The sequence below is a fragment of the Planococcus citri genome, chromosome 4 (genome assembly GCF_950023065.1).
Source record: "Planococcus citri chromosome 4, ihPlaCitr1.1, whole genome shotgun sequence".
Classification (NCBI taxonomy): domain Eukaryota; kingdom Metazoa; phylum Arthropoda; class Insecta; order Hemiptera; family Pseudococcidae; genus Planococcus; species Planococcus citri.
Genome location: NC_088680.1, coordinates 67544450 through 67667491, shown reverse-complemented (window position 1 = coordinate 67667491; position 123042 = coordinate 67544450). Strand labels below are relative to the sequence as shown.

The window sequence follows — 123042 nt, the reverse complement described above, 5'->3', positions numbered from 1 at the left end:
CCACCGATGAAAACAAAGGTGAGAAAAATATGAAATTATAACGAGAAATCATTAAAGAGAGCCGACGACGAACAAAATGAAAACAATACGATATAGGCAGATAAACAGACGGGTATTTGAGACGACAATGACGTCAATGACCACGACGAACGCTCGCCAAAACCATCGATATTAGACTAAATGGATACACAGCGTATTAGTGGAGTGGCAAACAGCTGAAATACAGGAGAAAACTGCATTTGATGAAAGAAGCGTGAATTTTGGTATGATGAATTTTTGAACCAAAATGAAATTTTTATGACCGGGAGCCAGTCGAGCTCCCCCTCCTTCGAGGGGGGTGGGGCTTACAATTTTTAAAATTTTCCTGTGGATAGAGTTTTAATCAGAAATGCAATATTATGGATGGTGTCTGCTGTTAGACATTGATCAGCACTTTCTATTTTCACCATTGAAACCATCGTCCCCCTCTCCCCCTTGCGTGGGGCTCAGCCCCCCAAATTGTGGATCTGGAAGACGTTGAGACTCGGAAATGTAATTTTGTGAAAATATACTAAGTAAAGTGTACAAATAATTTTGGTGGTTCATTTTTTGGCTCCCTCCCCCCTCTGCCACCTGTGGCACCTCAAAACTTGAAAAACACGCAAAATTGCTACTTTAATGCCAAAATATGTTGGAAACGGTGAGCTAAATGCTCATTTTTCTTGAAACTGGTAAGAAACATTTATTGAAAGCAGTAAGTAACGCGAAAAATGATGACTCCCCCCTTTACGTGCCCCCATCAACCCCTAATTACAAAAAATACCCTACTGGTCAAAATTCCATCAGAATTGAAATATTAAGCCAGTTACTGTTCAATATTGATCGATATGTTCCGCTGAAAGTGTCGGAATCATCGCATACCTCCCACCCCCTCATGGGGGCAGACCCCTAAAATGTGGAGTCGATGAAAAACCCACTTATGGAACTAAAATTCTGTAAATATGTACTTCTCTGGTCATGGGAATATATACAGGGTGTTCCGGCTCGACAGTACCCCCTTATAACCAGTAACTGTACTACCCATTGTGAGTTGATGTATGTATGTTTGCCTACCCTCCAGGCCGCAGGGGCAAAGTTATGGACTTTGAAAAAAAAACTTTTTTCGATTTCGTTCAAAATTTTTCGTCATGCGTCACTCGAAACCCATTCTAGATAGAAAGTTGCACTCGGCGGCGTTGGATCGCAAATTTTGTGTAGAATTTTTTAATGTGGTCGATGGCCTTTGTGGAAGCGAAGGGGAGTCTGTACGAGTCAATATAATTGAAAAAACATGACCAAAAGTGGTCAAATTTTTTAGTTTTTGTTAAATATCACAAAATTTTTTCCTCTTAAGCTATAAAAAATAAAATTTTTTGATTTTTTTTGCAATCATTGTCAGCAGCCGTTAAAATTCAATTGAGCAACTGTGGCCTAGTCGCGGGCCTTCCTCTACGTTAAAACGAATTTATAATGATTTTTTTATAATAAAAAATAATTGCAAAAAAAAAAACAAAAAATTTGATTTTTTTTGCTTGATTTTTTTGCTGCTTTTAAAACATCATGACTCCGTAACTAATCGAGATAGAAGGCTGTGGTTTGCGGCGTTGAAGAGCTCGGACTTTTCTCGTCCTATCTTAAGAGGAAAAAATTTTGTGATATTTAACAAAAACTAAAAAATTTGACCACTTTTGGTCATGTTTTTTCAATTATATTGACTCGTACAGACTCCCCTTCGCTTCCACAAAGGCCATCGACCACATTAAAAAATTCTACACAAAATTTGCGATCCAACGCCGCCGAGTGCAACTTTCTATCTAGAATGGGTTTCGAGTGACGCATGACGAAAAATTTTGAACGAAATCGAAAAAAGTTTTATTTTCAAAGTCCATAACTTTGCCCCTGCGGCCTGGAGGGTAGGCAAACATACATACATCAACTCACAATGGGTAGTACAGTTACTGGTTATAAGGGGGTACTGTCGAGCCGGAACACCCTGTATAATGGTCCATTTCATCGATTACATTCCTCACCCCACCCCCGCCCCTCCCCCTTTATTATATATCTACTATTATATGTACATAATTTCATCAAAAAGTAACCCCTCCTGCTTTGTGGCGCGCTCCATAGGAAAGGTACAGAAGTCGTTTTACACTCAATGGATAGAAAATTTCATCAGCTTTCCAATGTTATGTTTGTGATCATTGTGAGATGAAAACAAGCGAACCTGTGTCCAATAAAGTGAATAAAGGTTGGGGCGCTCGGTTCATTTGAAAGCAATTTTTGAATTTTCTATCTCCTACATTGTTTTCACGCTTTAGAGGAACGTTACATTACAGAAGTCAGACATGAAACTCACTATTTTCTTTTTTTTAGTGACTTTAGGTAGTGACTGAAAAATATCAAAAAAGTGACCAAAAATTTGAAAAAAGTGATCTAATTTTTGAGAAATGTGAGCAAAGTATATAGTCCGGCATATGACAATAGGAGTAATTGCACCCCCCCGCCGATCCTCCGGGACAACATTTTTCTTAAAGGGGACATCCTAAGGAACATTTTAATGCAAAGTTGCCAAAAAAAAAGTTGGCCTTACTTACGAAATGGCGGCCATCTTGATTTTCAGGTCAGCCGAAATCGCAGATTTTGCGTTTTAACATTTATAGTCCAGGAAAATTAGATGAAAAAAAAAGGTCATTGGGAAAAGTGAGGTAGAAAGCTGAATTTTGGTGTACAGGTCCATTTTTTGGTGCTGAACACGAATCCGATGAGTCCCCGGTCGTCCCTGGTGAGCTTTCTCCCCTATTGTGGATCTAAGCCCCCCAAAACCAGTTTTTTGCAATTTTCTCCCCCGCATTGCATTTTAGCGAAAAATGAGGTTAGACACAAGAATCTACGTCAAATTTCCGATCTAGTGACATATCAACTTTTCTTCTACCCTCAAGGGGGTTGGAACCACAACCATTCAAAAAAGGAGGGTTCCCTGAAAAATACAAAACGTCTATAGGCGCCTAAGAGGGGTGAAATGGTCCCCGACAGCGTTCGAGTTGATATTAGCATGAAAAGTGGGTACCATAGAGAAACCTCCGCGCAAAAAATTTTAGATCCACACCCCCTCCCCTTTTTGCGGAACCCTCCTTTTTTGAAATTTCAGTATCACTTTCCTCAGCCCCATTTCAACCGATTTTGAAAATAATTCTGGAGGTTATGTATATGCTTGATAGGTAACCCCACAAAAATTTTCAACCCCCTCCCCTCATATTTACCCCCCAAAATGGCGTTTTTTTCATTTTTTTAGGCCTATTAACAATCAAGATTGCGAGGTAAAATTTTGTAAACACGTTTTTTGGATGTATTTTTGGCCCCCAAACATCATATACTATATTAGAAATTTTTGATTTGGTGCGCCGTGGTAAAAACTTGAAATAATGTATCGTAGGGGGGTGGGGGGTGAAATGGCAATTTTGAAAAAAACAACTATCAATGAGTAGGGTATCGTTTTCATATGATTCGATATCGCTGAGCACGAATATGACCTCAGATTTTTTGCTACACTCTCCTACCCCTCTCCAGAGCCCCTCAGCCCCCTCAATTTTCACGATTTTCGAAATAAAGTTATTTTGGTGATGTTGGTTTCATTGCTATGGGAAAATTACATAAGTTCATTGTTATTGTACACAAAATTTCTCGTAGAATGAGCTACAGCACATGGCTCCCCCTCGAGGGGGGGTGGACCATTCAATTTTTTTCCATGCAGAAAACGTAACAATCTGTATGTGTACTGGACTGTAAGTATAGGTATGCGGAGCATATGTGGCATAATAATTATTCATGATAACTGTAACTTGAGTATGTATGAGTATGTATTTTATAATTCAATGACTACCTACATAAAAAATCACAAGAAAAAAATATGGTAACGAAATACTTATAAAAAAAAGTAAAGAATATTAATTTGTGATTCACTTAATCGTCATCATCACTAATGTCATCATCTGTGGTATAACTTTCGTCGCTGGAATAGTTGTAATCGTCATTTTCATTCGAAAATCGTGAAAAATGAGGGGGCTGAGGGACTCTGGAGAGGGGTAGGTGATTGTAGCAGAAAATCTGAGGTCATATTCGTGCTCAGCGGTATCGAATCATATGAAAACGACACCAACATCATCAAAATAACTATATTTCGGAAATCGTGAAAATTGAGGGGGCTGAGAGGCTCTGGAGAGGGGTAGGTGAGTGTAGCAAAAAATCGGAGGTCGTATTCGTGCTCAGCGGTATCGAATCATATGAAAACGACACCAACATCACCAAAATAACTTTATTTCGAAAATCGTGAAAATTGAGGGGGCTGAGGGGCTCTGGAGAGGGGTAGGAGAGTGTAGCAAAAAATCTGAGGTCATATTCGTGCTCAGCGGTATCGAATCATATGAAAACGATACCCTACTCATTGATAGTTGTTTTTTTCAAAATTGCCATTTCACCCCCCACCCCCCTACGATACATTATTTCAAGTTTTTACCACGGCGCACCAAAGCAAAAATTTCTAATATAGTATATGATGTTTGGGGGCCAAAAATACATCCAAAAAACGTGTTTACAAAATTTTACCTCGCAATCTTGATTGTTAATAGGCCTAAAAAAATGAAAAAAACGCCATTTTGGGGGGTAAATATGAGGGGAGGGGGTTGAAAATTTTTGTGGGGTTACCTATCAAGCATATACATAACCTCCAGAATTATTTTCAAAATCGGTTGAAATGGGGCTGAGGAAAGTGATACTGAAATTTCAAAAAAGGAGGGTTCCGCAAAAAGGGGAGGGGGTGTGGATCTAAAATTTTATGCGCGGAGGTTTCTCTATGGTACCCACTTTTCATGCTAATATCAACTCGAACGCTGTCGGGGACCATTTCACCCCTCTTAGGCGCCTATAGACGTTTTGTATTTTTCAGGGAACCCTCCTTTTTTGAATGGTTGTGGTTCCAACCCCCTTGAGGGTAGAAGAAAAGTTGATATGTCACTAGATCGGAAATTTGACGTAGATTCTTGTGTCTAACCTCATTTTTCGCTAAAATGCAATGCGGGGGAGAAAATTGCAAAAAACTGGTTTTGGGGGGCTTAGATCCACAATAGGGGAGAAAGCTCACCAGGGACGACCGGGGACTCATCGGATTCGTGTTCAGCACCAAAAAATGGACCTGTACACCAAAATTCAGCTTTCTACCTCACTTTTCCCAATGGAATGTTATTTTTCCTGGACTAATAGGACTTGCACGAACTTTTTCAAACTTTACAAAGGTAGATCGAAAGATCATGCAAAAATTTATCACCTGTCCAAATTTCAAGTGCTAAAGTGCGTTTTTCGATTTTTGGTGAATTTTTGAAAATCGAAATTAGGCCAAAAATGAGGGAAAAAATCAAAATTTTACCAAATTGACCAAGAAATCTGAAATTTGGGATATACCCTATTTTCGACATGCCAAATCGATTGAAAACGGTTTCAACCCGTTTTGAGCAGTTCTGGAGCCTCCAGCAGATTTTTGAAACTCGAAATTCCCACAAAATTCCATCAAATTGGAGTTGTAAAGCTAAAATTCATTCTAAAAACTAATTTCAATACGCTACGAAGTACTGCAGCTGAATTTCAAGTCGTTTTGGAGGCTCCAGCGACATTTTGAAAATTCCTGAAACCTCCATTAGATTTTTGAATCTTTTAAATTTTCACAAAATTTCATCAAATGGAGATGGAAAGCTGAAATTTACTCTACACTCCAATTTTAACACCCTCAGAAGACGACTTTAGGTGGGTTCAAGTAATTTTAGGGCCTCCAGCGATTTTTTTTTGAAAATTACTGGAGCCTCTAGCAGATTTTCGGAACTTTAAATTTTCACAAAATTCTTCAAATGGAGATGGAAAGCTGAAATTTACTCCACACTCCAATTTTAACACCCTCTGAAGACGACTTCAGGAGGGTTCAAGTCATTTTAGGGCCTCCAGCGACTTTTTTGAAAATTACTGGAGCCTCCAGTAGATTTTTGAAACTTGAAATTTCCCCAACATTAATTTATCAAATGAAGTTGGCAAGCTGAAATTTACTTCGCAGACTACATGGTGGTTTCAAATGGTTTTGAAGCTTCCAGCAACTTTTAGGAAATTTCAATTTTCCAAAAAAACGTCATACAACCTTTCAAAAAGTTGCTGAAGGCTCCAAAAAGACTTGAAATTCACCAGCAGTCAACTTCGTAGCGTATTGAAATTAGTGTGCAGAACGAATTTCGACTCTCCATCTTGGTTTGATAACATTTTGGGGAAATTTCAAGTTTCAAAAATCTACTGGAGGCTTCAGTAATTTTCAAAAAAGTCGTTGAAGGCTCTAAAATGACTTGAAATCCACCAGAAGTCGTTTTCAGAGGGTGTTAAAATTGGAGTGTAGACTGTAGAGTAAATGTCAGCTTTCCATCTCTATTTGATGAAATTTTGTGAAAATTTAAAGTTTCAAAAATCTGCTGGAGGCTTCAGAAATTTTCAAAAAGTCGCTGGAGGCTCCAAAACAACTTGAAATTCACCTGCAGTACTTCGTAGCGTATTGAAACTAGTTTTTAGAATGAATTTAGCTTTACAACTCCAATTTGATGGAATTTTGTGGGAATTTCGAGTTTCAAAAATCTGCTGGAGGCTCCAGAACTGCTCAAAACGGGTTGAAACCGTTTCCAATCGATTTGGCATGTCGAAAATAGGGTATATCCCAAATTTCAGATTTCTTGGTCAATTTGGTAAAATTTTGATTTTTTCCTTCATTTTTGGCCTAAATTGGATTTTCAAAAATTCCCAAAAATCGGAAAACGCACTTCAGCACTTGAAATTTGGACAGGTGATAAGTTTTTGCATGATCTTTCGATCTACCTTTGTAAAGTTTGAAAAAGTTTGTGTAAGTCCTATGTTATAACGCAAAATCTGCGATTTCGGCTGACCTGTCAATCAAAATGGCCGCCATTTTGTAAGTAAGGCCAACTTTTTTTTTGGCAACTTTGCATTAAAATGTTCCTTAGGATGTCCCCTTTAAGAAAAATGTTGTCCCGGAGGATCGGCGGGGGGGTGCAATTACTCCTATTGTCATATGCCGGACTAATATACTATCTAGCAATCGTAGGAGAATTTTTTAGTCCCTCCCCCCCTGCATGAGCGTAGCAAAGTGTTGATGTATACTATGGTGCACCTTATTTTGAAAAGTTCGAATTTTGTAGCCTCCACCCCCCAAAAACATGACCTCAGGTGAGAAAATAATTCCCCATAAAAACCATTGTTGGACCCCAAATGAGTTTGGCTCACTTGCATGGAACCCTTCAAATTTGGTAAAAATGTAGAAGTATTAGAAATTGATGTCTGTAGAAATTTTTTGCAATTTTTTATTTATGTGCAGAATCTTTCAGCACTTTTTCAAGAAACCCCCCCCCCTGGCCCCCAGTCACCCAAATCATGTTGGTTACCTATAAAGCCATTGACAAAAATCAACAAAAAAATGAAAAATCCATATCATCTATACACATTTTTTGATAATGTTTCATTTCTGAACAGAGTACTTTCTGATAACCACTTTTTCAAGAAAAGCACCGTCTTGTCCTCCAAATGATGGGTGTCCTCTTTTATGAGACCCTCAAAATTAAAGAATATCGAGAAAGATGAAAATTGATGTCTATAGGTATTCGTAATTAGGTGAACATTTTTCATCTCTGTGCGCAGATGAGAATACTTCTAGATAATTCTTTTTTCTAGAAAACCTTTTTCTCAATCCCCTCTACAATGCTCCCCACTTACATAGATGATGGAGATCCACAAAATTGATTTTTTTTTTTTTTGAATGGAGGTCAAGTCTCCTATGCAAAGATAGTTTCAAGTCATGGATATGTTTTTTTGCTTCAAACTTGAAAATGAAATCTCATTGATAGGGATTTCTTGACGATTTTTCCCAAGTTTTCAAGTCTTGCATTACAAAATATCAGAACGTCAATAAATGTTCTGTGAAAATTTGACATAATTTTGTTACAAAACGTCCACTTCAATGCTTCTCAAAGCCGAAATTCAGAAATTCGTCCTTTTTCTACAAGTATTTAAAAGTCTGACACAGGTAGTGCTTTTCTGATGAAGATCGACAAATCCAAGGATTAAAATATGGAAGAAAACAATGTAATAATATTCATATTTTTTCATTTTTTGGGGAAGGAGACACGAGACAGGTCATGAAATATTCAACAGCATTTCTAATGAAAATGGACCAAATCCAAGGACCATGATGTAAAAAAAAAATGTTTTATAGGACAAATCTTTAAAAAAGTGACCAAAGTCACTTTTTTTGGCCATTTTCGCCGAAATAGTGACAAAAAGTGACTTGCAAGTGAAATATTGACAAAGTCACTTTTCAGAGAAGTTGGTTTATGCTCGATCAATAGAGAATTTTATCAGCTTTCCAACGGTATGTTTGTTAGATGAAAACAAGCAAACCAGTGTCCAATAAAGTGAATGAAGGTTGAGGCGCTCGGTTCATTTGAAAGCAATTTTTGAACATTACGTTTCAGAAGTTGTTTTATACTCGATCGATAGCGAATTTTAACAGCTTTCCAGTGATATGTTTGTAATCATTGTGAGATGAAAACAAGAAAACCCGTGTCCAATAAAGTGAATGAAGCTCTGAGGGGCGTTTGGTTCATGCAAGAAGCAATCGTTGAATTTTTGACAAATGGTCACCCCTGCCTTCATCTCACAATGATCACAAACATACCGCTGGAAAGCTGATAAAATTCTCTATCGATCGAGTATAAAACAACTTCTGTAACGTAATGTTCCTCTAAAGCGTGAAATAAACAAAGTAGGAGATAGAAAGTTCAAAAATTGCTTTCAAATGAACCGAGCGCCCCAACCTTTATTCACTTTATTGGACACAAGTTCGCTTGTTTTCATCTCACAATGATCACAAACATAACATTGGAAAGCTGATGAAATTTTCTATCCATTGAGTGTAAAACGACTTCTGTACCTTTCCTATGGAGCGCGCCACAAAGCAGGAGGGGTTACTTTTTGATGAAATTATGTACATATAATAGTAGATATATAAAGGGGGAGGGGCGGGGGTGGGGTGAGGAATGTAATCGATGAAATGGACCATTATATATATTCCCATGACCAGAGAAGTACATATTTACAGAATTTTAGTTCCATAAGTGGGTTTTTCATCGACTCCACATTTTAGGGGTCTGCCCCCATGAGGGGGTGGGAGGTATGCGATGATTCCGACACTTTCAGCGGAACATATCGATCAATATTGAACAGTAACTGGCTTAATATTTCAATTCTGATGGAATTTTGACCAGTAGGGTATTTTTTGTAATTAGGGGTTGATGGGGGCACGTAAAGGGGGGAGTCATCATTTTTCGCGTTACTTACTGCTTTCAATAAATGTTTCTTACCAGTTTCAAGAAAAATGAGCATTTAGCTCACCGTTTCCAACATATTTTGGCATTAAAGTGGCAATTTTGCGTGTTTTTCAAGTTTTGAGGTGCCACAGGTGGCAGAGGGGGGAGGGAGCCAAAAAATGAACCACCAAAATTATTTGTACACTTTACTTAGTATATTTTCACAAAATTACATTTCCGAGTCTCAACGTCTTCCAGATCCACAATTTGGGGGGCTGAGCCCCACGCAAGGGGGAGAGGGGGACGATGGTTTCAATGGTGAAAATAGAAAGTGCTGATCAATGTCTAACAGCAGACACCATCCATAATATTGCATTTCTGATTAAAACTCTATCCACAGGAAAATTTTAAAAATTGTAAGCCCCACCCCCCTCGAAGGAGGGGGGAGCTCGAGTGGTTCCCGGTCTTAAAAACTTCATTTTGGTTCAAAAATTCATCATACCAAAATTCACGCTTCTTTCATCAAATGCAGTTTTTTTTCATTTGCCACTCTACTATATAGAGAGGCGGGTGGGAAAATCATTTTTATTATCTTGCATATTATGTATTATTTGAATTAATATTTTTTTCGTTTTTTTTTTAAAATTTGATTTTCTATGTCTGAAGTTCGAACCTAGCTATTTATGTATTTCTAAGATACCTACATTCATCATATTTGTTATAAATTATTCATTTAAAAAGTTTGTAATTTAAGTAATAGGATGTTGAAAATTTATGTATTTTTCTGTTTTAAAGGTGGACAATGATGCAGTGCTCACGAAGTTCACAGGGGAAAGGTGAGGTTATTGAGGCGCATCCGTTCGGCGCAAGTGATGCCCATCGAAACGTTTTGCAAGGGGGAAGAGGCGATCAACTTCAAATTTACGCGGATCTACGCGGCCACCAAATTTGAATTCAAAATCAAAATTAACCAATCAGATACCATGCGCAGACAAAAGTCGCATCAATAACCAAATAAGCCCCTAAGCTTCGTCGTTGTTCTTTGACGCGGGGTAAATGGACTTGCTGGGTATCCATTTAGTGTAATATCAATGGCCAAAACGCGGCATCGATGATCGAACTAAAAAAGCCAGAACTTTTAACCCAGTTTGCAGTGTATCTGAAATCGATCGATTCGGTAAAACTCGTCGCTATTCGTGACTAATCGGGAGGTGAACCGTCTCCACCTTTTTCCTGACCTATCTGCCGCGTATATTCTGTCTCTCCATTTTCTCGCGCGCCGCTCGCTTCGCATTTATCCATTCTGTACATGCGATTGCTAAAGCGAAGTTATGCCGCCCTCCGATTGGCCAATTCCTTCGCGTTTCGATAAGCTCCGCCTCCTTCAGCAGTTTGACTGCTTGAGTAGTCAAGTACATGCAAATGGGCAATAATTAAAAATAAAATAAAATTACGACAAAACTTAGACAAAACTGACATCTTTATTAAATTTTGAACTTAACAATGCAAAAATATCAACAAACGGTATCGAAAAATTGATAACTTTACATCCATTCTTAACACATTACACAATCAGCTTGTGTAGTACAAAAAAAGAAACATTTTGGTGGGTTACGAGTAAATTCGATCACCATCAATTTGGCAAAGTAATAAAATTAAAAATAATAACTTTTTATAGCCATGCCACATCGCATTTCTCGCCCTCTGATTGGCCCGTTAACTGCGGTCTTCTTATCACCAATCACCATCACTCTATCACTTCGCTCACGATTTTTTCGCCCGCTTTATGCCCCGGCAAAATATGCACAAAATGCGGACCCAATTTGTATTTCCACTAAAAATATCAAAAATGCGGATCCCAAATCGTCGAATACGGATGCTGAATACCGCCTCGCAAATAAGGAGTTTTGCAAAACGTACCTAACTGAGAACAATTTCTAAAGTATTCGAATTACTCGCAACATAAGTATGTTTATTGTTTGAATAATTTTGACCAAAGAGGCATACTATCATAAGGTAGAGTGGGGTAATTGCAAAATTGTGACCTCATGCAAACAAATATCAATTTTCTGGTTGTGCCAACTAGGGGGTGTCGAAGCAACAACCTTTACCGACATATTCACCTGGTCACAACTCGCGGGGTTCAACTTGTCACTCAGTAGCAAACACTTTTATCAAAGCATGTTGAAACCACTCATAAGTAAAGTGAAAGGTGTTTTTTAAAAAAATGCATGTGAAATAGAAAAAACTGTCGATTTATCTGGAATTTTCGCGATTTAGGGTCATGAAGGAATGAAGTTTAAGGTAAGATATCGCAATTTGAATTTTTTTTCATTTTGGCTGTAAATTGCGTTTTTGCAATTACCCCAAAAAAAATCGACTCGGGGTAATTGCAAAAACGATTTTTTTTTTCATTTTTGCACTTACCACAAATATTTTTTTGCTCCAAATAACTTGTAAACGCGCGGTTCGAAAAAACAAAAAAAATAAACTTCCAGGGTCACATGATGAGTTACATGTTAGAGAAGTGATTAACAGTTTTACTGAATTTTTAAATTATTGCTCCTTTTTGATGTTCTACTGATATATTTGACGAAAAATGTATTTCTATGACGAGTTTTTTACATAAAAAACATCAGAAATGACCAATAGTTGATTTTATGTTCATTTTAGCGAGTTTTTAAAAAAATAATTTTTCAACATTTTTTCACTCCTCTAAAATTTTTTTTGGGAAGTGGAAAACTTATCGAATTTTTCACGGAATCAAGACCACGAATACATCAAAAGTTAGCAAATGACACGTAGAAAACAGTGAGTGTGTTGAAAATTCAAAAAAATAAAAAAAATTATTACCCACTTTTGCATTTACCCCAACATAGGGTAAATGCAAAAGTCGATTTTCAAATTTTCAAATTGAAATTTTCTCCACGATTTGTGGACCAAATTGTACCAAAATTTTACCATTGATAGAGAACCCCCTGAAGTATATGTGGTACAAATTTCAGCTTCATCCGTGCAATAGTCTTCTCACAGCGCCCTCTCAAAGTGTCACTAATAAAAAAGTGCTTTGCAATTACCCCACTCTACCTTACTAAGTACGATATATTTTTACTTGCATAGTGATGTAGGTGGCTAAAAAGTTATTATTTTTAATTTTATTACTTTGCCAAATTGATGGTGATCGAATTTACTCGTAACCCACCAAAATGTTTCTTTTTTTGTACTACACAAGCTGATTGTGTAATGTGTTAAGAATGGATGTAAAGTTATCAATTTTTCGATACCGCTTGTTGATATTTTTGCATTGTTAAGTTCAAAATTTAATAAAGATGTCAGTTTTGTCTAAGTTTTGTCGGCATTTTATTTTATTTTTAATTATTGCCCATTTGCATGTACTTGACTACTCAAGCAGTCAAACTGCTGAAGGAGGCGGAGCTTATCGAAACGCGAAGGAATTGGCCAATCGGAGGGCGGCATAACTTCGCTTTAGCAATCGCATGTACAGAATGGATAAATGAGCCTGGACTCATGTCGATTGAAACGACTCACGACACTTGAATTATAGTATGTCCCATTGTCCCATCGATCGTTTCAAAATAGTCTTAAACAAAAATGACGACAAGCTACGATATAGTATACAATATAGACCCGAATCTGATTATTTTTTCAATGGAAAAAGGTCAATAAATATGGCTATTTTTACCCTCGACGACTCTATTCATACCACAAAGCCTCCATTTTTACTTTTCAGTTCGAGAAAAATGACACTTTCGTAAGTTGAAGTCGTCGTACTCGTTCAATTTCCACTTCAAATATTTTCCCAAGTTTTAAAAATGTAACATTTCTATCCTGCCAACCCCTCCCTCTCCCAACCTCCTCCTATATTCATCGTATACAAAATCTTAGAGAAAACCCTGCAAAAACAAACACCATTCATACGACCTCTCCTCTCTTCCTTTCCCTCAAAAGGAAAATCATTCCCAAAATCAATAGATCTAAACATAGAACCTCTGCCATCCCCTTCCCCTTCACCCTTTCCTCATCTCTTCATCTTTTTTGTCCAAAATTAAGCGATAAAACAACCCCCGACATCACTCCCAACTCGATTCGATTCGGACTCGGGCGCCAAAAATAACCGCGCTCGAAAACCTTGACTTTTTGGCCGAATAAAAATATCCACACGCTGCATAAATGCGAGATAACGGAAATTTAAAGCACGGATTCTTTAAGGCCACGTGTAAAACACTTTCTTCTTTTTTTTTTTCATTCTCTTTCTTTCTTTCTTTTTGAAATTTTTTCCACCCAGCGATAACCCTTTCTGCTCTCTCGCAAAGTTTTCACATAATCGTACACTATATGTACATGTGTGTAAGTTCGCCAAGGCAACGCAGAGCCAGGGCGCGGCGGTGACGTGACGCGGCCAAATTATTTTCTTGATCGTCGTTTTCATTTTGTTTCACGTGTATTTGTTAAATAACAAGCACATACGGTGTGAAGTACTACTCAGGGTTAACATATGCTCACTTATGTATTACCTACAATATTTAGAAAAAAATCACGATTTTCAAATTAGGAAATTGAAAAAATTTCAGCAGTTCAATTGCAAAATTCCGGGGTTCAAAAAATTTCATGTAAAAAATTTAAAAAATGATAAGAAATTGAAATTTACACGTTTTATATTCCAACCCTTGAATTTGGCCTATTTTCATGGAAAATGCACCATTTGAAAATTTCAACACCCCCCCCCCCCCAATGAAAAAGAATTCACGCTTCTTTAAAACACGAGAAAATTTTGAAAAAAGGTGAAATGTTCAGGTTTTTATTATATTTTATTAGGTAATCCTTGTATTTGGCCAATTTTCATCAAGAAATGAATCTGATCCCCCCTTCGCCCGCCCCCCCCCGATGATGAAAAAGTAGAACTTGGGCCCGTTTTAAAAAATAATCGGATGGGACACGTACGTAAAATAATTCTGCCAAAGAAATTGAAAATTGAACAAAACTTTATCCACTTGAATTGGTTTCATTTTTTCCCCTATCTTTTTCAACTTTGGGAACCTCTATTTTATGGATGGGATCAAGATTGTTTGGGATTCCAAAAGAGCTATTTTCTCGTGGAGATCGCCGTTTTAAAGGATTCTGAACAAAGTGGAAAATTTTCAAAACATTTTTACAAACTTTGATAGTGTATTTTTGTAATTTCTGTCAAATTGTGGAGCTTTAATATAACAGGGTGTTCCACAGGAATTTATTGACCGAAAATCACTACCTTTCAAAATATTTTAAGCCCTCCCTCCCTCCCCATCCGATCAATTTTTTATTTTTGGTTTGGGCTTTGTAATTTTTTACATTGGATTTGATGTTTTCATCAATTTGAAATCAATCATGAGAATTTTTTTTGAAAAAATCTCTATTATTTCACTACTTTTTCCCAACCAAATTTTCTGAACGCTTTTCACTCGACCTCCTTCTCCTTCCCCGTCACCCCACTCACAAAAAAATTAACAAAATCAAATTTTTTCAGTTTCACAAACAAAAATTCAAAAAAATTCAGCTATAGGTACTGACGTCAAATATTCCAACACTGCTGCCATCAATTTCATCAAAAATGAACTTTTTTCAATGATTTGAAGGTTTTTGTTACGAGTTTGAATTTTTTCATTTTTTTCATTACTTTTTCAATATTTTCACAACCCATTTTTAAATTCGCATATCTTTTTTTGGTGTGGAAAATCGGATTTCCCACTTTTACATTTTTCACTACCTTACAATCAAAATTGCTGAAAATCACTGCTTTTTCCCTACTTTAACCACCTGCAGACACCCCGTACAAGAAAACCAATAAGTATAGCTCGGGGACAAAAGACATTTTTATAAAAAGAAAATCATTTGGAAAAATTTCTGACCCGAAAATTTTTTCTCTCGCTGATTTGAATTTTTTCATTTTGAAGTTTTTTTTTATCAAATTTGAGAAGCTGCCAGCACAACATTCTTTAGACGTACAAAGAAAATATTCCAAATTGTTGAATAATTTTTGAACCGGACAAATTTAAATAAAAAAGGCTTTCAAAAATATGTACATCATCAACCAAAATTGCAAGTTTGAAGAATTATTCCAAGTTTTAGTAAATTATTGAAAATATTTGAACCCAAACTGTAAAGAAATCAAATATTGAAACCCACATTTTTGACTTCTCAATCATTTTGAGTAGTTTGGGAGTTTCCAGCAGATTTTTGAAAATTGAAATTTCCACAAAATTCCATCCAACACAGTTGGAAGATTGAAATTTACATTAGACCTCAATTTCAAAATGTTGAGATCATTGACTCCTACAATTTCAAAAAAGCTATACTTAAACATTTAATGGTGCTGGATTCGGTAAAATTTTATGGAAATTTATGTTTTCAAAAATCAACCGGAGACTCCAGAATTACTCAAAATGGTTCGAAATAGTTTTCAATCGATTTTGATGATCGAAAATAGAGCACACGCTAAATTTCAGCTTTATACTACTTATGTACTTAAATCAATTTGGCAAAATTTTTATTGTTTTCTTTCCTCTTTTTTGACCCAAATTTGATTTTCAAAACTTCACGAAAAATCGGAAATCGTACTTCAGCCTTTGAAATTCTGATTGATAATTGATTATTGCCTACTTTCCAAATCTTCAAGGGGATGTAAACTAAAAAAATTAAGCTCAAAAATAAAGACCCTACCAAATATTCCAAAGGGTCCGTTTCTTTCACAAGGTGTACCAGGAAACCACAATCCATCCGAGATCCCCTCTTAAATCACCAAAAACCTTCGTTCCTTACACGAGCGTAACAATTCCGAACACCAAAAGAAAGACGAAAAATGGCCAAAGTGGAGTCTAACACGGCCTTGGCCACCAAATCGAGGTCAATACTGCTAATTACATTTTTTTAATAAAACATATCGCCTTGTTTATCTCTTTTTTACATTTAAACCGTATCAGCTGTCGATAAAATTCGTCAAAATTCTCTCTCTCTCTCTCTCATCTTTTGGAATCATTACATTTATGTACATACGGTACATTTATATCAAATAATTATGAAACTGATAAGAAATATGTAATATAATAATTAGGGCTAGGATTTTTATGCGCTAAAAAAACAGTTTTAAGCGCTTAAAAAAAGCAGTTAAAATGGCCAAAAAAAGCAAAATTATGCGCCAAAAAATCTGAAAAAGCGAAAATAAGCGGTTTGTAAGTGCATCATGTGGCATATCAAAATGCAGGTATTTATAAGCAGAATGCAAAAATCCTATTGGATTCCCTATCAAGTTTAAACTGAATTATTTAAATCAGAAAAATATCAAAAATCATTTATTGTATGTAGATTTAATTTTTGAACAAAAACATTAAATATACCTACAAGTGTCAGATTACAAGATTTAGGTAAATAAAAACTAACTGATTCAAAATTCAAACGTTCGTTTGCAAAATCATCAAAATGTTTTTTTTTTTTTTCAACTAAAATAGTTTGAAAGTGATTTTTTTTGACAACAACGAAAATTCAAGTTTTTAGAACGATTTTTTTCGTTTTTCTTCGAAATATGCGCTAAAGTACTTGAAAAAGCGCTAAAATAAGCAGTTTTAAGCGTTCGGCTTAAAAATGCATGAATCGCAAAAGAAACATTGTTATGCGGTATCTACTGCAGTGCATTCAGACAAGCATTTGCATAAAAATCCTAGCCCTAATAATTTATTAACGTAACTTCCGAATGGGAGAATCTTTAAATATCCTTTTAATTGCATGGACCCTACCAGGGCCGGCGGAAGTCCATGTGCAAGCGTGCGCTTGCACCGGGCGAAGATTTTCACCCGGTGCAACGCACCGGGCGAGAATTTCAAAAAAAAAAATTATTTTTTGTATACAAATTTCAAAACAAATCAAAATCCCTCAAATTTAAAAAATATTTCAATTAAAAAAAAATAGCGAAACATTTCCAAAAATAGCCCTATTTCTTGCATAAAAATTTCAAAACAAATCAAGATTCACCCCAATTTTAAAAAAAAAAACATGGAATTTTCATTTCTGTTGCATAGATTGCATAGTTGACCACTCTGTCATGTAGTAGGTAAAAAGAAAAATAATATCCTGAATTTTGACGAAAAATTGGCGATGAACTTTACAGAGTGAGAGATTACTCAGAAAATGAGGTCCTTTGTGTAAAAAAAATACAGCACGTTTTTATACAAACCCCCTCCCCAAAAAAAGGCCCAAAACTGACATGATGATTCGAATTATACTTTTTTGATTACGTATTTAAATGCCCCTGCGTTTTCAAAAATTTGTTTTTTCTCAAAAATAATAAAATTTTAAACATTTTGGCGCTTTTAAAGTGATGGCGAGAGAAGGTAGATCACAATATTTTTTCGGAGTTCCAGTTTTCATCAATCTCTTCTTTTAAAAATCATTCAATTCTTGTTGAAAATTGACCCTGAGTTCCTGCCTATTGAATTTTTTCGAACTTGGAAAAACCTGTTGAATGAAATCTAATCTATTATGTAATTTTTTATATTTTTGAAACGTGCCTCATGCATACTTGAGAACGTTGTGAAAAAATTGGGCCGATCTCAACAAACCAGTTTTGGAAGATGTGGAGTTTGAAGCTATATTTTGTATTAAATAATTTCAAAGTGGAAGAAACTTCATAAAAAAAACAAAACAAAAAAACAGTTGATTAATGATCCAGAATAAATGCATGGAATATGTTTCCAAAAACCTGATCATTTTCAGATCTTTCGAAAATTCATTAAAAATTAAGGGATCAATCGATTTTTTTCAGCTCAAAACAAATTCCAAGGTTCAATTCGAAATTTTGTTCAATCCATATCAGAATTTGAAAAATCAAAACAATTTAAACATTTTCAGTTTTCTTTCCATGCGCTGTGTTTGTATAAAAAATGCAGTGGTGCTGCTGCAATCTCACCTCCTTTCCTTTCATCATAGCTAATTCAAGATTTTTGGCCCCCCCCCCCCCTCCCTCCCTACAAAATAAAGTGATTCACACTTTTCACCAAGTTATGAACATTTAGAGTTTGCACCGGGCGAGAAAATGAAAAAGTGCCGGCCCTGGACCCTACACCAGAATCCGGACTGGGAGTAGCGGCAACCCTACGAAAATGACTCTAAAACTAGAACCTACGCTTGGGCCTATTATTGGGGGACCCACAGGTGAGTAGGTTAACGCGTACATTAATTATGGGATTTTACCCCGATCGAATGCATTTAGATTAACTATTATATTTTATTGTTAATCACCCATATCTGCCTGCGGACATGGGGATTTGGCGTGAACCATGGACGTAGGTAGGACGAAGAAGGACGCAACTATATCAGGCGTACCTACTTTGATTACTTTCACTTTCCTTCTCGTTGACGAACGTTAATTCGTAACTTTTAATTATACTATTATACTAGCATAGATGTATGAGATTTGCCTATGTTAGTCGCACTAGTCTTATTCTCGTAACTTCTAAAGTATTAATTAAACTGTAATATTTCATGAATATATCAAACTTTCTGGGACATGGAATGTTCATTCGATTGTTCTTATTTGCAATCTTCATTATTTAAATGAATAGTATTGATTGGAAAGGCGGAGTTCTCTCCGACATTTGAGCTAGTTTGCATAGAGAAAATTATTCCTTCTCTAAGGAATAATTTTAAGAATGGTTCCCTGGATATTAATTACCATTATTCCTCCGATATGTGATATTTCTTTCCACCCTTCTCTATCACAACTTTCTTATCCTTACTATTACAAGGACTTTTTTGGAATAGAGGGGAGGGGGAATCCTCAGGAAATGGAAATTGAACTTTGGGTGCACATTGTCTGTTTCATTTTCAATTTTGAAAAATTTTCATTCTTTTTACTGAGGTTTTATTTTGAATAGTTTTGATGAAAATCCCCCCAAAAAATGAATTTGAGGGTTCAGGGTGTCTACTAAAATTTAATTCTCAAAAATAGCGACTTTGCGCGACTTTTAGCGACTTTTTTTCGCGACTTTTAGCGACTTTTTTCAGTTAAAAGTACCCCCCCCCCCAAAAAAAAGAAATTTCCAACGTAAAAATGTTTTTTTCAACAGTTCCCACACCCAATTTTTCAACAAAAAAATGGGATTTTTCAATAGTTCCCATGTAACATGAAAAGAAATTTATGAAGAACCTTTTTTCGCGACTTTTTTTCAGTACCCCCCCCCCCCATTTTCTAACGAAAAAAATTGGGTTCCAATAAAATTTGCACTTATTGGGTGGTGGGAGGGGGGAGGTTTGGACAACTTTCAATAGTTTCCATGTGACATAAATAGTCATCCAAATTTTCGAGCTTTTCTTTTTCCTTTTCCATCTACTTAACTTTCTTCAGTTCTAAAATTTCAATTTCTTCGATTGTTCTTTTTCTAGTCATTTCAACCACTAATTTTTCTTTTTGTTTAAGCGAGAAGTTCATTCTTTCACTTCAAAACTTTGAAAGTTGAATGATATTTTTTCAGAAATTTCGATGTGCAAAAAGAAAAGAAAACAAGCCCGAGCGAAGCGAGGGCAAAGGCTTTTGAAAATTTGACTTTTGAAAAGTAAAAAAACACGTTTTTCTTCCATCACGGGCCCTTTCTTTATTGTCGGACCCTCCAGAATGAGCGAGTCCTAGGTAACTCTCGTCGGCCCTGCTCCTCCAGCAATCTAACAATAATTTCCAAAATATTACAATAGGTACATATTTCTAAAAATACACCTACATGGCCCGTACGAACCGAGCCAACTGAGGGCAAAAGCACTGGTAACACGAAAATTCACAATTCTCCAGAAGTGAAAAAATATCATTTTTAATATGAGAAGTCAATTTTTCTATCATCAAGACTCAACGTTTGGCTAAAGAAAACGAAATAATATGCCCGAGCGAAGCGAGGGCGAAAGCTTTTGAAATTTTGAATTTTTATGATTATTTAAAATGCTAATTTGGCAGTAGCATTAACATTGAATAATAATACGAAAAGTTTTTAAAATTTGAAGTTTGGACAATTTATAGCGACTTTTTGGTATTTTTAGCGAAAATCGCGACCTTTTAGCGACTTTAGCGCCCTATTTTCAAAATCGCGACTTTTCGCGACTTTTAACGCTATAGCGACCTGGTAGACACCCTGGGGTTCCAATACTTCCAACGTACTTAATTTTCAAAATTTGAGGGGAGGGAGGGCTCGAATCGAAATTTTTCCAATAACTAAAAATATTCGTTGGACTTCAATGCACAATATTTGTAGAAAAAAAAATCAAAAATGTCATTCCAATCGGGGTAAAATGACCATTTTTGTCAAATTAAAAATCTAACCAACGAAATTGTTCAATTTTTTGAAAAAATTATTCAATAAAAATTAGAATGCACCCGAATATATAATTTCAGTAGAGTTTCAACTAGGTACTTACTGCATAAAATTTTCAAAAATCATTTAAAATTTCAAAATCAGTACCATTTCAGCGATATTTTTCACATTAATTTTTAATTTTTCATCCAACAATGTAATAATCCTGCAATTTTATAACCCCCCCCCCAAAAAAAAATCCTAAAAATTGATCTACAATTTACGAAAAATACTTGACCAAACATAAACTAAGCGATATTTAAAATTATAAAAAAAAATCGAAACATCGAAATGCAATAATCAAAAAGATAAAAACCAGACAAAAATCATTAAAACTTACTCTCAACAAAGGTAAATAATCCTTTCACACTCGAAAGTGAAAAAAAAACAATCACACAAAATTACACCAAAACAAAAAAAAACATGAAAACAATCGTCCAAAACGATATGTAGGTATAAAAATCGACACAAGAATTCGAAAATCCACACGACTACTCCACCACCGTCCGGTCCGATCTTCAAAGACACGCCGAAAAAATGAAAAGAACGATTCGAGAAAAATTGGATTTAAAAAAAATAATTCAAAACTACACGCGAAATAATATCAGCGTACATATTTCGATTTCGGTAATAATTAGCGCAACTTTTGCGTTAAATTATTCAAATAACGGCTTAACGTCAGTGTAACACGATAAAAGTGATAAAGAAAAAAAATTGGAAAAAAATAAGAATGAAAGAAAATACTTACGCAATTAAGAGCTTATATTCCCAATCCGAAAGCCAGCAAAGTTGGCAAGATTTAAGTTGCAGATTACAGCTGTAGGTAGGTAGGTAGGTAGGTAGGTAGGTAGGTAGGTAGGTAAAGAAAGGTATACGAGCAGCTCTACATTTACATTAATATCGATACACATAATAATGAATCGTTATGAAAATGATGATAAGAAGCGCCACCGCACGTGGAATTTTCGCAAAGCGCCTTCCTTCCTTCACCTTTAATTGTATTTTTTGAACTTGGCGAGAAAAAAAATTGTTTCGGGCGTATATTACGAGGTATTTAATAAATTTTGCGCTTTGGGAAAAAATGATGATGGCGAATACGAGATGGCATTTTAATGTATGTATAAATGGGTTAATTAGCAAGCGCCTCTCGATGTATCGTGTAATGTTCGCATGTGAAGTAGAGGTAATATTTCGTGTGTTCTATTTTTAGGCGCAGTAAATAAATATTTTCATTATGCATTAATATTATTATACCTACTATAGAATCATTTTACAGAAATTTTGAAAATTTACAGGATTTTACTTTAATAATCCTGAATAGTTTTTTTTTTCTAAAAAACGAATCATTTTCAGCATATTTATGGATTTTTTCTCCCGAAAATGGGAGAATTTGAAAATTTGCTGGAGACTCCAAAACGGCTCGAAACCATCACCAATCGACTCGGGAGGACAAAAATAAAATATAAATTGAATTTTAGTCTTTATTTGCTTCAATTTAATCAATTTTTCTTGATGGGAAATGGATTAAACTTGGAACTTTAAAAATTCTCCAGAAATCGAGAAATGAATTTTAACAAGCCTTTTGGAATGCCTCCTTTGTTAAGATAAAATAATCTCAGGGCGAAAGGAAGGTGAAGGGGGGGAGGGTTGAATACTTCAAAGGAATCATTTTAAAAAACAAATCATTATTTTATTGAATGTATTTTGATTTCACGAAAAAGAAAATCAAATGATTCTCACTGAGGATTGTTTTTTAGAGGAAAGGGGGAGGGGATGGAATATCCAGAGACGTTGAAAACAAGGTATTTCAATAGTTTTTGTGAATACTTCGGTATTTCACTGACCGTTTCGACCCCTCTTCCCCTCAAAGGCAAAAATTAGTGTGCTTCAAACTTTTTTTTCGATTTTAAAATACTGAAACAGACAATCTCAATTTTTTCAGGATTTTTTTTCGAGGGCTATGTGAAAATGCATCAATTATTAAAGAGTGATATTCCAAAACTCGCTTTGTCCATTTTTATCGAAGTTGGGGTTTCAGCGGTACTTGGTAGATGAAGTATTAACTCACATTCCTACATCATCAAACCTACCAAAATGAGATGTTAAACTCACCTAAATAGCCAATTCACTAAAAAATTTTAAAAAAATAATGTTCCAAAACGCGCTTTGTCCATTTTTATTGAAATTTTTTTCAGCAGTATTTAGTGGATGAAATGTATACCTACACTCCTACATCATAAATCCACCCAAATAAAGTGCTAAACTCGCCTAAAAAGCCAATTTACCTGTTTAAAGGGAAACTGTTTTTCCTTTCTCCTGAAAAGTTGTGAAAATGGACAAAGCGAGTTTTGGAATATCACTCTTCATTTCAATTATTTGTTCATAAAAATTTTAAACTTATTATTTGGTGGTGGAGTGAATAACAAGTTTTTTTGGAAAGCAAATTTAAAATAACGAAAACTCGAGCGTAAATTTTTCAAAACTTTATAAAAATGGGAGTAAATAAAAAAATGTTCAAAGTTTATTGGGAAAAAAGCAAATAAAAGGCAGGAACAACGGCAAAGTTTGCAGGAAGAAGCCGAGAAGTTTGAAAAAAATGGAGGAAAAAATTCTCGAAAAAAAAATTAAAAATAAGCATAAATCATCAAAATCACGTACGAATAGAATAATGAAAAAATTTCTAGAACATTCAAAATTTGCCCGAATTTACACGTAAATTACCTATAAATTTTTTTTGTAAAAATCTATTGCTCGAAAAATTGAAAAAATTTTTCCAAACTAAAATCAAGCAATAAAAGGAAAAACATTAGAACTTTTTGAAAAATTATCATAAAATCAGAAAATGGGTTTTCAAAAAGTTGAAAAATCGGGAGAAAATAATATGATAAATTATCATGAAAATATTACAAAAATTTATACATGTGGCCCAAATTACAGGTAAATTACTGAAAATTGCGAAAAAATGCATAAAATACGTATTGCAAAAATTGCTTATAATATTGAAAAAAAGTTTCCCAAATGAATACCTAGAAAAAAAGCAAACCTCTGACGAAAAGTTAATCAAAAAAGCCAATTTTTTTTAATAAGAATGCAAAAAAATCGAACAAAATATGAAAAAGTAGTTTTAAAAAAATATATAAAACATCAAAACTTTGAGCATTGAAAAAATTCAGAAGCATTTAAACCTCCTTCATTATCCAAAAAATTTATTTTCAATTTGGGAATCAGGGATTCTCAAATTTGACAATATTTCGTATTTAAAAAAAAACTAGGTATTTTCAAAGTTTTAAAATATTAAATCACCCCCTCCCCCGGCCCATCCCCGCTACCATCGGACAGTCCAAACTTGTATAATTTTTCTAACAAATTCAATACATTTTGTCAATATTCACCATTTTCCAATACTTCAAAAAGATATCAATATTTTATAAATTTTTTCGCCATTTTCAGCAATTTTGTAAAATTTTGATGGAATTTTGACAGCTTCTCCGATTTTTTAACTCATTTTAGATTTTTTTACACCACATTAACGATACTTTTTCAATTTTTTCTTGATTTGTGACCAATTATGCGACCATTCGACCTAACTTTTTAGTAATTTTATGAATGTTAGTCGATAATTTTCGCAATTTTCCAATATTTTACAAGTTTTGCGAATTTGCTGTAATTTTTTCTACGAATTTCTTGTTTATTTCGTTGTGTTTCTGTAGTTTCTACTTTAAAATTTTTCTGCACTATATTTACTTATACAATTTTTTTGAAATTTTTTTCTAGTCAAAGATACACACAACCTGAAAATCAAAGTAGATGTCATCACGAACTGAAGGAAGAGGGAGATCAAAGAAAGAAGGTAACACTCAAATAATTTCAAGAATTGCGATAGCTTTAAAAAATATCATTATCTATTCTGGTAACTTCAAACTAGAAAAACTCGAGCTCACATTTGAAGAAAAAAAATCCAATAAGACTACAAGTCTCTCATCTAATTTAATCCCTTCGCTCGATACGTCCATTTCGAGACAACAAGATCAATGGCCTCGTAAAATCCTCGATACAATTTCATCGTCGACTCGCGAATTATTCGTCAGCTAATTCTCGCTCGGCTCGCTCAGTATTCGTGAACGTAAGTCGTAAGCTCAGTATATACAAATACGACACATAGCACCACGACGAGAAATCCAAAACAAACCTGGATATCATCCAAATTCGTCGTATTCGACATTCTCAACTTTTAGCCAAATTCAAATAACCCCGACCGCGCACTATTCTCATCTTGAAAAAGGGTTAATGGAATGAAATCTTCTCATATAGTAAGTAGAATAGACTCTTAAGAGGAATCGCTCGTTCGCATTAATTCTGGTCGAATGAACGCGCACCTTTGAAGATGAAGTCGTCGAATGAATTGTACACGAAACAATGCACCTCACCTGTCAGTGTCTGTAGTCTTTGTATATACATAGCTCATGTAGTATAGTACTCGTATTTGTCACATCACATATTATAACGTTACGTAACAAGTACATACAAACCAGCAATTGGCACGTCGAGTCGTCTGGTTACACACTTAAGTAATCCAAATATTATACACTCGATTAAATATGTATTACCAATAATTTCGAAATTTTACGTCGTCGAAATAAATTTAAATGAGAAATTAAGCTCGTCTCTCGTACTACACACGAAGCAGGAAAAATAAACGATTTTCAAGTGAGGATGTCTGCGACGCGTCACAAAGACGACGCGACGAAGCACGCAAGCAGAGACGAGGACGAGGGGAGGAAAAAATCGAAGCTCTATGCTGGTCGATGATTTATTACCAGCAGACGATTCCAACGCTAGGTAGCAATTAATTTGGAGAAATTTTCGAAACCGTTCGATAAAACGTGGAAAACATTTTCACCTACATCCACACCACACACACTCTCAATAACAGAATATTATTAGGTCTAGGAACGAATAAATAGGTAGGAGCTAGTAGCTGTGGGTGAACTTTCCACCCTCAAGATAACGAGTATATGAACTCGTCGTCGAGGACTACTTGGCCAACTCAAACGTTCGTTGAAGCGATAAGGTTCGTTCACAAGTTTTTATCCATTCTTATTTCAGCGACACGAACGACAATTTTGAGCTTTGTGCTTCTGCTATTGTCATATTTTTAGTTCAATTCAACTTATAATTGTTATAAGGGCGCCTCTTACTATTCATATGAAAATGTTTACTTGAATTTTTCACTCCCATCCCTCGAAGTTTTTGGTTGCGATGGGGAAAAAATTCTTCGAAAATTGTGACCTCGGTTTTTTTTGGAAAGAAAATCACTTTTAGAAAATTCAAACCAGAAATTATACTTTTTTTGTTTTTTTTTTCAACTTGGAGAAGCTCCTGGCACGACTTTTTTGAAGGGTGAGGGGAGGCGAGAAGAGGGGAAATCTCAACAAATATGGTATTATTCTCTCATAAAATTTACCAACTCGTGGTTGAGAGAGGAAGGCCAAAAAAAAAAACCCGAACTCACAAAATAAAAACCACACTAACAATAATACACATAACAAGATAAAATGCTGTACAGATTCGAAGACACTTACCTAACGATGAAGTTGACGCAAACGACGCTCAATGGCTTTTGATTATTACTATAAATTAACGTGACTTGAGTCACGACCCACTTATAACCGCCACCGAGGGCTAAAAATCTATATCGTTCCGTCTGCGACTGACCTTTTTCAAAAACTGCAAAAATAAACAAAAAAAAAACAAAACAAAACATCAACAACGTTTATACGTCGCAATTTCAGTATCAATAATCATAATCAATAAAATAAAATTGAAAAATTCCAATTAACGAAGAATTGATTATTCTTTTAATATTTTTTATCTTCATTGTTGTTTTTTTTTTCGATGAACATAATTCGCAGTCGTCGATCGTCTTCGTTCTGAGTTGAAATTCAGATTGGCCAAAAAAATTCTAATCGTTTTTGACGATGATGATGACGTAAGTAAAGGGTATCAAAATTTCAATTGAATTATGAAATTTGCGATATCTTTCAATTGAGTAAAAATACACGAAATATGAAAATTTTTTCATCGTTTGACGTAGGTAGGTGTGCAGTCGAAGCAGAAAGTACAGGGTACATTTTCATCATCATCAGTATTTCAAAAAAAAAAAAAGAAAGAAAAACTTAAATGTCACTTTTAATTTGTTTGATAATTTAATGCGCAAAATTTTTCAAAAAAGCACTACAAAAAATACCAAAATTTCAAGTCATTTGAAAATATGTCAATTTTTTGAAGAAATTCAAGAAAAAAAATCACAGAAATTCAAATTTGAAAAAATTCTTCCATTTTAATCCCTGAATCGAAATACTTGGAAAATTTTTCATGCACCTATCGATGCATTTTGCCATTAACAGTTTAATAAATTTGAAAATGCAACATAATCAACTTCAAATGTTCGATTTCTAATCAATTCCGATTTATGCTTTTTGCTTAATTACTTCTTAACAAAGCAAAGGCAACATTATGGCCAATAAAATCGAAAGCTTCATTTAACAATCGACACGACGACAGATAAAAGCTAGAGTTCCGATAAAATACGTAAATTAATATTCTTTTCAAATTACCACCTAGTTAATTGGATTAACTCTAAAAATACACACGTGCATATGCATAACGGACTGAATATCTCTCGTCCCTTGGCGCCAACACTGACCAACTCTTTCCTCACATTATATTGATAATTTTGAAGAAAAAGTTCAACATTTAAAAAATAATCTAATTGAACCAGGTGGCCAAAAATTATCAAAATTTACACCGAATTGCGTTCAATTAAAAAATTCAACTATTCAAAAAATTACAAATTTAAAAAAAAAATCATCGAAAAAAAAATATTGGAGCAATTTGCTTTATAAACGTAGAATCATTTCGTACTCGTAATCATTCCATTTCAAATTATTCTAAACTAGATCCATTCAAAAAAAATAGAAACCTTGAACATTGAAACGAAAAAAGTGACCAATCTTGTATTCCGATAGAATTAAAATTTTAGTATTAATGAAGAAGAAAAAAATCAATATTTGTTCGCTTATCTCTAGGCTGTTTATTATTTCCAAATTCTCTACGTTCATCGTTTCGATTTCGATAAAAAGCAAAAAAAAAATGATAGAGGAAAAAAAATCAAATTAATTCAAAAAGCCTTGAAATCGTTCGGCGCGTGTCAATAAACCCACCAGCGCTACACGTAATTTTTATCGAAAAAACCTTCAATCTGCGAAGGAACCAGCGATAAGAATATTCTCCAAATGCACAACTTTTTAGCTCTCAATATACTTACGTGTGTATTCTTCGATACCCTAGCCTAATTAACGCGAATAAAAATAACAAATAATTACGCCTCATTAGGCACACTTACGGTTTTTGAAGCAGTTTTTTATCACCGCCGTAAATCGTAGATGGATTTTTTAATCAGCGCGTCCGGATTGTAGCCGAAAAATTCCACAATTCTGAAATAATACATATCACATGTCAAATGAGTGCTGTTTAGCGCAATAAATAACCTTTTTGTTTTAACAATACAATTACGATTAAATAATACCTATACTACCAGCCTATCACGTGCATCGAATAATTTTAAATATTTCGTAATGTAAGTACCAAATTCTCGAATCAATCAGTTTGTGGTACATTCCATTTAGCTTTTCTTCAAAAACTCAACCACATTTCTTATCGTGAATCAATCACACTTGATTTCAAACAATAAACGCACCCCTCCCCTAAAAAAAATGGAGGATTTACAACCCAAATTATTCAATTAGGGATGATAACGTTTTTTGAATTATTTAATTAAAATACATTTAATTCAAAAAATTCAGAAAAAATTACTTCAAAATGAAAAATCACCAAAAAAAACATACAAAAAACCACATTACAAATTTTCTTTAAAAAATCATACAAAAATATTATATAAATAAAACTAAACAAAAGAAACCAAAAATTTATCGAAAATGTTTCCAAAAAAATGTACAAAAATCTATTTAAAAATAGAAAAAGAAACACCTGAAATATATTACAGATTTTCTTTAAAATCATGCAAATGTTTAGAATCTATTTTTCAAAAATCAATGAGATAAGAAAATAGCTTTCTTTTATCAGTTCACTTCCTTTGAGAAAAAAAATCTGGGAAAAAATGTATCCCTGGAAAAATTAACTTCAGCGATCAAGTCATGAAAAGTTACCAAACTCGAGTATTGAATCTTTCAGCACATTATTTTGTAATTTTGTTTCTTAACTTTATTCACTAATTTTCGATGAGCCGAAAATGTTGATTCATTTCCAGGGGGGGGGGGAGAAGAAGGTGAGAGGATAGATTAGCGGAGTGTCCAGTAGTGTGAGTCGTCTTTGACCTTTTTTTTTTTTTTTTTTTTTTTAAGGACCTCGCAGTTCTTTTTTCATTAAGTACGAAATCTCAAAACCAAAAAGTTTCAATACTTTAAATGACATTAATTTCAAAATTAAAAATGACCTAACACTACCCTTCCACCTCCTACCCTTCAAAAAAAAAACTCAATAACGTAAACAAAATTATCAAAGCAAAATATTTCAAAAATTTAAAGCAGTCAAAAAATGAAAAACTGAGATTTTTCAATGCACAATTTTTATTAAAATTAAATTTGAAAAAAATATACTTTGAAATTTTGTTTTGCAATACAAGTCGAAAACACAAAATTTCTGACCTCTTCACCTTTTTCAAATTTTTTTCTTCAATTTTCAAAAAAAAAAAAAAGTATAAAGAAGACTCTTTTAAGCGTTTAGATTTTCAAATAAATTAATTTTTGGAGGAAAGTGTCAAAATTTTGAGGCTGTCATGAAGAGAAAAGCGTCGAGGAGGCTCTCATTTTAAAAATTCTAATTTTTATCACCCTTAAAAACTAAATTCTTTCAATTTCACAATTTTTTGCCTAAAATAAAAATTGAAAAAAACACTTCAATTATATTTTAGGTGCCAGGATCTTGAAACAAAATGTGGAAAGACAGGGGGAGGGGTGAAAAAAGCGTTGAAAAATTGTATTTCACTAATTCATGTACATTTTAGCATCGTTCTGACTTCCTGAATCCGAGAATCAAATGAAAATACAAAAAACCGAACTTCAAAAAATAATTTTGACTCGACCGGAGCTCATTTGAAAAGATTTCTGCGCACCAAAACTCTTTAAAATGGCAAAAAATCACCCGATTTTAGAATCTTTTTCAATTAAATCAAAATGGAAAATTAGAAGACAGTAGAGGCATTTACAGCCCATGATACTTAGAAAGATAGGGGCAGAGATTTGAAAAGATGGCAAAATTCTCCGACACTTTGTTGATTTCTCTAGAATTGTGAAATTTATTCTAGAATTTTCTCAGTTTTCCAAAGACTTTGGGCACCTTGCGAATGTTCCTCCACAGATTTCATTTCACTGTGAACACTCCAAAACTTGAAATACAAAAATAAAATTATCATCGCTGCATAAATATTTTTTTCAACCCCTCATTTTTAAAAATGGTAAAAAAATTCTCCAAATCACAGCATCACTTTTCAACCAAATTTTTTCACTTTTTCGCGATCATTGGGTTCAAAAGCGAACTTGGCAAAAACAAACAAGGCTAAAATGATAATTAGTATTTTTTTTTCAACAGCAAACATAGTAGTAACTCCGAACTAATCATTTTTCATGTAGGAAGTGCTTCGATACATACAACGACGAAACAAATTAAAACGACATTTATTTCAATTTATCGAGCGTTCTATGTTCTTCTCTTCTGCGAATTATCAGTTCACAAAGGGCGTTTGCCGAAAAAAACACGACCAATTTTCAACCGCTGACAATTCTAAGAATCACGCCGGTCTCGCTTATTTATAATAATTTTACCTTGAAAGGTACCCGTAAACAGTGTATTTTTATTTTTGTCAAGTGGGAAGTTGTGTTCGGAAATTGTCTATGTTAGAAAACTGCAATCCAATACAATACCCTTGATTAGCGATATAAAAAGCTTTTTTTAAAAAAATAAATAAATAAAAAAAAACACCAGTTATTTTTTTTTTGAAAAATATTTATACGCGACACGAGCCAACATGCTCATAATATTCAAATATCACCCATTTCATAACAATCCAGCATGTTCGATAATGGTACGAGTAAAATATCCCAAAACCTGCACACACTGGCAGAGGATCAATTTTTGAAATTTTTGTTTACCTATTATCGACTTCTGCGAACTTCATATCCAAAGAGTGCACGCTATAAAAGGCGTTCACCGATAAACGCACTCGTAAATCCGTCTTTTTGCTACATTTACCCAGTGCCGATATAATCTTTACCTCAATACTGCGTATACAGCAAAATACCAATATTAAAATAGACGTAAAGAAGACAAACAGATAGAAGAACCAAGAGAAACCATTTTTCCAGTCACGTTCGGTGATAATTACCTTTCGTCGGCGTACGTGTACTTCATGTCCAGCGAGTGCTTACTCAGAAAAGTATTAATTCCGAGAGGTATCTCGATGTTAGCCGGGTGCCAAATCGCTTCGCCTATACCGATGAAATGGTAAGCCGGAGTATTGGCCACGATCGAGTTCGAGTCGCCGTCTTCTGAGGTAGGTAGCAGCGTTATTATTTGCGTCTTGATCGACCTGAGGTGGTTTAGTTGACATTACACGGCCGGTGTAGTGAATGACCTGAAAACAAAATCCATACAGTTAGTTTATCATTTGTACGTACAGCAAAAAACGAGCCGTAGAGATTGATCGCAAAATCAAACCCATGACCGAGGCTTGAAATTACCTTATATTGAGTCGCTTTATTACAATTAACCGATCGTCCTTTTGGACTCCACTTCATTCGAAGGAAGTAAGATTTTTGGACGTTGACGTCCTTGGTGGATAACATTTCTTTTATTTCGGCATGATCGCAAGGGTGGCTCAATTCGTATATACTTTATCCGAGAATTTCGACCTGGAAATCACAAAAACAGCGTAATTAGTAGATGAAAAATTGAATTGAAAATGCTCAAACTACGTCAGCATTTTGTATTCATTATAGTACGGATCAACGAGAACGCCACCGGTGGTTGGTTAAGTGGAAATTTATTCCAGTCAGAATTTTGGTAGAGCAAAATTTTTCTACGAGTACTTTCATGCTGTTTTGATTTTGATTTCGAATTGTAACCAATATTTTTCAACTGCTTTTTACCTCAGAAGAAATGATCAGCACAAGTGATATTATAAGTGAAAGTATTCCTAATACATTAATTTAAAACTCCAAGTATTCAATTTTATTTAATTTTTAATTATTCATTACTAATATCCCTTGTTCTGACTTACCCCATAATTAGGGCTATGGGGTAAGTCAGAACAGTGAACAGTGATAATTAGGATTCGACCTCATCGATGTGTAATATGTTGAGTGACATGTTTTCGAGGTCGTAGAATCCGAATCTGGAGTTATTTTTTTGTAGGAGTGGGGGATGAGGCGTGGGGAGATGGAAAATTTCAAATTTCTCCTACATTATTGTGTAATATGTTGAATAATATGTTTTCGAGGGCGTAGAATTCGAATCTGGAGTTATTTTTTTGTGGGTGTGGGGGGGGGGGTGAGGCAAGGGGATAGAAGAGCGGATATTTCAAAATTTCAAAATTTAAAACTTTCAGATGTAAGTAAGTAATTTTTTTTTAAATATAACTACTCATTCAAAATCTATGTTATTTATGTTTTGTTAATGTTTTGATCCATCAAAATTTAAATGTGTCATTTTAAAAATACTTACCTATTGGAAAATAAGTTAATATGCCAGTTGATAAGGAAAACATTCCTGTTTTGTAAAATGTAAGTAATTTTTTTTTAAATGTAACTATACTCATTCAAAATCTATATTATTTATATTTTGTTAATATTTTGATCCATCAAAATTTCAATTTTATTTTAAAAGTTTATTTGGGGGGGGAGGGTGTTTATAATTACTAGATTGTCGCACCCTACGTCAGAAGGTTTATATTGAATTTGTTAGGTTGTGTTTTTTAATTAGGGTAATAAATTTGTCTATTTCGGAGGAGTTGTCAGGAATGAAGAGAGAATTTTTTTTTAAAATCATTACCTATACCCATTTAGAATTTTTAAAATATATGTTCAAAAAATTTGGTTAAAAATAAATAAATTACTGATACAATTTATAATCGTTTTCAAACAATTTTAAATTTAATATTTTTTTAAACAGAAGTTATTCATCGTGTTAGAATAACAAAATTAAAAAAAAATAAAAATAATGTTTTCCTTAACGGTTACTTACTTACTTTTTTTCATTTTTAAATTGAAATTTAGGTAAAACATTATTTCAGTATGTAATACCTAACTAAGTAGGTATTAAGTAGGTATTATGTACATATTAAAGTACGATAATATTTTTTTTTGTTTCAATGTCAGCTTTTTCTTTGAAATTTTTTGTTTAAATTATTGGGGGGGGGGGTTGAAATTCAAGTGACTGCCTGCAGTAATTTATTTTTACAAAATCAAGGAGTTTTGGTTTCAGTTTCAAATTTTTTGTTTTTTAAAATTATCTTGCTCAGATTTTTTTTATAATTTGATTTAAAATATTTTAAAACACATTTTAACTGTAACAGTTTTCACAATTATTTTGCATTAAATTTTTGTCTTTTTGAAATTATTGGAGATGACCGTGGGGATTTTTTTTTGAAAGTTGATAACAAAGCAGACTTTTTTTGATTAAAAATATTGTAAATCATACCTATAAGTACCTAACTTTTATTTTTCCTTGTTACTTTTTTTCTATTTTTTTATTTTTGCGTACCTACAATACAGTATTTTCCCATTTAAAAAGCAACCAAAAAATCTAAATCGTTCAAAATTTATTTTAAATTTCGAAAAACTATTCTAGAACTGAAGCAAATGTTTATAATAAGTCCCTATTAGTGAAGTTTTACACGTTAAAGCGCACTTCAATAGGTATTGAAATACTTTTCGAAGCGTTTGTCGTGAAATTTTTCAGTTCTGTTCATTTTTAGCTTTTCCGAATTGCTCAGTCGGTTCTCCAACACATTATTCTTCAATGTACCCCTAGAAACTCGTCCTTGAAGTCTGAAATAGTCTGTTCACACGATTTTGTCCTGAAATTAGTCTCCAAGATGGAAATTCTTTCATGTTTGTTGAAAATTATTACAAGAAATCAAAATTTGCATGAATTTTTTTTCGACTTCGGCTTACAAAAAGTTCAATTAAGCAAATCTAGTTATAAAAATCAAGGTAACTACATACTTATAAGCACGCTTGTTAGAAGATAGTACAGGGAAGATGTGAGAGTGGTTGGATTTGTTCCGAACGCAGTTTACTTCAACCTTGAAAGTAATCGTAAACGTGTCTTTTAAGGTATAGAGTGAATAATGTTCACTACTGGATGATTTTTGAATAAATTTAAAAAAAAATCATCTTCATCGTTGAAAGTTGTGTTCTAGGTGTCAGATTTGTTTTCGCTTTATAAAAAAACTGATTTGTAAAATAATTCAAGCTTGAAAGTTTCAAAAACCTCAGTTTTGTTTTTTAATATTTTTTAAAATCGTTGAAATTCACCCAGAGAATTCAAGTGTTTGTATCTCTAATTTCTGAATTGTTGGAAATTTAAGGGGTTTTCACGAATTTTTCATACAAATTTTAGGTACTGATCTTTCAGTACTTTTCAGTAAATTTAAATGATTTCATTTTTTCTTCTTTTTTTCCCCAGTATTTCTTACAACATAATTCAAATTTCCAACTCAATAAGGTTGATTTGTAGCCTACCTACTATGACTGAATATATTTTGCTAAAATATTGTTGCTTAGGTGTTGCTTAATCAACTTTGTTGTAATATACACATATCTATCTTATAATATAGTAATTATAACCCTCATCAAAGGGTAGATAATGAATTTAATATTTTCATACTCGTGCTCTTCGTAGAAGCGTTAAATGGAAACCAAAAGTTCACTGGAAACGATGTAGGTCTGAATCAACGTGCTCAACTCTTGAATTTTAGATTAATCTCGTTCAAAACGATCATCTGGCTGATTTTGATTTTTTGAAATGGAAACCATGCAATGGGCATCTCGTTGATCGAACTTGTTTTCAGCTCTTGCTTGAGCTTATTCAGTATTTCACATCTCTGATTAGGCAGGTGCATTGAGTCTTTTTATGGAATATTTCTAAATACAAATATCTTACAAGACATCAGCTCATCGTACATCTTCATGTTCACGATGGTGACCTCCTGGTCACCTTCTGGAATCTGGCACTTTCAGGGCCATCTCGGAGGTCAAAGGACGATGAACTTCCAATTCGTTTTCAATAAATTCGCGAAAATGTACAGTCAATTCACTTTCGATGAATCACATTGCATTTAAATCGAAAATAACATATCGAAGAAATCATATTCAAAATTCAACAATTCGATCAATATAAATCGGAGGCCAACGCCCAAATAGAAAATTTACCGAAAACAGGAAACAACGGTTTACATCAACGGCGGCCAAGAAACGAGTGAATATTACTGAGATATCGAGGTTTGGACTTTCGATTCTAATTATCATTTGTAATCCATCGTTTTTAGTTCCCTTTATGAAAATCTGGCTACGTGACGTGGCAATTAACGAATTAATTGCTCGAAAATGAGCTAGTTGATGAGAAACAGCAGTTAAATGGAGGTAGCTGTAATTAATCAAATATTGTTATCAAATCATTCGATTGGGTTTTTAATTTATTTTATTTTTTCCAACACTTACTGTAAGGGTAGAGGTACCTCTACCTACATACTATGTACGTTATCACGAAGTTCTTCGTTATGGGTAATTGCTAATTCTCTTCGTAATTCACCATTAGTATCTCTGCCTACACTAAATACTGATTAATTTTTTCTAAAAAAAAGTAAATAAGAATAATTTCTTGTGATAGTTGTGATTATTATTTTCGGATATTTTCAGTTAAATTCTGATAATGTTTATTTGAAGTGATGAGTCGAATGAGGTTGGTAATTTGTATGTAGTTGAAGTGAAAAAGTATAAGAAGAACACTACCACCTATTTATTTATTTTCACTAGAGATAGGTATTCTTCGTAGTGTACTCGTATATCAAAAACGACCTTATCTAAATGTAAAACCATCGCTCATAAATCAGTTTCAAAACGAAACGCAGAATAACACACAACAAAATTAATCACTTGCAACGATATTCTTTAACAATTTTTAATAAAATTTCGAATATACATGTTTTTGTGTAAAAAAAATTGAATAAATAAATAAATAAATACAGATTGTGAAAAGTATTAAAAATAAAATAATATTATGTCACATTAAAAATATTATTTTTTTCTTAAATTGTAAACGACCAGCAGGGCCGGCACTTTTTCAATTTCTCGCCAGGTGCAAACTCTGGTGAATAGTGTGAATAATTTTTTGCGGGGGGGGGGGGGGGGGGGTAAACAAAAACCACAAAAATCTTGAATCAGAGGGGGGTAAAAAAAAATGTGGTGAGATTGCAGCAATCAGCACTGCATTGTCTATACAAACGCAGAGCTGGAAAGAAAACTGAAAATGTTTCAATTGAATTGATTTTTCAAATTGAAGTTCGGATTTTTTTTAGCTAAAAAAACTATTGATCCCTTAATTTTTAGTAAATTTTTGAAACATCTTAATATAATTAGGTCTTTGAAGGTTAGAAATATTCAAATACATATTCTGAATCAATAATCAACTGCTTTAAAAAAAATCAGTTTCCCCCCCCCCTGGAATTATTCAATACAAAATATAATTTCAAATTTTCTACCTTCCAAAATGGATAGGTTTTTGAGATCGACCTAATTTTTTCACAGCTTATTCAAGTATGCATGAGGCACGTTGCAAAAATATAAAAAATTGCTCAATTAGATAAGATTTCATTCGATAGGTTTTTCCAAGTTTGAGAAAATTCAATCGGCAGGGACGCGTAGGGTCAATTTTCAACAAGAATTGAATGATGTTTAAAAGACTGCAATGACGAAAACTGGAACTCCGAAAAAAATAGTTTCATCTATGTACCTCTCATCCATCACTTTAAAAGTGCCCAAAAAATATACTTAATTCAATTCATCATAATTATTCAGTCTTGGCCTCGTGGCCCTTTTTTTGAGGAGGGGTTTGTATAAAAACATAAGTAGGAGGTATTTTTTTTTACATTAAAGATCTGATTTTCTGAGTAATCTCCCTCTCAGTAAACTTCGTCGCCAATTTTTTGTCAAAATTCAGGATATTTTTTTTACTTTTTCCTTACATTACAGAGTGGTCGTTGCACAATCTATGTACTTGTATGCAACACAAATAAAAATTCTATTTTTTTTTTGAATTTTTATTTATATAATTTTCAAATTTGAGGGATTTTGATTTGTTTTAAAATTTGTATACAAAAAATAGGTTTAGTTTTTGAAATTTTCGCCAGGTGCGTTGCACCTGGTAAAAATCCTGGCCAGGTGCAAGCGCACGCTTGCACCTGGGCTTCCGCCGGCCCTGACGACCAGCGCGAGATTTGTTTCTTCTTTAGTGAGAGCCCGATTCTAAAATTACAGAAAATTATGTAAAGTATTAACGTTATAGAAAAAAGAGAAAAAAAATTGTAGCATAGTAATTTATAAACGTACTCGTAGGTATTTATAAAGTAGGTACATATATAAATTTAAAACAAACAACAACGAAATTATGAATCCTTCGATACCTATCAACATTATGTATACTGGCGGATAGATTAATTCAAATATGTAGATACGAGTTACGTAGATATGTTAAGAGTGGGAAAGGGATTTTTTTATTCTTATAAAATAAATCGTCGTTAACATTAGGTACACTTATATTCTTAAAAACATTCAAATTCAAATAAAAACTATGTTTGGGACAATTTGACTAAGGCGATTGTAATAAACTTAACAGTGAAAACAAAATAAATCGAAAACAAAAAGATAAATTAAATAAAACAAACTTGAACGTCCAAAGTGTGTAATTCAACAGTGAAAACAAAATAAATCGAAAACAAAAAGATAAATTAAATGAAGAGCTCAATTCCAAAATGTGCTTTGTCCAATTTTTTCAAAAATGCGTTTTCAGTGAATTCCGTTAGATGGGACTGTTACGCAGTTAGGTAGGACGTCAGATAGCCGTAAATTCGTTTTTAAACGCGCTATCCAGTACATTGAATGCAGAATTTTATGTAAAATTCGTTTTATTCAACACTATTGAACCAACCTACCACTCCAAAATGTGCCAAGTCCAACTGGGTGCAGTAGTCTGTTACCTAACAAAACATTGTACCAGTCCAAAACGTGCTAAATACCACATTTCATCGTGATAATTTTGGAAAATAATCTGTATGCAGTGCCAAAACGTGCTTAGTCCCATTTTTGGCGACTTCGTACACAGATTGAACAAATAGGTGTCATTTTGAAAAAAAAAATTGCAGGGAAAATATTCGGAATACTTTACACTACACTGTCTGATATTGAAAATTGACATTAAAACATCTTTGTGTGTTCACGAATTTTGTTTTTGATTTGCCAAAAACAAAAATCTGGGACAAAGCACATTTTGGAATTGAGCTCTTCAAATAAAACAAACTTTGTGGTGGTTTGGGGAGTCTTTACTTTGAGGGAGACTCTGCCAAGACCAGCGTGCATATAATAAGCCCAGGGAACCTAAACTTGCCCGATATCCTTGCGAAAGATATCAAATTGCAATGATGTGAGACACCTCATAAATGATCATAAGACCGCTAAATGTTCGTAATGTTTTATTCACTTCTCTGGTATAACACACGCGAAGATTTATAATAAAACACACTACACATTATTGAATAAAATACACTTGTAGTATCGACTACAAGCGGAAGCTCTGAACTTGCTGCCTTACGCTAGCACCAGTGAAAATATACCTAACGAGCTTTCAAAGCTCAAAGCTCGGAGTGGCGCATCTCGAACTACTTCGATAGAGTGCACTACTCGTAAGCAGTGCTGCCACTCCGACAGGAACACAACTTCCCTCTAGGTGGAAGCTGCGGGCGCATCCCCTACCGGTACATATGCCCCGCTTCCATTAGTTCCATTGAACAGCGTGGACATCGGAGATGCTGGATCATTGAAGCCAAAACTTGGCCAATCGGACAACGGACGGTAGGGCCCCTCTGCCCCGCTTCTATGAACCCGCAGCTTCCAAGATGTTGAATAGCTAGGTTCTTCGGCATCCATCCATGACTTCCAACAAGTCGAATTTCCAATTTTAAAACATCTCTGCTGCTTTTTCATGGCACTAGCGACTTAAAATTACCTTAGATGCAAACAATTTGTCATATAGATACTAAAACTTAGTCGCTAAAATGCTACAAAATTCACAAACATAAAATATTTACACAACAAGCAGAGACATGTGCACAAATTTCAAACATAAATTAAAATACGTATTAACTGTTCGACACAAAGCCGAAATGCGCAACTCGTAAAAATGCTTCGCCGGAGTGAAAACAGCTTGTTTACCAACACGAGATCGATGAACTCTTCTTCTGGAGTAATTAACAGGTACTTTTTAATTAATTACGCGTTCCATATCGTATTTGTAGATGTTAAACTAACGATGATACTCTTCTTTTCCAGCAGCAACTCCCCCGGATTCGATCGGCGTCGAAATAAGTTCACTGGAACCGAACGGAGATGAATGTTTTTTACTCAGCTCAACACCAAGGTAAGTTTCTAACTTCTCTGCTAAATTTTCCAAAATTCTCGTATGTTGAACATTGCTAAGATCTGTTTATCTCCGTTCCAGATATTTCAATGATATTTTCTCAGCCACAGGCACGGACAGCGATTCTTCACCAGCCACAGCAGCTATCTCAGCTTGGTGAGTTTTTACAAAATGGCGAATTATCTAGATTAAATGTACCTAAATTATCTTAACTATAATCTTATCAAAATGTTGCACTCGGAAATAAAGGTATACTAATTTATGTACATGCTAAAAGTAGTTGGCCTTGAACGCAACAAAAGCTCATTTCTCACTTAGTTTGGCCTTGGGATGGTATTTCGTGAAAGCTTTCACAAAATATGCACGTTCGAAACTTTCCAACATCTCTAAATGAACAAAATTCAACGTTTTTCTTCGCTTTTTGTTGCGAGGATTATCAAGGCCATCCAGTGCATTTTTATCTCGCAAGTTCGAGCTTTCAGCGTTGGTAGATACCTGCTTCGTTCTCGAGCGCGTTTCATATCTCTCCCGCGCCGCTTCCCTCTTCTCTTTGTACTCCTCTTCGTCCGGAAACGTTTGTTTGAGACAATCTTCGAGCTTTTTCTCTAGGAGGGGGGGGGGAGCTTTTTTCGTAATCTCTTTTTTATCTCGCGGAATTCTGCATCGTGTTTTGTAACATCTCTTTTAGGTCTCTCTGCTTCGCAATTTTGGCGGATTTTTTCCAGGGTTTTTTCAGGCTGCTTTCGCGAACCTCTTGGTAAATATTCCGGATCTCTAGGGTCATCGACCTCCTCCTCATCCGTATTTTCTTCTTCCATTTCAGCACTCTGATTTGTGGTTTTTTTCTTCGAAAAATCTCTGATTTTTTCCACCAAATCTCTGTTGTCGAATTTTGATCTCTGCTTTAGGTCATTTTTCAGCTCTTCCAACTGGTTTTTATTGAGGTATGACGTCATTTGGCGAGTGTTAACAATCTGCTCATCAGTAGGGTCAGCTACATTTTTAACCATGTAACAATTGCTACCTACATGCTGCTCGACTGTATATGGACCATAGCGTTTTTGAAATAGCTTTTTTGAAAGTCCTTTTTCATATGATGACAGACGATGAGAAGTTAACATGACCAATTCACCATTTTCAAAAATGGTAGGGGGCCCATGTAATTTGTTGAAAGCGACCTCATTATTTATTCTCTGCTGCATTCTTTTTTCGCGAATGAAATTCACTAAAGCCTGCTGCTGGGTCATATTTTCAATATTCTCATCGACCACTTCTTGAGTATAGACAGCCTTTCTGGCCAATTTGTCAGCTACAAAGTTATTGTGATCGTATTTTCTCGCCCTTACATGTCTCAACTCGAACTCCTTGAATTTTTTAGAGAGTTCAATGACCTGCTGGAATACTGCTTTGTGATGAACTGGTTTTTTGTTGGTGTTTTTCCAGTTATTTTCTACCCATCTCTTTGAATTGTGGTTTACTGCAGTGACCAAGTAGTTGGAATCCGAAAATACTTTGAGCTTCTCTATCTGGTTATTTAGGGCAATTTCCATCGCTTTTATCAACGCAATGATTTCTGCCAAATTATTCGAATTTTTGTATTCTGGGTGCACAACTCTTTCCGAAACATTGAAGTCTCCACTAGGTGTCCAACTGATTCCGATACCCGCTATTGCTTCGTCTGTACCATTTTGGGAACAAGCTCCGTCCACAGCTACCCAGACAAATCCTTTCTTATCAACAATGAGCTTTTTTGGGTCCATTTTGAGTTTTAGAGCTCCTTCTGATGTTATCGATGGAACATTATTGGCACGTTGCTCTTCTCGTAATTTACTCAATTCAAATTTGGCATTTATTCCAGTGTTAGGGACTGGCAAATCTTGAGCCAAGTTATCAGGAATTCCCCAAACTTCATTTGGCTTCACTCCGAATTCAGTAGGTGTATTATTTATTTCATTTTCCACCTGTTTGGCATATTTGTGCCAGCCATGATGAGTATAATCGAAGTCCTCAGCTGATTGGTTGATTTTTACTCTCAGCCTGTCGCCAATTATTCTCATTGTTCTTTCCACTAAGCTTGATTGTGGATTATACTTGGTGGTGTGGCCAATTTTCACACCATAGGATTTGAGTAAATCATTCCAGGTATCACTTACAAATTGAGTACCGTTGTCAGTGATCACTTTGCGCACCTTGTGCCCCAGTTTCTTTATCTCTTCGAGTATCTCTTTCATCGCTTTTGAGACCTCTTCTTTAGTAGCCACAATCAGGGTTTTTAGCCATACTTTGGCAGTGAATACACACTTTACGACTAGCATGTATTTTGGGTCCTTGGCTCTGTTAGCAATCTGGCCAATTAAATCAGCTGACAAGACATCTGCTATGCCATAAGACTCAATTTGAGCGTACTCTAGCTTCTTTTTCTGCCCAAAGTTCTTATTGTGTTTGCAATCGAGGCATTCACTTGTGGCCAATTTGGCAGATTTTGGCACATTTGGCGAATAATACATGCGTCGAAATATCGAGTCAATCTTGGCAGCTCCCACATGACCATACTCTTCATGTAGGTACATTATGGTATCTTTATACAACTCGTCAGGCATGCATGGCACTTTTGATCCATCTTCTCTGATTCGATGCAGTATTTTGACACCTTCTTCTTCTTCCAAAATGACATATTTTTTCTCGAGCTGTTTCTTCGCTTTTCTCTGCTTAGAAGTCATGTCAATCTCGTCTGCTTGAAGTCTTCGAATGACTTTTGACCAATTTTCATCTCTGTTTTGGTACAAGTCCAGCTTCTTAAGACAATCAATCAACTGCTCTTTAACCAAATCTTTGTAAACAACGCCAAGTGGCACCATATGAGTCCAATTCGTGCTGTATAGTGTCAATTCAGGTGCCTGTCTATCCCACCATTTTCCAACTCTTTTTGGCAGGTCGTAGACAAGATTGTGACAGTTAAAATGCGTTATCCACGCCGCTGCTTTGCAATGTATTTGAGCCAAGGTGTTAAATCGGTGCACCACTGACATTATGTCCTTTCTGACGTGCACAGTATATCCATGAAGCCACATTTCGAGTTTTTTTAATGCATTCGCAAGCGAGTACATCTCTTTCTCTATTATTGTGTACTTCTTTTGGTGCTCTTTAAATGTGTTGCTCACAAACAGCACAACGTGATCTACGCCATCTTTGTCTTTCTGGTATGCCACCGCATTCATGGCATCTTGGGTGAAACTCGTTTCTACGTAGAAATCTGCACCATCAATGGGAGTGGCTAATTTGAATTCTTTACGATACTCAGTTTCCAACATCTCTAATGCATTTTGCTGCTCTTCACCCCACTTGAAGTTTTCTTTTCGAGTCACTTCATAAAGTGGCACTGCTAATTGCTGATAATCTGCGATGAAGCGCTTGTAAAATCCAACAATTCCCAAAAATGCCATAACTTCTTTTTCATTTTTGAGTTTGAATTCGCCTTTCTTGTTGGTGTGCTTTTTCTTGAATTCATCAAGCTTCTGGAGCTTTTTATTTTGCTTCAAAATTACCCCAGGCTGGAGTTGAAAACCAAGATGGTTAATACTTTTCTTGAAAAACTTTGATTTTCTTGGATTGAGCCTAAGTCCATTATCTCTGATTATTTTAAGTGTATCAACTAGTAATTCCATCATCTCTTCGAAAGTCATTGCTTTAAGTAGCACATCATCTACATATTTCGTTCTGCCTTTTCTTGCTTTCATGATGGTGTTTATCATTTTCACAAATAATGCAGATGACACTTTCAATCCATATGGCACCCTTATAAACTGGTGGACTTCTCCATCTACTATGAAAGCACAGTACTTCCTGTATGCTTCATGTAGCACCATCTGCCAAAATCCTGCCACAAAATCGAGGCAACAATACATTTTGGCACGTACATCTGTTGTTATTATTCTATCGAGCAACGGAGCTTCATTGTAGTCATTCTCGAGTATAGGGTTCAGTTCCATAGGATTCAAGCATAATCTCACCTCGCCATTTTTCTTGATGTTTGCTACTAGAGCATTGATGTAAGGTGAGGTTGAAGGTTCAACGATCTTTTTGGCTATCATCACTCTGAGAGCTTCTCTCACAAGTGGCATCTGTTTATTAGATGGAGTGTACTTCGGACCGTGAAATCTTTTGACATTCTTGGGATCCTTGAATGTCAATTTCATCGGCGGTCCTATCCACTTTCCAGGATATTTGCTGAACACACAGGCAAATTCTTTGAGTATGTCAAATGCTTTTTTAGCCTGTTTCTTCGTAATGGTTTCTTCATTTACAGCTTGCTCCAAATCTGATTTCAGTGTTTCCAAAAATATTTCTGGACCATCGTCCACATCTTCAGGCTCCATTTCCTGGTACTTATCAGCTGTATTGGCTCTTTTGGATATGCAATCAATTTGCTCAACGCTCTTTTTCTTTACTCTGACTCGCCTGAGTGTAATCTTCTCCTTGTACTCCTCCTCAGTCATAAAGTTGAGTGTTTCAATCTTCTCTTGGCCAGGAGGGCAGCATGTGGCTTTTTTATTTTCCACATCAGGCTTGATTCCAAGTACTTACCTTCATGGTTTTGGTACCAATTATGAAGGTCTGGTTACATCCTTTCATAATGTAAAATGGAATCTTGAGCTCGCATTCTCCAAATTTGAGTTTTGGCACAATCACATACCTGTATGTCTCTACCTTTGAATCATCAGCCAAACAGCACACAATAGGCTTTTTTAGCATGATATACTGAATGCTATCGTAGTGATCTCTGAGCAGGGTGTTTGCAGTTTCTTCTGATATAACATTAGGAGTCGCCCCGGTATCGAGCTGCGCTGGGTAGGTGGTGCCATCTATTGTAAGTGGCACTACGCACGTGTTAAATTTGTCTTTTTCTCTGAGGATTTGCTCTCTGACTCGAGCCTCAATTTCCTCTCTGCGCAGCGGTGGTTTAGGTGTAAGAGGTTGCTGGATTAAATTCATCGAAGTTCCTGCTGTTGGTTGTGCACTCTGAGTTATGTTTTGAGGCACATGTGTTGAATTGGAAGGCTTAGGTGTTGCCCCAGTCACGTGATTGACTGTTATTTCTAACTTCTCTGATGCCCCAGTGGATTTAACAGGTGTTTGCAACGTCTCTGATAAGTTTCGTTCCTCCTCAGGGGAGGGGATTCCTATCTTGTTGAGTAGCTTATGGAGCACTTGTGGTTTCATGAACTTTTTTAACTTCTCTATTTTCTTTACAGCATCAGCGACTTCCTTTTCGATGTTTTTAGGAATGTCTGAGTTTTTCTTTTCGATCAGAGTTTTCTTCTTTATTACTTCATATTGCAAGCCATCTTCCTCAGTTATAACTTCTCTACTCTCTTCAGTCTGAGTGCCATGTTGCTCAGTGCCATTCTTAGGAGGTTTCTTCTGATGCCAATCGTAATTGTACATTTTATCCATCTCTTGGAACAACTCTGTTTTGCGTGCAAATCTAGGATAATATCTGCCATTTTTTCTACTTAAATGGAATTTATGCATCACTGGCATCATGTTGTAATCTTTATCAACTCTAAATTGGCGCTTAGATTGATCTTGTGAGTCTCTTTTCAAGTCCAAAAATAAAGCAGTAGGAGACCACCAAAATGATACAACATCGTCTTCCAGTGACTCTAGCGCTCTTCTGTATGCAAAATACTTGTCCATCGATACTGGATTACTTGCAGAAGTTTTTGGCTTTACCAGTGGAAACAGCAAAATAATTTTCTCAAATCCTTTCTGCTTTAAATTCTCCACAATCTGCGCCGCATACTTTTTTACAACACTCGAAGCCATGTCTGAGTAGTTCAGTTCATATTGAGCCAGTGATAGAATGGCTTTTTTCTTCGTAAAGGTGGCTGCTCTGATAGCTGTTTTCAGATCGCTGATGTTGATCTGTTCTTTGAGATAAGGCTGAGTGATTTCAGGCCTTCGTCGTGGTATAATATTTGCTAAAAATACAGCGAGTGAATCTCCAATGAGTTCAAGCTCTTCTTGTGGTAGCTCATGGAATTGCTCCACTTGTGCTAATTTGCACGCGTCAGCTACTCGTTTCCCGACGGCAATCCTGCTGAATTAATTGATCCCTCAGGTGAGGTAGGGGGGGATTGTTGCTCCTCTGAGCTTTCATTTTCTGATGGTGTTTCTTCCTTGTTCATTTGATTAACACCATGTGTCTTTTCCTTCGGTTTTTTATATTTAGACTCATCTTTTTTGTCTTTTTGGTATGTTTTGGTAGTCTCTGATTTAGGCTGACTTTTGTTTTTATCGTAAGTTGGCTTTTTGTACTTGTCAGTTGTGCGCTCACTTTTGTTTTCATTGGTATTGTTCCGAGCTGTGTAGGAACTGGAGCGCCTATCAGTGCCACCAAAGCTGGATCGACGATTCTCTGATCTTTGTTGCACATTTCGAGCCTGAGTAGCAGGCCTTTCTGGTTCAGGTTGTCTCTGAGCAAACTCTTCAACACGAGTCATTCCATTCAATCTTTTCTCGAAAATATTGATATCTTGCAATTCAATCTCAGTGAAACGAGGTCTGAGACTGGGTGTCATTTTGTAGTATATCATCATAATGATATCCTCGAATGGTGAGTTCGTAGTTTTGAGTACTTTCAGCCATATCATCAATTCTGAACATTGTGTGGTCGAAGATGTTTTGCACACTGGCATATTTCTGAAATGATTTCTAGCCTCATTTTGTCTCTGAGGACCCCAAGCACAATCGATGAAATCTTTTCTCAATTGATAATAATCAGTATTATTTTCTTGCAAATCTTTCCACGGTGCCATATGAATCAGCTTATCATCAATTAGGACCATTAGGGCATCGCAGTACTGACTTTGGGATACTTGATATGGCTGCATACGTCTTTCAAATCAGTGCAAGAAGTTGTAAACTTGGTATTTATTCTCTTCCGAATATCTTACCCCAAATTCACGCAATCTGTCTGGTCTTATATTGAAATTTGAATTTCCAAACCTGATTCTATAATTTAGTTTGCGTTCTGGGGGGTGGTTTTGCTGCTCACGTTCGGCCTGAATCCATCTAGGATCAACCTGCACTTCTTGATCGTCGTCGTTTCCGTCTTGATCATTCGCTCGATCATTGCGTCGATCATTTCGTCGATCATCCTGATTATCGCGATTATAGTTGTTACTGTTGCTATTTCCGTCGAAGCTGTTACGATTGTTGCTGTTATAATCGCTGCTTCGGTCGCTGTTTCGATCATCTCTGTTATCTCGATCATTTCTGCTATTTCGTCGATCATTATAGCTATCGCGTCGATCACGGCTGCTTCGATCGTTGTTTCTATTATCTCTGTTATCTCAATCGTTGTTTTGGTAATCTCTGCTATCTCGATCATTCCGGTAGTCTCGATTGTTGTTTCTATCATCTCTGTTTGGTCGTGATTCTCTTGAAGATGATCTATCGCGATTAGGTCTGTTATCGAGTGTACGATAGCCATTGTTACTGCTACCGTTATTGCCACATCTCTCGTTACTGCGGCTGTCATTATCAGTGTTGCCCCTGTAGGGGGCGGGGGACCTTGATCGATCTCTAGATCCTCTCCTTCCTCGGAAAAGATCTGCGCCTTTGCCTGGATTCACACTGCTGCGACTGGCAGTGTTATCGGCATTGATACTGTTTACGTTGTGCACAACTGTGGGCACAACAGGGGGCTGGTAGGGTGGTTCTTCTGGATCATGAAGCTCTGCCACAAAACCGTCAACGTGGTCTTTCCATGATAAATACTCCGCTCTTTCGATCTGCATATTTTCTTGATCTTCCAAATACTGCATTTGGATCTGGTGCATCAGGTTGCTCATATACATATTTCTCTCTTTCATTTTATTTATAATGAGCACGTGAGAGGTGAGTACACGATCAGTAGTTTCCTTGTATGCTTTGTAGGTTGCTCTCATCTCTGATCTTAGATCATTGATCTTTTTCTGGTGATCTTTTTTGAGATCTGATTTCATTCTGGCCATTTGAGCACGTAGCTCAAGATATAGGTGACCTACATCATCTCTGGTTTTTGAAATCGCCTTTTCAGAGTCAATTACTCGACTACTAATGGTGTCTTCATTTTTATCGTGATTATCAGACGCAGCATAGGCCCATTTTCGAAAAATCAACTCGTCCTGAGATAATGGCGCTGGATATTGTTCATCAGGCTTTTTCTCAATTTTTAAATCAATTTTCTTCTCAAAATTCACAGGATCAAAACTGCAAATTTGGGCCATTTTGGATTCAGCAATATTTTTTAAACATCTCTCTGATCGGTTTATTTCATCTTCGAGTTCATATTCCAGTTCATTTTGGTTTATCGATGCATCAGGATTTTCGAATCCTGACAGTAGTGCACTGCTTCCAGCTACAGCTTCATCAGCACCATTCGCATCTATTTCGTCTAAGTCAGTTTTTAGAAAATCCAAATCACCATCCTCGAGTGCTTCCTGATATTCCTGGGAATCGATCTGAATTTCAGCACTTCGCCATTCCCTTCTCTGATCCAAAATATTCTCGTGCAAGCTGCGCAATAATTTTCGATCTCTAATTTTAGGTGGCTTCGATTTAGGCGTTTTTTGAATTCCTAGTTGTTCACGGCGTCGAAAATCAGCATCTTTTGCAGCATTTCTGGTCGAACGTCTCAGCTGCTTTTTACCGTTATTCTGATTTTCATTTACACATCTCTGATTTTCATTTAAACATCTCTGATTTACACCGTCGCTGTCATATTCTCTGATTTCAGGTCGCAATTGTGTCACACGTGTATCCAAGTTAATCGATGGAAAACTGGATCGTCGCGAATTGTCAATTCCAGGATTTGGAGAATTATGGTCAGCCGTCATCTCATATAATCGTCGCATCCGTTCAGGTAATAATTCAAGAAATTCATCCGATAAATATTCCATATTATTCGTAGCTATCATCGAACTTGTAACTTCTCTGTTTCAGGTACGTGGTACAAGCTTTTACAACGTTCGGCGCTTGACCTTGAGCTTTCGTGTCGAACTTGTTCAACTGTGCTCGGTTTTTCCAAACCAAAGCTTGTCAAACTTGGTATGAAAGCTCTATTTATTACGCGATTTTCGACACTTTTTCGCGATTTTTTCGAGAATAAAATCTCACGTACCTGTTCTGATGAACGTTGCGGTCGCCAAGTTGACCGTTGGTTGATCGTTGCAGTCGCCTGGTTGACTGATTGGTCGCCTGGTTGACCAAATTGGACCGAAATTTTTCCGAATAAACGATAAAAAAATTCGCGATTTCTTCGAATTGTCTCTGTGAGGTGAAACCTCAAATGGAAAACAAGTTTCCGGTGCAATAAATTGCAATTTGCGTCTTACGAGCGTAATTGTAGGCTAGGCCTGAGAACACGCGGTGTGCCTCGTTTTCGACTAAAACGTCTCTGCTTGCGCCTAAATATTGCAATAAATGCAATTTTGAAAAGCCCTGGGTTAGAGAACCACGCTTGGGCGCCAAATATGTGGTGGTTTGGGGAGTCTTTACTTTGAGGGAGACTCTGCCAAGACCAGCGTGCATATAATAAGCCCAGGGAACCTAAACTTGCCCGATATCCTTGCGAAAGATATCAAATTGCAATGATGTGAGACACCTCATAAATGATCATAAGACCGCTAAATGTTCGTAATGTTTTATTCACTTCTCTGGTATAACACACGCGAAGATTTATAATAAAACACACTACACATTATTGAATAAAATACACTTGTAGTATCGACTACAAGCGGAAGCTCTGAACTTGCTGCCTTACGCTAGCACCAGTGAAAATATACCTAACGAGCTTTCAAAGCTCAAAGCTCGGAGTGGCGCATCTCGAACTACTTCGATAGAGTGCACTACTCGTAAGCAGTGCTGCCACTCCGACAGGAACACAACTTCCCTCTAGGTGGAAGCTGCGGGCGCATCCCCTACCGGTACAACTTGAACGTCCAAAGTGTGTAATTCAGCAGGTGTTCAGTGTTTCAATTTTCAAAAAAATAGTCATTTTAAATTTTGTCTCGAAAAAAGTGATACATTTTTACAAAAGTTCTTGAAATAATTTTTTTTTTCATTTTTTCAAAAATTGCCTGATTTTTCCTTCGGTTGTTTTAAATGAAGGGGAAAAATATCCCCTCTCCCCGCCTTAAAGTGGTACTGTTTTATATCTGAGAAAATATGTTTCGCAATTTTTTACGTAGGTACCTATTACTCTTATATCCCAAAGTTTTTGTTCTTATGAAAAAAAACTCTGGAAATTTCAGTCTATCAGTAAGAAATGGTGTTGAGAACTGAGACCCCCCCTTCTCCTTACTTTTTGAAAATGATTACAAATAAAAATAAAAAATTTCAGGTTTTTACATTATGGTCACTGGATTTGGTCGATTTTCATCAGAAAAGTAGTTTCCATTTAATGTGACATAGTGTGGTTGGCCCGCACCTGCTAAGGTGGTTCTTATGTTAAGTACCCCTTAGAAGGATGCCTACTTTATCTACCCCTTATAATATGGAAACGTGTGTATTTATCTTAGAGAGCTAGAAATGTACAAATCCTCGAATATTTGTACATTTGACGTCAGAGGTAGAAGAACCCTTCATATTTCTAATATAATTTATTTGACAGGGTTCTGCTACCCCTATGACGTTTATTGTCCAAAATAGGGAAAATAGGCAATTAATTATGTAAATTTATTGCAAAGAATGCTCGCTTATTGACAGGTTGCGGCATCTCTTTGAGATTTGCCGACACCGCGAGCATTTCTGTCTATTTTACACCACGTGACCACGGGGGAGGTTCTTATTTCACCCTATTTTCTATAAATTGAATCATTTTAGCGCCAAAAATCACTTGGTTCCAGAGCTGCAGCAAAATGTGGTCCCTCGTCGCGAATGTCCGTACTGTCGTGATTTTATCATATAATTTCTTACCTTAAGTGGAGAAATTATTCATAATTGTGATGATGAGAATCATGATCTGCCCTTTTAATTTACACCACTCCGGTCAGTGGTTAATTTCTTTTATTGTGATCATGGATCCGATGATCAATAATTTGTACCTTTTTGATATCTTGGGATGCACCCGGGCATCACCAAGATAGGCAAAGAATTAAAATGTGTCTCATTTGGTTAAGTTCCATCGACGGCTCATAGTATTAGGTGAGCCCCCAGGAAAGAGATGGAAAACGTGTACAGTATAACTGGTGAGTTTTGATACACACAACCTAACTAATTAATTTAACTTTACCAATTAATTAGTGTAGATAGATGTATGTTGAATCGGAGGGCATTTTCATTCATCTAATTAATTTTAATCTTAGTTTTAATGAAATAATTCATTTCTACATCGTATTATTACCAGAACCGTGTATTATTACGATGTCAATAATTTAGTTGTGTAATGGTACCCATTATAGGATATGTGTTATTTTGTCTCAAAACGGTCCTTCGGTAAGGGTTGATATTGAAAAATATTACGAATCGCCTATGTAAATTACGTTTTAATAAATACCTTTTAATTTGTCTTGATGATTGAATTTATTTCCTTCTTCACTACATAACTTTGCATATACTCATTTGGCATAATGTTTAAAAGCCTCTACAATTGAGCTATCCAGGCAATAGTACAATTATTCCACCCCTTAGGGAATAATTGGAAAAATCTAACCACTATAGCAGGGAATTCTAATCAGTTCTCTCTATACCATTTATGTCTAAATGAACTATATCAAATGGTTCAGACTCTTTATATGATAAAAAAATGGATGTTAGATAGTCGATGTGATCCGTTATTGTATCGTCTACGTACTCGTAGCTATTCTATAGGTACGAGATAAGCTTGTGGGATTTTCCACTTTGTACTTGTACTCATTGTACATATCATACCTGACCAAATATACGTTATTCCGTTGTGTTCGTTGCTGTAGATATGTTGTATTTGTCTCTCAATAGTTTGACAATGGAATTAGGAAAAATTCAGGAATTTTTTTAAAAAAACCTCCAATAAATCGATTTTTGAAATTTAATTGATCAATTTCTGATCCGGAAGTTCATTTTTTCAGATTGATATGAGATCAATTTATGATTATTGTGAAACTAAAATTGATTTTTCATTTCGAACATAACTGATTATTATGAAATTAAAAATTCACGACATGAATCGATTATTGATATTGAATGATTTTCAATCATGATCGATTTGTGATCGAAAGGTCTCTCCATAAGGGTAAAATTGATTTTCTGTGAACATGATAGATCAAAATGGGATCGAAAATCGTTTATAAAATCGATTTGGGGTTCGACTAATTGTTAAAAAGTAAAATTTGGATCTTCTTTAAAAAAAAAGAAAAATTAAAAAATTCAATTTTTTATTTTTGAAAAATTTTAATCCTTGATAGGTATTAGTTAATTTTTTCATTGAAAAAATCTTATTCAAAAGTTCTGGCCTTTCCCTCCCCCCCTGCTCTCCTACATAATGAAAAAGTGGAATTTTGATAGAGGGCAGATTGGCCCCACTGCCGAAGGTAGTGCTGACGTAACATATCCCTTATAGTAATGTAGGTAACGTGTGTAAATATCTTAAAAAGAAGTAGGCTAAGTACACTACGTACTCGCGCATATAAGGTGGCACCCTTCTCGAAGAGAAAGGGTTCGCGAGCCGCTAGGAAAGGGCTCGCGAGCCATTGACAGTTATAGCTTGAGATAGGGATTCTTGGTGACATTTATAGTCCGAGATAGGATTTTTGGGCATAAATTAACAAAATCACATAAATTCATTAAACTTATGTGTATTTAGCAATTACGCTATTCGTACCCTACTAATAGGGGTGGAGACTTGACCATCTCAAGTCTCTTTATAATACTGATATTCGCGCCGAATTCCTCAGAAAGTAAGAGTCTTCTTGTCAAGTAATGTAGTCGAATCGCTGTTAAGCAGGACTTCGCGGTTCTCATACTCTAAAACTCTGAAAAATGTCTTGTTTCTTATTTTGATGATTCGCGATCATCGGTTCGTATTCGAGACGTTGATAAAAATTACTCCATGGGATTTCCTTCTTTGAGGAAACCATGGTACAGTCCTCTTGTTTTCTCCATCTCGTTAGATGGTAAATAGCCTGCATAAATTGGTGAGATTGATTTAGCATATGCCCGATCAATAACAAGTGAACCTTTTTGATATCTTGGGATGTATCCGGACATCACCGAGATAGGCAAAGAATTAAAAAGTACCTCGTTTAGTTAAGTTCCATCGAACGCCTTAGTATTGGTTAGGCACCTGAAAGAGATGGAAAACAAGTACAGTTGGCAGTAAGTGGTGAAATACACTTATTCATGTTATTTTGTAAGTATAATATTTTTACCCTTCACATGGATTTCGAGCAAGATGTCGTAATCCATGATGATTAATTTTATATTGTTTTCTTGTGTAAATACTAGCAAAACTACTTATTTTCGCATATCCTATTCTTCACAGGTGTTTAGGGTAAAATCTCATGTTAGATTACTGTTTCAATTTTTATGATCTACGCCAACACACGCATGGCGAGATCATCCAAAATTGAATTCATTCTATTCATACTTTCTACTAGGATTAGAGAAAATTACGTATGTAGATGAATTTTGTGTGTAAAATATAAATATACCTTGTAAATAGAGCAAAGACTTATTTATTAGGTATTCTTTTAAATGATGTATAGGACAGAATAGTCATTCTACGCCCTTCTGAGCTATCTAGGTATTGGCAAATATTCCCCGTCTAAGGAATATTTCTAATCTTCACCCAACGGGAGTAATTCCCATCTTTAATACCAATAGTAGAGAGGCTTTTCCGCCCTATATCAATTTAAACATTAAAAAAGCCTGAAAAATTGCAAAAGAAATGTTATCAAAAAGTAATGTTTAGGCCTCAAACAATTGAAAAAATAACATGTTTCTACAAAATTCTATCCCCCGAATTTGGTTTACTTTTCATCAGAAACACACTATTTAATGTTTCTGACCCCCTCCCATATGATGAAAAATCACTAGGTATTAAATGATTCTGACCTCTCTTTCCTCCCACATGATGAAAAAGTAGAATTTTAGACCTTTCTCAAAAAATCAAAATAATTTTAAAATTTCATATTTTTATTTTTCAAAACTCTAATTCATGAATTTGATTCATCAGAAATATTTATTTTACCAGTTCCGACTTCTGACCCCCTTCCCCACCTCAGTAGGGTTAGAGGCACACTTAACAAATTTGAATATTTTATATTTTATTTTCTGGTAAGTATTTTTTCATTTTTTTTTTCAAATCGATGTTACCTTATTAAGTTTTTCTTTTGGTTTTGAAAATATCAAAAATAAGCAAAGAATTGTTATCATTCAAAATTATTTAACGTCAACTCGAAAAATCAACGCTCAGATGCCAAGAGGAGGAAGGTGGGCTTCCCTCGTAATAGGATTTTTTTAAAACCAGAAATGAAAAATTTTTGAAAACTTTTTTTTACAGACTTGAATTTTTTATCTTTTTTCGATTTCATTCAATCGATTTGAGAACCCAAGGAAGTTGTTTTTTCCCTTCTTTTTCAAGGGGGATTATTTTGGAAAATTCTGAGGCAGAAATGAAAAATTTTCGAATAAATTGATTTTTTATTTTTTTGATTTCAACTCCAAAGGAGGAGGGTTTCCACCTGACTGGACTTTTTTTACTCCAAGAAGATGAAAAATTGAAATGTTCTCATAAAATCTAACAATTTAGGAAGGGGGAGTTTAAAAAAGTGAAATTTGAAAATAAGAATCACTCAAATGAGGACAAAATGAAGAAAATTTGGGTAAAAGACCGAGCTGTCCATTCTTTTTGGATACACACGAAAAAAAAACACAGATTAGTTGTGAAAATATTCTCAAATTTTATGCTAACCTGATTTTAAATTTTAAAAACTGAAAAACATACCAGAAATGTGTAAAATTAATATTTTTTTCTATATATATTTTTTTTTTACAGGAAAAAATTTAAAACCAAAACCTGCCCTAATTTGATGAATTTGGTGGGGTGAAGGAGGGTCGTATCTCTGTATTTTTTGCTATTGAGAACAAATGATTTTGAAAAAAAAATGCTACAATATGCTTGAATTGAATAGAATTGATTTCATTTATAAAATTTCCTGATTTTAGAGTGAAAATTGCAACATTCCAAGATGTTTTCAGAAATTTGAAATTCCTTCAATTTTTCCTACTTTTCCACACACAGAACACCTCGAAGAATTAAGATTCATAAACAAATACTTTAAATTATAGATTTTTCAATAAAATTTCGAATAAAAATTTAAATTACCATCCAAGGAATGAAACTACGTACCTATATTAAGGTATCAATTTCATAAATTTACCCTAAAAAAATTCCAAAAAACACTAGTTACCTAATCGATATCTCTGCCGAATTACAACGTAATAAAAAAATATTAACCAAGGCGGATAATTATTGCACTTATAATACATTTTAAAAATTCGAACATCTTCGCCACCCGCAGGTTTCGCGCAAAATCAATCACCAGTCAGTACCTCGAGAGGTGCAAAATTAATCAAATTCTCAAAAAAAAAAAAAAAAAAAAAAAAAAAAACAGGCAATTTATACGAAGGGAAAAATTGGGAAACGAAAACGAATTATAAATAACAAACGAAAAAAATTGATAAAAAAATTGTAATACGGTCTATTGATGACACGTTGTATATACCAACGTGTTAAATTATCTATTTAAAAAACACCTCGTTTATTAAAATAAAAAAGAAAAAGAAACAACTACTCGTGGAAAAAAATTGAATATTGAGGCGATAATCGTCTATTTTCTCCAATATTGTATTAATTTCGTCGTGCGAATAGATCTGGATATTTTCCAGAGTATGCTTTTTTAAAATTTAAAGTATTCGTCATTAGTAGTGAACTTTATCAAAAGCATTTCGTAATCTCATATTTGGAATCTCTTGCTGAGAAAATTTCAGTAGTATAGGTAATTAGGTATCTTGTAATGAACAAATCAGTCATTGGCGTAGATATCTCATTAAATCTGATTAGATTATCCAATTCAATTTGACTCGATCAGATCCAATATTTACCCCTTCTCGGTAGCGTATTTCGATTCAAAGCATCATATCAGGTAGGTACGGTAGATCAGAATCGACCAAACTACGGTGAAGTTGTGTTTTATTTTGCTGGCTTTTTTCACCGTAGTTTGGTCGATTCTGATCTACCGTACCTACCTGATATGATGCTTTGAATCGAAATACGCTACCGAGAAGGGGTAAATATTGGATCTGATCGAGTCAAATTGAATTGGATAATCTAATCAGATTTAATGAGATCCAATCATTTGCCTCTGTGATGTTTTAACAATGCTATACCTACGATTTTATTTGAGAAAACAAAACCTTATCAGCTACCTATAAGATGCTGAAAAAGCACTTAACTGTACTTGAAATGCTTTCAAATAGCGATTGCGAAACCACAATATAAAAATCAAAATCACCTTTTACATTTGATTAGGTGAACTATTCATTTAAAATCAGATAATGATTGCTTTCTGCCTTCATATCTACGCCAATGACTGATTTGTTCATTACAAGATACCTAATTACCTTAAAATTCCGCATAAAATGATGCCATAAAATTATAGGGTTCTTGATCTGGTTTGAAAGTTGTAATGTGTTGCTTCGTGATATTATGAAATATTTGCATCAGTTATCAACAGAATTAACCAATGCGGATTTACAAACACTCAAACAAGACATAGCAACACTATCCGAGCATACGAATCAACTTCTCGCAAAACTGAATGTTACTTCCCCGCATGAACCCAAGCTTGACAGTGATATTAAACAACTACCATCCAGAAATCCTCAGATCCTTTTGGTTGGTGACAGTCATGTTAGAAGCTTAAAAGGTATTCTAAAAAACCTCAGTTCAAGCTCACTTTCAACCTGGCTGCCCTATCAACGATTTTTTTACTGATATTGATGATCTTACTGCCAATTTCACATTCCAAGATTGTGTCGTTGTTTATGGTGGCTCTAACTCTCCAACAATTGACGAAGCTAATCAACATTTACAAGCCCTACTCAGCTTGTCAGCTCGAACAAACGTGTTAAGATATGAAATACCATTCACCAGGGTCGGAGATGACCTTGATAAGAAAATCCGCGAAGTCAACTCCCATATAAGAAGTGCAATTTCAGCAAATAATCTTGACCATCTCAAGTGGAAATGCTACAAACCCAAAACAAGCGACTATGTGCGTCAAGGACGTCATCTCAATAGACAGGGTAAAAATAGTCTTTGTGTAAATATTTGTAATACATTATGTAGCCTAAATTTAGTTACAAAACGTAATTCTTTATCTGGTATCTATTATGATAACATGGCTGTGAATAAGTACCGTACACCTGATTTAAAACGTATTAATCGTAATGATACTCGTTTAACACACCATCCTAAACAACCTATCTCGTTGGATATTATCAGTAAAGATAAAATAGTTGTGAATAAATACCGTAAACCTCGTAAAAAACGTATTAATCATAATGAGACTTTTCTTAATAATTTGCATGCTTCCGCATCTAATGATAATGGTGTTGGTTTTAACCCAAATATAGAAGGTACTATAGATCTTAACACACGAACTAAGCATACTAATAACCTATCTAACAAAGGTGATTCTACTCGTACCACTCAACCACATGACCAACCACCTACTCCTATTGCTGTTCAGACACAACATCCGATGTTTACTCAAATGCCACCACCTCCACTACATCATGCAACTACCATACCATCTTGGATAGCACCATGTGCCGATCTACGTTACAGTTCTTACACAACCCCTTCCTATCCAACCAATCTCTCGTATCTTGTCCCACAAAATCCCAATTTTTCACTTCCTATACATCCAACCTACCCAACCCAAAATTTTCGATAGGATCGGACAATTCCTCAATTGAGGTAGCATTTCCTTCCTGCTCTGATAGGTTTGAAGGTCAAACTGAAATTAGGCATCCTATAAGACTATTTTGCCAAAATGTACAATCAGCAAAAAATAAAACTTTGTTGTTAGAACAAACATTCAAAGACCTGAAAATTGATATTGCATGTCTAAATGAAATATGGCTCAATTCAACCATAATTAACCAGATGTCTGTTGATAATTTTGTGGTGGCGGACAGCTATTCTAGAACAGATAAATTAGGTGGAGGTACCTGTATAATGGTGTCAAATAGCCTTGATACTGAATTTGTCAGTTTTACTCAGATTAATGGATTGTCTATTGAGGGAACTATTGAACTGTCCTGTGCATTATTTCATAGTCTTAAAATTAAGGTTGTATCGCTATACCGTCCACCAGCTGGAAACTTTGCCGTATTTTTAGACCAGCTCGATAAAATGTTATCTATATTGCTCCGTGATGATAGTAATATTTATATTGGTGATGATTTCAACATAAATCTATTAAAAAATCACCCCCAAACAACCAGTTTTCTTGACCTCCTAAACTGCTATGATCTGGTAATAACAAATAAGGAACCAACAAGAGCCTCAAGTTGTATTGATTACTTCATCTGTAAAAGTAATACCAGTTTTAAAGTAATAAATTGTCAAACACACATCTCTGATCATCAAGGAGTTTTACTTGAAGTCTTCTCCGAAACATTACCAACTAAAACCGATTCAATTCGCAAACGTATGTACACTTCAAAAAATAAAAATAGCTTTATTAACGCAATCCGAAACTCAGGATTTCTTAACTCAGATGCAATTTTGTTTCCTAGTTCTTTTAGTGGATTTTTTTCTCATTTCACTGACTGCTATTCGCAAGTCCCCACCAAAGATACGCGCTCTGGTGGAGAAGTTGTGAATTACCCCATCCTAGGATAGCCACTCGATTGTCTTATGGTATCTTGCCCAATTTCTTAGTTTTTCTTGAATAATTTTTGAATGGTTAATGCTACAGATTTGAATTAAAAACCAGCTTGTAGAGGAATGAAAGTAGATCATTTTTCATTCTTCAAACACCTATGTGCTCGATCAAAATTTTGATTTATTTTAATTTAAATGTAAAAAAATTTCAACCTTGAAACTTTGAACTTTAATAAATCGAAAATTTGATCGAGCACATAGGTGTTTGAAACATGAAAAATGATCTACTCTTTCTCCTCTACAACCTCGTTTTTTCCCCAGAGCTCTAGCACTTTTCGATCAAAAGTTGTGAAAGTTCAAAGCTTTGAACTTTGGAAACTTTTGAACGGTAACTGCTAGCGCTTTCGGTAAAAAACCATTTGAAAGGGGATGAAATTCTGAACATTTTGGTATATTAAAGTACCTATGTGTCCACTGAAAATTTTCCGTAATTTCAATTTAAAGTTGACATTTTAAAAAATCTGTCCATAAAAATGTTTAAAAAATCGCCATTTCTGTACGAAACTCGAAGAAAAATATACCAATCGATAGGAAATTTCGTCCTCTTCAATTTATGTTCTGACAAAAATTTTCCTAAACCCCTTCAGTTCCGAGAAAAACGAATTTCAACGTTACGCATTAATTTGCTTCCATTCAATATTAATACAGATCTCATCATAGGATACCTGCACAATCCTAGAATGGTCTCATCACCAACGACCACACTAGCGCCCTCTGACGGATCGGGGACTGGCGAATAGGAATTCCTTCCCTGTCCAAATCTCTAAACCCTCACAAACCAAGCTCATATTCAATTCTAAAGACAAACAAAATATCCTCAAAATAAAAAACGATCTTCTATATCTTCTTGATTTCTCTAAATCAATCAACTCCAGGTACTTGAAAGAAAAATGCAAGCAGAAAAAAACGGAATATAGAAATGCCATCATCTGTGCAAAAAAGAATGCTACACATGACTACATTATTAAGTCAGGGAATTACAATAAAGCTATATGGAGTCTAATAAAACCCAAAACAAAAAAACAAATCATCCATAAATTGAAAGTAGATGACAATATCATCAATTCACCAAGAAACATTGCAAACACTCTTAATAATTTCTTTGTAAATTTACCTTCTATAGAACCTACAGGGATGGTTAAAACCCCTTCCCCTCACCCATTCTATTCATTGGGAAATTCTCAAGAGACCTTCTTTGCTAGACCAACAGATGAATATGAGGTGTACAAAACTATGATGGAAATGAAAAACTCATATTCTGCTGACTATTATGGGCTTAATCCATCAATGGTAAAATTATCTGCCCCTTTTATATCAGCAACTCTGGCACAACTGTTCAATGATTCCATTGTGACTGGAATATTTCCTCAGGAATTGAAAATCTCACTTGTAAAACCAATATTTAAGAGTGGAGATTCCCTTAATCCTAGTAATTACCGTCCAATCTCTATTTCACCTGTATTTTCTAAAATATTTGAGAAACTCATGTACTCTAGATTGCTAGAATTCTTTGAAAAAAACAACATTTTTAATTCATCTCAATATGGTTTCAGAAAACATATGAATACTATGGATGCCATTTATAATGTAATTCATCAAGTATTGCATTCAATCAATAATCATGAGCAGATAATGGCCCTCTTTTGTGACTTATCTAAAGCTTTTGATCGTATAGTTCATGATATCCTAATAGACCCGTTCGCGTACGAGTGTTGTGTGAATTATAGTGGGTGTCTAAGCATTGTTTTTCTATGCAAAAGTTGTCCCGGTGAACCCGGTGAACCTTCACACAACGAAAGAAAAAACGCTTCGACTACGAAATATTAGTTAAATTCACGCTGTACCCGTACGCTTATTAAAACCGAATATCTCACCATGAACGGGTCTATTGGTAAACTGGAGAGGTATGGCATTAGGGGTGTAGCACTCTCATGGATTAAATCTTTCTTGGCCAATAGGTTACAAATAGTTGAAATTAATGATGATAGTGGAGTTGTTTTTTCAGATGAGTTGGAAACAAAACAAGGTGTTCCCCAAGGAACGATATTAGGTCCATTCTTTTTTATAACATACAAAACGATCTTCCCAATTGTATCTCTTACCCTTCAACATTATTTGCAGATGATTCTACTGTTCTCCTGAAAGTAGATAAAAATAACCAACTCTCTATCCTTAAAGAGGCACTAAATGATCTCACCTCATGGTTTGAAATGAATAAAATGGCCCTGAACCTAAAGAAAACTGTAGTAGTCCCCTTCACCTCTGGCATACAACACACTTTGGACAATCCTAGAAATTCCTCTTTACCAGAATTCAGGGAAACTGCAAAATTTTTGGGCATTACTGTAGAAACTAACTTGAAGTGGACTCGCCATGTAGATAAGCTTACAAAAAAACTATCATCTTACAACTACCTTCTCTATCAATTGAAAAAAACAGCATCAATTGCTACACTAAAAGTAGTTTACTATGGGTTGTTTTACTCTAATATCTAATATGTCATATGGACTTGCATTCTGGGGAGGAAATAAAACCCTTCTAGATAGGATATTCCTTATCCAAAAGAGAATAATTAGGACAATGTTCAACTTAGCCCCCACCCAATCCTGTAAACAAACCTTCATTGATGAAAAAATTATTACAACACCATCCCTATATATACTGCAGGTATCAATAATGATAAAAAAGAATATTATTCAGCCTTTAGTACTGACCCATAACTATAATACCTGAGGGATAAACTCAATCTTTGCAGATCAGATGAGGACCAAAGTCAACAGGGAAGGAATAGATACTATGGCAGTCAAAATCTTTAATAGTCTCCCTCCTCAAATCAGAGATGTTCATAATACTAAGTTATTTAAAAAATTCCTTCAAAAATGGCTAATTAAGGAGGCATTTTATTGTGTAGATGAGTTCCTGGGCAAACTATAACCCTCTATTGAATTATTTTATTTTTTATATTTATTACTTTATTTATTATTTCATTTCATTTTGTTTTGTTTTGTTTATATCATTCATTTCATTTTATTGTATTGTTAATCATTGTAAAGTTGCTCTGTAGGCTCTATTGATGTAAATGACCATGTAAATGCCGCTTGCGGTACCTTACAATAATAAATTTGATTTGATTTGATTTGATCAAAGTTTAAAATACGTGTATAATATTGTGATTCAAATAGACACTCTGTCTTCAGTCTTCCTGGAATAATATAATTCAAAAATAATGATTCATATTTTCTAAATTACCCTTTAAATAATTAAATGTACCACTTCTTGGTCCAATTGACGTGGAGTGACCCTGGGTGATAATAATGATTAGGGAAACTATGATAGCTAGAAAACTCAAATTTGAGATGTGGAAAGGGTTTGATAACAGGTCATCAGAAAAAATCCAAAAAGTTTGAAATGTCAATTAGGAGAGCTTCTGGAGCAATTTAAAGCTAAAAAAAGCTCAATAATTATAAACAATTTATCATTTGGTAACACTGTAGCAAAAAAATTTATGGCAAATGCTTGAAATGCTTAGCAATAAGAAATACATCACATTATCGCTTCGTTCCTAAAGCTCAATAATTATTAAAAATTTATCCCTTGGTAACACTGCAGCAAAAAAATGTATGGCAAATTCTTAGCAAACAATTTCTTTTTCATACCTAAGTAAACTTTTTGAAAAATTTGTATCCACTGGCTGCATTTTACAAATAGCTGAGAGAGACTTTGCGTCAACCTCGAAAAAGCGAGTTCTGAGAGCGAAAAGAGAGATCGACGGGTGGTTTGGGGGCGTCAAGAGCGAGTTTCGTGGGCGAAGCCAGAGGAACGAGTATGGGGGTTGGGTTGAAAACAGGCCGCAACTTGATTTTTAGCTGTTCAAGTTGATTTTTGTGTCTTTTTCTGAAAACTGGAGGCGTCAGAATGAGCGAAAATGAGGAATTTTGGTTCGTGGGAGTTGATATTAGTTTTGGGACTAATTTTCATAATTTTTACCAAATACCTGAATATGTGCGCTTAATTTTTTAAACGAGCAGAAATCAACGAAAGTGGTCAATTTTGGATTTTTGAAAAACCTTCAAAAATTGTAAAATCAATCTGAGAAGTCAAAATTTTGGTTATGGGGATTTCAGGCCATGCTTTTTCTAAAAATTGCGATCCATGCAGGGGCAAGAGGTATGTAGGATTCTTTACAATTTTTGGCAAACAGCTGAATTTTGACAATTTATTTCTGCCAAATTCTTACCTAAGCTGAGCTTTTAGATAATTTTGAAGAAAAAAAATTTAAAGCAAAAATTAGATGATTTTAGTAAAAATGAGCAATTTTTGAGAATAAGAAATTAAGTAGGTACCTACAGTCCTACACCTTTTCGCAATTTTTTTCCAAAAAGTGAGATTTTTCACTTTGAAACTTATGGCAATTTTACGTTGAAAATCGAGACTTTTCAACTGCGAAAAAGTTAGAATTTTCAGCAATAGGGAAGACTTTTAGACAATTTTTTTGAAAAAATGAAAACTTTAGAATTTCTTGCAAACAACAGAGCATTTTTACAATTTTAAGGAAAAAGCAAAACTGACTATTTTTGGAGGAAAGCACAAATTTTTCATAATTATTGGACAAAAAATGATACTTTTTCACAATCTTCGTTGAAAATAGTACACACTTTTTAGTCTATTTTTTTTCATGCAAAAAAAACGGGATTTTTAAGTAATTTTTAGGAACAGAAATGAATAGACCTATTCACGTTTTAGCCAAATACACGATTGCATACCTTCCCCCTAAATTTCGTCAGACCGCCGCATTAGCTGTTATTATATGATAAATACAGTAATTTCATTTTTTCTTTGAACTGAAGGGGTTTAGGAAAATTTTTGTCTAGATATAAATTAAAGAGGATAAAATTTCCCATCGATTGGTACATTTTTTTTCCAATTTCATTGAGAAATGACGATTTTTACATTCTTTTTATGGACAAATTTTTTGGGGTGTCAACTTTAAATTGAAATTACGAAAAATTTCTAGCGGACGCATAGGTTGGTAGTTTAATAAACAAAAATGTTCAGAATTTCATCCGCTTTCGAATAGTTCTTTACCGAAAGCGCTAGCGTTTACCATTCAAAAGTTTCTAAAGCTCAATGTTGTAAAAAGTAGTTCATCGTAGTAAAAATTCAACTTTGAATTAAAATTACAATACAATTATGAGTGGACACATTGGTAGTTTAATAAACCAAAATGTTCAGAATTTCATCCTGTTTCGAAGGGTTACTGACCGAAAGTGCTAGCGTTTACCGCTCAAAAGTTACTTAAGCTCAAAGTTGTACAAAGAAGCCAGGCGCGGTGAAAATCACAACACAATGAAGTAGAATTACTAGTAAAGTTAGTAGTAAAGCTTTAGTAACTTGTGAACGGTAAATGCTAGAACTTTGGGTAAAAAATCATTTTGAAGAGGATAAAATTCTGAACATTCTGATTTATTAAAATACGTAAGCGTCCACTCAAAAATGCGTGTAATTTTAGTTTGAAGTTGAATTTTCACTGCGCGTTACAAATTTTTACAACTTTGAGCTTGAATAAGTTCAAAACGGTAAACGCTAGCACTTTCGGTAAAAACCCATTCGAAAGCGGATAAAATTCTGAACATTTTTGTTTATTAAACTACCTATGCGTCCACTAGAAATTTTTCGTAATTTCAATTCAAAGTTGACACCCCAAAAAATTTGTCCATAAAAAGAATGTAAAAATCGCCATTTCTCAATGAAATTGAAAAAAAAATGTATGTACAAATCGATGGGAAATTTTATCCTCTTTAATTTATATCTAGACAAAAATTTTCCTAAACCCCTTCAGTTCAAAGAAAAAATGAAATTACGTAGGTATTTATCATATAATAACAGCTAATGCGGTGGTTGGACGAAATTTAGGGGCTATGAGAATACTACCCTGCAGTACGCCTTGTGACGTCAACGTGAATAGGTCTATACTTCTTGAATTTTTTTTGCGAAAAGTTTTTTCAGGATGAACATTTTTTTAAAATTCTATGTTGAGGTATTCGAGGGGGCGTTTGGAGGCGCAGGCCCCAAGAGCGAGTTCCGAGGGCAAAGCCCGAGGAACGAGTACGGGGGTTGGGCCGCGAAGCAGCCAGGGGGCGGAGCCCCCTAGTCTTTTCAAGAAAACACCTCCCCATATCCAGAAACAAGCTATCCCCTCCCCCAAATGGAACCTCTATTGGAAAAAATAGCAAGGTGTCTAACAAATTTTCAAAATGAAAAGCCAGGACTTTAGCAGCACCGGATATTTTTCAAAAACCTTGCAACTTTTTTATTGTGGGGGGGGGGGGGTGGCTCAATATTTTACATGTCAATATTTGGGGGGGAGGAGACGTAAATATCCCGCTTTTCCAGTGTCATGGGGTACTTTAATATTTTTTCGAGAGGGGAGGGGGTTTACAATATTTTTACACTACTTGAGTTTTTTGTTTAAAAAATTTTCCAAACTTATTTTGAGCGTTTTTAATAAAATAATCAATAATCGTCATAGGTACCTACTTAGGAACTTTTTCAACAGGAATTGTTCTAAAAACCAAAAAAAAAAAAAAAAAAATTAAAAAGAGCAGAATTTCCAACTAAAATGGGGAGAAGCCAACATTTTTTTTTTCAAATAATTATTTTTTTTCAACTTGGAGGCTTTGATTTCCAACCCAGAGGGAGGAGAGGTCAAATTTTTAATTTCATGAAAACCTAGCAACAACTCTACGAGATGGTAAGTAGCAAAAAAAAATAGAAAACGAAGTTTAAATAAGGACTGAGTATGCCTGGGGGAGGGGGGGGGGGTCATACCAAGCGGTTTTTTGCAAAGTTAGAGGAACTTAACTACGCTTGCTGAAAAATACAGCCTCGAAAAATCTAATAAATAATTAATAAGATAAATTCTTCAGAGTTTTAATTCAGAATTAATTCACATTGAACACGAACTACATGATAATGAGAGTCCAATAACCAGTTTCATTCTACTTTTCCATCAAAGGCTTCGTTTATCAGATCAGCAGTTCGTGAAAATTTCAACATATTCATGTGATGGCCATCGGTACGAAATTCTCTAACCGGTTGTTTGCAAATCTAATTAGATAAAACATGAAATTAAATAATCAAAAAAGAGAAAAAAATACGAACTCGTCGTTCCGAATATCACATGTGATTACTTTGGCAAGTTTGAAATCGTTCGGAAAAGGTAAAACTTGAATGGAAGATCGGATCAGAGTAGTTTCAGCGTTTAGTCTCACATCGCATTCGTTGTAATAATGAATGGCTTGTAGAACTTTATGCGAACTGTCAGCGATTGTTTTCAAATGATCGACGTTATAGTTGGTTTTTTCAGAAATCAGTGGAATCGCGATGTTCATTTTATCCTGCCAGTGTACGTACGGTTTCAATAGTTCTTCCAGCTACAAATAATATAAATTAATTGATCGATTCATGAATGAAATATCATACATTTTTGATTTTATAATACTCTTTATAGCTTTTTACACCGTTCGTTCCTCAGCTTACCATATTTTTATCTCGAAATTCTACGCAATTCGCTATATTCAGAATCAATTTCTTTTCGAACTCGTCGATCTGGTGAACATCGCCGAAAGATCGATTGGTCATCATTTTCATCGCGTAAGGTGAACTGTCGGTTAAACAAAGTCGGATTCTTTTACCTTCTTTTTCGAGTCTTCTGATTAATTCGACGGCAATTATACCACCGTAAGAATGACCTAATACGTTTATTTTTTCTTTATCTAATAAACCATTCGATTGTAAAACCTGAAATAAGTATTTTTGTTTCGTAAGCATGAGCACCATCTACGATAATTAATATTTCAGAACTTTGTATTTACATTTAAAACAGAGTCTGTAATTTCAGAAATATTATTCTTGGATTTTTCGAACGGATATTGCATACAATGCACAGTCCTTTTTAAATTTTTTATCAAAGGTTCTACACCAGCGATTCGTCCTGCGAAAAAAATCCCATAGGCAGATAAATACTTACTTGATTGTTTTAAATCGAAAAAAATTAAATTAATTTATAATTTGACAATTTTTATTTTTTTTCTCACCTTCAAATCCAGGAAATACAATAACAGATTCTGTATATTTACTCGTATCGTTGGTTATCGTCATCAACGGTTTTATTTGCTCGTAATTTGAATCGTATTGTTTAATAGCAAATTTTAAATCGAAAGTGAACACTTTTTGATCTGAAAATTTCCAAGTGGAGAATAAATTTTCACTCTCGAACGTTTCAAATTTAATTTAATAGAAGAATACTCGAAAAATTACCTACTCACTTTTATTATTTGATGCTTCTTTCATCGCATAGGTCGAATGGGTTAAATATCGAACTACACCACTAGATAATGGTTTTGCTGATTTCAGCATAATTTTTACACCAAACCGAACCGACGTTAATATTATAATAAAAATTATTCAATATTTGAATAAAAATAATTATAAAAAAAAAAAAAAAAAAAAAAAAAAAAAAAACTGAGACTAATAATTACAATATGAAAAGTTTGGTCATCCAGTCACAGGGATGGAGGTTCTCGAAAGATACAATCATTTTTATAAGTTGGAAACCGAACACATTCCTACACTATAACTTGCCTATTCGAATACATTGAGGCAAAACTTAACGGCTCAAGGAAAGTAAGTACCTAATTAAACATATTTTTCATTTCAATTGTCACATTATAACAACTGTCTAGTAAAATAAACGTTATATAAACTAAACCAGGATACGATATCTATACTTTGGACTTTGTTTTTGAATTTCTAAAATGAGATGTCCAATTGGACGTACCTATGTAGTTAATAACTTAATAAGGTAAATTCTCGTAACTATTTCCAAGTTGACATGAAGCATACGGTTACCTATAATGCTATTCTCATGTACCTAGGTAGTTAGTTACACACTTCTCGCTAGCAAAATATACGTATGTCTCATTCATGTACATATAAGTATTCACAGGGGGACAGGACAGGACACTTACTATGAGCACATTACAATGTTATTTGTAGTTCAAAAATAAAAGATAGGCTTAATCTGAAACTTCATTTCAATGCCAGTGTCCATTCAACTGACATTGCTCGATAAAACTTTTCAAGTTGTTTTTATTATGGCGGAATTTTGATAAATAAGAGAGCAATATCCTATTGTTCTATTATTTTAAAAAGTGAAGGGAAAAATACGAGCTTTTAAAATAGTACACGAACAAAAAGAACCAAAAATATCGTCATTCGTTTCGATTTGATAAAGAAAGTAAAGATAGACAGAAACTCGACAGGGATTTTTCAAAATTTTCAAAAATCAGAGCAGGTACCTTACGTCAGAAAATCGTTTTTTGAAAAGTTGAGCTATTTTTCAACATTGACCAAAAAACCTGGTTTTTTCAATTTGGAAAAAATTAGTATTTTTTTCAATCCTAGTAAGAAATGGAACCGTTTTTGCATCTTTGACGAAAAAAAAAAGAAATTTTTGCAATTTCTACCACAAAAAAAAAGGTTTTTATTCAATTTTGAAAAACGTAATATTCACACAAAATAGCTTTTTTGACAATTTTGACAAAAAGAGCCTTTTTGGAATTTTTTCTTGGCAAAAAACAGTACTTGTTTTCTACTTTAACAAAAAAAATTGTCAAGTTATGCTATTTTGAGTTTTGAAAAAATTATTTTTTTGCAAAAAAATAAGACTTTCTTTGCGTTTTTGACAAAAAGTGGGACATTTTTGCAATTTCTACCTACATAAGAAAAAAGCAAGTTTTTATTCATTCAATTTTGATATCAAGAAATAAAAAATTCTGAAGAAAGCATAATTTTTGTTAATTTTGAAAAAAATAGGACTTTTTTGCAATTTTGGCACAAAGAAAGGTCTTTTTATCTGTTCAACCAAAAAAATGGCGTTTTTCAAAAAATGTCAAAAAACAGAATTTTTTTTACAATTTTTGCAAAAAATATCACTTTTTTAACAACTTTTTTGCAATTTTAAAAAAACTGGTTTTATGCAATTATTTTGAAAAAAAAAGAATTTACGTTAATTTGAAACCAATAAAATCAGTATTTTTTGCAATTTTGGCCAAAAATGTGGGGCTATTTCACATCTTTGTCAAAAAATGAAACACTTTTGCAATTTTTGCAAAAAAATTAGAGTTTTATTCAATTTTGAAAAAAATATAAATAAAAAGACGATTAAATTTTTAAACGAATTTTTTCATAAAAAATTTAAGAGGAACTAAATTTGCATACTGAGGGGAGAGGGGGAGAGGAGGGTTCTAATGGCTCAAAACATACACAAACTCAAATAAAAAGCAACTTTCATAGAATAATTTTTAGTTTATGACGTCATATGGTTTTTTGAAAAAAAAATTTTGAAAACTATTTTTTGAAAATCCGTTTAATTTTAACAATTAGTATATCTTTTGACTGAAAAATTTAAATTGATGAAATAGAGAAAGAAAATAAGGACATTTGAAACCCAGGGTAAGTTTAGAGGAAAGGCAAGGGGCTTGACGTAGGTAAAAGCAAATAACAATATGAAATATGTACATCCAAAATTTGAATAAAAAATATCAAAACCACATTAAGAGTTATGATTTTTTCACCTGTTAACGTTGTTTTTCAATAACCACTCCTGCATTTGAACAAAATCGTATTATGAGTAATGGTTCTCTACAGGGGTGCCCAAAAGTCAGTTTACGCCATCAAAAATTACATATAATTCAAGAACTAAGCCTCCTAAAGAAAAACTAATGACATTGATCTGATAGGAAATTTTATCCTCTACAATTTTCTTCATGGACATTATTCTCTAGGATGCACCATTCGTCGGGAAAATAAACTTTTATGTCAAAAAACGTGAATTGAAAAAAAATTTTAAAAATTTAAAATCATTTCAGCAGTCCATTTCAGCTATTTTTAACATGATTCCCATAATTTGAAGAAATAGGTATAAATGATCTTTTCAAAAAAAAAAAAAAAAAGCTTCAAAATTTTTTTGTTACAAAAACGCCAGACCCTGGAAGGATGGGGGGGGGGGGGGGTGGTGGTGCTACTAAAATCAAATTTTGTAAAAATGAAAAAAATCGAGTGATATGTCAAAATGTAGGTTTTTTGGGTCGAGAAACACGAATCTGAGGTCCTTTTTGGCCCTCAAACCCCTTGGGGAGGTGCTACCAAAATCAAATTTTGTAAAAATGAAAAAAATCGAGTGATGTGTCAAAATGTAGGTTTTTTAGGTCGAGAAACACGAATCTGAGGTTCTTTTCTCCCTCAGATCCCTTGGAGAGGTGCTACCAAAATTGAATTTTGTAAAATTGAAAAAAATCAAGTGATATGTCAAAATGTAGGTTTTTTAGGTCGAGAAACACGAATCTGAGGTCCTTTTCGGCCCTCAAACCCTTTGGGGAGATGCTACCAAAATCAAATTTTGTAAAAATGAAAAAAAATCGAGTGATATTTCAAAATGTAGGTTTTTTGGGTCGATAAACACGAATCCGAGGTCCTTTTCGGCCCTCAAACCCCTTGGGGAGGTGCTACCAAAATCAAATTTTGTAAAAATGAAAAAAATCTAGTGATATGTCAAAATACAGTTTTTTTGGGTTGAGAAACACGAATCTGAGGTGTTTTTTCCCCTCAGACTCCTCGGGGGCCGTTGGGGAGGTGCTACCATTCTTGAGATATCTCGCCTGAAACGGGACTACATTTCAGCTACATCAACGCGAAGTAATTGTAAGTGAATAAGGCATAAGGTCTTTTATTCAACTCACTACAAAACCGAGATTGCGTGTTTGAAAGTATAGAATTTGGGTGCGGTTAGTTACTTTGCGACTAGGCGTGATTTTTCTAGTTATGATATAAAATAACCAACGATATCGGGTCGAATGATTGAAAAACTGACAAATAAAACCCCCCAGCCAAAAAAACCTGGATTTTGATACACTACACGAATTTTTCTGATTTTTTCAACAAAAAAAAAAATTCAGTAGCACCTTTCCATAAAGGCTGAGTGAAAAAAGGACTTCAACTTCGTTTTTTCTCAAACCAAAAAACCTACATTTTGACGTATCACTCGTTTTTTTTTTCATTTTTACAAAATTTGATTTCGTTAGCACCTCCTCAATGGCCCTCGAGGGGTCTGAGGGGAAAAAACCTCAGATTCGTGTTTCTCGACCCAAAAAACCTACATTTTGAAATATCACTCGATTTTTTTTTCATATTTACAAAATTTGATTTTGGTAGCACCTCCCCAAGGGGTTTGAGGGCCAAAAAGGACCTCAGATTCGTGTTTCTCGACCCAAAAAACCTAGATTTTGAAATATCACTCGATTTTTTTTCATGATTACAAAATTTGATTTTGGTAGCACCTCCCCAAGGGGCTTGAGGGCCAAAAAGGACCTCAGATTCGTGTTTCTCGACCCAAAAAACCTAGATTTTGACATATCACTCGATTTTTTTCATTTTTACAAAATTTGATTTTGGTAGCACCTCCACACGGGATTTGAGGGCCAAAAAGGCCCTCAGATTCGTGTTTCTCAACCCAAAAAATCTAGGTTTCGACATATCACTCGATTTTCTTCATTTTTACAAAATTTGATTTTGGTAGCACCCCCCCCCCCAGGGTCTGGCGTTTTTGTAAATAAAAAAAAAATTTGAAGCGTTTTTTTTTTTAAAAAGATCATTTATATCTATTTCTTCAAATTATGGGAATCATGTTAAAAATAGCTGAAATTGACTGCTGAAATAATTTTAAATTTTTTTCATTTTATTTAAATTCACGTTTTTTGACATAAAAGTTGATTTTTCCGGCGAATGGTGCACCCTAGAGAAAAATGACGTTGAAGAAAATTGTAGAGGATAAAATTTCCTATCAGATCAATGTCATTAGTTTTTCTTTAGCAGGCTTAGTTTTTGAATTATACAGATTAATATGTGATTTTTGATGGCATAAACTAAAAACATAGGAAAATAGAAATTGGAATTTGGAAAACCGTCTTAGCGGTAATGATTCTCCATAAAGCCAACGTTGTTTTTCAAAAGTGGCAAAAAATGAAAAGTTGAGAAAAAAATTATCCGTAACGCGACATGCGATTATAAAAAAAAAAAAAAAAAAAAAACGAAAAGAAGGACCGAACATTTTAGAGAATTTTCTAAAATTTTCGATTCAAAAATCAATTTTTTCGCATTGAATTTTAATCCATAAATTCCACAGTTCTCTGGAGGTTTCAAGTATTCTTCCCTCCCCCTCCAAAAAAAAGAATTGAAATACTTATGTATACTAATGAAACTAAGTCACCATCTGACGAGATGAAAATGTAGATATGTATTCAGAACTACACCTTAGTAGTTGAATAATTGTTGAATACGATTTGCAAAAAATGAAGGAAAAAAATCGAATTTTTACTTTCGTTTAATCTTGTTTTTAAAAGTACAGCACAATCCATAAAGGTATCATTACGCATTAAAGATGATGTATAAATAGTATTCCATAGCGTTAAAAATCAAATTACATATCACAAACTGTAAAAGATTCCTCGTAAAATAATAAAAACAAAAGTAACACAGAGTAAAATGACTAAGTACAAATGTAATGTAACTTTTATAAAACGTAAAGTAAAGCTGTTCGATGATTAATTAAAACATCTTTGGAAGTGATGATTTTTTTTTTATAATTAGCGCACCAAGGACCAAGGTTGCTTTGCTTTAGTAAATTGGGTTGGGACAAATTTAACCGTGTGATTAGCAAATTTTCAAAAGTGTTACTCGTAATTCGTTTATATCTTTAAATTAGAGAGCATTATAGAAGAAACATTTTTTTCTCAAAATATAAATCACAGAATAGCGGTCGATGAGACGCTTTCAACCTTGAAAATCGTACAGTTCATTTGTCTGTATGTCGTTATATGGTTAATGAAAATTGGACGGTAGATGTAGATAATAGATTATTGGAAAAAATGTATAAAAATTAAGCTGTAAGAATATTGGCAACGTTTTTCATAAAGTTTATAAATATTATGTACAATAAATAAATTTATTATTGGTGAAATAGGTAATCGGATTTAGTTGTTTTTTTTCTCTCAATTTTCAAAACAGAAATGATAAAATCCCACCTGAACTGAAATTCTTGTTCTTTGATACACGAGTTATAAATTATCGAACAAATAATTTTCCAAGTTGAGTCATTATTCGACGTGACAACGTTTCCTTGAAGTAAAATAATTAGATTCACAAACACAAAGTACAAAACATGACTAATGCGACGTTCGAAATAATAAAATACAAATTCATTCTACAGAATCACCAATTATCGATATTTTTTCATAAAGAGATTCTAATTTCAATAAATCTGACATTTTGAAACCGGTTCCGTTCAACAATTAACAATTTTCTCAAAAACTGTACTTAGAATCAAAATTTTCAAAATCGATCACCCAAAATTAGAGACCACTGAAGTCAATTCACCGTTATCCAGTCAAAATTTATCGTCCAAAGGGAAATATTCCCAAAAATATAGCTAATGGACACTTTCGAATAGGTAGAGACTCGATCTCAGCTGCTGAAATTATTCGAAAGCGATTACAATACATCTTAGATAAAATTATCTAAAGGGGAAGGGGGGCAAAAAATTACAAGCTTTGGTTAGCAGTAAATTGGCACACAAAACATTACTTAGAATGTTGACAAAGTCGCCATTTTTTTTTCTCAATAAAAAATAGAAAAGTAGAAACAATCGTTAATATAAAAGTAAAAGTACCTATAGATAAAGATACATATTTTTTAGCACACGAAAAATAAAGAGAGAATTTTTCTCCGAATTTTAAATTTATATTCTTTAAATATTGCACCGATTTTTTTTCAACGATTGAAGATCGTTCGAGAGTTAAAAATCTATTATGATTTGTAAATATTTGCAGTACCAGCCAATCGAAATATTACATAAAGATAATCAGTCTATAAAATTAAAATATCGCTGTAAAAGCTCGCATCGTAAGAGTACGATCGCGATCAAACATACAGAAATAGATACCAACGGAATGCGTGTGGTTATTTTGGGGTCATTGTTCGATATCAGTTCGTTTAACTCGAAGAGTATTCTGTGAACATAATTTTGACATTTGTTCCGTTCGTCGGACGACTAAATTTACAAATTTGTAAATTAAAATAGTAATTTAACAACGAACCGATTCACTAAGCCGAATATTCGTTCACTTTTTCAAAGAAAAAAAATAACGTGATTAATTTTTTTTAGCTGCATAAATTCATGTCCAACTGTTGCGCGAAATAATTACGAAGACGAAAGCGAGCTTGTAGGATTTGGACGACGAAACAATAAATTCATTAGGTGAACATGAGTGCAAAATTCGAATCACATTTTATGGAAAGTTATATCTTCCGAATAAAATTAACATAAATAATGCGATAACTTACAAGAATAAAACATAAACATAACTAAATCATTTGCAAAATGAACGAAAAAAAAAAAGAAAGGGGAAAAAAAAGAAGATATACAACACAGTAAACTTATTAGGGAACTTTTTACAGCGATTCGAAATCCTAAATGGTAGGTAATTTACGTATCGAAATTTAATATTTGATTGAATCAGTCAAATCAATTCTGTAGACAAACTATACACGATTGTAATGTAATAATTCATATTTCACGAGTGTGTGTTGTTTCAACAATAAACGAGACTCGGAGAAAATGAACCTTGGAAGACGTTCGCCGTCCGCGGTCAAGTTAGACACGACGAATCGAATGGCCAATGTTGTTGGGAGAAATTATCTACTACACGGTTTAAAGGTTTCCCTCAATTGAACAAAGGCAGGTGGTAGAAATCGTAACCATCTTTGCCGATTACAGCGAAATAAATATACACAACGTGATAGGAACCAGGTATAAAACATATTAAACCAGCTATAATAAATACGATTCCTTGTAAGTTCGGATCCGGCGATATAACGAATATTAAACCAATTAGTAACAGACCTGTAAAACAAGATCAGCGAATGTTAAAGCGGTTCAATAACACCATACGTAATATGTCACAAAAAATACTAGTGATTTTAATGATACTTCACACAAGAATAGGTATATACCTGTGCCAACGATTAATAACACTACAGCTGCCAGTACAGTCTTCCAATTATCTTTCACTTTAGGATGATAACAGCACCATTGCGAACGATCGAAGAAATTTGAATATACTCCGCTTCCATCGTGCATGAACGAATCGCTATCTCGAGATAAAGTCTACGCAGAAATAAAATATTAATATCTTGGCCGAATGTGTGACGACCAATTCGGTGCTCAACTTACGTCTTCGTTGTGTTTAGTGGTGCTGTTATTGAATCCCTCCAACGGTGCGTTTTGATCGACGTCCACCACCGCATCGTTATTCATTGTTTTATGTTTTGATTTTGGTTTTAAAGGAGATCTTTCGGTGGTCGAGCCATATATATTTACAGTGGTTACCGATTCGCTTTCTTCTTCGAACGCATCGTCTATTGAAAATCTCTTACCAGATTTTCCTCCAAACACGTTAGCCATCTTGTCCTATTAATTCATAGCGCAGCCCAAGATCCGGTACAACAACTCGAAAAGCTCACTAATAAAACACTCGAAGCATTTATTAACTGGATTAATTGATAGAACTTTTATTTAATTAAAATTTACGCACTTAGTCACTGTGTTTTCTTTCCTGTTGTATTGTTTTTCTTTTTTTCTACGAACTAAATTTATTTACTAGTTCATTTCCGATTCGCGAACGAATCAAAGGAGAGTGAACGAACGACCTTGAATATTGTGTGTTTTTGAATGTGCGAATGAGTGAAAGTATGAGCAAATTCGTTCTGTTTATTTCATCTGTGTTAAGACCTCCTCATGAAAATTCAAGTTGTCGTTTTACTATTTTGCACATTTTGAGAACTTTTTTTTGTGATGAGGTGTCTTTTCTTCGGAGACTGTTTTTCAAATTTTTATTTTATCCACGACTAAGGAAGAAGGGACTAAAAGAAGGAATAGAAGAATAAGAGCAATTTCTCAGTGTTCTTTTACTCTTAAATACACTACATACAATTAACAGGACAAAATGATTTAATAAATCGAGACTCCAGAGCAAAGCAAAACATGAAAAAATTACGAATTAATTTCAGATAGAATCGAATGTACAACTATCCATCCAAAAGTATTGACGAAATGACGAAATAAATTAACAAGATCACTGAAAATGAAATACAACACGATTTTCCTACGAGGAATCAGCCCAAATTCAGCTCCAGCCTCAATGTCAATACAATCATTTTTCAGATGCCATCGTTGCTGAATTGCATAAATGACGACGAACAAAATAAACGAATAAATCACTCCTCACATAATAATTTTAGTTTTTAATTCGATAATATAGTTTATAGAGAAATTTCAACAGTTTATGACGCTTAGGTGAAGAACTAAATGAAGAACGCTCTTTGTCTCTACTCGAATCATCCCAAATCCCAACGCTTTTCCTCTCAGCTTTTTCTTCCAACGCGATCAACCGTCTATAATATTTTGCATACAGCTTGTCTTTTTCTAAATCAAAATCCATAACATCGACGGTAGCAAATCCAATTTTCAATAACTCTTCGGCAATATTAATCCTCTGTAATCAGTCAAACGTCGACATCGAATTAAGTTGAGATCAAACGCAGTACTCAAACTAATCAAAATTAATCTACACACGTACATTTAAATCAACAATACAGCTAACTCGATTATCTTGCTTTTTCAAAAGAGTAAAATGAATACATTTCTCTAATACTGTATGTTCCAACCAGACTAGCCCATTTGACGTTATATTTATGCCTGAAATATGAACGGCGATTCCAGGTACACTTTTTCTTCGAAATCTTGACAAGAATATTGGATTATGATTAACACGAAGTATCGTAGAGTCATACTGAAAAAAATGAGAACACGGATTAATATTTGATATTGAATTCAAATGAGGTAATTTCGGTATTTTTAAAACGATCGTAAGGTTAAATGATTTACCTTTTTCATCGACTAACACTTACATCATGATCGATGGCAGTTACGTTTCCATTTAATTTTATACGCCTGTTGATGAAAGTTTTCGGGATATCGCGAGCGTTGTGAAATTTCTTGAACTGAAATTGGGTATGTAAATTTAGCCAAATTCATCGAGTTATTCGTTAAGTATTTTTAAGTACGTAATGTAATTTACGTACTGGACGAACGCTTTTCAAAGCATACAACAAGCCGGAGCCAGCGACTGCGTAGAGTCCCCACTGTAATGAAAATATAAATGAGTAAAGTAAAGCAGATGATAGTAAAAAATTCATTATTAAATTATTATTTAGAGGATACGAACTTGAACTTGTCTTTTATTTTCGTCAATGGTCAATGATAACTGATCGAACCAATTCGTACGCATCTTCTTTCAATAGTCAATCCATAGCTTCAATATTCTCAATCTTTAGAGTAGGAGCTTTCTTGAGCAGGATCTTGCACTTAATTTTAAACTTCAAACTTTGAACTTTGAATTATTTTGAAAAAAAATTTGAAATTTGAGCGATAAGGACGATAAGGTTGAAGAGTTAAACGTCTAAAAACCGTACCGCGGAGCAAAATAAAAACTCAGCGTCTAAATTACACCAAAGGAGTAAAAAACACCGATGCTGGCTGTTTTCGCAGTTCTCCAAAGCCAAAAAAATTTCAAAAACGATAACGGAAAAAAACCGTTTATTTTTTTCAAACACCCAAGAAAACCGAAAATTAACAGTGGTTTTTTAATTAATAATCGATTTTTAATTAATTAAAACGAAATATCGAGTAATTTCAGTATAATCCACGATATCACAGTTGTTTCGAACGTATTCAAGTGACCGAGTAAGTTCGCGATTTCGTATCTTTCGTGATAGCAACATTCATTGGGCCAACCGTCGACTAACTTCCACTCGAAAATAATATTATGAATTGCTAAAAATCGAACACAAACGCCAAGTACTCGTCTTCAATTCCAGCTCCGAAGGTTATGTGAAAGAAGCCCTTGAAATCGACTATCAAAATGAACAAGTTCCTAACGCAGAAATTCAGCAACTTGAAATTGAAAAGTGACTCGTATACTCCTTTGAAAGAAGACGCCGATATTTCAGAAAGTGAAAACAACGAGAACTTGCCCAAACCGTCAACTCCTGTCAGTAATGGAGTATTAGTTCTCTCGAGTAAGAAACCACTCCAGAATAATAAATCGTTCAAGATTCATAAACGAAGTAGACATCAAAAGAATAAAAAAGATCGTCGAAGAAATTTATTCCAAGAGATTCAGAATAAAATGCAGACACTGAAAACGGTAACCCAAAACACACAGCAGATTACTTCTCATTCTCCAGTGACGATCTTTTTCGTATCCTAAACTCATTTTCGTATTGCAATTTTCAGGATATTCAAGCAGGATTAAAAAATCATCAGACTGGAAACAAAACGCCAAATTGTATTACTCCTAATCGTCACATACGACATATGCTTGGACGAACGCCGACCAAATTATATAGTCCTTTTTCAATCGAAACACCTCCACCGAGTTTCCACTGGCGGAGAGAGTTTGCCGATGAAGTGCAAGGCACTCCCGTTACAAACGTTGGATGGTTGGTATATTTTTATGGTAGATGAATACACATGAACTGATTCAGTTACTGGGATTAAAAAAGTAAAATAGAGTAAGACTCCTAGTCCCTAGTCCAGTGTTCTTGTTTAGAAAAACATTCAAACGTCTTCAAACACTTGCCATCTTGATTTCTGAGTTTCAGTTTCGTTTTTATTGGTTTCTGGTTCAATTTCGAAAAAACTCACGAATGATGTCCGAACCCAACTCGATGAAACTGATGCTCTAAAACTAAAATTGATTAGTGTTCGAAGACACTAAAAAAAGACAGTATCTCTGTTATTTTCCCAGTCACTGAATTTTTCAATCATTATTAAATTAGGCCTAAAAGTTCGTTATTTTATTTACGATGGTTTTTTCAGGCAACCATCTCCGAAACGTAATTGTGCAGAAACGCGAAAAACGCTACATAATACTTTCATCTGATTGAATCTTTTATTCTGCAGTATTTTAAGCCCAGCGGAGCCCGGTTTCGAACAAATAATGGATTATTTTATGTTATAAATGACACCTATTTTTAATAATTATTGATTCCTAGATCACTTGTTTTTATTGTAATTTATTTTTTGTACTTATTTTTTTAATTTTTGCATCAACATTTTTTTTTATATCACACATTTTATTTGTATGTTGGTTGTTGAAAGGACAGTGAGAATAAACTATACATAAAAATTCCATTATTTTTTGAAGAAATTCGATAAAGAGGAAAAAATAGGTAAATTTTGAAATGAAAAATTTTATAAAGTTCAATGAATTTCAAATTTTGAAAAAACTCGACGGATTGTGAGAATTTGAATTTGATTGATTTTGAAAAGATGTAACAGTTTTAGAAAACAGGTTAATAAATTTTAAATTTTGACAAAACTTGAAGAATTGTTGAAAAAATTCACCGAATTTTAAACATTGACATATTTTGGAAAAAATCTCATTTATTTCCAAACTTTGAACGAAGTCAAAAAATTTCCAAAAAACGATAAATTTTGAGCAATTTTGATGGATTTTTAAAAATTTTTATGAATTTTGAAGATTTTTTTTCAATAAATTCTAAAAGCATGAAATTTACAAATCTCCAAATTCACATTTTTTTTTTCTGAAGAAAATCAGCGAATTCAGTTTCATATTTTGAATAAAGTTGAAGAATTTTTTCTGCACAATTTTTATGAATTTTGCATAAAAAAATCTGATGGCTCCTGAAAAAATGTTTTTATCAATTTGGAAGAAATTTGATGATTTTTTAATGAAGAAAATTCGATGAATTTTTCTCCAGAAAGATAAATTTTGAAGAAACTCCATAAACTTTGAATTGTGGAGAATTTCTATTCAAACTCTCAAGACATTCAATAATTTCAGGTCAGGTTTGACCGAAAAAATTTGACAAACTCTGAAGAAATTTGATAATTTTTGAAAATATTATAGATTTTGAAGAAAATTGCTGAAATTAATTTGATAAAAGTTGATGAAATTTGAAGAAACTTGTTGAATTTTGAAATTTTATTTAAAGTCTGAGAAATTTGAGAAGTTCTAATGAAATTTAATGAATTTTGAAGATATTCAATGAATTCAAATTCTAAAAAAACTTGGTAAATTATTTTTAAAAAAATAAAAACTCAACTAATTTAAAAAAAAAAAAATATGAAGAAATTTGATGAACTGTGAAAAAATTAAAAATTGAATCAATTCTGCAGAAATTAGATTATTTATTTTATATCTCGAAGAAATTCAATAAAATTCAAGTAAACTCTCCAATTTGATCGCCTAATGATGATTCAATTTCAGTATTTCTCATCACAAGAAACCTTCCTCAAGTCATAAGGATTAAGTCACCGTTTTTAAATAATTAGAATCTCACCATAAAAAAAAAACAAACGACACCAAAATCAAAACATTTATACTGTAATCAGTAAAAATAAAAATGCTTCGTACAAACAATACAAATGCCAATATAAAATATAAATTAATCTAAAACACAGTTTAAGCAAACAACAAAGTATAAGAATAAATTCAAATAACAATATTTGTACTTAATTATCTTTATCATTGTAATTCGAATTTGTAGAAAAATAAGACGAACTCCGTCAACTTAAAAAACCCATAAACAAAGATGAGCTTCAACGAGAATAACTTTTCGAATGGAAAAAATTAAGTACAAAAATCTACGGAAGTAAAGTAATACACGCGATCACATAAGAAGAGTTGAAAATTGTAGATCATGAAAACAGAAGTAACTGGTTGTATATTATGAAATTATCAGAATATAAATTTACCTACAACTATTCCGCATAATATACACGAGATTTATTAATACAGATAATCATTAAAAAAAAAAAAAAAAAAAAAAAATACAACACATAAAGAAAAAAAGAAAGTAGAAATTATAACTCTTTCGCCTCATTCATTTATTTATGGTAATTCCCCCTACGTAAAAAAATTTCTCAAAACCCACCGTACAAAAAAATTACCATTTTTACAAGAAAAAAAAATGCTCGATTGGTAACGAGAATAAAAACTTTTTTAATTTTATCAGTCGTATATGTATATTTTTCACGAAATTAGAAAATAATTTTCAAAATAAAACGACACCACGAGCACGACTACTGGGATATTTTTCCATTTTCACAGCGTTATAATAATGTACCTATTTTCGATTCTATAATTCGTCGTGTTTCGGTCCGGAGAATTCGTCGTGACTGATGAATCCATTTTTATCTTTATCTTCGTGCTGGAATATCTCTTCGACTAGTTTATCGTGTTCGGCTAACATTGTCTTGATGTCTTCGCCTCCTTCGGTACCTTCGGCAGCGGACATTTGTTTCTTCAGATATTCGCTGACTTCTTCGCGAGATAATTGCTTGTCGGCGTTCATGTCGATTTCTTTGAATACATTCGTGGTTGGAGCGTGATCTCCGACCATGATCAGTTCGACGTCGAATAGTAAAGTGGCACCTGCGAAATAGGTAACATCAAAGAGTTAATTTTTTGCAAGTCGAAAGGGTTCGTTTTATTAGAATAGGTCACAGGAGCGTATTAAACGAATTGAATTACAGAACACATAACATACGAGTAACTAACATATGCTTGCTAACGAGTAACGAGTAGGTACCTAACCATAAAAACCATATATCGGGATACATCAAATAACAGAAGACAGAATTGAAGCTAGTTCAACTATACAGGGCTTGTAATCAACTTTTTTCAAAAAAAAAAAAAAAAAAAATGATTTCAGTAACCAAAAAAGCTTGAAAAAGTTACCAAAAAGAAAAAACGCAAGCAAAACATTTTAATGCTAAAATTAAAAAAAAAAAAACTCGATCGAGACATTAACAATATAAGTGAAAAATTAGTTTTTGGAAATTACGAAAAAAAATTGACGTGATTGCAATTTTTGACAAAAAAGTTGAAGTACTTATTTCGTAACTTTTTAATTTTTTTTTTCCAAAAAAGTGAGAATTTTTGGGAATTTTTGGCACGTTTTGTCAATTTTTGACAAAATAGCAAGATTTGGGGTACTTTTGGAGAAAACTAAGACTTTTTGAAATTTTAAGCAAAAACGTGAGATTTATTGGTAATTTCTGGTAAAGAAGTGCAAACTTTAGGTAATTTTTTGTAAATCGCAAGACTTTGACAATTTAGTAAAAAACAAAACTTTTTGAAGAAAAAGTGAGAATTTCTCGCAGTTTTTGAAAAATGCAAGACTTTGACAATTTTACAGCAAAAAGCAACAATTTTTGGAAATTTCTGAAATTTTCGACAATTTTAGGCAAGAAACAAAACTTTGAACATTTTAGTAAAAAATAAACCTGTAATACGAGTACGACAAAAAATGAAACTTCTTCGAAATTTTTGCCGAAGAATGACCACTTTTTGCAAGTTGTTGATAAAAATGATTTTTTTTTGACAACTTTTGGTAAAAATTGCAACACATTGACAATAATTTTAGAAAAAGGCTTTTTAACAATTTTTCAAAAAAAAAAACGAGACTGGGCAATTTTGGAAAAGAAAGTAACTTATTGGAATTTTGACTAAAAGCCAGACTTTTTGCTACTTTCGGTCAAAAGCCAACAGGGTATTCAGCAATTTTTAGCAAAAAAGTGAAGCTTATTGAAAATTTTTGTTAAAAATGATAAATTTTTGGCAATTTATTCGCAAAAAGTGAGACTGGCAATTTTATTAAAAGGAATTTTTGGAAATTTATGTCCAAAAAACGAAACTTTTGTATAATTTTTACAAAGAAAGCAAGACTTTACGAAATTTCTGGCCAAAAAGCGATGATTTTCAGCAATTTGTGGGATAAAAAAGCGTATTATTATCAACACTTTTTCTTAATTTTTTTTTTCAAATTTTCAAAAAATTTGGGACCAAAATTTAGAAAAAAAAATTGAATTTTTGACAATTTTCGAAAAAAGTAACTTTATAGTAACCAAAAATGTTGAAAAAGTTACCAAATATTACCTTTAGTAACTAATAAAAGTTGCACAATTCGCTTAAAAATCAATAAAAAGTACATAAAAATGATGAAATTTTCATAAAATGGAGCAAAACTTTACAATCACAAGGTCGCGAAATATTTAAAAAAATTTTTCCAGATGTAATTGAAATGAAGGAAAATGATCATAAAACGATAAAATACCTAAAAACTTGAACAAAATAATTATGTACTTCAAAAATCTCGCTTATTGAAAAATTAATAAAAATGTGATCGAATAAAATTATAAAATTTTGAAGAAATTTTAACCAATATTGCGTAAAGCGTCATAAAAAATTATTCAACTGAAATATCGATAATTCAAAATTCAATATAAAAATTGATTTAAAAAAAAAACAGCAAAATTGATAAAAATTTCGAGCAAAAAAAGGCTTAAAAAATTGTTAAAATACAACAAAAATAAGTAAAAGAACCCAAAGTTGATTAAAAATTGCAAAATTATAACTTGCAAAAAATGCTATTAAAAAAATTGTCAAAATTCACAAAAAAGTGATCAAATTTTATCAAAATTGACTGCAATTTATCATTTAAATTAATGGAACATAACGTTTGAAAAACGGTAAAATTAGCATAAAAACTGCTGACAAATTGTTAAAAATTTGAAAAATTTCAGTAAAATTAGGCCAAATCGCATGAATTAAAGTGGCATAAAAATATTAAAAAAAAAAAAAAAAAAAAAAAAAAAAACATTGGAAATTCTTTAAAATAGGTAATTTAAAAACACAAAATAGAGCATCAAAATTACAACAAATTAACAAAAAATGTTGAAAGTTGGACAAAATTACAGAAAAAGCGTTAAAAATACGCATAAAAATTTAATGAAAACATTTTTTTTTTAAATTTACTAAAAATTATCAAATTGCCAGAAATGAATAGAATTTTAAAAAAATTAACAAAAATTTCATGAAAAAGCGTTGAAAACACTTTAAAATAAAATAAATTACAAGTTGGCGAAAGTTCAGTAATAAAATTTTCCAAAAATTGCATGTAAAAGTGTTGAAGACTAAGTTAAAAATAGCAGCTATAAAAATAGGTATTAAAAATATACATATCAAAATCACTGAAAATTACCTGAGACTGATTCAATTTTAGTAGAATTTGGCAGTGAAAAATGGTTCTAATGGAACATTTGTGCTTACTTATTTCAATTTTTCAAGCAAAAAAAACTTCACAGAGGCATATTCTTATCATTTTCAACATTTAGAGACACGTACCCTCTCCTCAACCTTCTCCAAACGATCCCTGACGAGTCTCTTTTTCTGTATTTTCTGATTTTATGGTCACAGAAATTAATTCGAAGTGGTCATAAAAAATTTATGAAATTTTGGTGAAATTTGGCAGAAATTGCATGAAAAAAATGTAAAAAATATGACATAAAAACAAAATCAAAAAAAAGACTCAAAATTAGTATAGATCGGACTTTTTTTTCAATTTTTCAAATTCGAAAATTTTTTTTCAATTTTTCAATTTTGATAAATTTTTTCAACCAAAAGCATTTAAACTGCAACAAAATGCAAAATGTAGCGAACAAGTTACAAACCTCGCAAAAATGACTTGAAACTCTCATTTTCAAAGTGTTGAAGGATGGAGCTACCTACCCCCTCCCCTACCCCTCCCTCTTCTAACCAACTTCAAGAAGGCACTTTTCGAGCTTTCTTTTAATTTTTCATAAATTTACGATTTATTTTCGTTCGTAATCCGAGATAATTGCTCACAAAATTCCAAGTTTAGTCACACGAAGCCTTAATCTACATATTAGTCCGGCATATGACAATAGGAGTAATTGCACCTCCCCCCCGCCCATCCTCCGGGACAACTTTTTTCTTGAAGAGGACATCCCAAGGAACATTTTAAAGCAAAGTTGCCAAAAAAAAAGTTGGCCTTAAATACAAAATGGCGGCCATTTTGATTAACAGGTCAGCCGAAATCGCAGATTTTGCGTTTTAACATAGGACTTGCACGAACTTTTTCAAACTTTACAAAGGTAGATCGAAAGATCATACAAAAATTTATCACCTGTCAAAATTTCAAGTGCTAAAGTGCGTTTTTCGATTTTTGGTGAATTTTTGAAAATCGAATTTAGGCCAAAAATGAGGGAAAAAATCAAAATTTTACCAAATTGACCAAGAAAGCTGAAATTTGGGATATACCCTATTATCGACATGCCAAATCGATTGGAAACGGTTTCAACCCGTTTTGAGCAGTTCTGGAGCCTCCAGCAGATTTTTGAAACTCGAAATTCCCACAAAATTCCATCAAATTGGATTTGTAGAGCTAAAATTTATTCTAAAAACTAATTTCAATACGCTACGAAGTACTGCAGGTGAATTTCAAGTCGTTTTGGAGCCTCCAGCGACTTTTTGAAAATTCCTGAAGCCTCCAGCAGATTTTTGAAACTTTAAATTTTCACAAAATTTTATCAAACCAAGATGGAGAGTCGAAATTCATTCTGCAAACTAATTTCAATACGCTACGAAGTTGACTGTTGGTGGATTTCAAGTCGTTTTGGAGCCTCCAGTAACTTTTTGAAAGGTTGTATGACTTTTTTTGGAAAATTGAAATTCCCTAAAAGTAGCTGGAAGCTTCAAAATCATTTGAAACCACCATGTAGTCTGCGAAGTAAATTTCAGCTTGCCAACTCCATTTGGTAAATTAATGTTGGAAAAATTTAAAGTTTCAAAAATCTACTGGAGGCTCCAGTAATTTTCAAAAAAGTCGCAGGAGGCCCTAAAATGACTTGAACCCACTTGAAGTCGTCTTCAGAGGGTGTTAAAATTGGAGTGTAGAGTAAATTTCAGCTTTCCATTTCCATTTGATGAAATTTTGTGAAAATTTCAAGTTTCAAAAATCTGCTGGAGGTTTCAGGAATTTTCAAAAAGTCGCTGGAGGCTCCAAAACGACTTGAAATTCTCCTGCAGTACTTCGTAGCGTATTGAAATCAGTTTTTAGAATAAATTTTAGCTTTACAACTCCAATTTGATGGAATTTTGTGGGAATTTCGAGTTTCAAAAATCCGCTGGAGGCTCCAGAACTGTTCAAAACGGGTTGAAACCGTTTCCAATCGATTTGGCATGTCGAAAATGGGATATATCCCAAATTTCAGCTTTTTTGGTCAATTTGGTAAGATTTTGATTTTTTCTCTCATTTTTGGCCTAAATTCGATTTTCAAAAATTCACCAAAAATCGAAAAACGCACTTTAGCACTTGAAATTTTGACAGGTGATGAATTTTTGCATGATCTTTCGATCTACCTTTGTAAAGTTTGAAAAAGTTCGTGCAAGTCCTATGTTAAAACGCAAAATCTGCGATTTCGGCTGACCTGTCAATCAAAATGGCCGCCATTTTGTAAGTAAGGCCAACTTTTTTTTTGGCAACTTTGCTTTAAAATGTTTCTTAGGATGTCCCCTTCAAGAAAAAAGTTGTTCCGGAGGATCGACGGGGGGGGGGTGCAATTACTCCTATTGTCATATGCCGGACTATATGCATAAATAAAAATTTCACACTTACCACCAGGGATCACTGTGCCTGCTCCTCTATCTCCGTAACCCAAATGAGGAGGAATGGTTAACTTTCTTCTTTCGCCAACGCACATATTTTGTAAACCTTCATCCCATCCTTTGATCACCTGTCCGACACCCAGCTGGAAAGTGAATGGTTGATCTCGATCATGACTGCAAAAACATAAACTCATTAGATAGGTATTTAGGTAGGTACCTTTTATAATACAAGATGCATAGCTAAAAAAAAAAGGAGGACAATTTTTTATTCTGTAGGAAAACGTGACTCTTACTCTTACGTAACGCTAAGAAAATATCGACGCTATACTTCTCGACATTATTTCACTTAGGCGCCCAACCGAGGACATTTATTAAGCAATTAACGCTTGGGCGCTATGCCATTATCGTTTACAAACTTTACCAATTAAATCTAATTCCACGTAGTTTCAAACGATGAGGAGGAAGGGGTCGCAGAGCTGTGTATATTCTCCCTATGCTTATTCTTGTAATCGATACTCATTGAAAAACAGGTAAAGGGGCGAATAAAAGTCAGCAGAAAATGTCGAATAGTTTTAATTGTTAATAAAATGACCACGTCTTTGATCAAAGATTTCTTGAAGATGATAGATTAATGTGTTTTTTTAAATAATCAAAATTCAAAAAGGGGAAAGGGTTGGGAAATGTTGTCAAGAATTCGTCCTCCAAAGGACCCATGCCGACTTCTTCTCCATCCTTGGATCACCCCACCCTCTCACCATACATTGATCAATTTTCATATCAAATGGTAAGATTCACTCTGTATTGCAATAAGAGCAAAAATTGCATCAATTCGTAACTCATCTATAAAAATTTGTCGAAAATCCATAACTCTAACCCTCGCTCGATTTCCGGATTTATTCTTTACAAAATAGCCTATTCCGCCTCGAGTTCGCTTGGAGTCTCGGGCAATAACAGTTCAGCTTGCAATTTTCGTAAAATATGCGTACTTTTGAAGTTTTAAAAAGTTTATATAGAAAAAAAAAACGAAGAAGAAGAAAAAAGAAATGAGTTTTTTTGGGGAAAAGTGATGAGGTGAAGGGGTTGCAAAGGCTGACGCGTATGATTTGGACGAGTTGCTGCGAAGTATGTAGTTAGACGAAAATAGTATCTGAAATATTCATCAGAATGACGCGGTACACGGGCGAATTTCTCGTATAAGCGGCAGCATTTTCGTATTTTCGTATATCCCTCGAGGGTGCTACCATAACTATACAACGTTCTCTTACATTTCTTCGTTATTTGCTCGTTCGTGTAACGAGAAATTTCCTTTTCTTTTAGTTTCTCCTTTTTTTTTTTTTTTACTTTTTTAAAACAGGCTACTAGGTATACCTAACCCTATAGTAAATTTTTACGATATTTTTTTAAAACCTTCTGCTCGTTTATTTATTTATTTTACTGCGTGTGGTGGTGGAAATTCGCTGCATATGCGTGTCTGTCTGAATGTATGGTCAATTTTGATACGTGATTTTTATTTATATTTACCTATCTTTATATACGAGTGAGTCAATATCTATGTCATGGTAGTTGTCGAATGTTATGGTATTTTGGAAACCTTTATTTATAGAAAGGGGTGGGCAATATTGAGATATTTTCAAATGATCCTATGAGGGAAGATCGTTCTGTGTTTCGTTATGCCTGATTTGATCAATGAATCAGTTTTTGAGATGATGCTCGAAGTTGGCGTCAATTTTTGATGCAAAAGCCCAAAGTTCATGTCGACCATGAAAGCTCATCGTTCAAATTTTTCTGCATTTTTTTAAAAAGCTCAAAGTCAAACTCGCTGTAAAAGCTCAAAGTTGGCATTTTCTTGTGAAAGCTTAAATCTAAATTTCACCCAGGTTACAGCTAACCAAGTAGCCCATCAACTACTCCTGAATAAGCAGCCAAACAAAAATGGAAAAATGCATGGACATGGAAGTGAATAATTTTTACTTACCACAAAGAAGTGAAGTCTGCAATTAAATTGTCCAAAAATAGGAAGGCTGCCCTACTGAACAAATTGAACATTTCGGACCAAAGGCAATAAATTGGATCCAAAAAATGTTGAATGCCTGAATAGAAACTTCAAGAATACCAAGACTATGGCAACAGGCACATGTTATTGCGTTACAGAAACCAGGCAAAGATGCAAATGACCCAACGAGTTACAGGCCTATCTCCCTGCTATGTCACCTATGCAAGATTTTTGAAAGAGGAATTTTGAATCGCATGGTTGATTGTATCGATGAGAGGCTGATCATACAGCAGGCTGGATTTAGACCAGGGAAATCATGCACTGGCCAGATATTACACCTAACAGTTTACACAGCACATTGAAGATGGCTTTGAAAAGAAGAAAGTCAATGGAGTAATGTTTGTTGATCTCACAACAGCTTTTGACACACTGTGCCACTGACTAGGTACTACAGTATAAGGTGTACCAACTTACAAAAGATTTTAAATTTACACAGATAGTGGCTATGTTGATGAAAGACCGAAGATTTTATGTGACACTCAATGGTGAAAACATCACCTGGAGGCGGCAAAAGAACGGATTGCCCCAGGGCAGTGTTTTGTCACCGATTCTCTTCAACATTTACACCAACAACCACCCAATTTGGACCATATACTAACCATTTTCTGCATGCAGATGATCTTGCACCAACTGACCAACATAATTCATTCACAGAGGTGGAGGACACACTCAATCAAGGCTATAGAGTAGGGTGGTTCAAAGAACAATAGAAAAAACTTTATGTTTTAATTTTTTGAGCTTACCCTCTAGAAGTGTTCCATTTGGTTAGAAAACACTTCACAAAAAATTTCAGGGCAAAAAAATAATATTTAGAGGTCGCGCACGAGAGTTGAAGATTGAGAAGGTATGAGCGCGTCGAGCGAAAACTTCCCACGGTTGCGCGCCGAGAAATGCAGCATTACGTTCCCTCGTTGGATCGAAGTAGTATTAAACAACGTTATCTCCTCTACAATGTATGATAAGTAAGGCTAGTCATTTGTGGGCTTTTTTAGATGTTATTAATGAAGATTCAATGGCAATATTTCAAATCCGAAGCTCATTAAAGGAGGAAATACAAAAGATTTCAAAAATACAGAAAAAAGTATGAATTTAAGGTTGTATTACTACCTATTCTATTCTAATTGGTAATCAAAGGGAAAAAATGTACATATAGTATAAATTTAAGTTCAAATACGAATATTTAATAAGATTCAGCACTTCAAGTTGATGTTTTATTGACTATTAATAATTTTAAAGCTGTTACTTTTGAAAAGTGGAATTTTTCAATTTCTAAATTCCAAATTCAGGTCCAAATGAATTCTACAGCCAAAAAATCATAATCAATACTTTCGAATGGTTGTTTTAAAAATCAAAAAAAAATATATTATCACTTAATAAGTTGTGGTGGGGATGTAGCTCTTAGTATAGTTGCGCCGAATCAACCCCTTCAAGCTTCGTTGCGTTTCCCGCTGCGCCGTCGTGGGAAGTATTATGCTTGCGAGCCCTCGTTGCTCTCAAAATTCAACGCTTGTGCGCGACCTCTAAATATTAATATTTTTCAACAAAAATTTTTTGGTGTCCTTTTTTTCATCAAAAGGAACAAAATTAGGGGGTAAGACCTTGAGATTTCAAAAAAAATGTTACATGAACCACCTTACTATAGAGGAACTGGACACATACTATAAAGAACATCACCTCAAACCAAATCCAACAAAGACAGAAACATGCTCTTTTCATCTCAGAAATCTCGAAGCAAAGTGACAATTGATTATTAGATGGGGTAGAACAGATCTAAAACATGTGGATAACCCCAAATACGTAGGTGTAACCCCTACAAATGGCACTGTGAGGCAACTAAAATGAAAGTTGCAGCAAGAACAAATATAATTCGCTAACTAGCAGGCAGCAGTTGGGGAGCTAAGCCCCTAGTTATGAGAACATCTGCCCTGGCACTGTGCTATTCAGTGGGGGAGTATGCCTGCCCTGTTCTGAGTTGTTCAGCACAATACCAGGCTTGTCGGACCAGACCAAAAAACCAGTCCAATGACTGCGACCGGACCCAAAAATGCACACAAGACCGAGTGGACCAGGCCTGACCTTAGACCTCTAAAAAAAATTCATGTAAATACTAACTGAACAGATGGCCCTTTTCAGAAAAAATAACAGGGACAGACCAAGACTGAAGACCTTTCTAAAAAATTGTACCAACGACCGCGGTTTGGACCTCAGTTATGTCCAATTTTTCAAATTTATAATGCCATTTTAGATGCCTATTTCAGCTATTTCAAATAAATTTCCATTGTGATTTAATTTCTTTCGAAGTTTCAATGTTTTGAAAGTAAAAATTCCATTTTTCAACTCATCTTATGTGTTAGAAAGCTTTTTTCTTTCTGAAAAATGAAGACTGTTTTTTGGATCTGGGCTGACCCATGACCATGATGAAAATTTCTGGTCAGGACCAGACCAGACTGACCTACACAGGCAAAAAATGGAGAACCAAATGACCGGACTGGACCGTTTGAAAGCTCCAAACTAGGACCTTGATTTTGGAGCAACTGCAAAACCTGAGTGGTCCTACAAGCCTGGCGACGACATGCAAGTGAAGTTGATATAACCTTGAACAAAGCATGTAGATTGGTGACAGGATGCTCACACCCAACACCATTGAATAATCTGAATGAGTTGAGTGGAATTGCCCCACCAGCAGCCAGATGTGAAGTTGCATCAATGACAGAGAAGACAAAGATGCTAAAAAATCCGCTGCATCCTATGTATGGATATGAAGAACTGGCAGAAACCCACCTCAGATCAAGACACAGTTTCATGAAGACAGTTGAAGAATTAAGAGATACTCCTAGCACAGATAGATGTCAGATATCGCATATGGAATGCAGGTGCTGAGCGAAGAACCATACAGGAAGCCCCAGGGCTGGACCCAAGAACACGGAAAATTTAGCGGCCCACCGAGATATCCCATTTTAGCAGCCCTGATTTTGGGCTCCTCAATCAATCAGCCAAATTTTTTTCTCCCATTTTTTAAAGTGCAGGACACTGAGCATAGAAATTCATTCAGAAATTTTTTATGTGGCCTAGTTTTTACCTCATTGGCCCAAATACGTCGCGGCCTACTGAGATTTTCTCGGTAACTCGGTGGGTGGGTCCGGGCCGGGCCTGGGAAGCCCTACCAAGTAGAGAATATCTGAAATTTTGACTGTGGAAAACACTTAACAGATTGAGGAGCGGAGTCACACGATCTAAGTGTAAGTACAACCTTCATAGATGGCAGTTGGCTGATGATGATGTGTGTGAATGCGGCAATGTTCAGATTGACAAGCACTTATTCGAGTGTGAATTATCAGGAAAAATCAATCCTGAAAAATTAAATGGGACACTTGACGATGACGCAGTTAGATTCCTCAAGGGAGAAGGGTATTTAGATTAAGATTAAGATTTAGATTTAGATTTAGAACATCGACCTTTTATTCTCCTCATCTGGACCGCGATTCCAAGGGTTCATTTTGATGCAAACCTCCCAAATCGAGTTTGTAAAGAATGCCTCTGCGCATTGCGCGAACTCGTCTCTTACCTTACTCCACTTACCAAGCGTACGATCACAATCGCGTGTGGAAGGAGAATGATCGTACGCCTGGTAAGTGGGGTAAGGTAAGAGACGAGTTCGCGCAATGCGCAGAGGCATTCTTTACAAACTCGATTTGGGAGGTTTGCATCAGATATTTGCTTTAATTCCGATTGGAATCGCTGTCCAGATGAGGAGAATAAAAGGTCGATGATTTAGAATGAGTTTTTTACATGTTAAGATAGGCATGTCGACCGGATACAAAAAAAAACTCACTTTGAACCACAGTGTCAAACTTTTATGTGAAAGCACAAAGTTGAAATTTTTCTGTAAAAGCTCAAACATAAACCCTTGGTATTGAAGTTTGTAACTGTTCTTACAATTTCCTGTAAAAGCCCAGAGTCTAATTTTTTTCAGCAGAGGGTTACACTTTTTTACAAAAGATTACCAATAAATCTCCCTTTTTTTGATGAAAGGAAATTTTCGAAAGCCACGCCTTTTGCAAAAATGGTCAGTCTTGCTTTTAGAAAAAATTCTTCAAAATTCTCACTTCTCTGCAAAAAATAGTAAAAAAGTTTGAAATTTTTTTGATTCGCCACAAGTTGGTTTTTAGCTGCTCAAATCGATTTTTTTGCCTTTTGGAGAAATTTTATAATTCTGGAGAAATCAAAAATCACGCTGGAGGCTCCAGAATGGTCAGAAATGATGAAATTCAGCGCGAGGGAGTTGATATTAGTTTCAGAACTAATTCCTGTAATTTTCACTGAATAAGTATTTTCTATTTTTTTAAAATCATAAATATCCCAAAAAAATGGAAAATTTTGAATTTAAAAAAATTGCCAAAAATCGACAAATTGATTTGGGCGACTAAAATTTTTGTATGTGAGGGTTTCAGACCATGCTCTTTCCAGAAATCGCAGTCCCGTTTAAATCGGAGTGGAGGCAGACCCATTCAGAGGTTCGTTTGTTATCAGAACTGAGCAGATCTACGAGTAACATTCAATGATCATTCAGCATTGCAATCTTATCGACTCTCGATGATCCGATTCGTACATCTTCGGACGTTTAGACGATAATTTCACCATACTCGTATTCCAGAATCATCTCGGTAACCTTGAATAGTTCAACGACACGTTCATCATGATCATCTTCGAGCAGTTTAGAAAAGAAAATAAGACGTACAGTGAACAACCTACGTGCAGTGAATTTCAAGTTGATTCGAACGATCTACGAATTATCGAAACTGATTCAGTGATTCTAATTTCATTGCTTTTTTTCGATTTGATTCTGCATTTCCTAATTTCGGAATCCCCATTTGATGTTTAATATGATTGTCAAAACAGAGAAAGAGGATCAAAAATCACTCAGGGAGTAATTTGTGGTCATCAAGCAAGGTTACGAGAGTGGCTAAGGTAGCCCCACATGACTCTTTCACATGTACAGGTACGACATACGTGTCCAATCGATTCTCGTAATACAATATACATAATCTAGTCAATTGTTATGCTCGAAAGCAAGTACCACTATCTACCTATAGTACACGTCTCACTTCAGGATGAGATTACCGATTGGTACGTGCTTTTGGTCTTTGTCTTTCTCTATTTATATACCTACACAAGATGCAGCTTCCAGTTTACGTAATCGTCGAATTATTTCACTATGTCGAGTGTCGTCAGTCGTGGTACATTAACATTACAGCTCGATTACGACACAGCTCATTTTATTTTATATTATGCTCCTTCTCGTATATGTATCTCATATCTGAGTACTTTCTCTGTCGTTAATACGAGTACGAACGCATTTACTGCAAATGCTCCATCATCATACATCATGTGCAATTTGGCATCATTGGTCAATGGCAACGAAGATATACTAATACATTTTCCTTACAAACATTAGGCAGGCTACAACCTAAAAACCCATTCATTAAAAAAAACTACTGGTTCGTGTTGGACTCAACCTTGAAACGAAAAATGCCCTATGATTCCGCGAGAGTTGGTTTCTCTTTTAAAATCATGCTCTTATGGTCTAGTACTCTACACATATCTGGTTGAGCTAAATTAATGAACTCGTACCTAGATAGTACGTTTGGAAATGAGAAATGATTTTTTGCTAGACTGTCTGGTGTGTATTCAGCGTATTAAGAGGTACTCGTATGTATGGTACCTAGACCTACACAGACCTAACAGTAGGATGTGATGTGATCAGAATACGAAACCAGAAAGGGAAAATAATTGCAATCCAGACGCTTTGTTGTGGTATTCAAGTGCCTACGTAAGGCATAACGGTATAACGTCGACATGATTATTTGCAGTTCGTCGCGACCAGAGATCCAACATTGCAAAGCTTGGTTTACGTTGATGTTGCCGATCACATCAAAATCAATTCAACTTCCTCACTGCCGCATTGTTCTTATATTTTACCGACTATTGTTTCGTTTCGACTGGAAACAATTTCACTGATATTTGAAAACTGTATAGCATTTGGAAAATGTTGTAAAACTCGTTCGTTTGATGAACATGGTGATCAAAATGAAACAAAATAATATGATCAATGTTGTTGAAATACCATTACATCAAATTATCAACCCAACCTGGTTTGAAATGCCTAAAAATTAGCTAAATTTGAGCCAAATCTCACAAAAACACTAGGTACCTATGTGGAAAAATTATTAACACCTAATTTAGGCATATGAATATCAAAAATTCATCGAATACATACCTATTGTTAAAATTGAATAAAAATGCAGCGGAGTGTCGTATGGAGGGGGGGGGGGACATTACAATTTGTCCTTTACATTTTTAAAAATATTATTATTTCCAGAAAACTACTGTCAAAATTTTCAAATGTTGAAGCTATGAAAATCAGCTTTTTGCCTCAGTTATTTTACTTTTCGAATTTTCAATTTTTTCTACGCTTTTGCTTTCGCTATCACTTGGACAAATTTGAATTCAGCTGTGAAATTTTTCAAAATTTTCTAGAATGAAAAATTAATTTCAGAGATTCGAGAAACTTGAGTGCAAAATAACGAAAAAATGTGCGAAATTTCATTCAAAAATATCAAAATTTTGGCGTTGAAACTTCTTATATTGAAAATGATTTTTTTTGTACCTCACGAATTGTAATTTTGTTGAAGCTCAACGTCGTCAGCTCTCTTTCTGAATTTAATTTTCAAAGGTCAAGAAGTTGAAAAAAATAACACGAAAAATAACTACAACCATTCAACATTTTTGTTTCCAACTGTCTCTTCCAAAATTTGTTCGAACCACATCCGGCTAATTAGAATGAAAAATACTGGTAGGGGATGCGTCCGGAAAAAAATGGGAAAATATGGCGAAAATAGTTGGAATCCCCCCCCCCACCTCCTCCTTCCAGACACATCAGTAGCATAAAGCACTAACTTGCTGAAATCCTATGTACATGAAAAAACACAAAATCTGACTAATCTACCTCAACCTACTCCTCCTCCCCCCCCCCAATTCCATTGCTCAAACTTAATTTTTTTCAAAAAAAAATGAAAAATAATATTGTGATTAAAAAGTAGATAATCAAAAAAGCTAAGTATACAAAATGTGAGCAAAACATTTTCAATGCAGAAAAAAATCACAAAAAACTTTCCATCGAGACTTCAACAATATTTCAGTAAGAAGCAAGACCTTTTGGATTTATTGGCAAACAAAGCAATAGTATCATTACGCTGCAACTTATTGGTAAAAAATTTCAGACTTTTTGACTGATTTTATTCCAATTTCTGGCAAAAAAACGAGACTTAATTTTCGACAGAAAACATGACTCTGACAATTTCTGTAAAAGGCAAGATTTTTTTAGCAGTTTCTGAGAAAAAAATCAAAACTTTATTGGGCAATTTTTGGCAACACAACAATACTTTTTGGTAATTCCCATAAAGGGCAGGACTTCTTTAGCCATTTCTGAGAAACAAAAGCGATGCTAGTGAGAAATTTTTAACATGAAAGAGAGAAATTTTGGCAAATATTGGTAAAAAGACAATTTTGACAATTTCTGCAAAAAATTCGACCTTTTAGCAATTTTTGAGCAGAAGATGTACTTTCGAGCAATTTTTAGTCAAAATAACTTTTTAGAAATTTCATCCAAAAAATGAAAATTTTTGAGCAGTTTTTTTTGTATGTACGTATTATTTTAAGTCGAAAGCAAAATTATTTGTAAATTTTAGCAAAAGGCAGAATTTCTACCAATTTTTAACAAAAACGATAAACTTTTCAACGATTTTTAACAAAAAAATGAGGCTGGTTTTTTGGAAATATCTGAAAAAAACCAGACTTTTGGGCAATTTTTACAAACAAGCAACAATTTTGACCGATTTTTGGCATGAAACAAGAATTTTGATAATGGTTTAACTTTTCGAAGCTGCTATTTACAGAAACCGAGACTTCGCAAATTATTCATTTTTTAGTGTGCGTAGCACACTATTACTTTTGTTCCGAAAGTTGAAAAATTCTTTGGCTCGAATGTTCTCTTAGCGGAATGGGCCGATTTTTTTGAATCTTTCATACGTAGGCGAGGCTTAACTTTAGGAAGGGAATGTCGTAATTATAATTGCAATTACTCAATTAGCTTCTTGAGTAATTGCAATTAATTACGAAAATTTGTACCAAAAAAACAATAAAAAAGGGAAAAGGGCCATATCAAAAGCGAAGCCGACAAAAGCGAAGCCGACTTTAAATTTTCAAAATTGAACAATGAGAAAGGTATCAAAAGCGAAGCCGACTTCTGTTTAAAATGTAACACTGCAGGGGTCCTAAAATATTCTTATCTACAGTGTTATCTTTTCCATTGTTCAATCTTAGAACACCTGCAGGTGTTTCATTTACACACGTTCAGTACCTAGACGCCGAAAGCAGATGGTTACCCCCTGTCTGAATCAAAACCCACCAGCCATTTGTGTGTTTCATTTACACACATAGACGCTGAAAGCAGGTGGTTACCCTTTCTGAATCAAAACCCTCCAGTCATTTGTGATTTTGCTATGCTCCCAAGAGGTTCTCCCACTCTCTCAGTACTGCAGTGCTTATGCTTTCCTGATATATCGCGTTGTGCTCTGGAGCTTTCAGAATAGCATAGTGTATTCGGAATTGCGTTGTTTTTTTTTTCAAAATCATGTTGTGCTTTTTTTTTGAAATTGCGTTGTGCTTTTTTTTTCAAAATAGTTTTTTTTCTAAAAATCCCGTTGTGCTTTTTTTTTTAAAATCGCGTTGTGCTTTTTTTTGAAGATTGCGTTGTGCTTTTTTTCCCTAAAGTTTGCGTAGTGCTTTTTTTCTGAAATTGCGTTGTGCTTTTTTTCGAAATCTCGTTGTGCTTTTTTTCCAAAATTCCCGTTGTGCTTTTTTTTCAAAATCGCGTTTTGCCTTTTTTCCAAAATTCGCGTTGTGCTTTTTTTTCAAAGTTCGCATTGTGCTTTTTTTTCCTAAATCGCGTTTTGCCTTTTTTCCAAAATTTGCGTTGTGCTTTTTTTTCAAAATTTGCGTTGTGCTTTTTTTCCTAAATCTCGTTGTGCTTTTTTTTCTAAAATTCGCATTGTTTTTTTTCGAGGTTTGCATTGTGCTTTTTTTTCAAAATCGCATTGTGCTTTTTTTCCAAAATTGCTTGGTGCTTTTTTTTCAAAATCGCATTGCGCTTTTTATTTGAAGTTTGCGTTGTGCTTTTTTTTTCAAAGTTCGCGTGTGTTTTTTTTTATTTTGAAGTTCGCGTTGTGCTTTTTTTCAAAATCGCTTTTTGCCTTTTTTCCAAAATTTGTGTTGTGCTTTTTTTTCAAAGTTTGCGTTGTGTTTTTTTTTTATAAATCCCGTTGTGCTTTTCTTTTCTAAAATTCGCGTTGTTTTTTTTTCAAAATTGCGTGGTGCTTTTTTTTCAAAATAATGTTGTGCTTTTTTTTCAAAATCGCGTTGTGTTTTTTTTTCAAAGTTCGCGTTGTGCTTTTTTTTATAAATCGCGTTGTGCTTTTCTTTTCTAAAATTCGCTTTGTTTTTTTTTTCAAAATTGCGTGGTGCTTTTTTTCAAAATAACGTTGTGCTTTTTTTTCAAAATTGCATTGTGCTTTTTTTTCAAAGTTCGCGTTGCGCTTTTTTTAAAAAATTGCGTTGTACTTTTTTTTCAAAATCGCGTATTGCCTTTTTTCCAAAAGTCGCGTTGTGCTTTTTTTTCAAAGTTCGCGTTGTGCTTTTTTTTCCTAAATCTCGTTGTGCTTTTTTTTAAAAAATTCACATTGTTTTTTTTTTCGAGGTTCGCGTTGTGCTTTTTTTTTCAAAATCGCGTGGAATAAAGCTGCAATTCTCATAATCTTCTTTTTCGGTTGCACTCTAAAGATAGAATACTTGTAGAAGGCGAGATCAAGGGTCACTGAATTTTTCCACATCAACTGAGACAAGCTTTGCCTACCAATTCGTTATACATAGTAAACCTCTCGTAAACACTTCGGTTTAGATTTTGAAAATACAAGCTCAAGATTACATTTCGATATTAGGTAGTAGCGTGGTGTTTGAAGCAGGCTGCTGTGTAATTGACAGATGAACCTAGTATGGTACGTCAATGAATAGTGAATACGTTTCTACGTGTGTTTCAATTTGACATCTAAACAATACCTTTCTCAAATCTGATTCCTAATTCAGATCGCATCTTTCTAGTACCACTGCATCGATCGAACATCTTTATTGGCGATTTTCATTTTTCAGTATACGAGTGTGAGCACTGTGAGCCAAACTGGTAGCTAAAAAATGTACAACTGTTGTCCTAACAACTCTGCTTTCCAGTTTGTAGGACATTTATTTATCTATTTGTGTGTTTGTTTGCTTGCGTGATAAATGTACGACGTCTGTCGCATCGTTTCAAATAAAATAGTACGAGTAATTTCACTACGTGTTGTAAATGAAGAAAAACCACTAAAATACTCGTTTTCTGCCTCACTCGACCTCCCTCTTCGGTGCAATTTTGCCCATGCAGTCTCCGTCACATTTGTATGTAGGTACAACCTAACCTTACTCTACCGCAAAGAACCAGCAGCCATCGTTTATGACGAGCTGCTCACCTGCTGTGTGAAGAGTGGTCAATTCGTAGAAGAATCGAATCGAAATGCGAAATTTTCTTCTTATACACTCGCTATTGAATTAAAGTCAGTATTAACGACAGGGAGGTATAGTAATGATGAGTTGATGACCAACTCGTTTGAGATTGAGAATAATAGGAAAAGAAAGGTGTTGAAAAAAGATTAATTTGACAAATGGTCGAATTAACGTGAAAACGATTAATGCGACACGACGTGTACTTGTAATGCTTCGCCCCCGCCCCCCGTACATCTAATATATAAGATATATAAGTACGAGTATGTAAACGCTTTCACGCGTACAATTTTTTTTCTTCTTTTTTTTTTCCTCTACACTTTCACTGCTGCAGTACCTTACTTACCATTGCCAGGTGGGACGTGTTGGCACCCATCGTACGAGAGAAGAGATGCGAATACGATCGGATATGAGATAGGATAATGTACGAGCAAGGTGTAAAGATCATATCTTGTGCGTGCGAATACGTAACGAATGCAATGGTAAGTATTACCAGAAGAATGCCGAATGCATTAAAAAAAACGTTAGCACTTCGAAGAGGTACAAATATGTATGTTCATTTGTACAAGTACCTGTGGGTATGATAAGTACTTGGCGCATGCACGTGATTAAAATGTACGTATATTACGTACGCTTTTTCGTTTCGCGAATTAATTAGCCGTTAAAACAAACAATGCCTAACTTACTCATAACCATTATATCTACCTACATTCTACGTATATTTGAAATGTATTCGTATGTGTTATGCGCAGGTGCACGTATCAACATATTTACATATGTATGTACTTTCGCTGAGCCATCGGTGATGTACAGAAACGGGTTATGTTTGAAAAATGAATTCGAAAATTGAAATCAGCGTCTTTGAAAATCCAGAAAAACCATAGTCCAATCAAAAATCTGACGTCATATTCGTGTTCAGCGTCACCAAAAACATACTATTCCATGTGTCGCACGTACAAAACACTTTTTTGAACTTTTACCCCCTTTGGGGAGGTGCTGGGGGCCATGGATGGGGTCCTATCAAAAATCTGACGTCATATTCGTGTTCAGCGTCACCAAAAACATAGAATTCGATATATCACATGCCCCAGATTTTCATTCGAAAGTTTCACCCAAAATAGAGAGTAGAGTGCTCCCCCTCCATCAAAAGATCCCATCTTGAAACTTAAATATTTCGAAATAGCATCAAAAGGTACATCTATGGAAATATTTTCTACATTTTAAATGGTAGCTCCCACTTACAGCACCATTTTGAAATTTGAACTTTCAATTTGAAAGTTCAACTTTTAACTTTTGAAAATTTCAAAATGTTTAAAAATAGTTCTAAATGCAATGCCCTTTCGAACTGTGAAATCAGTTTCGATCAAAGTATCATAGTTTTGGAGGAATGGGCTGCCGAAATTCAGTCCCTCGAGACAATGTGAAAATAATGGAAGCCCCCCCGCCCCCCTGAGGGGGCTGGGACCGAACTAATTGCGGGGTTCTTACTTACTGGATGGGTACATATTGTAAAAAAAATTTTGAGCGAAATTGAAAGACATGACTTTCAAAATCGCCTTTTTTTGGTTGAGTTGACATGGAATGACCCCACGGATTTTTCGATTTCTTTGAAATTTGGGACCTCACTTTGGATTCAAGAAGACTAATATCGAAAAATAAAATCAAATTTTGAAATTAGATTCAATTTTTTTGAAATTTGGACCTCAACTTGGGCGTTTAGGAAACTCGAGTCGAAAAAATAAGTTGATTTTTGAAATCAGAACCCCTTAAAATCCAACAAACCATAGGTCACGCAGATTTTTCAATTTTTTGAAATTTGGACCTCATTTTGAAGGTTTAGGAGACTCATGTCGAAAAATTGAGTTGAACTTTGAAATCAGATTAAATTTTTTCAAAATTCGGGGCCTCAATTGGGTGGTTTAGGAGACTCGTGTCGAAAAATTGAGTGGAACTTCAAAATCAGTACCTTTTGAAACTCGACGAAGCTTACGTGACAAAGATTTTTCAATTTTTTTAAAATTTGGGACCTCATTCTGCAGTTAGAAGACTCGTGTCGAAAAATTGAGTTGAACTTCGAAATCAGAACCTCATAAACCAAAAACAAACCATGGGTCACGCGGATTTTTCAATTTCATAGAAATTTGGGACCTCACTTTGAAGTCAAGACGACTCGTATCGAAAAATTGGGTTGAATTTTGAAATTAGATTCAATTTTTATGAAATTTAGGACCTCGACTTGAGGGCATAAAAGACTCGACATGTCAAAAATTGAGTTAAAATCAGAACTATTTAAAACCCAATAAACCACAGGTACGTTACAAAGATTTTTCTGATGTTTAATTTGGGACCTCATTTTGAAGGTTGAGGAAATTCAATTTTACATAAAAATTGAGTTGAATTTAGAAATCAGGGCCTCTGAAAACGCAACAAATCATGGGTGACAAAGATTTTTCAATTTTTTCAAAATTTGGGACCTCATTCTGAAGTTTAGAAGACTCATGTCGAGAAATTGAGTTGAACTTTGAAATCAGATTCAAGTTTCTTGAAATTTGGGGCCTCAATTTGAGGGTTTTGGATACTCGTGTCAAAATGTTGAGTTGAACTTTGAAATCAGAATCTCTTAAAACCAAACAAACCACACGTCACACGGATTTTTCAGATTTTTTAAAATTTGGAACCTCATTCTGAAGATTAGAAGACTCATGTCGAAAAATCGAGTTGAACTTCAAAATCAGGACATTTTTAAACTCAACGAAGCTTACGTCACACGGATTTTTCAATTTTTTTTAAATTTGGGACCTCATTCTGAAGTTTAGAAGACTCATGACGAGAAATTGAGTTGAACTTTGAAATCATATTCAAGTTTCTTGAAATTTGGGGTCTCAGTTTGAGGGTTTTGGATACTCGTGTCAAAATGTTGAGTTGAACTTTGAAATCAGAATCTCTTAAAACCAAACAAACCATACGTCACACGGATTTTTCAGACTTTTTTAAATTTGGAACCTCATTCTGAAGATTAGAAGACTCATGTCGAAAAATTGAGTTGAACTTCAAAATCAGGACATTTTTAAACTCAACGAAGCTTACGTCACACCGATTTTTCAATTTTTTTGAAATTTGGGACCTCATTCTGAAATTTAGAAGACTCATGTCGAGAAATTGAGTTGAACTTTGAAATCAGATTCAAGTTTCGTGAAATTTGGGGCCTCAATTTGAGGGTTTTGGATACTCGAGTCAAAAAATCGAGTTGTACTTTGGAATCAGAATCTCTTAAAACCAAACAAACCATACGTCTCACGGATTTTTCAGATTTTTTGAAATTTGGGACCTCATTCTGAAGTTTAGAAGACTCATGTCGAAAAATTGAGTTGAACTTTGAAATCAGATTCAATTTTTTCAAAATTCGGGGCCTCAATTGGGTGGTTTAGGAGACTCGTGTCGAAAAATTGAGTGGAACTTCAAAATCGGGACCTTTTGAAACCCAAAGAAGCTTACGTCACACGGATTTTTCAATTTTTTTGAAATTTGGGACCTCATTCTGAAATTTAGAAGACTCTTGTCGAGAAATTGAGTTGAACTTTGAAATCAGATTCTAGTTTCTTGAAATTTGGAGCCTCAATTTAGTGGTTTAGGAGGCTCCTGGCTCATGTCGAGAAATTGAGTGTAACTTCGAAATCAGGACCTTTTAAAAGTTAAAACTCAACAAACCTAAAGTCACACGGATTTTTCAATTTTTTACCAATTTGGGACCTTTTTTTTAGGGTCTAGGAGACTCATGTCGGAAAATTGAGTTTAATTTCGAAATCGGGACCTCTTAAGACCCAACAAACTATACGTCGCACAGATTTATCAATTTTTTTGAAATTTTGAGACCTCATTTTGAAGCTTAGAAGAGTAGACCCTTGTCGGAAAATTGAGTTGAGTTGAATTTTGAAATCAGAACCTCTAAAAATTTTAATTTTAGGACCTCATTTTGCAGTTTGATGGACTCATGAAGTAAAATTGAGTCGAATTTTAAAATCAATTTTAATTTATTTGAAACTTTCGACATAGGTTTAGGAGACTCATGTCGAAAAATTGAGTTTAACTTTGAAATAAGAAACTTCTAAAACCCAACAAACCATATTATGTTACGAGGATTTTTCAATTTTTCTGAAATTTTGGACCTCAATTTGAAGTTTAGAAGACTCATGTCAAAATGAAAAAATTAAGTCAAGTTTTGGAATCAGATTCAATTTTTTTTTTTTTTTGAATTTTGGACCTCATTTTGGGGAATTAGGAGACTCATGTCGAAAAATTGAATTTGACTTCGAATTCAAAACCTCTTGAGACCCAACAAACCATAGGTCAGGTCACAGGGATTATTTAATTTTTTTGAAATTTAGGACTTCATTTTGCAGTATGGAGGACTTGTATGAAATTTAGAAAAATTACAAATTCAGGACTGCAAACGCTTGTACCAAACTAGTGAGTTGAAACTCGAAATCAGCTCCTTTGAAAACTAATCAAACCATATCGATCGCAAGAATTTTTCAATTTTTTTTATTTTTTTATTTTTTTGAAATTTACGGACTCTCGAAACTGAAGCAAAAATACTACACGAACTCGCTGCGAGCATTTTATAAAACTAACACCGCACACGTATCATTTCTAGATAGGTTTAGGTAGTACGCGAGAAATGTAGCGTGAAAATGTTATTTGACTACACCACCTCCTTGGTCCTGACTACTGACGAGCTGCGGTACCTATAAGGCCGCGTGGCGGTAGCTTTTTAAATATTTATACCGAGTTTTCTTATTTCCTTCGAGAGTATTACGTACCTACTACCTACTGTGTGATGTACCAAGACCAACACGATAGTGCGGTGCCACCCTGTGCTGTGGTGTGCGGTGCTAACATCTTTACCTTTACCACCCTTTGATATTATTTTAATTTGAGAGGATTAACCTCATCTGTTCCACACTCCAAGTCTATGCCTTATGTACATACCTACTCGTACTATAGATTCGACTCTTTAATTTTTATTTGTGTAAACTGGTGATTGCCTTTGCAAAAAAAAAACAACACACACATCCAGTAAAAACATATCTAGACAGAATCAGAAAGAAAAATGGGGGTAACTTGGCGCACCAAAACGTAAATTACAAGGCTGAAAATGGCAAAAACAGTTCAGTCGTACCTCACCCCACCACCATCACCATCTCCAGGCGCCATAGCCGCATCCCCAAGCGTCGATGCGATGCTACGGTGTGTTTAAAATAAAAAAAATATTAAAGTAAATAAGCACGAGGGTACGAGGAAATGTACCAAGCCACGTGGTGAGCTTGTACGAGTACGTGTATGTAATGTATGTATAGTACTCGAGTTGAGGGCAAAAATGGCAATAGCAAAATACACATCGTCACGGCAGGCATATTCCAGTCGAGTCGAGTCGTTCATGCATTTTCATCGCATGTATTATATTAATATTTCGTTGTTATTTTAAAAGCTTCCTCTACGTTACTTTTTCTCTCTGGCTGTCGCAACTTTGTATTTTTTTCCCATCCTATAATACCACACCATACGCGCAGTCAGACACAGCTCTCTTCGTGCCCCGTTTTACCATACTTATCATTTTTTATCACGTGTCTGAAAAATACTCGTACTTGGTCCACGGTTTACCGTCATTTTTACGCTTTTTGCATCTTTTAAACTGAGAAGCGAATAACGTGCGCGACCAGCGAAACGTTTAAACTAGCGCAGTTCGTGATGCCACCCTCTGTCAGCCTCCCCCTGCAGAGAGCCGATAACAACTTGGGAACGAGTGTATAGTGTATTTTCATCTCATACGTATGCTCTGCTGTACCTGGGAGGCTGCTATGTGGGATCTTATATTATGTATGTACCTTACCTATACTCATATATAGTGAGGTTACCTTTGGTTTTTTGTTGCGGTGGTGTTTTTGTGTATTTGCGAACTCGAATGGCAATTTTTTACCCTTTAAAAGTTCACCTCGACGAATATGACGTGTGCAAGATGTAAATGGAGATGTTTGGATAACATTGTGTGTGATTAGGATGTGAAAGTGAAACATGCCATTTTTCATAACCCACCAAATGCTCATCTCAGGACATGAAAATCTTCCTTACGTAACTCATTCGTTACTTTTCTTCGAATTATTTGTTGAAAATTGTTATAAAGTTCTCGAAATTTGTTTTTAAAACTTTAATTTGTATCCGAAGGGAATTCAAAGTCCTAAAACAGCATCTTAGGTTCACTTTTTCAAAGCAAATTTTAATTATTTTACTTTTTTTCAACAAGCATCACACTGGGAGAAGGCAAAAGAACGGGTTGCCGCAGGGAAGCTTCCTGTTGCCTATTTGTTTCAATATCTATACCAATGACCAACCAGTCAGAGGTCCTATACACATCGCTTCCTTTATGCAGACAACTTGGCGCTCACAGCACAGTATGACACATTTGTAGAGGTGGAAGACACGCTGAATCAGGCAATAGGAGAACTTGATGCATCAAGGATGCCGACAATATTAAATACCACAATAATCAAATTGATTGGTTGAATAAATGAGCTATTGCCAGGCCCAGACCCTACCACCAAGTTACTGAGATAATCTCGGTGGACTGTGACATATTTGGGCCAGTGAGGTAAAAACTGGACCGCTTAAAAAATTTCTCAATGAATTTTTATGCTCAGTGTCCTGCACTTTAAAAAATGGGATACAAAAATTTGGCCAATTAATTGAGGAACCCAGAATCAGAGCCACTAAAATGGGATATCTCGGCCGGCTGCTGAATTTTCCATATTTTAGGGCCTAGTCGTGGCTATTGTGATATCACAGGCTATACCCAGGTTGGGTTGCGGACTAGATGAAATGGATTACAGTCCGAATCTGCACCCAATTGAGAAGATAGTTACCCGAATAATGACTCGAATCCCGATTTTGTCTATATTTTAAGATGTATAATATAAACTTTTCATTATTTTCTAGTTTGTAAAAGGTGGTTGGTGCCGAAGAATTATAAATAGACACCCTCCACCTCATATATATTAATGTAAATGTTTGTAACTAGGGTTTCAGGTGTAATTTAGTTTGTCTAGGTATGGCCTGATAAACTTGAAATAATTAATGTAAATAACTAAAAAAAACTGTAAATATTGTACTCTTCACTTTTTATACGTTTTCTTTTATAATATCTTTCTTTTTATTAATCCCCAAAATATTAATATCCAAAAACAAATAAAAAGTTATCCAAACATCCAGAAGTCGCGGTTGAAGACAGTCCTGGATCAAGATATTTAAAATTGTATTTACTTAGTAGCCTTAGATTGGCATAGAAAATCATAACAATCTTCATTGTGGGCAGTCGGTGAGAAGCAAGCAGCAAGTGAGCTGACTGCCCCACAAATATCCCAATGTACTCACTGTCTTTTAACTAGGGGCCCCAACTTGTTGGGATCACCCCTAGGCAAAATCACTCCCCCTTCAAACTTCCCCCAGAGACGGGTCGGGGGCCTGGTCTGCTGTCAGACAGGTACGCGTGAGTAACAACTCCTGCAGCTTGGCAGAGATCGAGCCTTAGGCAACCGCCTAGGGGTCTGGGTCAGGGTGGACGATCCGTCTCACTCTCCCTCCCATTCCCCTTCCCATCCCTCGTCTTACTCTTGGGGTGAAGGTATAGATTATATATAGAATAGTTAATATTAGTAACCCTAAGATTAAGATTGTTTTTTCTTTTTAAATAAATTAAACCCTCGGCGCCTAGTGCGACCGAGGAGTTTACCAAAAAAAAAAAAAAAAAACTTGCAATCTTTTCTGCAAGAATCGCTAAAGTGAATACTAAAAATCAGGCACTGCGCATGTCAAAATTGTGGGCGGAGCTTACTTCCAAAACACAACAACCTCCCTCCAGTTTTTAGCATAAACGTCTTGTTGCACACAAAGATTGCAAGTTGTTTGTATTGTGATATCACAATAATTGCGATAATTGGAAAAAATTAATCGATTTGCAATCGATAGTATCAGCAGCATTTGTGTGATTTGGGTACTACATAAAGAGCCAACTACCTGAGGCCAAATCCCACCAAGACAGAAACTTGTTCATTCCACTTACAAAGCCATGAGGCCAAGAGACAGCCCAGCATGCAATGGGGAAACACTGCAGACTGCACTAAATCGCACCAACTACCCCAAATATCTAAGAGTGACCCTGGGCAGATCACTCACCTACCTGCAACACTGTGAAAAGACTAAAATTAACGTGGTGGCAAGAACAAACCTGATCCAAAAGTTGGTAGGCAGCAGATGAGGAGCCAAACCACAGGTTCTGCGTACACATCAATGCCAGCACTGTTTTATTCAGTCGCAGAATATGCATGCCCTGTATGGGGACTATCAGAGCATGCTAAAAAAGTAGATGTACCCCTAAACAAAACCTGTTGATTGGTGACAGACAGGTGCCTCAGACCAATTCCACTCACAGCTCTGCATTGTCTCGCAGGGATTGCACCACTGGGGGTATGTAGGGAGGTGACTGCCAGAGCAGAAAAAACTAAAGCAACACAACCGTCTACACCTTTACACTTCATGTATGGCTATATGGCTACAATGAACTAACATAGAGCAGACTAAAATTCAGACACCGTTTTCCGAGAACAGTAAAATGAATTAAGCACTCCTGCCAAAGTTGAGCATTGTCAAATCTGACAATACAACGTCAAGACGCAAAGCAATCAGGCTTGTCGGACCATACCAAAAAACTGGACCAATGACTGCGACTAGACCCACAAATGCACACAAGACCAAGTCGACCAGGCCAAACTGGACTGGACCTTAGACCTCTAAAACAAATTTTATTAACCAAAGACCCTTTTCAGAAAAAATAACAGGGATAGACCGAGACCGAAAACCTTTCTAAAAAATTAAGACCAATGACTGCGGTTTGGACCTCAGTTATGTCTTTATGTCCAATTTTTCAAATTATAATGCCATTTTAGATGCCTATTTCGAATAAATTTCCATTTTGATTTAATTTCTTTCGAAGTTTCAATGTTTTGAAAGTAAAAAATCCCATTTTTCAACTCATCTAATGTGTTGGGAAGCTTTTTTTCTTTCTGAAAAATGAATACCATTTTTTGGACCTATGCTGACCCATGACCACGATGAAAATTTCTGGTCAGGACCAGACCAGACTGACCTACACATACAAAAAATGCAGAACCGAATGACCGGACTGGACCATTTGAAAGCTCCAAACTAGGACCTTAATTTTGGAGCAACCGCAAAACCTGAGCCGTCCTACAAGCCTGGAAGCAATACTACGAGGTGTGAGCAAATTGTTGCCACAGAGCAGCCAACTGAAATACAACTTCTGGAAAGCGCTGAATAGATTGAGAAGTGGAACAACTTGCTTAAAATCCAACTTGTACAGATGGTACTTGGCAGATGACGATCTATGCGAATGTGGTGATGTACAAAATGACAGACACCGTTTCAAGTGTAGATTAAGTATATGATGACTTTGACCCAGACAAACTGGACCATACAATTGATGACAAGGGGATGAAGTTACTCTAATACTGGGGCAAGAAGAGAATTCAGACAGCTGACCAGACAAGAGAAAAAAAACAAATTTTCAACCCCAGATGTGCCTCTAAAGAGGAGTTTGTTAAGGACCATATTTTTGAAAAAAATATTTTTTACTTTAGGCCCTACCCAGCCTGTTTTGTTTAAGCCAGTTCCAAAAGATAGTATTTGAGATTCTGGGCCGACCTAGGCCATTTCCATCAAAATCCAAAACTACTTTCAGAGTTGTACTGCGCAGTTGGAAATTTACAAATTGCTTTTTTTTGAACAAATCTGTTTTTTGAAAATTTTTTCTCATCAGCAAAATATTGAGCGATATTATATTTTCTGAAACCAAGGTACTATTTTAGATTGCAGTAGCGCCAATTTTTTGGACATTATTGTCAATTTGAAAAACCCTAATAAATGTGATTATGATGAATTTTTGGCTATTTTTCTTGGTTTTCTGAAATTGGCAATGACTTGAAATGAGCACTGCTATGTTCCAAAATTTTTGACAAAATAAGGTCATTTTTCAATAAAAGAATATCTACTTGTTTCCAAAGAGATCATTGTTAGAAAAAAATTGATTTTCATTTGACGTTGATAGAATACTTCTTGGCAAACAAAAAAAAATTGACCAAAATATGCCATTTTTCTTACAAAAAAATTATTGTATGACAAAATAGAGGTCATTTTTTTGACAAAAATGGCTTATTTATCGAAAGATTCACATTTTTGATCAATATGGTTATTTTTTTTACCAAAACATACAGGTTATGACCAAAAAAGCTCATCATGATCATGGAGAAAATTGTTTGACATAGACAAAAAATATATTTTTTCTGGCCAGTGGAGGTCATTTTTCATCATTTAAAAAAATAAAAAAACAAAATGCTTGAAATTTTGGAAAAATTATACAAATTAATGAGAAAAGAAAATGAAAAATTGAATTAAAAATTACTTGAAAGTACCTAAAATTGATGGAAAATCCACCAATAAAGTGCAAAATTTTGCAAAAGTTCAACAAAATTTCACCAAAAAATGCCAAACATTCTTGATAATTTTTTAAAAAAGAAACAAAAAGCAGTAAAATCGATGTAAAATTAGTTTAAAAAAAGATAAAAACAGAATAAAATTCTGCAAAAGTTGCTTAAAATTATGGTAAAGTCAAAAAATAATGAGGAAAAAAGTTAAAAACAACCAAAAAATGTAAAATTTGAGCAAAATCTTGACAAAAATGCCCGAAATATTATTCAAAAATGATTTAAAATTTCGAAAAATTGATCTAATTTAATCGAAACAGAATGAAAATCAGCAAAAAGTACAAAAAGTACCTACATTATAATATAAAAATCAAAAAAAAAAAAGTATCTCCGTGAAGTTCAGGCTCATTAACTCTCGAATTTCAATACTCCCTGACCCCTGGCACAAAAAAAGACTCGAAGGGCTTCTCAAAATGACGTTTAACCAATTCCTTTGAAAAAAAAATTAGCTACTCGGGACCAGACGAAGGCTTTCAACTTCAATATTAAATTTAAAGCAGCACGAAAATATGCTCCATATTATTACGATAATAAGTGAATTAGTCCTAAATGTACCGACAAGAGATACAAGAACTCATAATACAATATACATACTATGTACAACCGAGTACAAAATGTGCACATTTCAGGCAACATACCAGCAGTTGATTTGATTTATCGCATACTTATACTACATATGCCTACGTTACACTTGAGCAAATATACCAACTATCATCTAAAATACTCGGTAATTCAATAATTCACCACACTATAACAACGATGACATCGACGCCACGACGCAATGAAACTACTATTAATTTACTATTAACGACGTAAACCTATACATCTACCTACCTACTTGTATTTGTAGTTTCCGAGAAAATAACGACCTCCATTAATAAGTAATTTGAGAACACTTTAAAGCAATTTACTAAATACATATATGAATCGAAAACCGATACTTCATCGGTGATTCGAGTTTTCTTAGCTCGGATTACCTTTGATCCAATAATTATTGCAACCAGAACCCTTTGCATATTACTCGTACCTACCTCAGATTCGGGCGTATTTTTCGAAACAACATTATTGTGCTCGTAATCAACAAATTAATCGAGTAAGTATCGTTTCTTATCAGCGACTAATTAATAATACGAGTATTTTGAACTCAACATTTACTTATCATTTCCGATAAGTCGCCACTACTATTTTTGCGTGATTATTATTCTGTGTTCCTAACACCAAAAATAATTCCCTTCGTGAGATAACACGTACGTATGTAAGTTATTACGTGGCCAAAGTTAATCAACATTTTTGTCGAAAACATACACGTAATAAGATAAACAATTGTAGCTATCGAGTATCGAGTACCGACTGGTACTACCACGTGTACTTTCATGATAATAATTGCAAGTACCTACACAAGTACACCGAAGCCTGGTTCCTAAATAAAGTACTTCTACTATACTCATCAGTCACAGATTCAGCTGTAAACAGGTTTTTGATTGCAGTCAGAACCGAATAGACGAGCCCTTCACAGCCTTTAAAAATGCTCAAAATACCACTAAATTAAAAATAACCCTGACATAGGAATCATTTATGTTAAAAAGTCACGTGATTGAGGCCAATTTATACTTCGTCTTACTAAAAAAATCTAAAAATTAAAAAAATAAATGAAGAACCCCCTACCTAAAGTTGTCGTTTTGGAAATGAATTCTGCCGGAAATCCCCCCCCCCCCCAGAAAAACTCAAAAAATCCTATTCGTTCAAAAAAAAATTCGTTTCTGTCCAATAATAAACTCTTTTTCAGGGGAAAAAAACTTACATGATCCTCCCGACAATGTTAGTTAGTTTGCACAAACCTCCATCTCCCATTGAAAAAAAAAAAAAAAAATGAAAAATGTTTCTCTCGATTTTTTTGAAAATTTGTTCATTTTTGTAAGAATACTTTTAAATTTTGAACCCCCTCTCCCCCACCACCACAATATTGATCCCATTGAATAGAGCTCTCAAAAGTCGAAAACAATAATTTTGAAAAAGTAAAAAAATTCACGTCTGTGAACAACCTAACATTTTTTGAAAATTCTTCACTTCTGGTCCAATTAATTCTTTTGAATTGCTTGGGAGCCCAGGGTAGGTTTTTTTTTGAAAAAGAAATCATTTGGGAAGGCTTGACCAGGAATAAAATGTTTCGAATAAAAATTTACATATTAAGTAGGTAGGTACTTCAATTTTTGATTTACCTAACAACCTTCTTTTTTTTCAACTTGAGGGGTCCTTCATACTAGAAAAGATCCACATTTTGGGGGAAGGGAGAGGGTTTCTTGAAAAAGCGGTTATTTAGAAGGATTCTGGCCAGAAATGAAAAAAATTTTAAAAAATGCCTGCAGACTTCAATTTTTAGTTATTTATTTTTTTGTTGATTTTATCCAAGGACCAACATTGTTTGGTGGACTGAGGAACGTTTTTTTTGAAAAAGAGTTATTCTTTGGCAAAAATGTTAAATTTTTGGATAGGTACCTAAAAAAGGCGTTTTTTTTCATTTTAAATCAGTTTGGGAAGACAACACGAACGACTCTCTAAACCACCTTTTTTTGAATTTAGGGGATAACCAAAAAGTGGAGAATTATTTTCCCATAAAATCCAACAAGTTTGCGGGGTGGGAGGACAAAACAGCGAAACTATAAAAAGTGAGCCAAATCGAAAACAATCATTTTGGGCTTTTTATGGAGCCTCCACGCCTCCAGCAAGTTTTCAATAATTAGAAAAAATTCATTTTCATTTTCGAAATAATATCTACCCTAAAATTTCTCACAGAGTGCATTAAAGACTCAAGGGGATCTCCTGAAATTCATTCCTGGTCCTTTCAGAGCCATATCTGAAATTCTTGGAGAAAATTTTTAATTAGGTAGCTGAAAAGATCAGAAGGAACCAAAATTGATTATTTTCGAATTGAAAGGGTTGAGAATTGGAGCAACTATTACAAGATTATCCACTTCATTTGGAAAAAATATATAGGTACCTATTGGCTATTATATTTTTTTAAAAAAATATTTAAAAAATCCAAAATTCACTAAAATAGTAACCTTGCAAATTTTTAAAATTCTCAATTTTTTTAAAATTCAGAAATTATTTTTACCATTTCAAATTTTGATAGCAGAAATTTCAGGACCATGCTCTCTCAATCATTGAAAATTCGAAAATTTTGCAAACCTGCTATTTTAGTGAATCTTTAAGTGTTTTTTTTTATGAAATATTTTTTTCCCCGAAACGAAACGAAGCAGCTTTTACTATTTGCTTCAGTTTAACTCCCCCTCTCTCCCCCATCTCGAAAATAATCACTTTTGGGTCCTTCTGGACCTTTCAGAAACCTTAAAATGTTTTCCAAGAATTTTAGATAGCTCATTATAATGAAAGCATCAGTACCTGGAAATAGAATTTTAAAAAATTCCCAAAAAAGGGGCATGACTACAAAAATTGACTGAAAATTGAAGTTATAAAAATAGTATTGAAATCAGATCGGTTGAAAGTGCGAAGTTGATTACTTTTAAAAAATGATTCCTCGTGAATTCGAGTAAGTATTCTACAGAAAAAAAAACTCATTACCCCCCCCCTCCTTCCCTCCCTCCAAGAAAAAAAGAAAAAGTGAAAATGAATAAATTTGGAGGGTGCTTTAAAATACCTAAAACTGAAAGAAAATTGGTTTCTCGTACAATTTTTTCAAATTCTAAGAAAATGTCAAAATTCTGAACATTTCAAGCTTACAGCTACAGAGACGCAGAATTTCAATATCGATTTGAATAGGTATGTAGTTGCAATTTTAACCAACGTTTTTTGAGATTGTTTAAAAACAATTTTTTGCAAAAATCCAAATTTTGAAAGAAAAAAAAAGAAGAAAGAAAATTAATCCAACCAACTGATTATCTTTAGTTTTAAATTCGTATAAATTGGAATTAATAAGCCCTCACAGCCATGTTTTGCTCAAAAAACATTCAAACAAGAAGAACCCAAAAAAAAACTACATACAAAAGAGTGGGCCAAAAGTCAGTATTCCGATTTTCACGTTTTAGTTTTTCTTAAAAACATCAAAAACTAAGCATCCTAGAAAAAAACTAACGACATCATTTCGATTCGAAATTTAATTCTCTACAACTTTGTTTTCCTGAAATTTTTTTTGGACGCTTCCTTTCGCCTCCAGATCCATTTTTGTAACTTGATGATTTTTATGAAAAAATTTTCAAAAGTTAATTTCCAAGAGTTTTAGTTTTTCTTTAAAAAATCAAAAACTAAGCATCCTAGAAAAAAACTAACGACATTATGTCGATTCGAAATTTAATTCTCTACAAACTTTATCAACCTGAAATTTTTTTTGGACGCTTCCTTTCGCCTCCAGATTGATTTTTATGAAGCTCAGTTGTCAAATTTTTCCAAAATTTTAGTTTTTCTTTAAAAAATCAAAAACTAAGCACCCTAGAAAAAAACTAACGACATCATTTCGATTCAAAATTTAATTCTCGACAATTTTCATCGGTTTAATTTTTTCGTGGGATGCTTCTTTTCGCCTCCAGATCAATTTTAATGAAACTTAGCTTGCAAATTTTTCGAAAATTTTAGTTTTTTGTAAAAAAAATCCAAAACTAAGCATCCTAGAAAAATACTAACGACATTATGTCGATTGGAAATTTGATTCTCTACAACTTTGTTACTGTTTTACCATTTTTTTACCATTGTTGTAATTTTTAAAAAATTTTAGATTAAGATTTAAAATTTTTGGCAAATTGCCAAATAGAAATAAGAACGTAAAAAAATTGAATTTTTCAAAAATTCATTTCAAAATTTCCAATTTTTCAATTACTAGAATGTCATTAGTTTTTTTCGAGGATGCTCAGTTTTTGATTTTTATAAAAAAACTAAGAGTCTAAAATTTTTTGAGATGAACTTTTAAAAAATTTGCAAACTGAGTTTCATTAAAATCAATCTGGGGGTGAAAGGAAGCGTCCAAAAAAAGTTTCATGATCACAAAGTTGTAGAAAATCAAATTTCCAATCGACATAATGTCGTTAGTTTTTATCTAGGATGCTTAGTTTTGGATTTTTTTTACAAAAAACTAAAATTTTCGAAAAATTTGCAAGCATAGTTTCATTAAAATTGATCGGGAGATGAAAAGAAGCATCCTACGAAAAAATCACGTCGAAGAAACTTGTAGAGAATTAAATTTCCAATCGACGTAATGTCGTTAGTTTTTTTCTAGGATGCTTAGTTTTTGATTTTTTTAAGAAAAACTAAAATTTTCGAAAAATTTGCCAACTGAGCTTCATAAAAATTGATCTGGAGGCGAAAGGAAGCGTTCAAAAAAAATTTCAAGAACTCAAAGTTTTAGAGAATTAAATTTCGAATCGACATGAAGTCGTTAGTTTTTTTCTAGGATGCTTAGTTTTTGATTTTTTAAAGAAAAACTAAAACTCTTGGAAATTAACTTTTGAAAATTTTTTCATAAAAATCATCAAGTTACAAAAATGGATCTGGAGGCGAAAGGAAGCGTCCAAAAAAAATTTCAGGAAAACAAAGTTGTAGAGAATTAAATTTCGAATCGACATAATGTCGTTAGTTTTTTTCTAGGATGCTTAGTTTTTGATTTTTTTTAAAAAAAACTGAAACGTGAAAATCGGGATACTGACTTTTGGCCCACTCTGTAGATAATTATCCTTTCACATTACCAATTTGATGATTACAAAGGGCCCATGAAATTTCACGTTCGAGAAGCTCAGGTGTATAATCTTTCGTAGAAATGATTTTACCCAACTTTTTCCAGTTGTTTGGCGGGGGCGGGGGTAAAGGGGGGGAGGGGGCCAAACAAATTTCATCAAACGTCTTCAGCAGCTTAATTTTATTTATTAGTTTGCAAACTTTTGCAGGGTGTTTATGAAAGTATATCTACTTATAGGATCGGAGAAAGAGAGTAAGAGCGATTCACATCTCAAAAAAATCGAATTTTATCTCCCCCCTCCCCCCAAAAAAGTTGATAATTCATTTTGATAATTTTTTCGACCAAAAATTTCATGTTTTAGACACTCTGAAGGATTCGACGACAACCACGAAAAGTTCCACAATTTCCTTCCATAACAAATTCCAAACGATCAAAAATTTTGGCACACCCTGTATCAGAAACACTATTTCGCTCGCAACAAATAAGACAAAAAAAAACTGAAAAAAAAAATACAAAGAAAAGAGAACACGACTTTCTATTCAAAACGTGCTAAACGCTCTATAATATTTCTCTTTTCTTTTTTCTATTCTTTTATCCCTTTTATCTTCTCCATGCACATTGCACATTGTATAAAATTTTGAAATGCATCTCTATTCTCTCGAATGCACCGACCATCAGCGAGGCAGCGATCGTCTCCAAGTCTCGTTCTCACTTCTCAGTTTTATTACCTGCGACTGCGAGAACACTGGTGGTGCTGGTGGCATGCGGCATGGGGCATGGAGACACCACGAGACCGCGACAAACGACAAAGTGTGACCCCTTTCGCGTGGTAATAACGGTTCACCGAACATGACGCGACTTATTTGCCATCAAAAGGGACTTTGCTGAGAAGTTTGCAGCGATTTGTACGTACGAGCTCGTACCGACGTACATAATTCAAACAGGTTTATCAACGCTTAATTCATAAAGTACAAATATACATACATACGTTGAGGTACGTACATGATACCTACACTCTTCACTCTTCTATCTCTATCTACTCTACGAGTAGGTACATTAGACCATTAAACAATACAAATAGGTAAACCGAGTTAAAATCAGACAGAGCATGAGCTGAAGGTATTTCAGCTTGTAATTGTCGACGACCAACGATGACAGAAAATAGGGTGACAGACGATGTTACCTATACCTATTAAAAACACTGTGATGGAAAATTTCCACTAAAACGTGTTCAAGTTGACAGACAAGCTCAGCAGTATAAATAACCTTGGTATAGGACTAGGATTCCGGTGACTTACTAGTTTGTTGTCGTATAGTTGGAAGTTGCAACCAGTAGGATGACCCACTTCGAGGTGTATTCGAGTAGGTAGGTACATCCTATATTATTATATCGAAGAACGTATAGATAACCTAGGTAGGTACACAAAGGTAGGAGGGTAGCAGTAATTATAGGTATCCATCCGATAATAGAATTATTTCTCACCGAACAACAACAACTACTACTACTACGAGTTGGGAAAATTTACTCATCAGGCACTTATAAATTGCCTACCTTTCTATGCTGGTAATTTCCACAAGTTGTATACTTACATATATCCAGGTAATAAGAATTGAGCAGGCAGTACATAAGTTCCTACATCAATATCAATATTCTGGAATTGCAAACGTGATCAGAATCATCGTAGTGTATAAGAACACAAAGAAAGCAAATTATTACCAATCATCATCCAAATATGCCTAATTAAGTATTCGATGAGGTGGATATCGAATAAATTACGGTGTATTAAACTCCACGTAATGTACTTTAATCGTATTGGCTCGAAAGAAAGACGTCCAAAAAAACCTGACGTGTACCTATCAAATACCTGCCAAGACCATATACTGGGCAACGAGGCGAGAATTGACCCAGGAGGTGGAGGGGGGAGGGGGGTTTACAGTGATAAGACGTCATCGTATAATCATAAACCTACCTATGTATAACTCTGTACACGTGTAGACTAAATGTCGACTAAAATTATCTTGGGAATTGAACTCATCGAGGAGTAGTTAATCAAATAAAAAATGTAAAATAATTAGCTTAACTGCGATTAATAAGGTATAGGTAGGTGCATTTCGAACATCTTCTTACCTAGAATCGAATTTTTTGCCGCCGTTTTGCAACGTGCCAGTATAATGCATCGTCAACATATCTCCTTTTTTAGACTTAGGTTCGCAAACTTCCGGATCCGGGATGAACATGTAATCAATTTTCAATCCGGACGGCAGCGTTTCACTTTTAACGGGTTTATCCGTCGAATTGCACAACGAGGCCGATAAATTGGCCAACAAAACGGCGCAAATATACGCGAATTTACTCATAATTATTATTCTCATATAAGTATACGAGATTTCGACGACGACGACGACGACTAAACACACACACCGAACACGACAGACGATGTGTTTCGCATTAATAAATTCGGTATTCTATCGAGAAAAAGAAAGAAAGAAAGAAAAAATTAACGAAATAAATCGAGTAAAATAAAAAAGTACTTATGGCTCGCGAATGTACACTTGAAATACTCGTCTTGGACGATGAACGGGTGAACGGTGAAGCAACTAAGCGACTACCGCGAGTACGAGTATGACTGAGAACACTGATTACGATTACCACGTTCGCAGAGTTCAACAAGGTTTTGGTTTTACTCGTTTTGCTGTTAGCTGTTAGCTGTTTGCTGCTTGCTGCTGTTGGTTTGGTTCTTATGCCGATGACGGCGGTATATACGAATGCAACATGGCCTCTCTTCTCTTTTCCGACAGGGTTACTCAAATCTGTACTCTTGTACTGTGCAGACGACGAGTAATTTCGATACACGATTCATGTACATACCTACATACGATAATATGTATTGCATTCATATTTTAAGTTCACAGGGTAGTGTAGGATGGAAAATACCTATACTAATTGGATTTCCAAAGAGTAAGCTTAGCTATTACCTGCCTATGTAGTTATGTAGTATGTATACCTCCACCTACCACCTCTGAACCTAATTCTGCGCATTGTACCATGATATCGTCCCAAAAAAACACCCCTTCGTTTTACCAAAAATAAAAATCGTAAATTAAATAAGTAATGCGAACGTCATTCGCATTGCTACACGCAACACGTACCTAGACCTACTTCCTCTCAATTGATTATATGTAGGTACCCATACCCAACCCCCGCCTTCGTCGTCTCTTCGTCTCTCAGGCTCACCCTATAGCTCTGAATGAGCAAGCAGGTGGTGGCGGTACAAGGTACCGGATTCGTACTGTAAAGTATACGTCATCCCTTTCGTATGGAATCCCGAAACGAAATTCAGATTTTAGGGGACATTACGAACTACATAAAAAAGAATTTCAAAAGACGTGTGCAGATAGGCAAAGCCATGAGCCCAGCTCAATATCATTCCATTCAATTAAAAATTTAATTCAAGACTATGTTTCATTTAAACACTCAATTCAGGGCTCGTACCCATTCCCCCCTCACCCCTCCATAAAAAGCAACTTCGGGAACCTCTTGAGGTGTCCGCCTACGATTTGAACGGGACCTCGATTTTTGGAAAGAGCATGTTCTAAAACCCCCAAATCCAAATTTTCAGCTGCCCAAGTTCATTTTTCGATTTTTGGCGAATTTTTGAAAATCCAAAATTGACCATTCTGCTGATTTATGCTTTTTTAAAAAAGTACGTACTTGATCAGTAAAAATGTTCAAAATAAGTCCTAAAACTGATATTAACCCCCCAAATCCAAATTTCGCCATTTCCAGCCATTCTGGAGCCTCCAGCGCTAATTGTCAGTTTCTCCAGAATTTTGAATTTGCTCCAGAAGGCGAGAATATGAAATTGGGCAGCTAAAAATCGAGTTGTGTGTTATACTCGATCTGTTTAACGAGTTTATCCACATTTGAGTCGATTTTGAGAGGGATATCTCGAGAGTGGTTTTTTGACCAGCTTTTTTCATAATAAGAAATCCAAAAAAATCAAAATTTTACCGTTTGCGAGAAAATTTTCGAAATTTGCGCGAATCGCAGTATTTTGTCATGAATTAACCCCACGAGGGCGAATTTCGCCATTTCCAGCTATTTTGGAGGCTCCAGCGCGATTTTTCAATTTTTCCAGAATTTTCAATTTGCTCCAGAAGGCGTGAATATGAAGTTGGGCAGCTAAAAAACGAGTTGTGTGTTATACTCGAACTGTTTAACGAATTTATTCACATTTGAACCGATTCTGGAGGGGACACCTCAAGAGTGGGTTTTTGACCAGCTTTTTTCATTATAAAAATATACAAAAATTAAAGGGAGGCCCAAGAAAGGCTGGAAATGGCGAAATTCGCTCTCGTGTGGTTAATTAATGACAAAATACAGCGATTCGCGCCAATTTCGAAAATTTTCTCGCAAACGGGATATTTTTGATTTTTGAATACTTTTATTTTGAAAAAAAGCTGGTCAAAAAACCACTATTGAGATGTCCGCTCCAGAATCGACTCAAATATGGATAAACTCGTTAAACAGATCGAGTATAACACACAACTCGATTTTTAGCTGCCCAACTTCATATTCACGCCTTCTGGAGCAAATTCAAAATTCTGGAGAAATTGAAAAATAGCGCTGGAGCCTCCAGAATAGCTGGAAATGGCGAAATTTGGATTTGGGGGGGTTAATATCAGTTTTAGGACTTATTTTGAACATTTTTACTGATCAAGTACGTACTTTTTGAAATAAAAGCATAAATCACCAGAATAGTCAATTTTGGATTTTCAAAAATTCACCAAAAATCGAAAAATGAACTTAGGCAGCTGAAAATTTGGTTTTGGGGGTTTTAGAACATGTTCTTTCCAAAAATCGTGGTCCCGTTCAAATCGGAGGCGGACATCTCAAGAGGTTCCCTTGTCAGTCTCCAAAAAAGCTCGTAAAAGTTGGCAAAAAAGTGACAAAACATTTTAATCCAGAAAAAAACTAATCGAAATCACTAAACAAGGAACTCGATAGAAACTTGTGTCTACAGCTTTTAACAAAAAGCATGACTTTTTGGCAATTGGTCAATTTTTCATTGAAAAAAAACACAATTTTTAGCAATTTTTGGCTAAAAACGAGACTTTTTGGCAATTTAGACAAAAAGCGAGATTTTTTGCTACTTTTGCAGAAAACTTTGCCAATTTTGCTAAAACAGGGAATTTTTGACGATTTTTTTCAAAATCAGATCATGTGTAGTAAAATATCTCAAAAATGCAAAAATTTTCATTTTTCAGGTTTCATGATAGTATTTTTGCAATAAGTGTAAAACTTGTAATTTTTTTTTCTCAAAAATGAAAAAAAATGCCAGTCTAATTTTTTGATATATTATTCTGCATAAAAAGGACCAAAACTGAGAATTTTTTCAGAATTTTTACTCGTGAAGATCATGGTTATACTTAAATGGTAAGTTTGTAAATCGATTTTTTTAGGCTTTTGAAAGTGGCAACACTGATTTTGACATTATTCGTCGATTACCTTCTCAAAAATACTACAATTTGAAAAAAAAAGTTCAAAATTCTATACTCTATACCCCGTACAACCGGAGCAATTTGCAACTGATATTTTCCATTTTCACCCATTTTGGAGAATTTTGAAGCCCCGCAGCTCTGCCAAAAAAAATCGCACGTGATCTGATTTTGAAAAAAATCGAGACCCCTCGTGCAAAAATCCGCAGATTTGACGTGAAATGACCCAGTGATACTTTTTCCCAGTTTTAGTCAAAAAACGACATTTGAAAAAATTTGTATCTTTGCAAACAAAAAAAAGTCAACTTTTGAATCCAAAATTTCAAAAAAAGTAAACAAAATTTAAAAAAGTAACCGAGCTTCTCAATTTTTTTCAAAAAAAAGTAAGTAACCTTAATAACCAAAACCGCTCGAAAAAGTACCAAAAAGTAACCAAAAAAGTGGACAAAACGCGAGTAAAACATTATTTCTTAATGCCGAGAAAAATGACCAAAAATATGAAACATTTTAAATGTTTTTATTGGGGGGGGGGGGGGTGTTGTAATTACTTGATTATTACACCCGTCATGTGAGCTTTATATCGAGTTGGTTAGGTCAAGGAAATAATCCGGTTTTCGGTTTTAATTTTAATAAGTTGAACTATTTTGCAAATTTTTGGCAACAAAGTAAGCATTTTTTCAATTTCTGCCCAAAAGTGAGACTTGAGACAAATAATTTAACCAAAGGAAGGACATTTTGGCAATTTTTGGATAATTTTTGAAAAAAAGTGAGATTTTTTGGAATTTTGTGCCAAAAAAAAAACGAAAATTTGTAGCCAATTAATTTTCTAAACAACAAAAATTTTTGGTAATTTTTGAAAAATTAAAATTTCTTGGTAATTTTGGGAAAACCAAAAATTTTTGTTCATTTTGGAAAAATCAAAATTTTGTTAATTTTTAAAAAATTAAAATTTTTGGCAACGGGCAAGAAAGTGATACCTATACTTTTTATCAATTATAATTGCAAAAAAATCACACTTTGGGCCTTTTGCAAAATGTCAGACTTTTGGAACATTCTGTAAAAAAATCGACACTTTTGCAGCCATTTTTCCAGAAAGCAAACATTTTTTTCATTTTTGAAAAAGTTAAAATTTTTGATAATGTTTAGCAAAAAGCGAAACTTGGACGATTCAAGCAAAAAGCAGAACTTTTGTTAACTACTTAATGGAAAGAAAGTGATAGGTACTTTTAGGAAATTTCTGGCAAAAAACGAGGCTTTTGGATCATTCTTTGAAAAAATATGAGACCTTTTTTTGATGAATTATTAGCAAAAAATGATGATACTCTTTTGTCATTTTTATCAAAAAAACGAGATTTTTTCAGCTTTTTAGTGAAAAGGCCAGACTTTTTGGCAATGTGTGGCCAAAAAAACGATATTTTTGAGTAATTTTAGGAGGAGTAGAAAAGCGACAATTTTTAGCAAGAAACGTGACATCAGAAAATTTTGACATAAGACAAGATTTTTTTGCCATTTTTGCATTTTTTTTCTTCAAAAAAATTGAATTTTTGAAAATTTGTGAAAAAAAATTACTGAATTATGCAACCAAAACGTAAAAAAGTAACCGAAAGCTACTTTCACCCCCTTTAGCAACTTGGTTACTTGAAAAATAACCGAGTACAGAACCCTGAATTTAAAAAAAAAATTGAAATGAAAGAGAATTAATTAATAAAATTTATAATCATGAATTTATTGAAAACAATTGAAAAATCTCCAAGTATGATGAAAATAGTTGAAAGCGTGCCTTTTCTTGCCACTTCTTTTTTTGGGAGAATGTCAAATATCGAAAATTGTAGGTCCATAATTTTTTGCCCCCTCCCCTTCCTCCTCCACTTCCAAACAACCAAAAAAAATTGATTTTCGCCTCATCTGTTTAAAGTCCTTTTTTTTCGTTCCAAAAATCCCGAATATAAAAAAAATTGGTAGGTAGTTTTTGAAAATAAAAATTGCAAAAAGCACCATAAAAATTCACGAAAAATCATATTTTAAACATCTGAAAGACCTAATGAATTGATCTTTAATGAAATTCTGGAAAAAAGAAATCTTCAAACAAGAGAGTTTTTATACATGAGATGGTACACTGAATTTTCAAAAATTTTCAGTATTTTCTTCAAAATTTCCTTTTTGATAGGTAGGTACCTACCTATTGGGTAAGTAATTTTGTAATGTCACTTGGAGTATTTTTCAGAAATTTCATATCAACTTTTTCTCATATTAGTTTGTATGTATTTTTATTAGATGAAAAAAAAAAATGATAGTTTCTATAAATAGGAAGTGCTTTTTTATGCAACAA

At 34.4% G+C, this 123042-nt stretch overlaps 5 protein-coding genes across 8 annotated transcripts; 1 reads left to right on the top strand and 4 right to left on the bottom strand.

The window, feature by feature from the left end:
* Nucleotides 1–26387: 26387 nt before the first annotated feature.
* Nucleotides 26388–75394, bottom strand: LOC135845602 (transmembrane protein 134). Of its 4 annotated transcripts, XR_010558779.1 has the most exons (7): nt 74896–75317; nt 74676–74829; nt 31618–31788; nt 31263–31511; nt 31030–31158; nt 28206–28296; nt 26388–26527 (listed from the first exon to the last, which is right to left on the bottom strand). XR_010558779.1 is itself a non-coding variant. In XM_065364273.1 (4 exons), exons 2-4 carry the CDS (start codon nt 75124–75126, stop codon nt 74387–74389), a joined length of 564 nt encoding a protein of 187 aa, XP_065220345.1. In that variant the 5' UTR covers nt 75127–75184; nt 75257–75394; the 3' UTR covers nt 71971–74386. The 4 variants fall into 4 exon arrangements, 2 of the variants coding, with proteins under 2 accessions (XP_065220345.1, XP_065220344.1); XR_010558778.1 differs by lacking the exon at nt 31030–31158; XM_065364273.1 differs by lacking the exons at nt 26388–26527; nt 28206–28296; nt 31030–31158; nt 31263–31511; nt 31618–31788 and adding an exon at nt 71971–74565 and having other exon boundaries at nt 74896–75184; nt 75257–75394.
* LOC135844963 (uncharacterized) lies at nt 65462–67064 on the bottom strand. The gene is made up of 6 exons (XM_065363375.1): nt 66875–67064; nt 66644–66784; nt 66422–66540; nt 66087–66347; nt 65738–65980; nt 65462–65654 (listed from the first exon to the last, which is right to left on the bottom strand). Exons 1-6 carry the CDS (start codon nt 66963–66965, stop codon nt 65541–65543), a joined length of 969 nt encoding a protein of 322 aa, XP_065219447.1. The 5' UTR covers nt 66966–67064; the 3' UTR covers nt 65462–65540.
* A 556-nt stretch (nt 75395–75950) lies between the features above and the next one.
* On the bottom strand, nt 75951–77155 carry LOC135845600 (protein C3orf33 homolog). The gene is made up of 5 exons (XM_065364268.1): nt 76949–77155; nt 76806–76865; nt 76632–76724; nt 76301–76513; nt 75951–76216 (listed from the first exon to the last, which is right to left on the bottom strand). Exons 1-5 carry the CDS (start codon nt 77009–77011, stop codon nt 75959–75961), a joined length of 687 nt encoding a protein of 228 aa, XP_065220340.1. The 5' UTR covers nt 77012–77155; the 3' UTR covers nt 75951–75958.
* A 168-nt stretch (nt 77156–77323) lies between these two features.
* LOC135845603 (uncharacterized) lies at nt 77324–78918 on the top strand. Its single transcript, XM_065364274.1, has 3 exons — nt 77324–77929; nt 78019–78224; nt 78604–78918. The coding sequence occupies exons 1-3, from the start codon at nt 77645–77647 to the stop codon at nt 78665–78667; spliced, it is 555 nt and encodes a 184-aa protein (XP_065220346.1). The 5' UTR covers nt 77324–77644; the 3' UTR covers nt 78668–78918.
* Nucleotides 78919–80112: 1194 nt separating this feature from the next.
* On the bottom strand, nt 80113–117904 carry Fkbp14 (peptidyl-prolyl cis-trans isomerase Fkb14). Its single transcript, XM_065360000.1, has 3 exons — nt 117343–117904; nt 86232–86395; nt 80113–81184 (listed from the first exon to the last, which is right to left on the bottom strand). The coding sequence occupies exons 1-3, from the start codon at nt 117585–117587 to the stop codon at nt 80889–80891; spliced, it is 705 nt and encodes a 234-aa protein (XP_065216072.1). The 5' UTR covers nt 117588–117904; the 3' UTR covers nt 80113–80888.
* Between the last annotated feature and the right edge of the window lie 5138 nt (nt 117905–123042).

Coding starts and splice junctions, on each gene's coding strand:
- LOC135844963 (XM_065363375.1), bottom strand. CDS start 66,965: ATGCTGAAATCAGCAAAACCATTATCTAGTGGTGTAGTTCGATATTTA. Junction 66,785..66,874: donor AGAAGCATCAAATAATAAAA/GTGAGTAGGTAA, acceptor GGAAATTTTCAG/ATCAAAAAGTGTTCACTTTC. Junction 66,541..66,643: donor TGTATTTCCTGGATTTGAAG/GTGAGAAAAAAA, acceptor TTTTTTTCGCAG/GACGAATCGCTGGTGTAGAA.
- LOC135845602 (XM_065364273.1), bottom strand. CDS start 75,126: ATGGCTAACGTGTTTGGAGGAAAATCTGGTAAGAGATTTTCAATAGAC. Junction 74,830..74,895: donor CCACTAAACACAACGAAGAC/GTAAGTTGAGCA, acceptor ATTTCTGCGTAG/ACTTTATCTCGAGATAGCGA. Junction 74,566..74,675: donor GTTATTAATCGTTGGCACAG/GTATATACCTAT, acceptor CTTGTTTTACAG/GTCTGTTACTAATTGGTTTA.
- LOC135845600 (XM_065364268.1), bottom strand. CDS start 77,011: ATGCGTACGAATTGGTTCGATCAGTTATCATTGACCATTGACGAAAAT. Junction 76,866..76,948: donor AAAATAAAAGACAAGTTCAA/GTTCGTATCCTC, acceptor TTTTCATTACAG/TGGGGACTCTACGCAGTCGC. Junction 76,725..76,805: donor CTTTGAAAAGCGTTCGTCCA/GTACGTAAATTA, acceptor ACCCAATTTCAG/TTCAAGAAATTTCACAACGC.
- LOC135845603 (XM_065364274.1), top strand. CDS start 77,645: ATGAACAAGTTCCTAACGCAGAAATTCAGCAACTTGAAATTGAAAAGT. Junction 77,930..78,018: donor AAATGCAGACACTGAAAACG/GTAACCCAAAAC, acceptor TGCAATTTTCAG/GATATTCAAGCAGGATTAAA. Junction 78,225..78,603: donor CCCGTTACAAACGTTGGATG/GTTGGTATATTT, acceptor TGGTTTTTTCAG/GCAACCATCTCCGAAACGTA.
- Fkbp14 (XM_065360000.1), bottom strand. CDS start 117,587: ATGAGAATAATAATTATGAGTAAATTCGCGTATATTTGCGCCGTTTTG. Junction 86,396..117,342: donor GGCAAAAAATTCGATTCTAG/GTAAGAAGATGT, acceptor ATGTTTTTGCAG/TCATGATCGAGATCAACCAT. Junction 81,185..86,231: donor AGGCACAGTGATCCCTGGTG/GTAAGTGTGAAA, acceptor CCTATTTCGCAG/GTGCCACTTTACTATTCGAC.